The 144,179-nt window shown below is 28.5% G+C and overlaps 5 protein-coding genes across 9 annotated transcripts in view; 1 reads left to right on the top strand and 4 right to left on the bottom strand.

The window, feature by feature from the left end:
* Positions 1 to 40, bottom strand: part of LOC142220633 (aquaporin-6-like) — a 4,442-nt gene extending 4,402 nt beyond the window's left edge. The window contains exon 1 of the mRNA XM_075289868.1: positions 1 to 40. This exon is cut by the window's left edge and continues 613 nt beyond it. The gene's annotated coding sequence lies outside the window, so the exon portion shown is untranslated.
* Positions 41 to 10,574: 10,534 nt separating this feature from the next.
* Positions 10,575 to 92,286, bottom strand: LOC142220634 (aquaporin AQPcic-like). Of its 4 annotated transcripts, none has more exons than XM_075289870.1 (3): positions 91,947 to 92,286; positions 11,075 to 11,639; positions 10,575 to 11,002 (listed from the first exon to the last, which is right to left on the bottom strand). In XM_075289870.1, the coding sequence occupies exons 2-3, from the start codon at positions 11,606 to 11,608 to the stop codon at positions 10,790 to 10,792; spliced, it is 747 nt and encodes a 248-aa protein (XP_075145985.1). In that variant the 5' UTR covers positions 11,609 to 11,639; positions 91,947 to 92,286; the 3' UTR covers positions 10,575 to 10,789. The 4 variants fall into 4 exon arrangements, with proteins under 4 accessions (XP_075145985.1, XP_075145987.1, XP_075145986.1 ...); XM_075289872.1 differs by lacking the exon at positions 91,947 to 92,286 and adding an exon at positions 39,759 to 39,829; XM_075289871.1 differs by lacking the exon at positions 91,947 to 92,286 and adding an exon at positions 39,590 to 39,795.
* An 18,375-nt stretch (positions 92,287 to 110,661) lies between these two features.
* LOC142223697 (uncharacterized) lies at positions 110,662 to 111,410 on the top strand. Its single transcript, XM_075293557.1, has 2 exons — positions 110,662 to 110,778; positions 110,845 to 111,410. Exons 1-2 carry the CDS (start codon positions 110,662 to 110,664, stop codon positions 111,319 to 111,321), a joined length of 594 nt encoding a protein of 197 aa, XP_075149672.1. The 3' UTR covers positions 111,322 to 111,410.
* Positions 111,411 to 120,884: 9,474 nt separating this feature from the next.
* On the bottom strand, positions 120,885 to 127,940 carry LOC142220636 (32 kDa beta-galactoside-binding lectin lec-3-like). 2 transcript variants are annotated; one of them, XM_075289874.1, is made up of 4 exons: positions 127,872 to 127,940; positions 123,540 to 123,762; positions 122,864 to 123,466; positions 120,885 to 121,278 (listed from the first exon to the last, which is right to left on the bottom strand). In XM_075289874.1, exons 2-4 carry the CDS (start codon positions 123,629 to 123,631, stop codon positions 120,999 to 121,001), a joined length of 975 nt encoding a protein of 324 aa, XP_075145989.1. In that variant the 5' UTR covers positions 123,632 to 123,762; positions 127,872 to 127,940; the 3' UTR covers positions 120,885 to 120,998. The 2 variants fall into 2 exon arrangements, with proteins under 2 accessions (XP_075145989.1, XP_075145988.1); XM_075289873.1 differs by lacking the exon at positions 127,872 to 127,940 and adding an exon at positions 127,632 to 127,865.
* Positions 127,941 to 132,555: 4,615 nt separating this feature from the next.
* On the bottom strand, positions 132,556 to 139,432 carry LOC142238219 (32 kDa beta-galactoside-binding lectin-like). The gene is made up of 3 exons (XM_075309809.1): positions 139,302 to 139,432; positions 132,940 to 133,515; positions 132,556 to 132,880 (listed from the first exon to the last, which is right to left on the bottom strand). The coding sequence occupies exons 1-3, from the start codon at positions 139,394 to 139,396 to the stop codon at positions 132,595 to 132,597; spliced, it is 957 nt and encodes a 318-aa protein (XP_075165924.1). The 5' UTR covers positions 139,397 to 139,432; the 3' UTR covers positions 132,556 to 132,594.
* Between the last annotated feature and the right edge of the window lie 4,747 nt (positions 139,433 to 144,179).

The following is a 144,179-nucleotide window of genomic DNA, read 5'->3' on the forward strand; positions in this document are numbered from 1 at the left end:
ATACGTCTACTTCGTAGACACTTCTATACTAAACTAATTGCGAATTTGCTTAGCTACTGTATCAATGAATGAAACAGCCAGTGACGAGACCACCTTATTCTGTTAAACCAGGGAAGGTTTGCCAACAAAGAAATTGATAAGACAAGCATTTCGAAACAGAAACTTGTTGATGTGAATATGTCACAATATCTAAGAGAGGGTGAAATATTTACTCCGATGACCTAAAGTGGTTTTCCAATATGGATTTTTTAAAACTATATGTCAATTTTAAATTATAAAAAAAAAAAATTGTTCTCAATTTTAAAATTTGTAACAACATATTTATGGGATTTTTTTTATATCTAATCATCTAAAGTGATTCTAAAACTAAAACAATACAATATTTACTATTTAATTTATTAATTATTTTTATTGTTTTTTTTTTAGTTTTCTGAAATGCAAAATAAAATTAATTATCAAATCATTCTCAAGTATTCCATACTCTGCAAGCTTATCCAGATCCAACGAATTTGTCATTATATTATTGTGGTATTGATTCCGAGCCAAAGCAAGGATTTAAAGGGTGTTATTAACTTACAACCATCTTCACACAATAGCTCGTCTGACAGCTGACAGATTTATTTTAGTGACAGCTTATTATACCCTCCACCATAGGATGATGGTATATTAACTTTGTCATTCCGTTTGTAACACATCGAAATATTTGCTCTAAGACCCCATAAAGTATATATATTCTGGGTCGTGGTGAAATTCTGAGTCGATCTTAGCATGTCCATCCGTCCGCCGGTCTGTTGAAATCGATAACGTCCGAACGAAACAAGCTATCGACTTGAAACTTGGCACAAGTAGTTGTTATTGATGTAGGTCGGATGATATTGTAAATGGGCCATATCGGTCCACTTGGCTTTGGCTTGTGAATCGTCTAAGAGAAGCAAATTTCATCCGATCCGGCTGAAATTTGGTACGTGGTGTTAGTGTATGGTCTCTAGGTTAGGTTAGGTGGCAGCCCGATGTATCAGGCTCACTTAGACTATTCAGTCCATTGTGATACCACAATGGTGAACTTCTCTCTGATCACTGAGTGCTGCCCGATTCCATGTTAAGCTCAATGACAAGGGACCTCCTTCTTATAGCCGAGTGCGAACGGCGTTCCACATTGCAGTGAAACCACTTAGAGAAGCGTTGAAACCCTCAGAAATGTCACCAGCATTACTGAGGTGGGATAACCCACCGCTGAAAAACTTTTTTGGTGTTAGGTCGAAGCAGGAATCGAACCCACGACCTTGTGTATTCAAGGCGGGCATGCTAACCATTGCACCACGGTGGATCCCGTGGTCTCTAACAATCATGCAAAAATTGGTCCACATCGGTCCATAATTATATATAGCCCCCATATAAACCGATCCCCAGATTTGGCTTTCGGAGCCTCTAAGAGAAGCAAATTTCATCCGATCCGGCTGAAATTTGGTACATCAAGTTAGTATATGGTCTCTAATAATCATGCAAAAATTTGTCCACATCGGTCCATAATTATATATAGCCCCCCTATAAACCGATCACCAGATTTGACCTCCGGAATAGCAAAATTCATCTGATTCAGTTGAAATTTGGGGCTTGAAATCAGGGGGGTTTGATGACAGATATTTTCCCAAGCAGATCAGTTCAACCAGTACGCTTCCCACAGATAAATGTAAAGATTTTACCTATGAAGACTAGATCAGATTCTGAATTTATAAGAACCATTTTTTGTTTGAGTTTTAGAGGAATCGTAAACATCTCTTGTAAGTGTGCAAAAAAAATTATGAAACAACGCCTTGATTTGAAATCTAAAATCTGTGAATTTTCATCCCAATTATTTAAATGACTACGAGAAGTAAAATCTGGAAATTTTGCATTCAGTTTCAAGCAATTTTCATGATCAGTGCACCTTCTATACCCTCAATAAGTGAAATCGGTCTATATGGAGGCCTTATCAAATGGACCGATAAAACTAAATAATATACACTTTGTTATAGGTCTAAAATGCCAGAATATATCGGAAAAAAATTTACAATTTCTAGAAACCCTAGGAGTTAAATCGGGAGTTCGGTGTAATGGGGGCTATACCTAAACATGGAAAGATACACACAGTATTCAGCACATTTAATTGTAGTTCTAGAATCTAGACCCCAAATCGGAGGGCCGGTTTATAAGGGGGCTATATCAAAAACTGTACCGATACTCAATATATTCGGCACACCCCTTTATGGTCTTACAATACCTCTAGATTTCCAATTTCAGACAAATTGGATAAAAACTACGGATTCTAGAAGACCAAGAATTAAAATCGGGAGATCGGTCGCTATGGGGGATATATCAAAACATGGACCGATACTCACCATTTTCGGCACGCCTCTTTAAGGTCCTCGAATACCTCTAGATTTCCGATTTGAGGCAAATTGGGTAAAAATTACGGATTCTAGAAGACCAAGAAGTAAAATCGGGAGATCGGTCTCTATGGGGGATATATCAATACATGGACCGGTACTCACCATTTTCGACACACGTCTTTATGAACGCAGAATATCTCTAGATTTCAAATTTCAGGCAAATTGGATAAAAACTACGGGTTCTAGAAGCCCAAGAAGTAAAATCGGGAGATCGGTCTATATGGGGGCTATATCAAAACATGGACCGATACACCCCATTTTCGGCAGACCTCTTTATGGTCCTAGAATACCTCTAGATTTCCAATTTCAGGCAAATCGGATAGAAAATACACTTTCTAGACGCCAAAGAAGCAAAATCGGGAAATCGGTCCGTATGGGCGCCATACCAAAACATGGAACGATACTCACCATTTTCGACACACGTCTTTATAGTCCTAGAATACCTCTAGATTTCCGATTTGAGGCAAATGGGGTAAAAATTACGGATTCTAGAAGACCAAAAAGTGAACTCGGGAGATCGGTCTCTATGGGATATATATCAAAACATAGACCGATACTCACCATTTTCGGCACACGTCTTTATGAACGTAGAATACCTCTAGATTTCCGACTTGAGGCAAATTGGATAAAAACTACCGATTCTAGAAGACCAAGAAGTAAAATCGGGAGATTGGTCTCTATGGGGGATATATCAAAACATGGACCGATACTCACCATTTTCGGCACACCTCTTTAGGGTCCTAGAATACCTCTAGATTTCTGATTTCAGGCAAATTGGGTAAAAATTACGGATTCTAGAAGACCAAGAAGTAAAATCGGGAGATCGGTCTCTATGGGGGATATATCAAAACATGGACCGATACTTACCATTTTCGGCACACCTCTTTAAGGTCCGAGAATACCTCTACATTTCGGATTTGAGGCGAGTCTATGCCAAATTTCAGGACGGTAGCAGCATTATTGAAGGCTGTAGCGTGATTACAACAGACAGATAGACGGACAGACGGACATGCTTATAACATATCGTCTTAGAATTTATATAGTCGGAAATCGATATTTCGATGTGTTACAAGCGGTGGTGGGTATAAATATAGGAAACATTTAAATCTGACAATAAATCGGGGTTAAACTTTGGCCACTGTGGTTATATGAGTTCAAATCGGGCGAAAGATATATATGGGAGCTATATCTAAATCTCAACTGATTTGGACCCAATTTGGCATACTTGACGATACTAACAGTTGTACTCCTTGTAGAAAATTTGAAACAAATCAATATAAAATTCTGGCAAGTTTTACGATGAAAACATTCACATGCAAGAAATTTGAAGAAGATTGGATTATAAATAAGTCAATTATGAGCAAATCGGTGATAAATATATATGGGGAGCTATATCTACCTCTGAACCAAAATCAATAGCGATTGTCTTTGACCCAAAGACAAACCCCATGCCAAATTTAAGGACGATCGGACTTAAATTGTGAGCTGTACTTTGTACACAAAATTACTTATACAGACAGACAGACGGATATCGCTAAATCGACTCAGAATTTAATTCTAAGTTGATCGCTATACTAAAAGATGTGTATAAGACTACTCCTTCTGGGCATTACATGCAAATTGCACAAACTTATTATACCCTGTACCACAGTAGTGGTGAAGGGTATAAAAGTATTGTTCCACCAAGACAACGCACCGTGGCACAAGTCATTGAGAACGTTGGCAAAAATTCATGAATTGGGCTTCGAATTGCTTCCCCACCCACCTTATTCTCCAGATCTGGCCCCCAGCGACTTTTTCTTGTTCTCAGACCTCAAAAGGATGCTCGCATGGAAAAAAATTTGGCTGCAATGGAGATGTGATCGCCGAAACTGAGGCCTATTTTGAGGTATCAAAAAATTGGATGGTCGTTATAATCGTTCTATCGCTCTTGAAGGGAACTATGTTTAATAATAAAAACGAATTTTGACAAAAAAATGTGTTTTTCTTTGTTAGACCGGGGACTTATCAGCCAACCTGTTATTATACCCTGTACCTCAGTAGTGGTGAAGGGTATAAAAAGTAATTTCTTTGGAGCTGAATCAATATAAAATCCCTTAAGGGAAAAAATCGTTAAATCCAATAATTTTTTTTAGTGTACCAAAAGATGAAAATCAATATGTCAACAGTGTGAAAAATTCTAAAAACCTAACCTACTTTTTCAACTGCTTTCAATCCTTACTCCATTCAAAAGGGTTAATGTCTCAAAGTATAGAAAGTCATCATGAGTGTGTGGTTTCCTTCCCCAGTTCCGGAAAAAAATGTAATTTATACTAATGACCTAATATCATTGATACATTTAAAATAAATAAAATGCAGTTCACTCAGAAGAAGAACCACAAATTAATGTTTGTTTTGTTAGAAAGAGCAACAACAATAGGCAACGCAGATAATTATTTAGGTTTTTAGTGCTAATTAAATTAAAATATTTATTTGAAATAGGATATGATATATTCGATAATTGAATATACAAAAAAATTATATGCAATTCACGCAGAAGAAGATAAATTCTTCTTCGAAACCACAAATTGTTATAGTGAGAATGGACAATAACAATGGGAAACAAATTAAAAAATATATATTTTCTTTATAGATACTAATTTACGTTTCTTAAGTGCTAATTAAATAATATATATGTATATTAAAAATACGATATGGCAAATTTGTAAATGTCATCCTACTGTGCCAACAGTTATCACCACTCGCAATATTGCAAATCGATTGACCATTAAAACATACACACACACATACACATTATGTTTTTCTTTTTTTTGACATACGATTAATTTCATAACAAACATGAAACCCCACAAATTTTATCATAACTTAAAATTATTGCTTAAATTTACTGATTGATAATCAAATAAGGGCGTTGGTTGACCATTACTATATTGATATGGGAACTAACAAATAAAATAACAAATAAATTCCCTTATACAAACTATAGGAACTCAAAAAAGAAACATATATGTTTATCAAATATCTAATGACAACTTTTATAAATTAAAATAAAATCCATAGATATTTCCAATGGGTTGTTTTATTATGGAAAATAATTTGGAAAATTTCTGTTATATTTTAACATTCGATAAACATCATATTGTTATATTATAACAGTTAGTGCCAGGAATACATTTCAAATAGAATATTTGCGCTTAAAACTATGCTCCAAATACTATTAAATATTTTTGAAGAATTATAGACCCCTAAAGTATGCTAAGGATTATATATGCATGGTATCTTCACAACTAGAAACCTATAATGTATCAAATCATCAGCAACAATAATACAATAGAAAAAAACATAAATACAGTGAAACCTCTGAAAGGTGGACACCCACGGTCGCCTAAATTTTGTCCACATTTGGGAGGTGTCCACTTATGAGAGGTTAATTTTAATGTGTTAATATAACAAACGTCCTCAGACAATTGTCCATATTTGAGAGGTGTCCGGTTTTCAGAGTGTCCAAGTTTGAGAGGTTTCACTGTATTTTTAAAATTTAAATAAAAACTTATTGAGCTATAAACAGTTTGTTATTGCGTATAGAAATTATCTTTTACACAAAAAAAAAAAAATTTTCTGGTTCAATCACGAAATTAAGTGATCCAATTAATTTTTTAATTGAAACGTCTTCAATCACAGAAATGATAGTATCAATTAAAAAATTAATTGAAGGCCAATTAAAAAATTAATTGAAGGCCAATTAAAAAATTAATTGATACTATTAATTTTTGTGATTGATTTTTGTTTCAATTTAAAAATTTGTTGAATCAAAGAAATTTTTAATTGAATATTTTTTAAAACTCAATTAAAATTTTAATTGGAACAATTTTCGTGAAATTTTTTTCTGTGTACGATACAAATTTCAGAAGAAGAAAGCAGTCGAACACTTTTAAATTAAAGATTTTTAATTTAAAGAGTGTTTCTTAAAATCACAAATGATGTTTTTTCCTTTGAGGAAAATTTGCCACACTTCATAGACATCAGAGATGGTCTGTATCAAACTTTTTTAGGTTTCCGACTGTCGCAACGTTGTAAACGTTGTAAACGTCACATACGTGTCGTAAATGTAGTAAAAGTAACAAAAGTCGCAAACTCAAAATACTTTAGTCGCGTCAGCTAGGCAGCAAATTCGATGATATGCGAAGAGAAGGTTTTAGTCCCCAATTTCCCCTATTGCCTTTTGCACGAGTACAGGCTAACCGTGGATTTTCTCGTCCTTTCTTAGCTTTAAGTTCAGCCTCCAGTCCAAGATAACCCCAATGTATTTTGCACACTCACCAACGGGAATCTCGATACCACCTAAGAAAATAGGCTTGACCGTGGGAAAACTTTCACAAATTTCTGCAGAAACTCACAGCGAATGCTGTCAAACTAAATTAAAAAATGTTCAGGATTTCTTCTATTCAAAATTAGGTTTTATTTCTATAGAAAATTTTGTCAACATTTTATTATTATAAAAAATTTTATCAAAATGTTATTTCAGTGGAGAATTTTTTCAAAATTTTAATTCGATACAAAATTTGTCAAATTTTAGTTCTATAGAAAATTTTGTCAAAATTTTATTTCTGTAGAAAATTTTGTCAAAAATTATATTTCTATAGAAAATTTTGTCAAAATTGTATTCCTGTAGAAAATTTTGTCAATATTTTATTTCTATAGAAAATTTTGTCAAAATTTTATTACTATAAACAATTTTATCAAAATTTTATTTTTATACAAAACTTAGTCAACATTTTTTTTATAGAAAATTTTGTCAAAATTTTGTTTCCATAGAAAATTTTGTCAACATTGTATTTCTCTATAAATGTTGTCAACATTTTATTTCTATATAAAATGTTGTCAAAATTCTATTTCTATAAAAATTTTGTTAAAATTTTATTTCTATAGACCATTTTGTCAAAATTTTATTTCTGTAGAAAATTTTGTCAAAATGTTATTCCTATAGAAAATTTTGTTAAAATTTGATTTCTATAGAAACTTTTTTTAAAATTTTATTTCTATAGAAAATTTTATCACAATTTTATTTCTATAGAAAATTTTATCACAATTTTATTTCTATCGAAAATTTTGTCCAAATTTTATGTCTATAGCAAATTTTGTCAAAATTTTATTTCTATAGAAAATTTTGTTAAAATTTTATTTCTATAGAAAATTTTATTAAAATTTTATTTCTATAGAAAATTTTGTCAAAATTCTATTTTGAGAAAACATTTTGCCAAAATTTTATTTTATTTCAGCAGAAAATTTTGTCAACATTTTTTTATCACTACGTTCGTCTATTACTTTTATTGCACTAAAAGTAATAGAGGAACGTAGTGGTACTACTCTAGTTTTAAGCTATATGTTGTTGTTGTTTTACACTTGAATGTTTTGTATACATCGACTCCTGATGAAGCAATTCAATGTAATTGCGAAATATTGAAAAATAAAGAAACCAATACATACAAAAAACGATCTCAAGCTTGATTAATTATTTTCTATTAAAATTTTATTTCAATAGAATTTTTTTTTTTTTCAAAATTTTATTTCTATAGACAACAACATTGTCAACATTTTATTTCCATAGAAAATGTTGGCAAAATTTTATTTCTATAGAAAATGTTGTCAAAATTTTATTTCTATAGAAAATTTTGTCAAAATTTTATTTTGACAAAAACAATTTTAAATTTTATTTCTATAAAAAATTTTCTCAAAATTTTATTACTAACAAATATTTTGTCAAAATTTTATTTTGACAAAAAAAAATTTTAAATTTTATTTCTATTGAAAATTTTCTCAAAATTTTATTACTAACAAATATTTTGTCAAAATTGTATTTCAGTAGATAATTTTGTCAAAATTTTATTTCTATAGAAAATTTAGTCAGAATTTTATTTCTATAGACAATTTTGTCAACATTTTATTTCTATAGGAAATTTTGTCAGAATTTTATTTTGACAAAAAAAATTAAAAATTTTATTTCTGTAGCAAATTTTCTCAAGATTTTATTACTAACAAATATTTTGTCAAAATTTTATTTCAGTAAAAAAATTTTGTCAATATTTTATTTCTATAGAAATTTTTGTCAAAATTTTATTTCTTTACAAAATTTTGTCAAAATTGTATATCTTCAGAAAAAATTGTCAACATTTTGTTTCTATAGAAAATTCTGTCAAACCTTTTTTTCTATAGAAAATTTTTTCAAACTTTTATTTCTATAGAAAATTTTGTCTAAATTTTATTTGTATAACAAATTTTATCAAAATTTTATTTACAGAAAATTTTGTGTTTTTTTCTATAGAAAATTTTTTCAAACTTTTGTTTCTATAGAAATATTCGTCTAAATTTTATTTATTTACAAAATTTTGTAGAAATTGTGTTTATTTAGAAAAAATTGTCAACATTTTTTTTTCTATAAAAAATTTTGTCAACAGGTTTATTTTTATAGAAAATTTTGTCAAAATTTTATTTCTATTGAAAATTTTAAATTTGTTTTTCTTTAGAAAAATTTTTCAACATTTCATTTGTATAGAAAAATTTGTCAAAATTTTATTTCTATAGAAAATTTTGCCAAATTTTATTTCTATAAAAAATTTTATCAAAATTTTATTTATACAGAAAATGTTGTGAAAAAAATTCAAAATTTTATTTCTATAGAAAATTTTCTCAAAATTTTATTACTAACAAATATTTTGTCAAAATTTTATTTCAGTAGAAAATTTTGTAAAAATTTTATTCTATAGAAATTTTTGTCAAAAGTTTATTTCTTTACAAAATTTTGTCAAAATTGTATTTTTTTAGAAAAAATTATCAACATTTTATTTCTATAAAAAATTTTGTCAAACTTTTATTTCTATAGAAAATTTTTTAAAATTTTATGTATATAGATAATGTTGCCAAATTTTATTTCTTTAGAAAATTTTGCCAAAAATTTTCTAAAGAAATTTCTATAGAAAATTTTGTCAAAATTTTATTTCTATAAAAAATTATGTCAAAATTTTATTTCTATAGAAAACTTTTTAAAAATTGTATTTCTGTAAAAAAAAATTTTCAACAGGTTTATTTTTATAGAAAATTTTGTCAAAATTTTTATTTCTATAGAATTTTTTTTTTTGTAATTTTATTTCTGTAGAAAATTTTGCCAACATTTTATTCATATAGAAAATTGTGTGAACATTTTATTTATATAGACAATTTTGTCAACATTTTATTTGGAAAATTTAGATGGATAGCCCTTTGATATTCAGGAAAATATATGTCCAACAGTACCCCAAAATTCTTCTCACCAGTTTGTGTGAAGTGGCCATACTATATTTTAATACAGTATTCATTTTGAATCACATGTTTAACATCTATCAACATTTTTCTTCAAAAATGAACCATCGATATACTAGACTGTTGAAAAAGAGTTTCGTAATAGTAACGCAATTTGTCATAATAATTGAGACAACGAATCAATTTCATAAAAACAATGAAACTTTTCATTAGTTTTAATGAATTTTAAATAAACAGTTTAAACAAATCATGCTTTTAATGAACATTCTCACTCATACTATTAATGAACATTGTCATTGTCTCAATGACAATTTTTTGTTACATCAATACAACACTTCCATTTATATTTCGCTTTAAACTTAACGAATCATCTCGGTGCCATAATGTTAATGTTAGTTGTTGCGCCAATTCGAACTATTAATAAAAAATTTTAAATTTTAATTAATGAAAAATTTCGTATTATTTTTAAATTTCGTAGCCCTATATGTAAAAAAAGACATCTTATTGTCAAATTGTATAATAAAAATACTTTTTTTTTGTAATTTAAGAGATTTTCTCAGTTTCTTTTATTTATTTATTGATTTTGTTTTTTTTTTTGTTTTTTTTTTTTTGATAAAAACAAGAAAATTCCTCAAAAAGAAATGCAATTACAAAAAATATAAAAAATTTAGACATATGTTATTTTTTCTTGTTTTCTCTCTTGATAAAATATAGAAGTAGTATTATTGCACTTTGAAAAACTTAAATTTAATAAATATACATATATTTAAATGATGTATTTGTGGTTTTGTATCTCTCTGTTTTTTTTTCCTCAAAATAAGAAAATTCTTAAAAAAAGATTATCATAAATTTAGTTTAAGGTTTTTTCTCTCTCTCTCCGTCTTTCTTTGGATAAAAAAAGAAGAGTTTAGAAAAGAAAATAAATTCTATATTTGGTTTCAGGATGTGTCCTAAATCGTGTATAGCTAAAGACAATTGTATCATATGGCAATACTGTCCTCCTTGTTAACCAACTTGATAGGTAAAAAGCAGACAGACTTAAGTAGATGTGTTATAAGTGCGGTTTATGACAAGGGAACTTCTTCCATGGCACGCAATTTATGATGGATGGGTTCTTCTTTAACCTCACGACGGAACACAATCTTATAACCGAAGGCAGCAATAACAGCGGCAGACATGGGTCCAACCCAATAGACCCAATGGGCTGTGAAATTGGAGTGCCACAAAGCAGGACCAAAGGAACGGGCAGGATTCATACTGGCACCAGTGAAGGGACCCTAGACGAGAGACGGAGAAGAAAATATATCAAAAAGTTAATTTTAGTTATTATTTCATTGAGTTAAACTTACAGCTGTAATGGCCAAACAAGCAATAGCCAAACCAAAACGTATTGGTACTGAATCATGAAATTTGCCATTACGTGGATCCCAAACGCCACAGCAAACCAAAATCAAAATGGCAGTGATTATGAATTCGATCATTACACCTTGAGTTGGTGACAACAGCTTATGCGGTATCGTTACACACAAACCGGCCGGTGTGCTATTAATTAAACTTTCCGGAAGGACAACCTTCAGCAAACCATAGCCAATGAATCCACCCAACATTTGACCACAAAAATAGATAATGGCCATGGGGGCAGAGACCATGTCATAGATATAGGCAGCCACAGTAACGGTAGGATTTAAATGGGATCCAGAAACACAGCCAAAACATTGAATAACCACCATGACAACCAAACCGAAATTCAAAGTCATTTGCAAATGATTATTGTGGAAGTCCTCGGTGCTGACACAACCCATACAGCCCAAGAAGACCAACATGGCTGTGCCAAGTAATTCGGCCAGAAAACAGCAGATTTTATCCAATGTGTCAGCTTTCATTTTGATTTTCTCACGTAAACTGCTACAGCAACTGCAAGGAAAACCATTGAAAAAGTACTAAATTAATAAATGGCATTGGAATAATTGAAAGACATTTTTTTTTATTTAAACAATTTTAATATAATTAAAAATATATTTTAATTAAAAGCAATTAATAATGGCCCTGAGATTATGACAACAATATATCAATAGAAAGTAAATGTTATTTTTAGATTAGTTGTACGACTTATCTCATTGTGCATTGAATTCCAGCAAAAAAAAACGTCGTAAAAAAAGGTAGTGAAATATTTTTTGGATCCGTAAAGGGTAAAATATTGGCCATCATATTTAAGATCGTACAAAGAAGGGGACCTTACCAACCATTGGAGGGTTACTATTAACTTCAAAGAGAGTTATTTTGTGATGATATATAACTTTCCATACATTTATAATTTCTGAATTTGTTCAGAAATGTCCAACTAAGAGATATTTCACTATACTATAGAAAAAAATTTTGGCAAAATTTTCTATAGAAATACAATTTTGAAAATTTTTCTATAGAAATAGAATTTTGTCAAAATTTTATTTCTATAGAAAATTAGAAATACAATTTTGACAAAATTTTCTATAGATATAAAATGTTGACAAAATTTTCTATACAAATAAAATTTTGACACTAAAATTTTGGCAAATTTTTCTATAGATATACAATTTTGGCCAATTTTTTTTTATAGAAATAAAATTTTGACAAAATTTTCTATAGAAATAAAACGTTGACAACATTTTCTATAGAAATAAAATTTTGGCAAAATTTTCTATAGAAAAAAAATTTCGGCAAAATTTTCTATAGAAATAAAATTTTGAAAAATTCTTTTAAAATTTTGACAAATTTTTCTATAGAAAACAATTTTGGAAAATTTTTTTATAGAAATAAAATTTTGGCGAAATGTTCTATAGAAATAAGGTTTTGACAAAATTTTCTATCGAAATAGAATTTTGAAAAAATTTTCTATAGAAATAAAATTTTGACAAATTTTTTTTATAAAAATAGAATTTTACCTAAATTTTCTATACAAATAAAATTCTGACAAAATGTCCTATAGAAATAAAATTTTGACAAAATTTTCTATATAAATAAAATTTTGACAAAATTTTCTATATAAATAAAATTTTGAAAAAATTTTCTATAGAATTAGAATTTTGACAAAATTTTCTTTAGCAATAAGCTTTTGACAAAATTTGCTATAGAAATAAAATTTTGATAAATTCTTCTATAGAAATAGAATTTTTACAAAATTTTCTATATAAATAAAATTTTGACCAAATTTTCTATAGAAATAAAATTTTGACAAAATTTTCTATAGAAAAATTGTTTATAGAAATAAAATTTTGGCGAAATGTTCTATAGAAATAAGGTTTTGACAAAATTTTCTATCGAAATAGAATTTTGAAAAAATTTTCTATAGAAATAAAATTTTGACAAATTTTTTTTATAAAAATAGAATTTTAGCAAAATTTTCTATACAAATAAAATTCTGACAAAATGTCCTATAGAAATAAAATTTTGACAAAATTTTCTATACAAATAAAATTTTGAAAAAATTTTCTATAGAATTAGTATTTTGACAAAATTTTCTTTAGCAATAAGCTTTTGACAAAATTTTCTACAGAAATAAAATTTTGACAAATTCTTCTATAGAAAAAGTATTTTTACAAAATTTTCTATATAAATAAAATTTTGACAAAATATTCTATAGAAATAAAATTTTGACAAAATCTTCTATTGAAATAAAATTTTGGCAAAATTTTATATAGATATAATATTTTGACAAATTCTTCCAAAATTTTGGCAATTTTTTTTTATAGAAATAAAATTTTGGCGAAATGTTCTATAGAAATATGGTTTTGACAAAATTTTCTATCGAAATAAAATTTTGAAAATTTTTTCTATACAAATAAAATTTTGACAAAATTTTTTTATAAAAATAGAATTTTAGCAAAATTTTCTTTACAAATAAAATTCTGACAAAATGTCCTATAGAAATAAAATTTTGACAAAATTTTCTATATAAATAAAATTTTGGAAAAATTTTCTATAGAATTAGAATTTTGACAAAATTTTCTTCAGCAATAAGCTTTTGACAAATTCTTCTATAGAAATAGAATTTTTACAAAATTTTCTATATAAATAAAATTTTGACAAAATTTTCTATAGAAATAAAATTTTCACAAAACTTTCTATAGAAAAATTGTTTATGGAAATAAATTTTTGGCGAGATGTTCTATAGAAATAAGGCTTTGACAAAATTTTCTATCGAAATAGAATTTTAAAAAAATTTTCTATAGAAATAAAATTTTGACAAAATTTTTTTATAAAAATAGAATTTTAGCAAAATTTTCTTTACAAATAAAATTCTGACCAAATGTCCTATAGAAATAAAATTTTGACAAAATTTTCTATAGAAATAAAATTTTGACAAATTCTTCTATAGAAATAGAATTTTTACAAAATTTTCTATATAAATAAAATTTTGACAAAATTTTCTATAGAAAAATTGTTTATAGAAATAAAATGTTGGCGATATGTTCTATAGAAATAAGGTTTTGACAAAATTTTCTATCGAAATAAAATTTTGAAAAAATTTTCTATAGAAATAAAATTTTGACAAAATTTTTTTATAAAAATTGAATTTTAGCAAAATTTTCTTTACAAACAAAATTCTGACAAAATGTCCTATAGAAATAAAATTTTGATAAAATTTTCAATATAAATAAAATTTTGAAAAAATTTTCTATAGAATTAGAATTTTGACAAAATTTTCTTTAGCAATAAGCTTTTGACAAAATTTTCTATAGAAATAAAATTTTGACAAATTCTTCTATAGAAATAGAATTTTTACAAAATTTTCTATATAAATACAATTTTTACAAAATTTGCTATAAAAATAAAATTTTGACAAAATTTTCTATATAAATAAAACTTTGAAAAAATTTTCTATAGAATTAGAATTTTGACAAAATTTTCTTTAGCAATAAGCTTTTGACAAAATTTTCTATAGAAATAAAATTTTGACAAATTCTTCTATAGAAATAGAATTTTTACAAAATTTTCTATATAAATAAAATTTTGACAAAATTTTCTATAGAAAAATTGTTTATAGAAATAAAATGTTGGCGATATGTTCTATAGAAATAAGGTTTTGACAAAATTTTCTATCGAAATAAAATTTTGAAAAAATTTTCTATAGAAATAAAATTTTGACAAAATTTTTTTATAAAAATTGAATTTTAGCAAAATTTTCTTTACAAATAAAATTCTGACAAAATGTCCTATAGAAATAAAATTTTGACAAAATTTTCTATATAAATAAAATTTTGAAAAAATTTTCTATAGAATTAGAATTTTGACAAAATTTTCTTTAGCAATAAGCTTTTGACAAAATTTTCTATAGAAATAAAATTTTGACAAATTCTTCTATAGAAATAGAATTTTTACAAAATTTTCTATATAAATACAATTTTTACAAAATTTGCTATAAAAATAAAATTTTGACAAAATTTTCCATAGAAAAATTGTTTATAAAAAAAAATTGGCGAAATGTTCTATAGAAATAAGGTTTTGACAAAATGTTCTATCGAAATAGAATTTTGAAAAAATTTTCTATAGAAATAATATTTAGACAATAGAAATAAAATTTTGACAAAATTTTCTATAGAAATAAAATTTTGACAAAATTGTCTATAGAAATAATATATTGACAATATGTTTTATAGAAATAAAATTTTGACCAAATTTTCTATAGAAATCAATCTTGGCAGATTTTTTTTATAGAAATAAAATTTTAACAACATTTTATACAACTCAAGGGATATTTATATCCCCAAAATTGTCGCTAATAGGAGGGATCATTCATAAACTCAAAGAAAAGATATTTTTTCATTCTAATTACAAAAAATTGATCGAAATCTAAATAAATAAGATTTTTTAAATTTGCTAGATTTGTGATATTTTTTTTTTTTGTTTTTGTCAAAATTTGGTAGATTATTTATGGTACGAGTTTTACCCTAATTTGCTAAAAATTTTGCACAAGGAGTACAATTGATAGTGTCGCAAAGTGTGTCAAATTCGGTTCAGATTTAGATATATTTTCAGATATAGATATATATTTAGATATACTCCGATTTACGTGAAATTTTGCACAGGGAGTATAATTAATATTCTAGCTATGCATGTCAATGTTGGTTGAAAATGGTTCAGATTTATAAATACCTCACACATGTATCTTTCGCTCGATATACACTCATACGACCACAGAGGCCAAAATTTTACTCCGATTTACGTGAAACTTGGCACAAGGAATATAATTTGCCATTCTTACTATGCATTAGAGTGTCAAAATCGGACACCGGTTAATCGGATTCAATTACACAAACCGAAACCGGATAGTGAATAAAATAGTATTTTCGGAAAATTGCTAAAACCGGTTTTTGTCCATTGGTTAAGCGGTTTTCTGTATTTCATATAGTCGGCAGTTCCGACTTGAGACATTCCTGGTTTCTTTATGGAGAAGTGTTTCACGTTTTTATAATGAGTGTGCCATCTTTTAGTCCATTTATTTGGACTCAGTTTTATTATCCCATATAGCCCAAAGGCAGCTTTGGGAGGTTAATAAAACAATTCACGATAGCTTCTAGTTGCAAACGTCCGTCCGTATAAATAAATTTATTATAATTTATAATTGTAATAATTTAAGTTATAAATAAATATTTTGTTTTCACATATTAGCGTCGAAATTTTTTCTTAAAAAAAAATAAAAAATAAATTTTTAATCGTCATCTAAATATACACAAAATACGAAATGATTTATTAGGCTATCAAATACTTCATACTTTTCTTCAGGGAAAATAGTTATTCCAAGAGCACCATCAACAAAAAGGCTTTTTTGACTACTCAACATAAATACAATTATTTAATTTTTTTCCTTAAGGAAAAGAGTGACACATTTTTGTAGTTTTTGTAAATGATTGTACCATATTTTATTCATACTTCAGTAGTTTTTTTTTTATTTAAATGTATCCATAAAACCAAAGACAGCTTTACGAGGTTAATAAATTACTTAAATTTAATTTTTATTTTTTTTTAATTATTATTAAGCAAAATTTATTTAAATTTATCTATTTCTACAAAATTTCCACCAAAAACATTTGTTAAACAATGAAATAAATTTTTTATCGCTTTGGTTGATATTTTTCATTTAATTACATTTTACAAAATTTTTCTATATCGCTACATCTCTTAATCAATATTTTCTAAAAAAAAAAAAAACATTATTTAGTAATAATCACACAATAAATTCCCCATAAACTTGAAAGTCACAACAATAAACACACAACGAAAAAAAAACAAAAAAAAAACTCCACACCTTCGAAACGAATCTTCAGCTGTCATTTTTCTTCTTTAGTTTCAATAGAAAGAAACACAAACACACAAAACCGGATTTTTTTTTATTTCCAGAATTAGAACCGTAAACTTGGAGTTTGTCAATGCAACAAATAAAACTCTTGCACTACACTTTAATGAAAAATTTATCTTCTGTTCTGTTTTCCGTCTGACAAATTCTATAGACTTCCTCACATCTTAAGATCACGTTGGAAACTGTGAGTCTTTGGATTGCTATGCAACGCATAAATGCAACCACCAATAACCCCCCATGTCTGGTGCAAGAATAGCAATTTTTGTATCTTGTGAGTTACACAAACAACACCAATAACCACAGAGATTTCCTGTACCAAACACGGTTGCCACTCGAATCAGAAATAATCTACCGAAATTAAGAGAAAATTTTACCAAAAACTACCAAACAAAAAATTTCTAAAATTTTATATCAATAGAAAATTTTGTCAAAACTTTAAAAAATTCAATAGAAAATTTTGTCAAAATTTTATTTCTAAAACAAACTAATTTCTGTGGAAAATTTTGTAAAAATTTTATTTTAATAGAAAATTTTGTCAAACATTTATTTTTATAGAAAATTTTTTCAAAATTTTATTTCTATTTAAATTTTTTTCAAAATTTTATTTCTATGGAAAATTTTGTCAAAAATTTATTTCTATGGAAAATTTGGTCAAAATTTTATTTCTACGGAAAATTTTGTCAAAATTTTCTTTTTATAGAAAACACGGTTAAAATTTTATTTTTATAGAAAATTTTGTCAAAATTTTATTTTTATAGAAAATTATGCCAACATTTATTTTTATAGAAAATTGTGTCAACATTTTTTTTAAAGAAAACTTTGTCAAAATTTTATTTTTATATAAAATTATGTAAAATATTTTATTTCTATAGAAAATTTTGTCAAAATTTTATTTTTATAGAAAATTTTGTCAAAAATTTATTTTTATAGAAAATTTTGTCAAAAATTTATTTTTATATAAAATTTTCTCAAAATTTTATTTCTACAGAAAATTTTCTCAATATTTTATTTCTATAGAAAATTTTCTCAATATTTTATATCAATAGAAATTTTTTTCAAAACTTTAAAAAATTCAATAGAAAGTTTTGTCAAAACTTTATTTCTATAGAAAATCTTTTCAAAATATTATTTCTATAGAAAATTTTGTCAAAATTTTATTTCTAAAAAATTTCATTTCTGTAGACAATTTTTTCAAAATTTTATTTCTATAGAAATTGTTGTCAAAATTTTATTTCTATAGAAAATGTTGTCAAAATTTTATTTCTATAGCAAATTTTTTCATAATTTTATTTCTATAGAAAATTTTATCAAAATTTTATTTCTATAGAAAATGTTCTCAAAATTGTATGTCTATAGAAAATTTTCTCAAATTTTTATTTTTATAGAAAAGTTTGTCAAAATTTTATTTCTATAGAAAATGTGGTCAAAATTGTATATCTATAGAAAAGTTTGTCAAAATTTTATTTCTATTTAAAATTTTTTTCAAAATTTTATTTCTTTAGAAAATTTTGTCAAAATTTTATATCTATAGAAAATTTTGTCAAAATTTTATGCCTATAGAAACTTTTCTCCAAATTTTATTTCTATAGAAAATTTTCTCAACATTTGATTTCTATAGAAAATTTTCTCAAAATTTCATTTCTATACAAAATTTGGTCAAAATTTTATGTCTATAGAACATTTTTTCAAAATTTTATTTCTATGGAAAATCTTGTCAAAATTTTATTGTTATAGAAAATTTTGTCAAAATTTTATTTCTTTAGAAAATTTTGTCAACACTTATTTCTATAGAAAATTTTTGTCAAAACTTTATTTCTATAGAAAATCTTTTCAAAATATTATTTCTATAGAAAATTTTGTCAATAAATTTGTTAAAAATTTTATATCAATAGAAAGTTTTGTCAAAATTTTATACCAATACAAAATTTTCTCAAAATTTTATTACTATAGAAAATTTTCCCAAAATTCTATGTCTATAGAACATTTTTTCAAAATGTTATTTCTATGGAAAATCTTGTCAAAATTTTATTGTTATAGAAAATTTTGCCAAAATTTTATTTCTTTAGAAAATTTTGTCAACACTTATTTCTATAGAAAATTTTGTAAAAATTTTATTTGTATGGATAATTTTGTCAAAATATTATTTTTATATAAAAATTTGTCATAATTTTATTTTTAAAAAAATTTCATTTCTGTAGAAAATTTTGTCAACATTTTATTTTTAAAAAATTTCATTTCTGTAGACAATTTTTTCAAAATTTTATTTCTATAGAAAATTTTGTCAAAGCTTTATTTCTACAGTAAATTTTGTCAAAATTTTATTTCTAAAAAAGTTCATTTCTGTAGACAATTTTTTCAAAACTTTATTTCTATAGACAATTTTGTCAATACTTTATTTCTATAGAAAATTTTGTCAAAATTTTATTTCTATAGAAAATTTTCTTAAAATTTTATTTCTATAGAAAATATTGTCAAAATTTTATTTCTATAGAAAATGTGGTCAAAATTGTATATCTATAAAAAATTTTGTCAAAATTTTATTTCTATAGAAAATTTTGTCAACACTTTATTTCTATAGTAAATTTTGTCAAAATTTTATTTCTAAAAAAGTTCATTTCTGTAGACAATTTTTTCAAAATTTTATTTTTTTCTATAGAAAATTTTGTCAATACTTTATTTCTATAGAAAATTTTGTCAAAATTTTATTTCTATAGAAAATTTTCATAAAATTTTATTTCTATAGAAAATATTGTCAAAATTTTATTTCTATAGAAAATTTTCACAAAATTTTATTTCTATAGAAAATTTTCTCAAAATTTTATTTCTATAGAAAATATTGTCAAAATTTTATTTCTATAGAAAATGTGGTCAAAATTGTATATCTATAAAAAATTTTGTCAAAATTTTATTTCCATTTAAATTTTTTTAAAATTTTATTTCTATAGAAAATTTTGTCAAAATTTTATTTCTATAGAAAATTTTGTCAAAATTTTATATCTATAGAAAATTTTGTCAAAATTTTATATCTATGGAAAATTTTGTCAAAATTGTATATCTATGGAAAATTTTGTCAAAATTTTATTCCTAGAGAACATTTTCTCAAAATTTTATTTCTATAGAAAATTTTGTAAAAATTTTATTTCCATAGAAAATTTGAAAAATTTTATCTCTATAGAAAATTTACTCCAATCTACCAAACAATAAAAAATCTATCATTTTTGGTAGAATTCTACCAACTGTGGCAACCGTGGTACCAAACCGCCAGACACATGGGCAACCATTGTAGAACAAATATGAGAGACCGTAAGTACGCTAGCTAATGCGGTATTACCAGTAATTCTTGATTCTTGATGCGTGTACGTACGTCAATATTTGGTGGAGTCAAATGCAATTCCAATGTGACGTTAACCTCTTCATTTCACACATTGTTCAAATATTTAACGGCTCCGGTTTCTTCGGCCTATGAACAATTTTATTGCATCAATAAATTTTAAATAATTGATTAAAGTAATTTAGGTCAGCAATCAGGAGACGTTATTCAATGGGACAGAAATATCATTGTCCATATGTACTTCACATTGTAACACTCCAAACATTTGAAGGATGACAATTTCCATCAATAAGTCATCAGTGTGAAGTACCCTTCAGAATTATCTAAGAAAATTCTGAAGGCACATACTCAATCACTCAGAGTTCATTAAATTCTGAGTGATTGAATATATCCAGCAATTGTACCGTTGTGCAACTTTAATGGCATATATGCCACTTTTTTCAAGCAATGATACTTTCGTGCAACCAATTTTTCATTTTTATGCCACTTTTACTATCAAACCAAAATAAGATTACGGATGTTATCGGTGCAATATAGGTTAGGTTAGGTGGCAGCCAGATGTATCAGGCTCACTTAGACTATTCAGTCCATTGTGATACCACATTGGTGAACTTCTCTCTTATCACTGAGTGCTGCCCGATTCCATGTTGAGCTCAATGACAAGGGACCTCCTTTTTATAGCCGAGTCCGAACGGCATTCCACATTGCAGTGAAACTACTTAGAGAAGCTTTGAAACCCTCAGAAATGTCACTGGTCTTACTGAGGTGGGATAATCCACCGCACTTTTCTATGAATGACACCTTTTGTGCCACTTTTTAGAAATGATAACCTATATTGTTCTAATAAAATTTTGACAAAATTTTCTATAGAAATAAAATTTTGACAAATAGAAATAAATCTCTGAGAAAATTTTCTATAAAAAAATGTTGACAAAATTTTCTATAGAAATAAAATTTTGACAAAATTTTCTATAGAAATAAAATGTTGACAAAATTTTCTATAGAAATAGAATTTTGAGAAAATTTTCTACATAATTAAAATTTTGAAAAAACTATCTATAGAAATAGAATTTTGAGAAAATTTTCTATGAAATTAAAATTTTGGCAAAATTCTCTATAGAAATAAAATTTTGACAAAATTTTCTATAAATAAAAAAAATTGAAATAGAATTTTGACAAAATTTTCTATACAAATAAAATTGTGACAAATTTTTCTATAGAAATAAAATTTTGACAAAATTCTCTATAGAATTAAAATTTTGACAAAATTTTCTATAGAAATAAAATTTTGACAAAATTCTTTATAAAATTAAAATTTTGTCAAAATTCTCTATAGAAATAAAATTTTGACAAAATTTTCTATAGAAATAAAATTTTGACAAAATTTTCTATAGAAATAAAATTTTGACAAATTTTAACAACATTTTCTATAGAAATAAAATTTTGACAAAATTTTCTATAGAAATAAAATGTATACAAATTTTTTTATGGAAATAAAACATTAACAATATTTTCTATAGAATTAAAATTTTGACCAAATTTTCCAAATGTTAAAAGAATAATTGTCTTTTAACCCTTAAATGCGCACTGTATCTTTTAAGATACAAGCAGAAGAAAATTTTCTCCGAATTCTATGAAATTAAGTTTGCTGTATTTAATACATTATAACGCTATTTTAAAAATATGGTTTTCCGGAAAATTTTTTGTACTTCTTAATAATCTGCAGTCAAAATTAAAAATCAAATTTTTACTAAAAATTCAAAAAACTACAAATTGGAAGTTAAATAATATTTACCAGAGATGAAAGTAATATTGGTAATTCCATTTTCCAACCTAGAAAACATTGTAACTTTTTCATAATATAATTTCAGCAAAAAAATCTCTGCTTATTATAACCAATAGAAGAGTTTATGCAAGTTTCTACCGGACCAACCTAAGCACAGTTTTTACTCATTTTCTAAAAATATTTAATAGATACATTTCACTTGTCATTTGCCATCAATAAGGAAATGTTCACAGTAGTTGATGAAATACTCATGTCAATAATCAATTATTTTATTTGCTTTCTACCCTACTTTGGATCAGACTCAATTAATCCAACTTAAATGCGTAAATTATCACCTTTTATGTGTTTGTGTTTTTCTAAAGAATAAAATCAAATAAATACGCGAATATCCAGTAGGAATGTTAATTGAGTAATTTGCATAAGAAATTTATACATAAATGTTAAAATCCCCACTATAAACCGGAGGGTATTTATATGCAATTAACACAATCCGATAAATTGTGCCAGAAGTAGGCAAAAGAAAACATGAGTGTTAACAATCATAAAAAATTGTTAGTGAATAGAAGGTAGACACATTCCAGACATTTGTGGGAGTTAATACGCATATGGAATTAATCGTAATCACATAAGATTTCAAGGTTAATATAGAATACATAGAGACAGATAGTTTAAAGTAGAAAATTTATATGCTGGGAACTGTCTGAATAAATCACAGTTCGCTGTGCCCTTCTAAGGGATTCATGGATGAGTTAGTGACACGGTTGCCACAGTTGGTAGAATTCTACCAAAAATGGTAGATTTTCCACTGATTGGTATATTGGTTGAATTCTTGATATTTTGGTAGATTTTGCAAAATATACCTCTTCAAACATCAATTTTCTATAGAAATACAATTTTGACCAATTTTTCAATAAAAAAAGTTTGACACAAATTTTCATTAAAAATAAAATGTTGGCAGAATTTTCTATAGAAATAATATTTTGACAAAATTTTCTATAGAAATAAAATTTTGAGAAAATTTTCTATAGAAATAAAATTTTGACAATATTGTCTATAGATATAAAATTTTGACAAAATTTTCTATAGAAATACAATTTTGAGAAAATCGTCTATAAAAATAAAATTTTGACAAAATTTTCAGTTATTTTTGTAAACTTTTTAATAATAAAGAAAATGTTTGACAAAATTTCTATAGAAATAAAATTTAAACAAAATTTTCTATAGAAATAAAATTTTGACAAAATTGTCTATAGAAATACAATTTTGACAAAATTTTCTATTTAAAATAAAATTTTGACAAAATTTTCGTAGAAATAAAATTTTTAACCAAATGTTCTTTAAAAATAAAATTTTAACAAAATTTCCTATATAAATAAAATTTGGAGAAATTCTATAGAAATAAAATTTTCACAATATTTTCTATGGAAATAAAATTTTGACAAAATTTTCTATAGAAATAAAGTTTTGACAAAACTTTCTATAGAAATAAAATTTTGTCAAATTTTTCTATAGAAATAAAATCTTTACAAAATTTTCTATAGAAATAAGGTTTTGACAAAATTTTCTATAAAAATAAAATTTAGACAAAATTTTCTATAGAAATAAAATTTTGAGAAAATTTTCTTTAGAAACAAAATTTTGAAAAAATTCTCTATAGAAATACTATTTTGACAAAATTTTCCATAGAAATGAAATTTTGACAAAATTTTCTACAGAAATAACATTTTGACAAGATTTTCTATAGAAATAAAATTTCGACAAAATTTTCTATAGAAATAACATTTTGACAACATTTTCTATTGAAATAAAATTTTGACAAAATTGTCTATATAAATAAAATGTTGACAAAATTTTCTATAAAAATAAAATTTTAACAAAATTTTCTATTGAAATAAAATTTTGACAAAATTTTCGTTAGCAATAAAATTTTGACAAAATTTTCTATCGAACTAAAATTTTGACGAAACGTTCTATAGAAATAAAATTTTGACAAAATTTTCTGTAGAAATAAAATTTTGACAAAATTTTCTATAGAAATAAAATTTTGAGAAAATTTTCTATAGAAATAAACTTTTAATAAAATTTTCTATAGAAATAAGATGTTGACAAAATTTTCTATAGACATAAAATATTGACAAAATTTTCTATATAGATAAAATTTTGACAAATTTTTCTATAGAAGTGAAATTTTGACAAAATTTTCTATAGGAATAAAATGTTGACAACATTTTCTATAGAAATGAAATTTTGACAAAATTTTTTATAGAAATAAAATTTTGACAACATTTTCTATAGAAATACAATTTTGACCAAATTTTCTATAGAAATAAAATTTTGAGAAATTCTATAGAAATAAAATGTTGACAATATTTTTGATAGAAATAAAATTTTTACAAAATTTTCTATAGAAATAAAATTTTGACAAAATTTTCTATAGAAATAAAATTTTGACAAAATTTTCTATAGGAATAAAATTTTGATAAAATATTCTATAGAAATAAAATTTTGACAAAATTTTCTATAGAAATAAAATGTTGACAAAATTTTCTATCGAAATAAAATTTTGACATAATTTTCTATAGAAGTAAAATGTCGACAAAATTGTCCAAAAGAGATCATTTTGACAAAATTTTCTATAGAAATAAAATTTTGACGAAATTGTCTAAAAAAATAAAATTTTGACAAAATTTTCTATATCAATAAAATTTTGACAAAATTTTCTATAGAAATAAAGTTTTGACAAAATTTTCTATAGATATAAAATTTTGTCAAATTTTTCTATAGAAATAAAATTTTTACAAAATTTTCTATAGAAATAAGGTTTTGACAAAATTTTCTATAAAAATAAAATTTAGACAAAATTTTCTACAGAAATAAAATTTTGATAAAATTTTTCATAGAAATAACATTTTGACAAAATTTTCTATAGATAAAAAATTTTGACAAAATTTTCTATAGAAATAAAATTTTGACAATATTTTTTAATAGAAATAAAATTTTGACAACATTTTCTAAAGAAATAACATTTTGACAAGATTTTCTATAGAAATAAAATTTTGACAAAATTTTCTATAGAAATAACATTTTGACAACATTTTCTATTGAAATAAAATGTTGACAAAATTTTCTATAGAAATAAAATTTTAACAAAATTTTCTATAGCAATAAAATTTTGACAAAATTTTCGTTAGAAATAAAATTTTGACAAAATTTTCTATCGAAATAAAATGATGACAAAATTTTCTTTAGAAATAAAATTATGACAAAATTTTCTATAAAAATAAAATTTTGATAAAATTTTCTATAGAAATAAAATCAAATTTTGATTCTTTTAATTTTGGTAGATTTTTGGTAAATCTTTCTTTAAATTTTGGTATAATATTTTTGGCACGTGTGGCAACCGTGATTAGTGAGGATTTCAACAAAAATTTGATGTTGTGTACATTACAGAATTTTGGGCCACTCTCGTCTGAAATAAACTTTCTGAACCATAAAATTTTTCTAAGTCGCCTGTCATGTTTATCTCCCCTGAGTACTTAGCAGCATTTCAAAATAATATCTAAACTCTGGACCATATCATTCAGTACAGTTTTATTTTTGTTTTGTAATTTAAATTGCAAATTTATAAATAAAACAAACATTACTTTAGGCTCCCTGTATCTCTAATGAAAGACAAATAGCAAACGAGTAGGGTGCTTATTATTATTTGCAAATATTCTCTTTAATTGCTACATTTGGGTAAACAAAAAATATCATTATCGGCCAGTAAAATATAGACATAAAATAGAGACATGCGTTTTATTGTACCATATTTACACGCACATAATTGCCTTAAGTGCCTTAAATAATCAGTTGTCGCCATCTATTATCGATTAGATAAACATTCGACAATGTTTCGTCAATAGAATCGAATCATTAGAGATAATTTATACAATGTGGCCGTCGACGGGTCAATATTCAAATATTTGTTTTGGAGGTAACAAACAACACGGTGTAAGCATTTCAAAGCTCTTGGACGGCTTTATGGATCTTAGCAATGACAATGGCATTAGGTAATTTCGCCGAAATTTATAGAATAGGGTATGAACTTGGAGTTTGTTCTAGATTATAAAATAACATTTGTAGAATTATCTATCAAGAAATTAATTTGAAACTGAACGGATTTTTTGTATAATTTAATATTATTTATATAAATCTAATTTAATTAAGTTTTAATTAAATTTCATTAAATTAAATTATAGCAAACTGAATGGATTTTTTGTATAATTTAATATTATTTATATAAATCTAATTTAATTATTTTTTAATTAAATTTCCTTAACTTAAATTATAGCAGTTTAATTATTTTATTTCAATAAAATTTATTTTAGTTAAATATAACTTAATAAAATTTATTAATTTAAATAGTTAAATGTATTTTTTAATCATTTATATTCAGTTTCATTTAAATGACCGTGTAATTTATTTATAACTAATACCAAATTCAAAAAACTAGTATGTATATAAAAACTAAAGCATTGAGGCCATCTGCAAATTTTATTTATTTTAATTAAATTGTGTTTAGTTAAATCGAATTGTATAATTTAATTTATTTTCTTTTAAATATAATTTAAAATTTAGTTATTAAATTATTTAATTAACTCGATGCATTGTATTAATTTAAAGTTTTGATTTATTTAAATTTTATTTATTTATTTATTTTATTTTTCTTCTTTCTATTAAATAAAGTTAGTTAAATTAAATTGTATCTTTTAAGATAAAACAAAGAAATCAAAAACTTGTTACCATCTCCTCCATATATTTCCAATTGATAAGCTTGATCTATCCAGTGGCAATATTTTTTTTGTAAATTAAAGTTTTCATATCATTTCAGTTTTGTTTTAATTTATTTTAATTTTAAATTTTTTTTTATTTTAATATTGGGTTCATCATTCAAAAGTACAGTTCTTCTTTCGTTCCAGGAGACCTTTTAAGGCTCAAAAGTGTATCAAATCCAAGAGCTAGGGCTACAAATCACCATCCTCATCATACATAGCCAATTGATGAGCTTGATTGATTGGTAAAAGGAGCTCTTTACAATCTCTGGTAAATTCCTATGGCAATATTTCTCAGTTTACAAGTCACTGACCTAGAAATCTTGATAAGATATCATCGATGAAAACTAAGTTCAATTAATAATGTCAATTATCATAATATTATTATTGTTTTTATTACTAGCTGCAAGTAGCATTTCCATCAACAATCCTATAAATGCAATAACAACATTCTGCAAGTTACCATACTACAAGGAGAGTTGCATTGTATTTTGCTATAGAACAAAACAAAAACCACATCGAAAGAAAATCGAAAGTGAAAAATTAAAAAAAAAACTGAAAGTAAAACAAAATTCATATTGATTGATGGCCTACGTAGAGAACCATGGACTTCATGGACACTTCAAGTGAAATGGAATTGGAATAATGCCATTTGATTGACTAACCATCACCGTCCACACAGTGTCACCACCATGTCATGATAGCATCGAAATCAATGCAACAACCATAATTATTTTTGTCCATGGTTTTCAGCATATATAACACGAATATAGGCGATATGAAATGCGTATCTTATGAATTTATGGCGCGTACATTTAAAAATAACCCCCAACGAATTGAATTGCTCATCAATTGAAAGAAAATTCTTTGCGGACATGGACAATGCAGAATGACGATTTTAACAAATATTGCTGAAATGCAATTAAGGGCACGTCAAGTGATAATAATTTCCATCAGATGATTACGCACAAGAAAAATCTTAGGCAGAGCTGAAGGATCAATTTATCGCCAATATTGCTGAAATGTTACTGCTAAATCTTAAAAAAAATCTTAATAAAAACGATCTTTTAAATTACTTATAATATTAAACAAATTAATTAAATTAAAATTAATTATGATATTTAAAAAAAGATATAATTAATTTAAAAAAATAAAATAAAAAATTATAAAGATTAAAAAAATAATTAAGAATTAATTAAACATCAAACATTAAAATTCATAGAACTATTTTAAAAGAATATTACTTAAATTATTTGTAGTATTCTTTTAAAATAGTTCTATGAATTTTAATGCTTAATGTAATTAATTTTTAATTATTTTTTTAATCTTTATATGTTTTTTGTTTTTTATTTTATTTTTATACCCTCCATCATAGGATGGGGGTATATTAACTTTGTCATTCCGTTTGTAACACATCGAAATATTGCTCCAAGACCCCATAAAGTATATATATTCTGGGTCGTGGTGAAATTCTGAGTCGATCTAAGCATGTCCGTCCGTCCGTCCGTTCGTCCGTCCGTCTGTTGAAATCACGCTAACTTCCGAACGAAACAAGCTATCGACTTGAGACTTGGCACAAGTAGTTGTTATCGATGTAGGTCGGATGGTATTGAAAATGGGCCACATCGGTCCACTTTTACGTATAGCCCCCATATAAAGGGACCCTCAGATTTGGATTGTGGAGCCTCTAACAGAAGCATATTTCATCCGATCCGGCTGAAATTTGGTATATGGTCTCTAACAACCATGCAAAAATTGGTCCACATCGGTTCATAATTATATATAGCCCCCATATAAACCGATCCCCGGATTTGGCTTGCGGAGCCTCAAAGAGAAGCAAATTTCATCCGATCCGGCTGAAATTTGGTACATGATGTTGGTATATGGTCTCTAACAACCATGCAAAAATTGGTCCACATCGGTCCATAATTATATATAGACCCCATATAAACCGATCTCCAGATTTGGCTTGCGAAGCCTCAAAGAGAAGCAAATTGCATCCGATCCGGCTGAAATTTGGTACATGGTAGTGGTATATGGTCTCTAACAACCGTGCAAAAATTGGTTCACATCGGTCCATAATTATATATAGCGCCCATATAAACCGATCCCCAGATTTGGGTTGCGGAGCCTCAAAGAGAAGCAAATTTCATCCGATGCGCCTGAAATTTGGTACATGATATTGGTATATGGTCTCCAACAACCATGCAAAAATTGGTCCACATCGGTTCATAATTATATATAGCCCCCATATAAACCGATCCCCAGATTTGGCTTGCGAAGTCTCCAAGAGAAGCAAATTTCATCCAATCCGGTTGTAATTTGGAACATGGTGTTACTATATGATCTTTAACAACCGTGGCAGAATTGGTCCATATCGGTCCATAATTATATATAGCCCCCATATAAAACGTTCTCCAGATTTGACATCCGGAGCCTCTTGGAGGAGCAAAATTCATCCGATCCGGTTCAAATTAGGAACGTGGTGTTAGTATATGGTCGCTAACAACCATACCAAAAGTGGTCCAATCACATAAAAATTGGTCCATATCGGTTCATAATCATGGTTGCCACTAGAGCCAAAAATAATCTACCAAAATTTTATTTCTAGAGAAAATTTTGTCAAAATTTTATTTCTAGAGAAAGTTTTGTTAAAATTTTATTCGGTTCATAATAAAATTTTCATTATTGTCAAAATTTTATTTCTATAGAAAATTTTGTCAAAATTTTATTTCTATAAAAAATTTTGTCAAAATTTTATTTCTATTGAAGATTTTGTTCAAATTTTATTCGGTTCATAATCATGGTTGCCACTGGAGCCAAAAATAACCTACCAAGATTTTATTTCTATAGAAAATTTTGTCAAAAGTTTATTTCTATAGAAAATTTTGTTAAAATTTTATTTCTGTAGAAAATTTTGTCAAAATTTTATTTCTATAGAAAATTTTGTCAAAATTTTTATTTCTATAGAAAATTTTGTGAAAATTTTATTTCTGTAGAAAATTTTGTCAAAATTTTATGTCTACTTTGTCAAACTGAATTATATACGTATTGGATCGATCTTTTTGATTTAATATATACCACGTATGGACTTACATCAATTTAGAAGATGGTGTTAAGAGGTTTTAAGATACCTTGCCATCGGCAAGCGTTACCGCAACTTAAGTAATTCGATTCTGGATGGCAGTGTTTAGAAGAAGTTTCTACGCAATCCATGATGGAGGGTACATAAGCTTCGGCCTGGCCGAACTTACGGCCGTATATACTTGTTTTTAATTAATTATATCTTTTTTAAATATCATAATTAATATTAATTTAATTAATTTATTTAATATTTTAAATAATTTAAAAGATCGTTTTTGTTAAGATTTTTATAGATTTAGCAGTAACATTTCAGCAATATTGGCGAAAAATTGATCCTTCAGCTCTGCCTAAAATTTTTTTTGTGCGTAATCATTCGTAATATAAAAAATATAATATATATAATAAATTAAAAATATATAAAAATATAAATAAAAAATTAAAATTAAAAAAAATGACCTCGAAAATAAATTTGATTTTTTTATCAACACCGTGCTTTCAAAAAAAATCACTGCAAATCATTTATTCTTTGAGTTAAAAAATTTCAAGAGCTACTTGTCATTATAATTAATTTTAATACACTAAAACAAAAAATATAAAGATTAAAAAAATAATAAAAAAAACTAAATTAAATGTTATTATTAACTAAAAATTAAACAAAAATAAATTAAAATATTTTAAAAGAATATTACAATTATTTTAAAAAATATATATACAAAAATATATAAATAACTAATATATTTAAACAAGTATATACGGCCGTAAGTTCGGCCAGGCCGAATCTTATGTACCCTCCACCACACCATGGCCCAGCAAAAAAAGCGTCGCCAAAAAAGTAGTGAAAATGTTCTTTTTGGATCCGGAAGTGGTACATAATTGGCACAGAAGCGAACATGGGCTTGTCATAGGACGGATGTCCACCATTTCAACATCCGTTGCACTGAACATACATCACTTCTTAAGGTGTGATTCGAATTCAGAGTTTTGGATGTGAAGTAAAAAATTCTGTCATATTTTGATAAACAAATAATTTTTAAAAATTTCTATGACTTTTAATGTATTCTGCGGCTTGTCTGAAACGATTGACCTCAAATATTTTCAAAAATTCGCAAATTTTCTAGACTGGATTTAGCATTTTTTTCGACATAATTTAATAAATTTCAATTATTTTATTAATCCTTACTCTGTTTTTAACCTATTTAAAACAAAAATTATTAAAATTACCATTAAAAATTATGTAAAAAGCGAGCTATAAAAAATTTAATTAAAAGAACTTCCTGAGTAGTTTAAATAAAGAACATCTTTGGGAGGAAATTTTGGAAGAGCTTTTAAAGTTTTGCCCTTAGAAGTACTTCTAAATTTTTTTGCTGGGGGATTGCGTAGAAACTGGACTGTCATCCACATTCGAATTACTTGGGTTGCGGTAACACTTGCCAAAAAAACTTCTTAACACAGTCTTAACACGGGGTATATATTAAACAAAAAAAGCTGATTATATACGTACATAACTCAGGTTGACAAAATTTTCTATAGAAATAAAATTTTGACAAAATTTTCTATAAAAATAAAATTTTAACAAAATTTTCTATAGAAAAAAAAATTTGACAAAATTTTCTTTAGAAATAAAATTTTGACAAAATTTTCTATAGAAATAAAATTTTGACAAAATTTTCTATAGAAATAAAATTTTGACAAAATTTTCTATAGAAATAAAATTTTGACAAAATTAGAAATAAAGTTTTGACAAAATTTTCTATAGAAATAAAATCTTGATCAAATTTTGTGTAGAAATAAAATGTTGACAAAATTTTATATAGAAATAAAATTTTGACACAATTTTCTATAGAAATAAAATTTTGACAAAATTTTCTATAGAAATAAAATTTTTACAAAATTTTCTATAGAAATAAAATTTTGACAAAATTTTCCAAAGAAATAAAATGTTCACAAAATGTTCTATAGAAATAAAATTTTTACAAAATTTTCTATAGAAATTAAATTTGGACAAAATTTTCTATAGAAATAAAATTTTGACAAAATTTTCTATGGAAATAAAATCTTTACAAAATTTTGTGTAGAAATAAAATGTTGGTAGATTATGTTTGGCGATATGGACCAATTTTGGCATGGTTGTTAGCGGCCATATACAAGTGCAATGTACCAAATTTCAACCGAATCGGATGAAGTTTGCTCCTCCAAGGGGGATCTGTGGAGCGATTTATATGGGGGCTATATATAATTATGGACCGATATGGACCAATTTTTGCATGGTTTTTAGAGGCCATATACTAACACCACGTACCAAGTGTCAACAAGATCGGATGAATGTTGCTCCTCCAAGGGGTTCCGGAGTTCAAATCTGGGAATCGATTTACATGGGGGCTATATATAATTATGGACCGATATGGACCAATTTTGTCATGGTTGTTAGCTGCCATATACTAACACCACGTACCAAGTGTCAACAAGATCGGATGAATTTTGCTCCTCCAAGGGGTTCCGGAGTTCAAATCTGGGAATCGATTTACATGGGGGCTATATATAATTATGGACCGATATGGACCAATTTTTGCACGGTTGTTAGAGACAATATATTAACACCACGTACCAAAATTCAACCGGCTCGGATGAATTTTGCTGCTCCAAGATGCTTCGGAGGTCAAATCTGGGGATCGATTTACATGAGGGCTATATATAATTATGGACCGATATGGACCAATTTTTGCACGGTTGTTAGAGACCATATATTAATACCACGTACCAAATTTCAACTGGATCGGACGAATTTTGCTCCTGCAAGAGCTCCGGTGGTCAAATCTGGGAATCGATTTACATGGGGGCTATATATAATTATGGACCGATATGGACCAATTTTTGCACGGTTGTTAGAGACCATATATTAACACCACGTACCAAATTTCAACCGGATCGGATGAATTTTGCTCCTCCAGGAGGCTCCGGTGGTCAAATCTGGTAATCGGTTTATATAGGGGCTATATATAATTATGGACCGATATGGACCAATTTTTGCTTTTTTGGTTGTTAGATACCATATACTAACACCACGTAAAAAAATTAAACCAGATCGGATCAATTTTGCTCCTCCAAGAAGCTCCGGTCTCAAATCTGGGGATCGGTTTATATGGGGTCTATATATAATTATGGACCGATATGATCCAATTTTTGCATGATTGTTAGAGACTATATACTAACACCACGTACCAAATTTCAACTGGATCGGACGAATTTTGCTCCGGCAAGAGGCTCCGGTGGTCAAATCTGGTAATCGGTTTATATAGGGGCTATATATAACTATGGACCGATATGGACCAATTTTTGCTTTTTTGGTTGTTAGAGACTATGTACTAACACCATGTACCAAATTTCAACCGGATTGGATGAAATTTGCTTCTCTAAGAGACTCCGCGAACCAAATCTGGGGGTCGGTTTATATGGGGCTATAGGGACCAATTTTTGCATGGTTGTTAGAGACCATATACAAACTCCACGTACCAAATTTCAACCGTATCGGATGAATTGTGCTCCTCCAAGAGGCTCCGGTGGCCGAATCTGGCGATCGGTTTATATGGGGGCTATATATAATTATGGACCGATATGGACCAGTTTTTGCATGGTTGGTAGAGACCATATACCAACACCATGTACCAAAATGCAGCCGGATCGGATGAAATTTGCTTCTCTTAGAGGGTCTGCAAACCAAATTTGGGGATGGGATTATATGGGGGCTATACATAATTATGGACCAATATGGACCAATTTTTGCATGGTTGTTAAAGACCATATACCAACACTATGAACCAAATTTCAGCCGGATCGGATGAAATATGCTTCTCTAAGAGGCTCCGCAAACCAAATCTGGGGGTCGGTTTATATGGGGGCTATACGTAAAAGTGGTTCAATATGGCCCATTTGCAATACCATTCGACCTACATCAATAACAATTACTTATGCCAAGTTTCAAGTCGTTAGCTTGTTTCGTTCGGAAGTTAGCGTGATTTCAACAGACAGACGGGCATGCTTAGACATGCTTAGATCGACTCAGAATTTCACCACGACCCAGAATATTTATACTTAGAACAATATTTCGATGTGTTACAAACGGAATGACAAAGTTAATATACCCCCATCCTATGGTGGAGGGTATAAAAATAACCACGAAAATAATATTGATTTTTAAAATTTTTAATATAAATATATTGCTTTAAAAATAATAATTTCAAATCATTTTTCTTTGTGTTGTAAAATGTTAAGAGCTACTTGGCATTATAATTAATGAAAAAAATTAAATTACATAATATATAAATTAAAGATAATTTATTATAAATAAACTATAATTAAAAATTATTAAAATATTTTAACGAAATATTACAATTAATTAAAAAAATATATAATCAAAACAATGAATTTAAAAAATAACCACGAAAATAAATTTGATTTTTCATTCTTTAATATCAATAACTTGCTTTCAAAAAAATCATTGCAAATCATTTGTCTTTGTGTTAAAAACATTTCAAGAGCTACTTGGCATAAAAGCAAGCAATTCTTATCATTCAAGTTAAATAGCTTGTTATGTATACGATTATTGTTATTATTATAAAATGATAGACATATTAATCGATTTGTTTTTCCTATCAAAAAAGAACAACATATTAAATAATTTATAAAATATGAATTAATTGACAATATCAGGTATAAAACAAGTAATCATGGCAAAAAGTTCGGCAGGGCTGAATCTCAAATACCCTACCCCATGGAATTTCCCCCACAAGAAGTTTCGTTGAAAATATCTCGTAATGCATTGCCATATGTATAGTATCACAACTATTATTTTCACCTGCAGAAAACAATTTACATTAAAAAGGAATTTCTTTTGCCTAAAAGTATTTTTCTTTGTGTGCAGTTTTAATTTTCTATTTTCGAATAAAATTTGTAACATTATATTTTAGATTTGTTGGAAAAAATTCTGTTTAATTTCTATACTTAAAAAATATCAATCAAGAAAGAAACATTATGCAACTTTAGGATACGCAATTTGTACAATATTAAGGACAATTTGTTTTAAAATAAATGTTTGTTTTTCTTGAAATAGTATTTACGACCATAAAATAACTCTAGATTTCTATATTCAAGCAAAGCAGAAAAAATTGCGGCATCCATGTCCTCAGGAAGTCAAATCGAGAGATCGGTATATATGTTGACCATTGACGTATACAGAAGGTGGGTCTGGGCCCCCTGAATTATTGAAAACTTTGTCAATATGTTATTTCTATAGAAAATTTTGTCAAAATTTTATTTCTATAGAAAATTTTGTCAACATTTTATTTCTATAAAAAATTGTCTCAAAATTTTATTTCGATAAAAAATTTTCTCAAAATTTTATTTCGATAAAAAATTTTCTCAAAATTTTATTTCGATAAAAAATTTTCTCAAAATTTTATTTCTATAGAAAATTTTGTCAAACTTTTATTTCTAAATTTGTCTAAATTTTATTTCTATAAAAAATTTTCTCAAAATTGTGTTTGTATAGAAGTGTTTGGAAGTACCTATTATTTCTATAGAATTTTATTTCTATAGAAATTTATGTCAAAATTTAATTTCTATAGAAAATTTTGTCGAAATTTTATTTCTATAAAAAATTTTGTCTAAATTTTATTTCTATAAAAAATTTTCTCAAAATTTGATTTCTATAGAAAATTTTGTCAAAATTTTATTTCTATAAAAAATTTTGTCAAAATTTTATTTCTATAAAAAATTTTCTCAAAATTTTATTTCGATAAAAAATTTTGTCAAAATTTTATTTCTATAGAAAATTTTGCCAAAATTTTATTTCTATTGAAAATTTTGTCAAAGTTGTATTTCTATAGAAGTGTTTGGAAGTACCTATTATTTCTATAGAATTTTATTTCTATAGAAATTTATGTCAAAATTTAATTTCTATAGAAAATTTTGTCGAAATTTTATTTCTATAAAAAATTTTGTCTAAATTTTATTTCTATAAAAAATTTTCTCAAAATTTTATTTCTATAGAAAATTTTGTCAAAATTTTATTTCTATAAAAAATTTTCTCAAAATTTAATTTCGATAAAAAATTTTGTCAAAATTTTATTTCTATAGAAAATTTTGTCAAAATTTTATTTCTATAGAACATTTTGTCAAAATGTTATTTCTATAGATAATTTTGTCAAAACTTTATTTTTATAGAAAATGTTGTCAACATTTTATTCCTATAAAAAATTTTGTCAAAACTTTATTTTTATAGAAAATGTTGTCAACATTTTATTCCTATAAAAAATTTTGTCAAAATTTTATTTCGATAAAAATTTTTCTCAAAATTTTATTTGTATAACAAATTGTGTCAAAATTTTATTTCTACAGAAAATTTTGTCAAAATTTTATTTCTATAGAAAGTTTTGTCAAAATTTTATTTTTATAGAAAATTTTGCCAAAATTTTATTTCTATCGAAAATTTTGTCAAAATTTTATTTCTATTGAAAACTTTGTCAAAATGTTATTTCTATAGAAAATTTTGTCAAAATTTTATTCCTATAAAAAAATTTGTCAAAATTTTATTTCGATAAAAAAAATGTGTCAAAATTTTATTTTACAGAAATTTTATTTCGATAAAAAAATTTTATCAAAATGTTATTTCTATAGAAAATTTTCTCAAAATTTTATTTGTATAGATAATTGTGTCAAAATTTTATTTCTACAGAAAAATTTCTCAAAATTTTATTTCGATAAAAAATTTACTCAAAATTTTATTTCCATAGAAGTGTTTGGAAGTACCTATTAGTTGGAGAGAAATAATTTGCAAAATCTACCAAAACGTCAAGAATGGTACCAATCTACCATTTGTGGTAGAATTCTACCAACTAAGGCAACCGTTATGGCATCCCTATTCTCAGTTTAACGACTCAACATAAAAAACTTGTGACTGAAATACCTCCGTAAGGTTAGATTGGGTTAGGTATAGTGGCAGCCCTCTATGTAAAATTTTATTTTTATAAAAAATTTTCTCAAAATTATATTTGTATAGAAAATTTTGTCAAAATTTTATTTCTATAGAAAATTTTGTCAAAATTTTATTTCGATAGAAAATTTTGTCAAAATTTTATTTCTAAAGATAATTTTGTCAAAATTTTATTTCTATCGAAAATTTTGTCAAAATTTTATTTCTATAGAAAATTTTGTCAAAATTTTATTTCTATAGACAATTTTGTCAAAATTTTATTTTTATCGAAAATTTTGTCAACATTTTATTCCTATAACAAATTTTGCCAAAATTTTATTTCTATAGAAAATGTTGTCAAAATTTTATTTCTATAGAAAATTTTGTCAAAATTTTATTTCTATAGAAAATTTTGTCAAAATGTTATTGCTATAGAAAATTTTCTCAAAATTTTATTTTATAGAAAATTTTGTCAAAATTTTATTTCTATAGAAAATTTTGTCAAAATTTTATTTCTATAGACAATTTTGTCAAAATTTTATTTTTATAGAAAATTTTGTCAAAATTTTATTTCGATAGAAAATTTTGTCAAAATTTTATTTCTAAAGATAATTTTGTCAAAATTTTATTTCTATCGAAAATTTTGTCAAAATTTTATTTCTATAGAAAATTTTGTCAAAATTTTATTTCTATAGACAATTTTGTCAAAATTTTATTTTTATAGAAAATTTTGTCAACATTTTATTCCTATAACAAATTTTGCCAAAATTTTATTTCTATAGAAAATTTTGTCAAAATTTTATTTCTATAGAAAATTTTGTCAAAATTTTATTTCTATAAAAAATTTTCTCAAAATTTTATTTCGATAAAAAATTTTGTCAAAATTTTATTTCTATAAAAAATTTTCTCAAAATTGTATTTGTGTAGAAAATCGTGTCAAAATTTTACTTCTATAGAAAATTTTGTCAAAATTTTATTTCTATAGAAAATTTTGTAAAAATTTTATTTCTATTGAAAACTTTGTCAACATGTTATTTCTATAGAAAATTTTGTCAAAATTGTATTTCTATAGAAAATATTGTCCAAAATTTTATTTCTATAGAAAACTCTGTCAAAATTTTATTTCTATCGAAAATTTTGTCAAAATTTTATTTCTATAAAAAATTTTGTCAAAATTTTATTTGCATAGAAAATTGAGTCAAAATTTTATTTCTACAGAAAATTTTGTCAAAATTTTATTTCTATAGAAAATGTTGTCAAAATTTTATTTCTATAGAAAATTTTGTCAAAATTTTATTTCTATTGAAAACTTTGTCAAAATGTTATTTCTAAAGAAAATTTTGTCAAAATTTTATTTCTATAAAAAATTTTCGCAAAATTTTATTACCGACTAAGGCAACCGTTATGGCATACCTCAGTTGAACGACTCAACATAAAAAACTTGTGAATGAAATACCTACGTTAGGTTAGATTGGATTAGGTATAGTGGCAGCCCGATATTTCAGGCTCACTTAGACTATTGTGATACCACAGTGTTGATCTTCTCTATTATCACTGAGGGCTGCCCCATTCTATGTTTAGCTCAATGACAAGATACCTCCTTTTTATAGCCGAGTACGAATGGCCTTTCACATTGCGGTGAAATCACATAGAGAAGCTGTAAAAAACTCAGAAATGTCATTTGTTATCTTAACTAAATTTTAATTCATAAAAAAAACTACACTGAAAAAACAGTGAATCCACCAGGAAGAACACTTTGAGTTAATTTTAGAAAATTTTGAATATTTTTAGAAAATTTTAACTAAACAGTATACAAACGTTGGCATCATGCCGATATCACACAAAATTAGTAAATATTTTTTGATAAATTCAAGAAAAATTATTAGACAAAATAATTTTTTTTTTCACTTGTTGAAGAAAACTTTGTAGTTTGAAGCAAAAAATTGGAGTTCAAAATTGCAAGAAAAAACTTTTTCAACTTGATATCTTAACTAAATTATAATCCACAAAAATCCTGTAAAATGTAATTTATCCAAATCATTTCACAATTTCAATAAATTTTGTTAATGTTTGGACCGACGAATATTTTCCCACACTTTCAATTTTAAAAATTTAAATTTCAAATTTATTCATTTAATTAAGTTTATCTATTGATACATATATATAAACTTTATAGAATATTTCATTCTTATCGTTATCACACCACTCGTAGGTATATGGTATAATTTTGCCATCATAATAGCATTTTTTAATTAGATTATTAAAAAAAATCTATAAATATATATTCATATAAGTCTATACAAAAACAGATTTTATTATTATTTTTCTTTTTTTAATTTTTTTATTACTAAAATTAAAATGCATGCATAAACAATAATAAGTTCTCTGCATCGTATTTTCTTGTTTTGTTTTTAACACTATAGTTCCATCATGCGTAAGCAGGCTTTTTGAATAAATAATTTTCTGCATTTTTTTTTATTTAATTAATTTATTTTTTAATTTATGTTATTTTATTTCTTGTACTGTGTGTGTTTTCAGTTTCTTACATTTCTTATAGACCATTAATGATGGACTTTACTCACAATTTACCACAATCGTAAACAACAAAACAAAAAAAACTCTATAAATTTTATGCTATTATTTTTTTTTTTTGTATTATTGTTGTAACTTGTTGCTGTTGTTATTGTACCACGACTACATATATGTATATATTACCGGCGTCAGGCGATTGTGACAACGACGACTGTAAAAAGTGAACTGAATACAATAATTTTAAGGGAACTGACCATATAGACCTAGTTCGAAACAGAGAAGCACCAATGTGCACACTCAAAATAAAATAACAGTTGAATTACCATGAATGATAACAAATGATATGGGTGACTCCGTGATGATGGAAGGTATATCTTTCAAAACAGATTTGAAAGCATAGCCTTACTGAATGCTGAAAGACCATTATTTCGTTGACCACACCCTCAAAAAAAATCGCTTCTGTAACATATACCCCAAACACATTTTGTTTCAAGCATATATATTTTCAGAAATGGTCCAAACAAAATATTGTTTGTATTGTTCAAATATTTTATGTTTCACCTTAGGGCATACATTGGTAGAAAAAAAAAAAATTAATGAAATTTTCTTTGTCTGGATATATTTTTAAGGCGCCAATTGGTTACATCCATTATTTTACTTGCAGCGTACTCTCTAGGTCTCTCTTTCTAAACACATATATGTTTATAGGCTATTTCTAAGTTAATATATGTTTGCATTTAAGCATATTATATTTAGAAACATTTTATGTCCCAAACATAATATGTTCTAACACATTAACATGTATGTCCCAAACATGCTATGCTAGTTTATGAACATTATATGCTTGTACTTAAAAATATTGTGTTAAAAAATTTGAGTTCCAAACATATAATTTTTACACCCAAACATATGGAAAACAGTCTTTTTCGTCCGTGCACTTGTCCTTCAATTCCATGATGGGTTTTACACCTTGTAAATCCCTAAAACGGATGTGAATTATCTTTGCCTTTAATCCCTACCATTTCTTATCGATATTTATTGAAATGTACTATTTAGTACGTTTTATACAATTCTTTGTGTTAATATATACGAGTTTCACATGAAATTGTGGTAATCATCTTTGCCAAAAAAATAGCTCCTTTCAACTTTTATGAAAATGTACGATTTAGTACATTTTGTACCAGTTTTTGTGAACACTCTCCTATCGCTATTTATAGGAATGGTCTACTTAGTACGTTTTGCAACATGTTTTTGGTGTCTATGTATTCCAGTTTCACATGTATTCCAGTTGGCCAAATATAGTGGTCCTTTCAATAATTATGACAATGTACTATTTAGTACGTTTTGTACCAAATTTTCGACCGATATTTATTGGAATGTACTATTTAGTATAGTTAGTACCTTTTTTGATATCAATGTATTCGAGTTTCACATGAAATGGTGGTAATCGTCTTTGCCAAACATCATGGTCAGTTCAAAATTTATGCAAAATATACTATGTAGTACGTTTTATACCAATTTTTGTACTAATTTGTGGCACAACCATAACAAACCATACATAGTTATACCACTTCAGTATCTAAAAGTAAACTAAATGGTCATTTCAAGCGTAACATTTTGAAGCTCTTTCCGATCGATTTGCTCTGGAGTTCTTAAAAACCGTTTTAATGCCTTAATGTACGATTTTTGTAAACAGAATATCTCCCGGCTGAATTAAGTTTTCTATAGGAAAACTCTAATTTAGCCCGGCTGAATTAGGTTTTCTATAGGAAAGCACTAATTTAGCCCGACTGAATTAAGTTTTCTATAGGAAAACTTCAATGTATCCTGGCTGAATTACGTTTTCTATAGGAAACCACTAATTTAGCCCAGCTGAATTAAGTTTTCTATAAGAACACTCTAATTTAGGCCGGCTGAATTAAGTTTTCTATAGGAAAACTCTAATTTAGTGTGGCGGAATTAGGTTTTCTATAGGAAAACTATAATTTAGCCTGGCTGAATTAGGTTTTCTATAGGAAAGCACTAATTTAGCCCGGCTGAATTAAGTTTTCTATAGAAAAACTATAATGTATCCTGGCGGAGTTACGTGTTCTATAGGAAAACTCTCTACCAGCCTGGCTGAATTAGGTTTTCTATAAGAAAACTCTAATTTAGCCCAGCAGAATTAGAATTTCAATAGGAAAACTCTAATTTTGCTCGACTGAATTAGGTTTTCTACCGGAAAGCAGTAATTTAGCCTGGCTGAATTGAGTTTTCTATAGGAAATCTGTAATTTAGGCCAGCTGAATTAAGTTTTCTATAGGAAAACACTAATGTATCCTGGCTAAATTACGTTTTCTATAGGTAACCACTAATTTAGCCCGGCTGAATTAGGTTTTCTATAATAACACTCTAATTTAGCCCGGCTGAATTAGGTTTCCTATAAGAACACTCTAATTTAGATCAGCTGAATTAGGCTTTCTATAGGAAAACTCTACTTTAACTCGGCTGAATTAGGTTTCCTATAGGAAAGCACTAATTTAGCCCGGCTGAATTAAGTTTTATATAGGAAAACTCTAATGTATCCTGGCTGAATTACGTTTTCTATAGGAAAACTCTATACCAGCCTGGCTGAATTAGGGTTTCTACAAGAAAACTCTAATTTAGTCCAGCTGAATTTGGATTTCTATAGGAAACCTCTAATTTAGCCTGGCTGAATTAGGTTTTCTATAATAAAACTGTAATTTAGCCCGGTTTAATTAGGGTTTCTATAGGAAAACTCTAATTTAGCCCGACTGAATTAGGTTTTCTATAGGAAACCATAAGTTTAGCCCGGCTGAATTAGGATCCACTAATTTAGCCAGGCTGAATTAGGTTTCCTATAAGAACACTCTAATTTAGCCCGGCTGAATTAGGTTTACTATAAGAAAACTCTAATTTAACCCAGTTGAATTAGGTTTTCTATAGGAAAACTCTAATTTAGCCCGGCTGAATTAGGTTTTCTATAGGAAAGCACTAATTTAGCCCGGCTGAATTAAGTTTTCTATAGGAAAACTCTATACCAGGCTGGCTGAATTAGGTTTTCTATAAGAAAACTCTAAAGTATCCTGGCTGAATTACGTTTTCTATAGGAAACCACTAATTTAGCCCGACTGAATTAAGTTTTCTATAAGAACACTCTAATTTAGACCGGCTGAATTAAGTTTTCTATAGGAAAACTCTAATTTAGTCCGGCGGAATTAGGTTTTCCGTAGGAAAACTCTAATTTAGCCTGGCTGAATTACGTTTTCTATAGGAAAACTCTGATTTAGCCTGGCTGAATTAGGTTTTCTATAGGAAAACTCTAATTTAGTCCGGCTGAATTAGGTTTTCTATAGGAAAACTCTAATTTAGTCCGGCTGAGTTAAGTTTTCTATAGGAAAACTCTAATGTATCCTGCTGAATTACGTTTTCTATAGGAAAACTCTATACCAGCCTGGCTGAATTAGGGTTTCTACAAGAAAACTCTAATTTAGCCTGACTGAATTAGGTTTTCTATAATAAAACTCTAATTTAGCCCGGCTTAATTAGGGTTTCTATAGGAAAACTCTAATTTAGCCTGACTGAATTAGGTTTTCTATAAGAAAACACTAAATTATCCCGGCTGAATTAGGGTTTTTATAGGAATCCACTAATTTATCAAGGCTGTATTGGGTTTTCTATAAAAACACTCTAATTTAGCCCGGCTGAATTTAGTTTTCTATAGGAAAACTTTGATTTCGCTCGGCTGAATTAGGTTTTTTATAAGAAAACTCTAATTTAATCCGGTTGAATTAGGTTTTCTATAGGAAAACTCTAATTTAGCCCGGCTCAATTAGATTTTCTATAGGAAAACTCTAATGTATCTTGGCTGAATTACGTTTACTATAGGATAACTCTCAGTTAGCCCGGCTCAATTAGGTTTTCCATACGAAAACTCTAATTTAGCCTGGCTGAATTACTTTTTCTATAAGAAACCTCTAATTTAACCCGGCTGAATTAAGTTTTCTATAGAAAAAACTCTAACTCAACATGGCTGAGTTAGGTTTTCTATGGGAAAACGCTAATTTAGCATGGCTGAATTAGGTTTTCTATAGGAAAACTTTTTTATGTAGATTGTGAGAATTATGTTTTGTAACGGCAAACTATAAGTTTTCTGTAGGAAAACTATAGAAAATAGTTATTTCAACCTGAATAAATTAGAATTTCAATGGTAACGTCTCTACTTCATTTGAGCTAAGCTGAATTATGTTTTCTGTGAGAAAACTTCAATTGACCTCCTAATTACATTTTACGGAATCACCCATATAAGCGCAAACTTACGGAGTACTCTCGAATGGAAATGGCAACAGCACGACCTCAACTACTGATAAGAGACATCGCATAAACGAGTAAGAAATTCCAAACACCGAATATTAAATACGAAACAGACACAACATAAAAGTGTATTCAAATTATTTTGGTGATAATATTTTGGGCAAAATAAACGAAACAGCAAATAAACAACAACAAAAATCGATATCCGCATTGACAATAATGTAAATGACAAAGTGCTTTTACTTGTAAATCTTCCAAAATATATTCATATTTATGTGATCGTAAATTAACTAATTCAAAAATTTAATTATTTACAATATAATAAAATATGATTTAAATTACACATTCATCTTAACTGAAAACTAGTTTTTTTCGATTTTTTATAGTACTTAAAGTGTTCTATAGTGAATCAGCCCAACTGAATTTGATTTTCTAAAGAAAACCTTTAATTCAATGTAGCTGAATTAGGTTTCCTATACGAAAACTTTATTTCAGCTTGGTCGTATTAGGTTTTGGACAAAAAAACTTTAATTCAGACTTGCTGAATTAGGTTTTGAACAGAAAAACTTTAAGTCAGCCTTGCTGAAATAGCAAGGCATCCCAGCTGAATTGGGGTTTGGGCTGATTTGAAGTTTCCCTATAGAAAACCTAATTCAGATGGGCTGAATCAAAGTTTTCCTATTGAAAACTCAATTCTGCCAGATTGGGATAAAGTTTCTTTAAAGAAAATCTTATTCAGCCAGACTAAATAAACATTTTTTTATTTAAAATATAATTAAGCTTGACTGAATTAATGATATACTATGGGAATCGTAATTCAGCTGGACTACATTAAAGTTTAACTACAGAAAACCCAATTCAGATTGGCTGAAATAAAGTTTTCCAATAGAAAATTTAGTTACGTCGGGCTGAATAAAAGCTTTTTTATATTGACCACATTATTCATCTAAGAGGATTTAATGATATGTTATAGAAACCCCAATTCAGCTGGGCTGAACTGAAGTTTACCTATAGAAAGCCTAATTTGTCCAACTTGAAAAAAGTTTTTCCTCTAGAAAACCTAATTCAGCTGGGCGACACTACAGTTTTCTAAGTAACCCCAATTCGATCAAGGTGAAATAAAGTTTTCCTATAGGAAACCAGATTAAGCTTAAAGTTTTTTATAGGAAAACTTCAATTCAGCCCAGCTGAATTAGGTTTATTATAGGAAAACATAAATTCAGCCCAGCTGACTAAGGTTTTCTATAAGAAAGCTTCAATTCGGCCCAGCCGAATTAGAGTTTCTATAGGAAAACTTCAATTCAGCCAGCTGAATTAAGTTTTCTATAGGAAAACTTCAATTCGGTTGAATTCAGTTGAATTAGGTTTTCTATAGGAAAACTTTAATTCAGCCCGGCTGAATTAGGTTTTCGATAGGAAAACTTCAATTCTGCCAAGCTTAATTAGGTTTTCTATAGTAAAACTTCAATTCAGCCCAGCTGAATTAGGTTTTCTATTGGAAAACTTCAATTAAGTCCAGTTGAATTAGGTTTTCTATAGGAAAACTTCAATTCAGCCCAGCTGAATTAGGTTTTCTACAGGAAAGCTTCAATTCAGCCCAGCTGAATTAGGTTTTCTATAGGAAAACTTTAATTTATCTTATTTTCTATAGGTTTTCTAGCGGAAAACTTTAAATCAGCTTAGCTGTAGTATAATCAGACCAGGTGAATTAGTTTTTCTGTAGGAAATCTTTAATTCATATGGACTACAGGAAACTTTAATTCAAGTGGGCTGCATTTGGTTTTCTATAGAAAAACTTTAATTCAGCCTAGCTAAATTTAGAGAAAACTTTAATTCAGCCCAACTGAATTATATTTTCTACAGGAAAGTTTTAATATTATTTTTATTTTAATTTATACTATTTAATATTTTAATTTATACTATTTTCTAAAGGAAAACTAAAATTCAGCACTGCTGAATTAGTTTTAGGTCTACAGGAAAATCTTAAATCACTTTCTTTTTCAATTGTGTAATTTTAGGAAACTTTAATTTATACTATTATTAAAAAAACTAAAATTCAGCACTGCTGAATTAGGTTTTCTATAGGAAATCCTTAAACCAGTTGGGTTTTCAATTGGGTAATTTTACTTTATCGTAGCTGAATTAGGTTTTTGGTGTCAAAACAATAATTCAGCTTGACTGAATTAGGTTTTCTAGAGGAAAACATTAATTCAGCCCAGCTGACTTAGGTTTTCTATGAAAAAACTTCAATTCAGCCTAGCTGAATTAGGTTTTCTATAGGAAAACTTCAATTTAGTCCAGCTGAATTAGGTTTTCTATGGGAAAACTTCTATTCAGCCTAGATGAATTAGGTTTTCTATAGGAAAACTTCAATTTAGGCCAGCTGAATTAGGTTTTCTATGGGAAAACTTCTATTCAGCCTAGCTGAATTAGGTTTTCTATTGGAAAACTTTAATTTATCTTATTTTCTATAGGAAAACTTTAAATTAGCTTAGCTGTAGTATAATCAGACCCTGTGAATTAGTTTTTCTGTAGGAAATCTCTAATTCATATGGACTACGTTCAGTGTTCTATAGAAAAACTTTAATTTAGAAGAAAACTTTAATTCAGTCCAACTGAATTATATTTTCTACAGGAAAACTTTCATGTAGAAAACTTTAATTTGTACTATTTTCTATAGGAAAACTAAAATTCAGCATTGCTGAATTAGGTTTTCTATAGGAAAACCTTAAATCAGTAAGGTTTTCAATTGGGTAATTTTACTTCATCATAGCTGAATTAGGTTTTCGGTATCAAAACAATAATTCAGCTTGAATGAATTAAGTTTTCTATAGGAAAACATTAATTCAGCCCAGCTGAATTGGGTTTTCTATGGGAAAACTTCTATTCAGCCTAGCTGAATTAGGTTTTCTATAGGAAAATGTCAATTTAGCCCAGCTAAATTAGGTTTTCTATGGGAAAACTTCTATTCAGCCTAGCTGAATTAGGTTTTCTATAGGAGAACTTCAATTTAGCCCAGCTGAATTAGGTTTTCTATGGGAAAACTTCTATTCAGGCTAGCTGAATTAGGTTTTCTATAGGAAAACCTTAAATCAGTTAGGTTTTCAATTGAGTAATTTTACTTCATCATAGCTGAATTAGGTTTTCGGTATCAAAACAATAATTCAGCTTGACTGAATTAGGTTTTCTATAGGAAAACATTAATTTAGCCCAGCTGAATTAGGTTTTCTATGGGAAAACTTATATTCAGCCTAGCTGAATTAGGTTTTCTATGGGAAAACTTCTATTCAGCCTTGCTGAATTAGGTTTTCTATAGGGAAACTTTAATTTATCTTGTTTTCTATAGGATTTCTAAGGGAAAACTTTAATTTATCTTATTTTCTATAGGAAAACTTTAAATCAGCTTAGCTGTAGTATAATCTGACCCTGTGAATTAGTTTTTCTGTAGGAAATCTTTACTTCATATAGACTACATTCAGTGTTTTATAGGAAAACTTTAATTCTGATGGGCTGCATTTGGTTTTCTATAGAAAAACTTTAATTTAGAAGAAAACTTTTATTCAATCCAACCGATTTATATTTTCTACTGGAGAACTTTAATTTATACTATTTTCTATAGGAAAACTAAAATTCAGCACTGCTGAATTAGGTTTTCTATAGGAAAACCTTAAATCAGTTAGGTTTTCAATTGAGTAATTTTACTTCATCATAGCTGAATTAGGTTTTCGGTATCAGAACAATAATTCAGCTGGTCTGAATTAGGTTTTCTATAGGAAAACATTAATTCAGCCCAGCTGAATTGGGTTTACTATGGGAAAACTTATATTCAGCCTAGCTGAATTAGGTTTTCTATAGGAAAACCTTAAATCAGTTAGGTTTTCAATTGGGTAAATTTACTTCATCATAGCTAAATTAGGTTTTCGGTGTCAAAACAATAATTCAGTTGGGCTGAATTAGGTTTTCTATAGTAAAACTTTAATTCAGCATAGCTGAATTAGGTTTTCTATATTATGATTTCAATTCAGCCATTCGGAATTAAGTTTTGCTATAGGAATTTTTTATTTCATCCTAGCTAAATTGAGTTTCCTATTGCAAAAAAAAAAATAATTCAGCCTTTCTAAATTAGGATATAAAATATAGAACATAGGAACCCCACAATTCTGCTTGACAGAACGATATATAAAAATAAATGCACACTTTTAACTTTTTTATTGACACTATCGGTCAAGTGTTGTTAAACAATATAATAATCGATATCACTATATTTTTATCAAAATTTGTGTATAAGCAATTAAGTGACCATAAATATTTTCAAATGCCAAAACCTGTTCAAGGCCAATTGCGTTGTTACATTCAACCCATTATTCTAGCTACATTGTTGGTCAAAAGTAAATTTCATAGGGTTAACATTGTAACCAAGAACTTGATTTTACCCATACTTGACTCTCTGTTGTTTTTGAGTGGGCTTTCCAAATTTACAACCAAACGTTTTTTTGAAAAAAAAAAAAATATTTTCATAAACTATGTTTCGTCCAGCGATTATTCTGACCGGTAATCTATAATCTAGAAAACCAAAAGTAGAAAAAAAATCAAACTTATCAATGGAAACGAAATCATAGAGGTCGTCAGCCAGTCATTGTATGACAGCTTGAATTCAAATTCAAGAAAATATTCAGTTCGATTTGATAATAAAATTAGTTGGCGGTATTTACTCTTGATAATTCATTCAATGTCAAAAAAGCAAACGAAACTTTTCAAAGAAAATTGATATAGAATTCCGAAATGATCAGTATATGACGGACAAAAAAAATTGCATCAAATAACAACGACATCCTGAATATCAGACAGCATTGTGCATTCTTTACCTCGCCTCTCTCTCACTCCATCTCATTCTCTCGATGAGCAAATATTAGTTGAGGTGTATAGCCCACATTTTTATCAAATGTGAGATATTTACCCCCATTCTCTGATAAGATATTTTTACGCCTAACACTCTTGACATTGACGTCTAGCTGCCGTTACCTACAACCGGCAACAACAAGAACAATTTCAGAACTAAAGCAAAGTTTGCAATCGACCTCATTTTTTTCGGGGAGCAAATTAAAATGAACAAGTGTAACCAAAGAGCCTTCATGAAAACCCCATTTTTTCACAGAACTAGTACCGACCTCTATGGCAGCCTGATTTTATTATCATATAAAACTTAATGATCTTATCTTTCGCTCTCATCAAGCAGTCCAACCAACCCGAGTTATCTACCCAAATCATGTCAACATCACCGGAGCCTCTGTTGGTTTTTGGGTAGCTGGAATTATGATTGTTGTTAATGGCATATTTATTTTATAATAAAAGGAAATCACTACCAAAAATAGCTTAATAAGTATGAACAGCGTCAGATTACACAATGTAACAGATAACAGGGAAGTCTACAGAAATACTTAGAATTATAGGAAAAACAATTCAGCATAGCTGAATTATATTTGTAAGAGAAAAACTACAATTCAGATAAGCTGAATTGTCTTTGGTTTCAGAAAACTTTAATCTAACCCATATGAATTAAGTTTTCTATCAGCTGAATTAGGCTTTTTATTGGAAAATTTTAATTAAGCCCAGCTGAATTTAGTTTTCTATAGCAAAACTTTTATTCAGTACAGATGAACTAACCTTTCTATAGTACATTTTTAATTAAGGCCAGCTGAATTAATTTTTCCATAAGATAATATTAATTAGGCCCTGCCTAATTTACTTTTCTATGGGAAGACTTTAATTTAAACAAGCTAAATTAAGTTTTCTATAGGAAAACTTTTATTCGACACAGCTGAATTCAGTTTTCTATAGAAAAACTTTTATTCCACACAGTTGAATTAAGTTTTCTATAGGAAAACGTTTATTCAGCTCAGCTAAATAAAGTGTTTTATAGGAAAACTTTAATTATGCCCAGCTGAATAAGATTTTCTATAGGAGAACTTCAGTTCAACCTAGCTAAATTAAGGAAAACTTTAACTAAGCCCTTCTGAAATAGGAAATCATTAATTTAGCCCAGCTGAATTTAGTTTTTTGTAGGAAAATTGTCATTTAACCCAGCTGAATTGAGTTTTGTAATGGGAAACTTTAATTTAGCCCAGCTGAATTAAGTTTTCTATAGAAAAAACTTTTATTTAGACCAGCTGAATAAAATTTTTCTATAGGAGAACTTCAGTTCAACCCAGCTAAATTAAGGAAAACTTTAACTAAGCCCTTCTGAAATAAGTTCTGTATAGGAAATCATTAATTTAGCCCAGCTGAATTTAGTTTTCTGTAGGAAAATTGTCATTTAACCCAGCTGAATTGAGTTTTCTAAAGGAAAACTTTAATTTAGCCCAGCTGAATACAGTTTTCTATAGGAAATCATTAATTTAGCCCAGCTGAATTTAGTTTTCTGTACGAAACTTGCCATTTAACCCAGTTGAATTGAGTTTTGTAATGGAAAACTTTAATTTAGCACAGCTGAATTAAGTTTTTTTTTTGTACGAAAACTTTGGTATTGAATTATTTTTTCTATTGGCAACTCTTAATTTAGCCCAACCAAATTAAATATTAAATTTTCTATAGGAAAAATTTAATTTAAACCCGGTAACTTACGGTTTAGGTACGAAAACTTTGGTGTTGCAAAGCTGAATTAAGTTTTCTAAACTTTACTAAGACCCATCTGAATTTTGCTTTGAATCAGAAAACTTTAACTTAGGCCAGCTGAATTAAGTTTTCTATCAGCTGAATCAGGCTATCTGTTGGAAAATTTTAATTAGACCCATCCGAATTTAGTTTTCTATAGGAAATCTTTAATTAAGCCCTGCTGAATTAATGTTTCAATAAGACAATATTAATTTAGTCCAGCTGAATTTAGTTTTCTATGGGAAGACTTCAGTTCAACCTAGTTAAATTAGGGAAAACTTACCTTAAACATAGTTACCCTTCTGTAATAAGTTATGTATAGGAAATCATTAATTTAGCCCAGCTGAATTTAGTTTTCTGTAGGAAAATTGTCATTTAACCCAGCTGAATTGAGTTTTGTAATGGAAAACTTTAATTTAGCCCAGCTGAATTAAGTTTTTTTTTTTTTGTACGAAATTAAGTTTTCTATAGGCAACTCTTAATTTAGCCCAACCAAATTAAATATTGTATAAGACAACTTCTATTTAGCCCAACTGAATTATGATTTCGATAGGAATACTTTAATTTAGCCCAGCTGACTTAAGTTTTCTATAGGAAAAATGTCATTTAAACCAGGTGAATTACGGTTTAGGTACGAAAACTTTGGTGTCGCAAAGCTGAATTAAGTTTTCTATAGGGAAACTATAATAAAAACCCAGCTGAATTTTGCTTTGAATCAGAAAACATTAACTTAGGCCAGCTGAATTAGGTTTTCAATAAGCTGAATCATGCTATCTGTTAGAAAATTTTAATTAGACCCAGCCTAATTTAGTTTTCTATAGGAAATCTTTAGTTAAGCCCTGCTGAATTAATTTTTCAATAAGACAATATTAATTTAGTTCAGCTGAATTTCGTTTTCTATGGCAAGATTTTAATTTAACCAAGCTGAATTAAGTTTTCTATATGTAAACCGTGATTTAGTCCAGCAAAATAAATTTTTCTATAGGAAAACTTTTATTCTGCACAGCTGAATTAATTTTCTAAAGGAAAACTTTTATTCAACTGACAGCTGATTTAGGAAAACTTCAGTTCAATACAGCTTAATTAGGTTTTCTAAAGGAAAACTTAAATTAAATCCTTCTGAATTATGTTTTATATAGGAAAACATTAATTTAGCCCAGCTGAATTTAGTTTTCTGCAGCAAACTTTTCATTTAACTCAGCTGAATTAAAACTTTTATTCCGCACAGCTGAATTAATTTTCTAAAGGAAAACTTTTATTCCAAATTTTTCTATAGGAAAACTTTTATTCTGCACAGCTGAATTAATTTTCTAAAGGAAAACTTTTATTCAACTGACAGCTGATTTAGGAAAACTTCAGTTCAATACAGCTTAATTAGGTTTTCTAAAGGAAAACTTAAATTAAATCCTTCTGAATTATGTTTTATATAGGAAAACATTAATTTAGCCCAGCTGAATTTAGTTTTCTGCAGCAAACTTTTCATTTAACTCAGCTGAATTAAAACTTTTGTTCCGCACAGCTGAATTAATTTTCTAAAGGAAAACTTTTATTCCACTGACAGCTGATTTAGTTAAACTGCAGTTCAACACAGCTTAATTAGGTTTTCTAAAGGAAAACTTAAACTAAGTCCTTCTGAATTATGTTTCCAGCTGAATTTAGTTTTCTGCATCAAACTTTTCATTTAACCCAGCTGAATTGAGTTTTTTTGTACAAAAACTTTGGTATTGCAAAGCCGAAAAAAGTTTTCTATAGGAGTACTCAGCTGAAGTACGTTTTAGGTACGAAAACTATGGTTTTGCAAAGCTGAATTAAGTTTTCTATAGGAAAACTTTAATTAAGCCCAGCTGAATTTTGTTATGAGTCCGAACTCTTCACCTTAGCCCAGCTGAATTAAGGTTTTTAAAGGAAAACTTTTATTTAGCCCAGCTGAATTAAGTTTTCAATAGGAAATCTTTAAATTTCCATAGGAAAACTTTCATTTTACCCAGCTGAAGTATGTTTTAAGTACGAAAACTCTGGTTTTGCAAAGCTGAATTAAGTTTTCTATAGGAAAACTTTAATTAAGCCCAGCTGAATTTTGTTATGAGTCCGAAATCTTCAACTTATCCCAGCTGAATTAAGGTTTTTAAAGGAAAATGTTTTTTTCATCCCAGCTGAATTAAGTTTTCAATAGGAAATCTTTAAATTTCTATAGGAAAACTTTCATTTTACCCACCTGAAGTACGTTTTAGGTACGAAAACTCTGGTTTTGCAAAGCTGAATTAAGTTTTCTATAGGAAAACTTTCATTTTACCCACGTTTTAAGTACGAAAACTCTGGTTTTGCAAAGCTGAATTAAGTTTTCTATAGGAAAACTTTCATTTTACCCAGCTGAAGTACTCTGGTTTTGAAAAGCTGAATTGAGTTTTCTATATGAAAACTTTAATTAAGTCCAGCTGAATTTTGTTATGAGTCCGAAATCTTCAACTTAGCCCAGCTGAATTAAAGTTTTTAAAAGAAAACTTTTATTCATCATTTATTTCTACAGGAAAGCTTTAATTTAGTCTTGCTGAATTATGTTTTCTATAGAAAAGCCTTAATTTAGGCCAGCTGAATTAAGATTTCTATAGGAGAAATTATATTCAGCCTAGCTAAATTAAATTTTCTATAGTAAAACACGAATTTAGCCCAGCTGAATTAAGATTTCTATAGGAAAACTTTAATTTAGCCCAGCTGAATTAAGTTTCCTATAGGAAAACTTTAATTTAGCCCTGCTGAATTATGTTTTCTTGCGACTCTCCTTCCTTTGGGATCCCTTAATAACTACCACAATATTAATTCCCATCAATTTCATTACAATTCCCAGGTGGTGTTTCCCTCTAACTAGTCTTAATTATTTAATTACTGGTTCTTAACATTTGCTTCTAACGGCTTTAGGTCATTTATCATATCTGGTAATATTTGCAATCTGGTAGAAATTCCTTGCTATACACCAGCCGTATTCATTTGCAGTACTTGGTTGAGTTTTTTTTTCATGATTTTAGTAAAATTCTATTTTTTATGCAAATTTTGTTATTTCCTCGCCAGTATTGTGTGGGTTTCTCATATCGATTTCGAATAAATTAAGCCCAGTGTGGCTTAGAGTATGGGGGAAATATTTTATTTGGTTTTATTATATTGATAAATGTCGACAATCATAGAAAGAATGTGGTGGAATTACCAATATGATCAATGAACAGCTGTGGCCATACATAGAGCACTAGAGAAAATTCGCTGAAAGAATTAAACAAAAATCTAATGAACCAATAGCAAACGTCGGCGGGTCTCCACCAGAAATAATATATTGTAAACTTTCCCAATAGTTATGTATGATTTGATATAGATATCGAGGATTATTGATACAAAAACAGAATTTGTCTGCACCCTTTATAAAGGGTCCTTCATTTGTGGGGCTAAACATTTCCAGGGTTAGCTTGACCCACCTTTTTCTGTGGTTACTTATAGCTGTCAATTATGCAGACCTTCCGGAACCTTATTTTTAATACATTGGGCCATTAACCAATTTCCGATTAATTTACTGCGATTTCTCCACAAATTATTGTGATAAATTTTTAATATTAGATGTTAAAATTTCCGTAGTACACAGAGGAATTAACAATGCTCGTCACGTCTTCGACAATGTTGTAGAAAAAATGTTAAATAATTACTTTTGGTATGGAGAAGCTGATGGAAGTTATTTTGCTTGTTTATACACTTGTAATATTAATGAATTATCAATTAAGAAAATAACGTTAACGTAAAACATTATAATTAAATGCACATTTGTTGTTGTTGGAGTTATAAAAAAACAAAACTTAGACACTCCATAGAGATCTTAACAATTACACCCATGTGATAATAACAAATATTGAATGAAATTATATTGAAGGTAAAGAGTATAGCATTGTCTATATTCGAAGAAAAAAAATTCCCTGATGGTAATTAACAAGATGGGTTTTGTGGGCACAAAGCTTTTGACCTTCCCTAAAGGATTTTGGTTTCTTTAAATTTGACGAAGATATGTCAATCAAACCATAGATCTGTACTTTACATTTACTTATTAAATTTAGGAAACGGATCCTTGAGATTTCCATCTTTTCCTTAATATAGTATGTTTTTGAAGGCCAAATTTTCGTTGAAATAAATACGACTTTAAATTTAATAAAACATAAAAATTTGAAAGATTATAAACTTAAAACAAAATTTCATTTCTATAGAAAATTTTATAAAAATGTTATTTCTATAGAAAGTTTTATTAAAATTTTCCTCCTATAGAAGATTTTATTAAAATTTTATTTCTATAAAAATTTTACCAAAATTTTATTTCTATAAAAATTTTACCAAAATTTTATTTCTATAAAAATTTTACCAAAATTTTATTTCTATAAAAATTTTACCAAAATTTTATTTCTATAAAAATTTTACCAAAATTTTATTTCTACTGAAACTTTTGTCAAAATTTTATTTCTATGGAAATTTTTGACAAAATTTTATTTCTATAGAAAATTTTGTATAAAATTTTATTTCTATAAAAATTTTTGTCAAACTTAGATTTCTGTAGAAAATGTTGTCATTTTTTTTTCTATAAAATTTTGTATCAACATTTTATTTCTATAGAAGATTTTGTCAAAAGTTTATTTCTATAGAAAATTTGATCAAACTTTTATTTCCAGAGAAAATGTTGGCAAATTCTCTTTCTATAGCAAATGTTATCAAAATTGTATTCCTATAAAAGAGTTTATCAAAATTTTATTTTTATAAATATTTTTATACAAATTTTATTTTTTAAAGAATTTTATCAAAATCTTATTTCCATAGGAAATTTTATTAAACTTAAATTTCTTTTGAAAAATTTGTCATCATTTTATTTCGAGAGAAAATGTTAGCAAAATTTTATTTTCATAGAAAATTTTATCAAAATTTTAGTTCATTCGTGTTTTGTTTTTTATTTTGGGTTTGTCCTTCAGTCAAATTTGTTTTTTTTTTTATCTCAGCTTTAAAACCATTGTGTTGACTAAAGTACAAGAATAGCTTAACCAACAGAGGAAAAGAATGTTTGTCAAATTTATTTGGGCAAAGCCCTATAGACTGCAAGATGGTTGGATGGACGCACGTTTCGGGATTACCACATTCCTCATCAGCATCCTCTACTTGCAGCAAAACTTTCAACCAATTATCATTTGATTTCTATAAAAATTTATTTTATTTCTATTGAAAATGTTGTCAAAATTTTATTTCTATAGAAAATTTGACCAAAAATTTACTTATTAGATTATATTTATCAGAATTTTATTTTTATAGAAATTTTTATCAAAATTTTATTTTTTTTTGTCAAAGTCTTATTTCTATAGAAAATTTTTGCCAAATTTCAATTTTACAGAAAATAATGGCAATTTTTTTTTCTATAGAAAATTTTGTCAACATTTTATTTCTCAAGAAAATTTTGTCAAAACTTTATTTCTATAGAAAATTTTATCAAAATTTTATTTCTATAGATATGTTATTTATAAAAATTTTCTTTCTACAGATTTTGTTTTTCTATAGATTTTGTTTATCAGAATTTTATTTTTATAGAATTTTTTATCAACATTTTATTTTGTCGAAGTTTTATTTCTATATATATTTAACAAAAAATTTGTCAAAACTTTATTTTTATAGAAAATGTTATCAAAATTTTATTTCTATAGATTTGATTTATCAAAATTTTATTTCTATAGAAATTTTTATCAAAATTTTATTTTATTTTATTTTGTCAAAGTTTTTTTTCAGTCTATAGGGCTTTGTCCAAATAAAATTCACAAACATTCTTTTCCTCTGTTGGTTAAGCTACACTTGTAGTTTAGTCAAAGCATGGTTGTAGGCTGAAATCAAAAAACAACAAAAATTTATTTCTAGAGAAAATTTTATCAAAATTTTATTTCTCAATAAAATTTGGTAAAAAAATTATTTATCAAATTTTATCAAAATTTTATTTCTATAGATTTTATTTATCAAAATTTTATTTCTATAGAAATTTTTATCAAAATTTTATTTCTATAGAAAATTTTGTCAAAATTTGATTTCTATAGATTTTATTTATCAAAATTTTATTTCTATAGATTTTAATTATCAAAATTTTATTTCTATAGAAATTTTTATCAATATTTTATTGATAAAGAAAATTTTGTCAAAATTTGATTTCTATAGAAAATTTTGTCAAAACTTTATTTCTAAAGAAAATTTTGTCAAAATTTTATTTCTATAGAAAATTTTGTCAAAATTTTATTTCTCAATAAAATCTTGTCAAAACTTTATTTCTATAGATTTTATTTAACACAAGTTTATTTCTATAGAAATTTTTTTTCAAAATTTTATTTCTATAAAAAATTTTGTAAACATTTTATTTCTGTGGAAAATTTTGTCAATTTTTTTTCTTTAAAAAATTGATACAAATTTTTATTTCTATAGAAGATTTTATCAAAATTTTATTTCTATCGACAATTTTATCAAAATTTTATTTCCATAAAAATTTTTATCAAATTTGTTTTCTATAGAAAATTTAATCAAAATTTTTTTCTATAGAAGATTTTATCAAAATTATATTTCCAGATAACATTTTGGCAAAATTTTAACAGATAACATTTGGCAAAAAACAACAACAATGATTAAAGAACAAAACCAACAATAACAAAACAAAATTTTATTTTTGTAGAAGTTTTTATAAAAATTTTATTTCCATAAACAATTTTATCAAATTTTTATATCTATAGAAAATTTTAATAAAATTATATTTCTATTGAAAAATTTGTCAAAATTGTATTTCTATAGAAAATTTTGTCAACATTTTATTTCTATAGAAAATTTTGTCAAAATTTTATTTCTACAGAAAATTTTTTTTCACAATTTTGGGTCTATACACAGTTTTGTAAAAATATATATATCTATAGAAAATTTTAATAAAATTATATTTCTATTGAAAAATTTGTCAAAATTGTATTTCTATAGAAAATTTTGTCAAAATTTTATTTCGATAGAAAATTTTGTCAAAATTTTATTTCTACAGAAATTTTTTTTCACAATTTTGGGTCTATACACAATTTTGTAAAAATTTTATTTCTATAGAAAAGATATTTTATTTTCATACCAAATTTTGTCAAAAATTTGAACAACATTTTATTGCTATTGAAAATTTTATCAAAATTTTATTCCAGTAGAATTTTTTTTTTGTCAAAATTTTATTTCTCTAGAAAATCTTTTCAAAATTCTATTTCTACACACAAAAAAATTTCACGAACAAATTTCCAATTAAAATTTTAATTGAGTTTTAAAAAATATTCAATTAAAAATATAATTGATTCAATAAATTTTTTAATTGAAACAAAAACCAATTACAAAAATAATAGTATCAATTAATTTTTTAATTGGATCAATTACCTTTTGAATTGACCTTCAATTATTTTTTTAATTGATATTATCATTTCTGTGGTTGAAGACATTTCAATTAAAAATTAATTGGATCAATTAATTTCGTGATTGAATCAGAAAAAAAAATTTTTGGGTGTATAGAAAATTTTGTCAAAATTTTATTTATAAAGAAAATTTTGTCAAAATCTTATTTCGTTTTGTTTGTTATTGTTGGCTTCTCTTCAATCGTTATTGTTGTTTTTTTGTTTTTTGATCTCAGCTTGCTGCAAGTAGAGGATGCTGATGAGGAATGTGGTAATTCCGAAACAGCTGTACATCCAACCATCTTGCAGTCTATAGGGCTTTGCCCAAATAAATTTGACAAGCATACTTTTCCTCTGTTGGTTAAGCTACACTTGTAGTTTAGTCAATGCATGGCTTTAAGCTGAGATCAAAAAACAAAAAAACAAAATCTTATTTCTATAGAAAATTTTGTCAAAATTTTATTTCTATAGAAAATTTTGTCAAAATTTTATTTCTATAGAAAATTTTGTCAAAAAAAAAATTTTATAGCAAATTTGTTTTATAGCAAGTTGGAGATGAATCTATTGGAAAATCTACCAAAACATCAAGAATTCTACCAATCTACCAAACAGTAACAAATCTACCATTTTTAGTAGAATTCTACCAACTGTGGCAACCGTGATACTTGATCGTGGTCAATTTTTTTTACAACTTTTGACGTGGATTAACTCAACAACAATGCATTGATGTACATAATTCTTTTTTGCCGATGAACTCCGCCGGAGCTTCGATGATGGGGTGAATTCAACCGAGATCGTAGTTCAAACCACATGGGATTTCTTGAAGATCATCCATAATCAGATGTTGTTTCGGAAACCATTGATGTTGTGCCTCAACTTATATTGAAAGATCATCAAGTGATCTAAACAACCTTAGGCATTAGTGGGACCAGCTTACATTCAATATTGCATGAACGTTTAACAGTCTAAAAAAATTGCTCGCGTTGGATCCCACACAATTTACCATTCGCTAAAAAAGCCTCATATCGATGGGTCGAAAAAATGCTCCAAAAGCCAAATGGCTCTTTTATTTTTTTTTTTTAATAAGCCGCATGTTTGGTACACCATGGTACATGTGGGGGTTATTAAATGACTTAAAGGAAGATCAAAATCTTTGCATTTAAGTAAACTTTTTTTTTTTGAGTGTAGAGTAAATGAAAGCTAATATAAAACATTTGCCTATATAGATTGTCTCGCAACACATTTTTTATAACAGAAAATCACACTCCAAATAAGAGGCAATTCGATTCAAAACAATTCTTAGTATACTAAGAAGTAAAATTGGTACTTTTACCCCTCCCCCATCGTTCCAGGCCATAAACCACTTAACTGGTAACTTGTCCACAATATTTATTTTATTACCCGAAAACTATTTTTTATCTTGATTGTGATAATGATACTACCAAAAATTTAACTATCTTTATGGTCTAACACCAACAACACTGGTATGCTAAATTTCATTCCAACTTACTGAAATGTTGAAGTCACATTTAAATGATTCCTCTGATTAGTAACCCTAACTATCTTTGCTCACCTACCTATCTCTGAGGGACTTACCTATCATTTTTGATAAAATTATCACCTACAAAAAGAAAAGCCAGATATAAGCACCATCATAAACCCATAAAATTGTGACATGTGGGGGTTATTAAATGACAAACTTCCCAAAAAAAAAGTCATCACTAAAAATGCTAACAAGTCTAGGCTTTTTTGATAAATGGTGATTTCCTATGAATTTTCGTTGCTTGTGTTGCATTTTTTTTTTTTGGTAAGAGTGCCTATAAATAAAATTCCTTTGGATTAGCATAATTTATATACTCGATTAGTGAGTGAACGCATTAATCTTATCAATGTGTTCACTGGATTACTAAAATCTTAACCCAATGAGGGAGGGCTCTCTGCGAATTGAGTTTTATGCGTTATCGATTAGGGTTTTATGAGGGCCCTGTTTATTACACCTGCCCTACCATAAACAGTTTCACTAAATAAATTTGCAAATAAAAACAAACTAAGTCATATATTTGTTAATGATTTGATTGCTTTGGAGAGATATCAGTCATAAATCTAATGGCAGCATAATTAATAATTATAACAACTTCAGTAGAACAAACAAGATAAAAAAATTTTAATCTACGATATAGCTATGTGACCAGCAAAGTTTCGACAACATTTTCTATAGAAATATAATTTTGACAACATTTTCTAAAGAAATAAAATTTTGACAACATTTTCTATAGAAATAAAATTGTGTCAAAATTTCCGTTACAAATAAAATTTTGACTTTCTATAGAAATAAAGTTTTCACAAAATTTTCTATAGAAATAAAATTTTGACAAAATTTTCTATAGAAATAAAATTTTGACAAAATTTTGTATAGAAATAAAATTTTGACAAAACTTTCTATAGAAATAAAATTTTTTTAGATTATTTTTGGCGATATGGACAAATTATTGTGTGATTGGCCATTGGCTATATATAACTATAGACCGATATGGACCAATTTTTGCTATTAGCGGCCATATACTAGCGCAATGCACCAAATTTCAACCGAATCAGATGAATTTTGCTCCTCCAAGAGGTTCCGGAGGTCAAATCTGGGGATCGATTTATATGGGGCCTATATATAATTATGGACCGATATGAACCAATTTTTGCATGGTTGTTAGATACCATATACTAACACCACGTACCAAATTTCAAATGGATCGGATTAAATTTGCTCTTCCAAGAGGCTCCGGAGTTCAAACCTGGGGATCGGTTTATTTGGGGCTATATATAATTATCAACCGATATGGACCAATTTTTGCTTGGTTGTACCAAATTTCAACTGGATCGGATGCCCCTCTACGAGGCTCCGGAGGTCCAATCTGGGAATCGGTTTATATGGGGGCTATATATAATTATGGACCGATATGGACCAATTTTTGCTTGGTTGTTAGAGACCATATACTAACTCCACGTACCAAATTTCAACTGGATCGGATTAAATTTGCTCTTCCAAGAGGCTCCGGAGTTCAAAACTGGGGATCGGTTTATATGGGGGCTATATATATTAATGGACCCATATGGACCAATTTTTGCTTGGTTGTTAGAGACCATATACTGACACCACGTACCAAATTTCAACTGCATCGGATGAATTTTGCCCCTCTACGAGGCTCCGGAGGTCAAATCTGGGGATCGGTTTATATGGGGGCTAAATATAATTATCGACCGATATGGACTAATTTTTGCTTGGTTGTTAGAGACTATATACTGACACCACGTACCAAATTTCAACTGGATCGGATGAATTTTTCTCCGCCAAAAGGTTCCGGAGGTCAAATCTAGCGATCGATTTATATGGGGGCTATATATAATTATGGACCGATATGCACCAATTTTTGCTTGGTTGTTAGAGACCATATACTGACACCACGTACCAAATTTCAACTGGATCGGATAAATTTTGCCCCTCTACGAGGCTCCGGAGTTCAAATCTGGGGATCGGTTTATTTGGGGCTATATATAATTATCGACCGATATGGACCAATTTTTGCATGGTTGTTATAGACCATATTCTAACACCACATACAAAATTTCAACCGGATCGGATGAATTTTGCTCCTCCAAGAGGCTCCGGAGGTCAAAACTGGGGATCGGTTAATATGGGGACTATATATATTTATGGACCGATATGGACCAATTTTGCATGATTGTTATAGACAATATACTAACACCACATACCAAAATTTCAAGCGGATCGGATGAAGTTTGCTCCTCCAAGAGGCTCTGCAAGCCAAATCTTGTGTACGGTTTATATGGGGGCTCTGTAATTATGGACCAATATGGACCAATTTTTGCATGGTTGTTATAGACCATATACTAACACCACATACCAAATTTCAACCGGATCGGATGAATTTTGCTCCGCCAACAGGTTCCGGGTGTCAAATCTGGGGATCGATTTATATGGGGGCTATATATAGTTATGGACCGATATGGACCAATTTTTGCATGGTTGTTATAGACCATATACTAACACCACGTAATAAATTTCAACGGAATCAGATGAATTTTGCTCATCCAAGAGGTTGCGGAGGTCAAATCTGGGGATCGATTTATATGGGGTCTATATATATTTATGGACCGATATGGACCAATTTCTGCATGATTGTTAAAGACCATATACTAACACCATATACCAAATTTCAAGCGGATCGGATGAATTTTGCTCCTCCAAGAGGTCATGCAAGCCAAATCTTGGGGTCGGTTTATATGGGGTCTATACGTAAAAGTGGTCCGATATGGCCCATTTGCAATACCATCCGACCTACATCAATAACAACTACTTGTGCCAAGTTTAAAGTCGATAGCTTGTTTCATTCGGAAAATAGCGTGATTTCAACAGACGGACGGACGGACGGACATGCTCAATTTCAGACTCAGAATTTCTCCACAACCCAGAATATATATACTTTATGGGGTATTAGAGCAATATTTCGATGTGTTACAAACGGAATGACAAAGTTAATATCTTTTTAATTGGGAATATTTTTGTAACAATTTTTTTGTGTGTTTGGGCAAAAATGTTCCATGTTCACCGTCCAAAAATAAAACTTTGCTCTTTAAACATGTTTGGGGTGATCATATTCCTTCTCTGCGTGTGGTCTTAAGTTATAATTACACTGGGAAAATGGCCTTGTCTATACAGAATAAGTGTTATGAGAATTTTTGAATTTAGTACATACTAATATTCCAAAGAGACTGATACCTTAATATATTTATATCCATCTACACTAACTGCTTTCCGTTCTCAGTGTATACATGAAAACTAATTTTACCCCAGTGCAATTTTTCACAATTTTTTCTATTTTTTTTTCTAATTTATTCAAAATGGGATAAATTAAATTCCGATGCTCTAAATTTCTATATGACCTTGCCCTTTAGTGAAGGCCATAGCCAGATTAGCTCTTATACAAAAAATGTTTAGTTTTTTTTTCTTTCTTTAAATTATGTTCCTTATCACATTCGTGGGCATGTCGCACAACCACTTGCCACGAAGAACTACTGAAATGTTCAAATAAAAATATGACTAAAATTTTGAGAATAATTAATGACACTAATTTAAAACCAAAAGAAATATTTCGCCTTGGAAATGAGATAAAAAGTAAATTTTTTGTATACTTTACAAGGAGGATGTAATGACATAAAATGAAATGGGAAATTTTCTAAAATCAAGTTCGATTAAGCATTTTTTATACCCTCCACCATAGGATGTACCCCCCATCCTATGGTGCAGGGTATAACCTTGTCATTCGGTTTGTGACACATCGAAATATTGCTCTAGGACCCCATAAAGTATATATATTCAGGGTCCTGATAAAATTCTGAGTCGATTTATCCACATCCGTCCGTCTGTCCGTCCATCCGTCTGTTGAAATCACGCTAACTTCCGAACGAAATAAACTATCTACTTTAAACTTGGAACAAGTAGTTTTTATTGATGTAGGTCGGATGGTATTGCAAATAGGCAACATCGGTTCACTTTTACATATAGCCCCCATATAAACGGGACCCCAGATTTGGATTGCGGAGCCTCAAAGAGAAGCAAATTTCATCCGATCCGACTGAAATTTGGTATATGGTCTCTAACAACTATGAAAAACTTGGTCCACATCGGTCCATAATTATATATAGCCCCCATATATACCGATCGACAGATGTGGCTTGCGCAGCTTCAACGAGAAGTACATTTCATCCGATACGGCTGAAATTGGGTACATTATGTTGGTGTGTGGTATCTAACAACCATGCCAAAATTGGTCCATATCGGTTCATAACTATATATAGCCCCTATATAAACCGATCACCAGATTTGACCTCCCGAGCCTCTTGGAGAAGCAAAAATTATCCGATTCGATTGAAACTTAGTACGTGATGTTGGTGTATAGTCTCTACCAACCATGCAAAAATTGGTCTATATCGGTTCATAATTATATATAGCCCCTATATAAACCGATCCCCAAATTTGGCTTTCGAAGCATCTAAGAGAAGCAAATTTCATCCGACCCGGTTGAAACTTAGTACGTGATGTTAGTATATGGTCTATAACAACAATGCCAGAATTGGTCCATATTAGTCAACAATTATATATACCCCCCCTAATAAACCGATCCCCAGATTTGACCTCCGGAGCCTCTTGGAAAAGCAAAATTCATCCGATTCTGTTGGAATTTAGTACGGGGTGTTAGTATATAGTCTCTACCAACCATGCAAAAATTGGTCCATATCGGTTCATAATTATATATACCCCCCATTTAAACCGATCCCCAGATTTGACCTCCGGAACCTCTTGAAGAAGCAAAATTCACCCGATCCGGTTGAAATTTGGTACATTTCGCTAGTGTATGGCCCATAACAACCATGCCAAAATTGGTTCGTATTGATCTATATTATATAATGGGCGCTAAACCGATCCCCAAACACAGAAAATCGCGATTGCCACTCGAGCCAAAAATAATCTACCAAATTTTATTGTCATAGAAAATTTTGTCCAAATTTTATTTCTATACAAAATTTTGTCAAAAATTTATTTCTATAAAAAATTTTGTCAACATTTTATTTCTACACTCATAGCAAAAATCATGCACGGCGTGTTCATTTCAAAACGATTCGTTCATGAAAGTGAATCAACACACATGTGGTGTCATACGGAGAACAGGCGGTGTCAATCTGACAACGATAAAATGACACCATGCGTTGTCAAATCAACAACCAGCGTTCATGATCTGAAAACGTTATGGTTACGAATTTATAAACAAACTAAAATAAAAGATTTCCGCTACCGTGACTCGAACCTGTGTTTTCTGCACAATACGTGTACGCCTTAGCACATTGCACCACCGAGGAGTTGCCATAATAACGACTAACGATTATTTTAAGACTTTTCATGTCCAAAGAGAAACGAATGCCGTTCATGTAATCGTGAACGCCCGCATACGAACTTGTGAACATTCCGTTTTAATTTTTTGTGAACGTTCCCGTTTCATTTTGTCACCGTTCGTTCACGACTGTGGAACGTAGTTTTTTTCTTTTAGTGTATAGAAAATTTTGTGAAAATTTTATTTCTATAGAAAATTTTATCAAAATTTTATTTCTATAGAAAATGTTGTCAAAATTTTATTTCTATAGAAAATGTTGTCAAAATTTTATTTCTATAGAAAATTTTGTCAAAATTTTATTTCTATGGAAAATTTTGTCAAAATTTTATTTCTATACAAAATTTTGTCAAAAATTTATTTCTATAGAAAATTTTGTCAAAATGTTATTTCTATAGAAAATTTATGAAGCATTTCATAGTTGGATAGGAATATTTTGCAAAATCTTCCAAAACATCAAGAATTCTACCAATCTACCAAACAGTAAAAGATCTGTCATTTTTGGTAGTTTCGTGTTCATAATTGTATATAGCCCCCATATAAAGCGACCCCCCCCCCTATTTCAATTCTGGGTCTATAATTACCGCACAAAAGTTCATATCGGTTCGTAATTATTTCTTCCCTATATATACCGGTCAAAAACTTAATATATGGCGGAACTTACGGCCGTATATAATTTTTTTGTCTTGTATATACGTGAGGACTGACTTACAATGTAGAAGACTAGGTTAAGAAGTTTTAAGATACCTTGCCATCGGTAAGTGTTAGCGCAACCAAAGTAATTCGATTTTGGATGGCCGGCTTTAGTAGAAGTTTCTACGCAATCCATGGTGGAGGGTACATACGATTCGTCCTGGCCGAAGTTACGGCCGTATATACTTATTTTAATTACAATTATTTTTTTTCTATCCCTAACATACTCAGTCACAATGCGTCGATTAAAATGTGACTTTTTTCAAGCGATTACATATTTGTGCCACCTTTTTGTAATGTTGTGCCACTTTTTAAATAAAACCAAATGTGAATACTCTCACACTTGGACACTTTGATAATCGGACACCTTTCCCAAATGGAAAGTTAACACATTAAAATGAACCTCTCATAACTGGATACCTCCCAAAATGTAGGCGACCAAAGGTGTCAACTTTTGAGAGGTCACTGTTTTTGTATACCCAGCAAAAAAATTTGGAAGTTCTTCCAAAGGCACAACTTTAGAAGCACTTCCAGAAGATGCACTCCCAATGATGTTTTTTATTTTAACTACCCAGTAAGTTCTTTTAATTCAATTTTTTATATCTTGATTTTTTCATACTTTTAATGGGTAATTTTAACTTTTTTTATTTCAAATTAGTTAAAAACAGTTTAAGAATTCATAAAATGGTACAAATCATTCAAATTTTGTCGAAAAAAATGTTAAATCCAATCTGAAAAAATTGTGCATTTTTGAAAATATTTGAGGTCTAACGTTTCCGACATATTCTAAATCCATTAAAAATTATAAAAAATTATAGAAATTATTTATTTGACATAATATCACAGAATTTTTTAATTTACATCCAAAACATTCGGATCACACCTACACACCTACACCCGTCCTATGACAAGCCCATGTTATATTCATAGCTTCTGCGTCAATTTTGCACCACTTCCGGATACAAAAAGAACATTTTCATTTTTTTTTGCTGGGTATTTTAATATCAAACCCCCTTAAGATTACAGAATTATTGGTACCTTAACATATAAACAATATTTGTAAGAAAAGTTTTTCTTCTCATACCATAATGTCTTCAAGTAGAAACATCTATCGCCTTAAAGTAGGCAATGAATTTTTACACTAAATATACTGCGTTACTCTGACAAACTGCAGGGAGTTAATTTGGATTAAATGGAGATAAAATGGTAGTCAGGTTAATTTATATTTAATTCATATTATTTTCTTGATAAAACTTTGTCATTTCGCAATTCAGGAATTCTATCTCATACTCCATACAGTATATATTCTGGGTAGTGGCAAAATTCTGAGCCGATCTGGCGATCTAGCTATCGTCTATTCCGAATGAAACAAGCTATCGACTTGAAACTTGGCACAAGTAGCTATTTTTGATGTAGGTCGGATGATATTGGAAAATGACCATACCGATCCACGTTTTGGGTATAGGTTCCATATACATCCATCCCCAGATTTGGTTTCCGGAGCCTCTTGGAGGAAACAATTTCATCCGATAATGAAATTTTCATTTGCCTGTAGAATTTTTTTTTTAAATAAATTTAAAACCAAACTAAAGTAAAATAAATTGTTTGCAATAAACTTTATTAGTTTTTGTATAAGTTTAACAACGGATTGTTTTTTTTTTTTGTGCAGGTTCACATCCCCGCTGAATAAAAATTTAAATTTTTCATTGTTTCTATTTTGTAATTTTTAATTGACTTTTATTCCATTTGGTAACATTTCAATGTCCAAAATATAAATTGCGCTTGTTTTAAGACTTCAGTTAGAATATGTGGTTAATAAGAAAATTTTTATAACGAATTCCATTTATTTGCTTTTAAAGTTTTGAAAATGTGATTATTGCAAGTCGACTTTAGATGGCACGATATTCAAGTTTTGGAATAAACATTTTAACTTACTTTTATGTTAAAAAAAAATTGAAAATTAAAAAATTTTAACATTTCGATTTATAGTACACTACCCAGCAAAAAAAAAATTCGAAGTTCTTCCAAAGGCACAACTTTAAAAGCACTTCCAGAAGATGTACTCCCAATGATGTTCTTTATTTAAACTACCCAGGAAGTTATTTTAACGCAGTTCTTTATAACTTTGTTATACCCACCACCATAGGATGGGGGGTATATTAACTTTGTCATTCCGTTTGTAACACATAGAAATATTGCTCTAAGACCCCATAAAGTATATATATATTTTGGGTCGTGGTGAAATTCTGAGTCGATCTGAGCATGTCCGTCCGTCCGTCCGTCTGTTGAAATCACGCTAACTTCCGAACGAAACAAGCTATCGACTTGAAACTTGGCACAAGTAGTTGTTATTGATATAGGTCAGATGGTATTGCAAATGGGCCATATCGGACCACTTTTACGTATAGCCCCCATATAAACGGACCCCAAAATTTGGATTGCGAGGCCTCTAAGAGAAGCAAATTTCATCCGATCCGGCTGAAATTTGGTACATGGTGTTAGTATATGGTCTCTAACAACTATGCAAAAATTGGTCCACATCGGTCTATAATTATATATAGCCCCCATATAAACCGATCCCCCGATTTGGCTTGCGAGGCCCCTAAGAGAAGCAAATTTCATCCGATCCGGCTGAAATTTGGTACATGGTGTTCGTATATGGTCTCTAACAACCATGCAAAAATTGGTCCACATCGGTCCATAATTATATATAGCCCCCATATAAACCGATCCCCCGATTTGGCTTGCGAGGCCCCTAAGAGAAGCAAATTTCATCCGATCCGGCTGAAATTTGGTACATGGTGTCAGTATATGGTCTCTAACAACCGTGCAAAAATTGGTCCACATCGGTCCATAATTATATATAGCCCCCATATAAACCGATCCCCCGATTTGGCTTGCGAGGCCTCTAAGAGAAGTAAATTTCATCCGATCCGGCTGAAATTTGGTACATTATATTAGTATATGGTCTCGAATAACCATGCAAAAATTGGTCCATATCGGTCCATAATTATATATAGCCCCCATATAAACCGATCCCCCGATTTGGCTTGCGAGGCCTTTAAGAGAAGCAAATTTCATCCGATCCGGCTGAAATTTGGTACGTGGTGTTAGTATATGGTCTCTAACAACCATGCAAAAATTGGTCCATATCGGTTCATAATTATATATAGCCCCCATATAAACCGATCACCAGATTTGACCTCCGGAACCTCTTGGAAGACCAAAATTCATCTGATTCAGTTGAAATTTGGTACGTGGTGTTAATATACGGCCTCAAACTCCCATGCAAAAATTGGTCGATATCGGTCCATAATTATGTATAGGCCCCATATAAACCGATCCCCAGATTTGACCTCCAGTGCCCCTTGGAAGAGCAAAATTCTTCCCATTCGGTTGAAATTTGGTACGTGATGTTAGTATATGGTATCCAACAACCATGCAGGAATAAGAAGTTTTAAGATACCACAACCCAAGTAATTCGATTGTGGATGACAGTCTTGCGTAGAAGTTTCTACGCAATCTATGGTGGTGGGTACATAAGATTCGGCCTGGCCGAACTTGCGGCCGTATATACTTGTTTTTTAATATTTTTATGGGTAATTTTTACTTTTTTTGTTTCAAATATTTTAAAACAGAGTAAAAATTCATAAAATGGTACAAATCATTTAAATTTTGTCGAAAAAAATGTTAAATCCATTCTAGAAAAATTGCGAATTTTTGGAAATATTTGAGGTCAAAATTTTTGAACAAAGATTAGAATGTATTAAAAATCATAAAAAATATATAAAATTATTATTTGGCAAAATATCACAATTTTTTTAATTTACATCCAAAACATTGAATTCGAATCACACCTTAAGAAATGAAGCGAATTCACTGCAACGGCCTTGGAAATGGTGGACATCGGTCCTATGACAAGCCCATGTTACATTCATTGCTTTTACGCCAATTTAGCACAACTTCCGGATCCAAAAAGCACATTTTCACGACTTTTTTGGCGACGCTTTTTTTGCTGGGTAACTAATATCAACGATATGTTATTTTCACATAAGTATAGAATTTATATAGAAATGCATAATTATCAATATTTTCATATTTCGGGCACAATGCTTTTTTTTTAATTTACACTATTTGCACAAATTGCTTACCTCATCTTACACGTTTTATAAATATATAATTATTTTTTAAATATATATATTTTTTTTAAATTTTGTTTTTCAAATTGGCCCACTTGTTACTCCGACAACCGCGCGATTCGAATATCTACACCGTTCTCATTTGTTTTGTTTTTGAATCACATGTATTCGGTGAAGGTGATCTTTTCTCGGCCTCATTTACACATATATTTCCAAAGTGTAAAAATTTTTCGAAAATATACTACTAGCCCATACATAAAGAATAAAATGTATAACAATTTGTCTATATTCTTGTTTTTGCTCATCTATCCATTTTATGAATTTTATCCATTATCCACAGTGACTAAGGTCATTTATTTGAAAAATCCAAATGTGTTTTGTTAATAATCCTATTTTTTTATCTACACACACACACTATGCCAAATATTTTGGGCAATAAAAGTTTAATAAAATAAAATATACTAGTGTCGTAGATTTTTCTTTAATAAGAAAACATAAATAAACCATCAGATTGGCCGATTTTTGTGTTAAAAATAGACAAAAAGAAATCATTCTCTCTATGTCATGGACAATTTTTTCACAACCTCGAACACGTTTTATGAAAAAATTATTAATTGGAAAATTTGGTTTTATTTAATTTAATTTTGAATTTATTTAATATTTGTGATTTTTATTTTTCAACCAAATTATTTCATGCCATCTTCCAAAAGAATCTAACTGGCATAGTTAAATGTAGCAACCAATGATAAATGAGATTAATTAATTTTGAATCGTAAAAAATATTTTAATCAAGGCTATATATACTAAACTATTTAAAGGATATTCAAGATGTTTTTTGTAGTCTGTTAAACCATAGAATCCTAAATGTTATAGTACGGCCTATAATGGACCACTCGACATGACATTTAATTTTAAAGAGTCTACAATAACCATAAAATAAAAATAACTGCATGCACCCAAAGAACTAATCACGGCTGCCACAGTTGGTAGATTCATTCACATTCATCTCCAATTAAGAGGTACTTACATTTTCTATATAAATAGAATGTAGACCAAAAAAAAAACAGTCTCGACTGCGGATCTCTGATGAAAAATGGATTATAAATAATTGTATATAGAAATAAAATTTTGAAATAATTTTCTAAAGAAATCTAATTTTGAGACAATTCTTTATAGAAATAAAATTTTGAAAAAATTTTGTATAGAAATAAAATTCTCTAAAGAAATACGATTTTCACAAAATTTTTTATAAAAATTAAATTTTGACACAATTTTCTATAGAAATAAAATTTTCACAACATTTTCTATAGAAATAAAATTTTCACAACATTTTCTATAGAAATACAATTTCGACAAAATTGTCTATAGAAATAAAATTTTTACAAAAATTTTTTATAGAAATACAACAATGACTAAATTTCTATAGAATAAAAAATTGACAAAATTTTCTACAGAAATAAAATTTTGACAAAATTTTCTACAGAAATAAAATATTGACAAAATTTTCTATAGAAATAAAATTTTGACAAAATTTTCTATAGAAATATAATTTTGACAAAATTTTCTATAGAATTAAAATTATGACAAAATTTTCTATAGAAATAAAATTTTGAGAAAAGTTTCTATAGAAATAAAATTTTGACAAAATTTTCTATAGAAATAAAATTTTCAATAGCAATAGAATTTAAAAAATAATCTATAGAAATACAATTTTGACAAAAATTTCTACAAAAAAAAATTGATAAAAATTTTTTATAGAAATAAAATTTTGACAACATTTTCTATAGAAATACAATTTCGACAAAATTTTCTAAAGAAATACAAATTTGACAAAATTTCTATAGAAATACAAATTGTACAAAATTTCTATAGAAATAAAATTTTGACAAAATTTTCTTTAGAAATAAAATTTTGAAAAAATTTTCTATAGAAATAAAATTTTGACAAAATTTTCTATAGAAATTAAATTTCAACAAAATTTTTTATAGAAATAAAATTTTGAAAGAATTTTCTATAGAAATAAAATATTGAAAAAATTTTCTATAGAAATAAAATTTTGAAAAAATTTTCTATAGAAATAAAATTTTGAGAAAATTTTCTATAAAAATAAAGTTTTGAGAAAATTTTCTATAGAAATAATATTTTGTGAACATTTTCCATAGAAATAAAATTTTGACAAAATTTTCTATAGAAATAAAATGTTGACAAAATTTTCTATAGAAATAAAATTTTGACTAAATTTTCTATAGAAACAAAATTATGAGAAAATTTTCTTTAGAAATAAAATTTTTAGAAAACTTTCTATAGTAGAAAAATTTTGAGAAAATTTTCTACAGAAATAAAATTTTCACATTTTCTATAGAAATACAATTTCGACAAAATTTTCTATAAAAATACAAATTTGACAAAATTTCTATAGAAATAAAATTTTGACAACATTTTCTATGGAAATAAAATTTTGATAAAATTTTCTATAGAAATAAAATTTTGAGAAAATTTTCTATAGAAATAAAATTTTGAGAAAAGTTTCTATAGAAATAAAATTTTGTAAAGAAATACGATTTTCACAAAAAAAATTGATAAAAATTTTTTATAGAAATAAAATTTTGACAACATTTTCTATAGAAATACAATTTCGACAAAATTTTCTAAAGAAATACAAATTTGACAAAATTTCTATAGAAATACAAATTGTACAAAATTTCTATAGAAATAAAATTTTGACAAAATTTTCTTTAGAAATAAAATTTTGAAAAAATTTTCTATAGAAATAAAATTTTGACAAAATTTTCTATAGAAATTAAATTTCAACAAAATTTTTTATAGAAATAAAATTTTGAAAGAATTTTCTATAGAAATAAAATATTGAAAAAATTTTCTATAGAAATAAAATTTTGAAAAAATTTTCTATAGAAATAAAATTTTGAGAAAATTTTCTATAAAAATAAAGTTTTGAGAAAATTTTCTATAGAAATAATATTTTGTGAACATTTTCCATAGAAATAAAATTTTGACAAAATTTTCTATAGAAATAAAATGTTGACAAAATTTTCTATAGAAATAAAATTTTGACTAAATTTTCTATAGAAACAAAATTATGAGAAAATTTTCTTTAGAAATAAAATTTTTAGAAAACTTTCTATAGTAGAAAAATTTTGAGAAAATTTTCTACAGAAATAAAATTTTCACATTTTCTATAGAAATACAATTTCGACAAAATTTTCTATAAAAATACAAATTTGACAAAATTTCTATAGAAATAAAATTTTGACAACATTTTCTATGGAAATAAAATTTTGATAAAATTTTCTATAGAAATAAAATTTTGAGAAAATTTTCTATAGAAATAAAATTTTGAGAAAAGTTTCTATAGAAATAAAATTTTGTAAAGAAATACGATTTTCACAAAATTTTTATAAAAATTAAATCTTGACAAAATTTTCTATAAAAATTAAATTTTGACAAAATTTTCTATAAAAATTAAATTTTGACAAAATTTTCTATAGAAATAACATTTTTTGTTTTTTTATTGCAGCTTAAAACCATACATTGACTACAACTCAGTGTACGGTGACTTGCAGAACGAACAGCTTCACACGAACTCACGTTAGATATTTTCAATTATTTTAGATATAATATCTAAAATAATATTGTGATTTGTGAACATTAAAAGTAATTTAATTTTTGTATTTTATGTAGATACAAAATCCCAGAAGAGGGTTAGTGGCACTAACCGAAATATTGGAAATAAATATTAAAACAAATCAATAATCGATTGCTTCTATGACCTCAAGCCGAACAAAATTAATAATCAGAATAAACATAAAATAGGTCAACAACACTCAAAAATATTTTTAAAAAATAAAATTTTCACAAAATTTTCTACAGAAATAAAATTTTGACAAAATTTTCTATAGAAATAAAATTTTGACAAAATTTTCTATAGCAATGCAATTTCGACAAAATTTTCTATAGAAATAAAATTTTTACAAAATGTTCTATGGAAATAAAATTTTTACAAAATTGTCTATGGAAATAAAATTTTGACAAAATTTTCTATGGTAATAAAATTTTGACAAAATTTTCTATAGAAATAAAATTTCGATAAAATTTTCTATAGAAATACAATTTTGAAAAAATATTCCATAGAAATAAAATTTTGACAAAAATTTCTATAGAAATGCAATTCTGAAAAAATATTCTATAGAAATAAAATTTTGACAAAAATTTCTATAGAAATAAAATTTTGACAAAATTTTCTATAGAAATAAAATTTTGACAAAATTTTCTATAGAAATAAAATTTTGACAAAATTTTCTATAGAAATAAAATTTTGACAAAATTTTCTATAGAAATAAAATTATGAGAAAATTCTCTATAGAAATACAATATCGACAAAATGTTTTATATAAATAAAATTTTGACAAAGTTTTCTATAGAAATAAAATTTTGACAATGTTTTCTATAGAAATAAAATTTTCAGTAGAAATAACATTTTGGAAAAATGTTTCTATAGAAATAAAATGTTTCCAAAATTTCTATAGAAATAAAATTTTGACAAACTTTTCTGTAGAAATAAAATTTTGATTAAATTTTCTGTAGAAATACAATTTTGAAAAAATATTCTATAGAAATAAAATTTTGACAAAAATTTTTATAGAAATACAATTTTGAAAAAATATTCAATAGAAATAAAATTTTGACAAAAATTTCTACAGAAATAAAATTTCTATATAAATAAAAAGTTTACAAAATTTCTATAAAAATACAATTTTGACAAAATTTTCCACTTAACACGAATGAAGTAAGAGGAAGCACGCTCAAAATAAATGCAGCCAACTGCACTCAAATCGATGATTTGATGGTGGCAAAGGCAAAGAGAAATGTGTGTATGAATTTATTTCGGTATAAGCCGGCTATCATAAACCTTTTTCGGAAGGTTTAAATGTGGTTCACCTTGGGTTTAGTGAACTGCCTTAATTTATTCTGATAATTGGTTGATAGTTTTGTTGCAAGTAGAGGATGCTGACGAGGAATGTAGTAATACCGAAACGTGCGTCCATCCAACCATCTTACAGTCTATAGGGCTTTGCCCAAATAAATTTCACAAACATTATTTTCCTCTGTTGGTTAAGCTACTCTTGTAGTTTAGTCAACGCAATGGTTTTAAAGTTGAGATCAAAACAACAAATATGAAATATATATATTTTTTAATCTTTTCTATACAAATAAAATTTTCTCAAAATTTTCTATAGCAATAAAATTTTCTCATAATGTTCTATATAAATGAAATTTCGGCAAAAATTTCTATAGAAGTGAAATGTTGACAAAATTTTCTATAGCAATAAAATTTTCTCAAAATTATCTATATAAATAAAATTTTGACAAAACTTTCTATAGAAATAAATATTTGTTAAGAAATAAAATTTTTACAAAATTTTCTATAGAAATAAAATTTGCTAAAGAATTTTTTGGCAAGATTTTCTATAGCAATAAAATTTTGACAACATGTTCTATATAAATGAAATTTTGGCAAAATTTTCTATAGAAATAAAATTTAGACAAACTTCTATAGAAATAAAATTTTAACAAACTTCTATAGAAATAAAATTTTCACAAAATTTTCTGTACAAATAAAAATTTTGAGAAAAATTTCTTTAGAAATTAAATTTTCACAAAATTTTCTATAGAAATAAAATTTTCAAAATCTTTAATGTGCTTATTAATAAAAAAATTGTTCGTGATATTTCATACTATCAAAGTCGATTTGTAGAAGTAGTAACTTTCCCTTGTTTGTGCAACATTTAGAACACAAGGGATATTAATACACCAAAAAAAATTCGCTAATAGGAGGAATCATTCACTCATTCTAAGAAAAATGTTTGTTCATACCACAACAATTTTATCAAAAACCTTAGAAAAAGATTTTTTAAGTGTGGCAGATATGTGGTAAAATTTTCTTCAAATTTTTTGTAGATATGTTTGGCACCAGTGGCAACCGTGGCATAATATAACATGTTTTTCGCAACCATGTTTGTTTTCTTGGAAATTCTGACTCTCTTGAAACATGCTTCATTAATAGTATGAATTGTTTCGCTAATTGCTAGAAATATTATAACAATAACAAGTATATACGGCCGTAAGTTCGGCCAGGCCGAATCTTATGTACCCTCCACCATGGATTGCGTAGGAACTTCTACTAAAGGCTGTCATCCACAATCGAATTACTTGGGTTGCGATAACACTTGCCGATGGCAAGGTATCGTAAAACTTTTTAACACTGTCTTCTAAATTGTAAGTTAGTCCATAAGGGGTATATATTAAACAAAAAAAAAGGCCGATTAAATACGTATATAATTCAGTTTGACAAAATTTTTCATAGAAATAAAATGTTGACAAAATTTTCTATAGAAATAAAATGTTGACAAAATTTTCTACAGAAATAAATTTTTTACAAAATTTTCTATAGAAATAAAATGTTGACAAAATTTTCTATGGAAATAAAATGTTGACAAACATTGCTATAGAAATAAACTTTTTACAAAACTTTCTATAGAAATGAAATTTTGACAAAACTTTCTATAGTAATAAAATTTGACAATTTTTACATGGCTGTTAGAGGCCATATACTAACGAAATGTACCAAATTTCAACCGCGTCGGATGACTTTTGCTCCTCCAAGAGGCTCCCGAGGTCAAATCTGGGGATCGGTTTATATGGGAGCTATATATAATTATGGACCGATATGGACCAATTTTTGCATGGTTGTTAGAGACCATATACTAACACCACGTACTAAATTTCAATTGGATCGGATGAATTTTGCTCATCCAAGAGGCTCCAGACTTCAAATCTGGGGATCGGTTTATATGGGAGCTATATATAATTATGGACCGATATAGACCAATTTTTGCATGCTTGTTAGAGACCGTATACTAACATCAGGTACCCAATTTCAAACGGATCGGATGAATTTTGCCCCTCCAAGAGGCTCCGGAGGTCAAATCTGGGGATCGGTTTATATGGGAGCTATATATAATTATGGACCGATATGGACCAGTTTTTGCATGGTTGTTAGAGACCATATACTAACACCACGTACCAAATTTCAATCGGGTAGGATGAAGTTTGCTCCTCCAAGAGGCTCCGGAGGTCAAATCTGGGGATCGGTTTATATGGGAGCTATATATATTTATGGACCGATATGAACCAATTTTTGCATGGTTGTTAGAGACCGTATACTAACATCAGGTACCAAATTTCAACCGGATCGGATGAATTTTGCCCCTCCAAGAGGCTCCGGAGGTCAAATCTGGGGATCGGTTTATATGGGGGCTATATATAATTATGACCGATATGGTCCAATTTTTGCATGGTTGTTAGAGACCGTATACTTAGACCACGTACCAAATTTCAACCGGATCGGATGAATTTTGCTGCTCTGGAAGGCTCCGCAAGCCAAATTTGGGGATCGGTTTATATGGGGGCTATACGTAAACGTGGGCCGATATGGCCCATTTTCAATACCATCCGACCTACATCAATAACAACTACTTGTGCCAAGTTTCAAGTCGATTGCTAGTTTCGTTCGGAAGTTAGCGAGATTTCCACAGACGGACGGACAGCCGGACAGACGGACGGACGGACGGACATGCTTAGATCGACTCAGAATTTCACCACGACCCAGAATATATATACTTTATGGGGTCTTAGAGCAATATTTCGATGTGTTACAAACGGAATGACAAAGTTAATATACCCCCATCCTATGGTGGAGGGTATAAAAAGTGGTATTATGAAATTGTTTCGTTGGCTCAATTTTAACAATAAATGTAGTTAATATTATGAAGTGTTTTCTATTAGTGTAGAAGCAAGTCCAATCGATGCAGTCCACACTATTTCACTTAGAATATTCAGTCCATTGTGATACCACAATGGTGATCTTCTCTCTTATCACTGAGTGCTGCCCGATTCCATGTTTAGCTCAATGATAAGGGACCTCATTTTTCTACCCGAGGCCGTAAGGTGTTGCACATTGCGGTGAAACCACTTTGAGAAGCTTTTAAAAATTCTGAAATGATTCGGTCGAAACTGGGATTGGATCCAGAACCCCTTTGTATACTCGGCGGGCATGTTCACACTTGGTAAAGTATACATAAGATTCGGTCTGGCTGAACTTTCGGCTGTATATTCTTATTTTATTCTAATTCCTAAAATTCATATCCCATGGCACTCCTCTATAATATTTTTATACTTCATTTAAGCCTTTGCATTTACTTAGCATTTTGTTTATTGTCAAGCTCTTTATGTATTCCACCTTGATTGTGGGGCTAACCGCGCATGCAAAACTTGTTTAATCATAGTAATGTAGTAAGTATAATATTTGTATGGCTTCAAATTTATTAAAGTGAGACAAGTGTGCAAACTATAAAATATTTCAAATTTGTTTTTGTTTACAAATGTATATAAAATTGTAGAATAAATTAATAAATAAATTACTTTATATATCATTGAACAGGTTTCAATCGATTTTATTGAGAATGTTATTTTGCATAGCGACACCTAGTGATAAGAATGAAATTTTCTTGTAAATGGTAACACTATGTTGTTGTTGTTGCTGTTCTTACGATTGTTGACATAAGTAAAGTAAAATGCTAATGTCTAATTAAATAATCGTGAACAATAAAACGTCAGAAAACTGTAATAGTCAAATGAAAACATGTTGCATTACAAGAAATAGGTGCTTAAGTTTTAGGGGAATTTTAAACTCTCTGTCTCTCTTTATTTTTCTTTCTCCTACAAAATACTCTCTATTTACATACAAGAGAATATCTTACAGTAATCAATTTTAGTTAACCTCAGCAGTAATAAAATAGAATTCTGTTTTAGATAGCAATACAATATAATTATTGTTGTGATTGTTGACAATTTAAAAATTAGAAATTGTTAAAGTTTAATCAAATAATCGTGAAATAAAACGTCCGAAAACTGTAATATCCAAAGGAATACTTGTTGCATTAAAACTAATCAGTATTTGATTTTTAAGGGAATTTTACATTCACTCTCTGCTTTTCTTTCCCCCCATAACATACTCTCTCTTTCCCTACTAGAGAATATTTTTTAGTAAAAACCGACTTAATTAATCAGAATAAAATTGTCTTATAGATGGTGACACCATAGTGTTGTTATTATTGTTGGCATAACTAAACAACATTGTTAATGTTTAATTAAATAATCATGAACTAAAACGTCAGAAATCTATACTATTCAAATGAAGAAATGTTGCATTAAAATTGATGAGTGTTTTATTTTTAGGGGTACTTTACTATATCCAGAGATGGTATGTCGTAAACTGTAAAGTATTTGACATACATTTACGACGTATTTTTATCATACGTCAAAAACGTCGCAAACCTCCATAAAATACTTAGTTTTTGACAATATTGAAATTTGTATAGTATACGTTTGTAGAAACATTTATTTCATACTTTTTTTAAATTTTTGTATTCGAGTTTATTAGTAACATTTGTATTTACGAACGCATTACCCTTATAGAAAAGTGTAAGAAAATTCTAATATCGACCAGAGTTGACTATAAACCATGCCAAGGGAAACTTTGTGTCAAATTTCATAGGGGTACTATTTCTAATTTGATTTCACACAACCATATGAAAATTCTTCCATATGCCTTAGAATATTAAAAAATAGTTTGGAATCAAATCTAAGTATGTTGTAAAAATTTTCGACATTTACTACGTTTTTTATGTTTTATACAGGTATATGGCGTTTTCGACGTTTACAACTTGTTGACTGTAGAAAACCAAAAATCTTGCTATGTTACTTGGACCATCTCTGACTGTATCTCTTTCTCTCTGTTGCTCTATCTTTCTCCCTACCAAATACTCTCTCTTACTTGGGATCATTATACCCTGCGCCACACTGTGGAACAGGGTATTATAAGTTAGTGAATATGTTTGCAACACCCAGAAGGAGACGAGATAGACACATGGTGTCTTTGGCAAAAATGCTCAGGGTGGGATCCTGAGTCGATATAGTCATGTCAGTCTGTCCGTGAACACATTTTTGTAATCAAATTCTAGGTCGCAGTTTTAGTCCAATCGACTTCAAATTTGGCACAAGTATGTGTTTTGGCTCAGAATAGAACCCTATTGATTTTGGAAGAAATCGGTTCAGATTTAGATATAGCTCCCATATATATATTTCGCCCGATATGGACTTATATAGCCCCAGAAGCCAGAGTTTTACCCTAATTTGCTTAAACTTTTGCACAAGAAGAACAATTAGTACTATAGTCAAGTGTGCCAAATTTTATTGTAATCGGTTAAGATTTAGATATAGCTCCCATATATATCTTTCGCCCGATATGGACTAAAACGGTCCCAGAAGCCAGAGTTTTACCCCAATTTGATTGAAATTTTGCACTAGGAGTACAATTAGTAGTGTAGTCAAGTGTGCCAAATTTTATTGAAATCGGTTCAGATTTAGATATAGCTCCCATATATACCGTTCGCCCGATTTACACTCATATGACCACAGTGGCCAATCTTTTACTCTGATTTAACTGAAATTTTGCACAGGGAGTAGAATTAGCATTGTAGCTATGAGTACCAAATTTGGTTGAAATCGGTTCAGATTTAGATATATCAACCATATATAGCTTTCGCCCGATTTACACTCATATGACCACAGAAGCCAATTTTTTGCTCCTATTTAGTTGAAATTTTGCACAAGGAGTAGAATTAGCATTGCAGCTATGCGTGCCAAATTTGGTTGAAATCGGTTCAGATTTAGATATATCTCCCATATATAGCTTTCGCCCGACTTACACTCATATGACCACAGAGGCCAATTTTTAACTCCGATTTAGTTGAAATTTTGCACAGGGAGTAGAATTAGCATTGTAGCTATGCGTGCCAAATTTGGTTGAAATCGGTTCAGATTTAGATATAGCTCCCATATATATGTTTTTCTGATTTCAACAAAAATGGCCAAAATACCAAAATTTTCCTTGTAAAATCGTCACTGCTTAGTCGAAAAGTTGTAAAAATGAGTCTAATTTTCCTAAACTTCTAATACATATATATCGAGCGGTAAATCATAAATAAACTTTTGCGAAGTTTCCTTAAAATTGCTTCAGATTTAAATGTTTCCCATATTTTTTTGCTAACATTGTGTTCCACCCTAGTGCATTAGCCGACTTAAATTTTGAGTCTATAGATTTTGTAGAAGTCTATCAAATTCTGTCCAGATCGAGTGATATTTAAATGTATGTATTAGGGACAAACCTTTATATATAGCCCCCAACACATTTGACGGATGTGATATGGTTTCGAAAATTTAGATCAACAAAGTGGTGCAGGGTATAATATAGTCGGCCCCGCGTGACTTTAGACTTTCCTTACTTGTTTTATATAAAAAAAATGTAAATTTAATTCAACACCGGAGTAATACGAATAAAATTGGATTCTAGATGGTAACACAATGTGTCTAAGGTAGAATTACATACTATGCGTTCAATGCGTCCGATGATTGAATAGTTGAAATTTCTCTTCGAAATCAAATGCTTGAATAGTCTGCCGCAAACACCGTTGCCACAATTCGTACCATTCTTCTAAATTAAATTAATATCATTTAAAAGTTAAACATTTTCTAAAACTTTACTTCGATAGAAAATTTTGTCAACATTTTATTTCTAAAAAAAAATTATTTCTATAGAAAATTTTGTCTATATTTTATTTCTATTTTTACAAAATGTTCTCCCTATACAAAATTTTTGCATAATAACAGTTTATTTATGCACACAATTTTATATCTATAGAAAATATTGTTAAAATTTTATTTCTTTAGAATTTTTTGTAAAATTTTTATACCCTGCGCCACACTGTGGAACAGGGCATTATAAGTTAGTGCATATGTTTGTAACACCCAGAAGGAGACGAGATAGACACATGGTGTCTTTGGCAATAATGCGCAGGGTGGGTCCCTGAGTCGATATAACCATGTCCGTCTGTCCGTCCGTCCGTCCGTCCGTCTGTCTGTGAACACATTTTTGTGATCAAAGTCTAGGTCGCAATTTAAGTCCAACCGCCTTCAAATTTGGCACATGTTCCTAATTTGGGTCAGAATAGAACTCTATTGATTTTGGAAGAAATCGGTTCAGATTTAGATATAGCTCCCATATATATCTTTCGCCCGATATGCACTAATATGGACCCAGCAGCCAGAGTTTTATACCGATTTGCTTGAAATTTTGTGCAAACATAACACTTAGTCGTATAGTCAAGTATGCAAAATTTTATTGAAATCGATTCACATTTAGATATAGCTCCCATATATATCTTTCGCCCGATATGGACTTATATGGCCCCAGAAGCCAAAGTTTTGGCCGAATTTGGTTGAAATTTTGCACTAGGAGTACAATTAGTAGTATAGTCAAGTGTACAAAATTTGATTGAAATCGGTTCAGATTTAGATATAGCTCCCATATATATCTTTCGCCCGATATGGACTGATATGGTCCTAAAAGCCAGAGTTTTGGCCCAATTTGGTTGAAATTTTGCACAGGGAGTAGAATTAGCATTGTAGCTATTCGTGCCAAATTTGGTTGAAATCGGTTCAGATTTAGATATAACTCCCATATATAGCTTTCGCCCGATTTACACTCATATGACTACAGAGGCCAATTTTTAACACCGATTTAGTTGAAATTTTGCACAGGGAGTAGAATTAGCATTTTTGCTATGCGTGCCAAATTTGGTTAAAATCGGTTCAGATTTAGATATAGCTCCCATAGCCCCCAACACATTTGACGGATGTGATATGGTATCGAAAATTTATATCTACAAAGTGGTGCAGGTTATAATATAGTCGGCCCCGCCCGACTTTAGACTTTCCTTACTTGTTATTTCTAAAAAAAATTGTCAAAATTTTATTTCTATTGAAAATTTGTACGAATTTTTATTTCTGTAGAAAATTTTGATAAATACCGATTTGACGAAAATGGACCAAAATCAACGAAATTCCATTTGGTCCGACCATCGGACCAAATTTAAAAATTAATAATTTTTTGGACCAATTTTGGTCCGATCGGACCAAAGTGGCAACTCTGGCCGCAAACAGAAAAAAATCAACCCTTCCATCAACGCACGGATTGACGCATGGTGTGTAATTCAACCTTTATTGTTGTTATGATTGTTGACATTATTAAATTAAATTGTTAATATTAAATTAAATAGTCGTGAACTAAAACATCAGAATGCTATAATAATGAAGATATGATACATCAAATTGATAAGTGTTTTAATTTTACGGGTATTTTACTATGTCTCTTACTTTCTCTCTCTCTCATTCTATATAAAATACTCATTTTATATTTAAAAACAAATTTACTTAAACACCGCAATAATACGAATGAAATTGGTTTCTAGATGGTAACACAATGTTTTTATTGTTCTTATGATTGTTGACATAACTAAATTGTTAAAGTTCAATTAAATAATCATGAACTAAAACGTCAAAAAGCTATGATATTCAAATTAAGACATGGTGCATCACATTTAATGAGTGTTTTATTCTTAGAGGTATTATATGCTCTCTCTCTCTGTTTCTCTTTATATAAATGCCCACTCTTTCTTCATTCTAGACAACATTTTATAATAAAAAACGAAAATTTAATTAACCGCAGTAAGATTTCTAATTTATTTATAAACAAATATATCCACACCTAAATTAAGAAACACACACACATCGCATATGCGCCACTATGCACTTTTTGTGACTTTGAATTTTCCCCCATATACGTGTGTATGTCAACACACCCCCAATATCAAGGCCCAATTGGCATCGACTCATCGTTCAACCTGTGGAATACCTCATTGATACCGCTGTTATATTGGCAAATTGTTTAAATAGAACTAAAGACAAAAAACAACATCAACAAAGGAATATATTAGAAGATGCTTTTACCGATTCTTGGTAAATTGATAAGATTGTTTATGTGCCATCGTTTTGTCTCTCTGATGTATTCAATAGAAACAAAAACTTTGTTCTAATCAATAATAAGGGTATTGAGAAAATCGAATAATGCATTGCGTCTGCGAACAGTGGTTCAAAGCAAACGAAATGTTTAGATTTTAGATTTATTTTAACGGATGAATAGGCGAAGAACTATGGCTGTTGCAGTCATCGGCTTCAATGCCTAATTATGTTATCCGCTATTAAATGCCTTTGTAAAGTGACAAAAGGGATTCGAAGATGGGGATATAATAAGTTTGTCATTTCGGTTGTAGCACATCGAAATATCAGCCCATTTTTCGATATAGCCCTTATATAAACCGATTTGACTTCTAGAGCTACTTTAAGTCCATAAAGAGATATGCCCAATTTTCTATACTACGGTCCATGATGTGATATAGACACCATATCAATCGATCCCCTATTTGACTTCTTGAGGTCATGGAATCCTCAAATTTTTATCAGATTTGCTTGAAATTAGAAATCTAGAGGCACTTTAGGTGCATAAAGAAATATGCCATATATTGTATACATCGGTCAATGTTTTGATATAGCCCCCATATAGACCGATCACCCGAGATGACTTATTGAAGGCATAAAGAGATATACCAAATTTTGTATATATGGGTCCATGCTTTAATGTAGACCCCATATAAACCTACCTCCCGATTTGACTATATTTTTTGTCCGTTTTGCTTTAAATAGAAAATCTAGAGGTACTGTAGGACCATGAGGTGATATGCCAAATTTGGTATATATGGCATGAAAACCGCAATTTCAAATTAAAAATGAGATATGTCAAATTTGTTACATATCAGGTCATGTGTTAATATAGCGAGCATATAGACCGATCTCCCGATTTGACTTTTTTTGGAGCATACACGTAAAGAAAAAAACGTTTGGAAAACGTGTACCAAAACGTTTTTCTTTTGTTAGAGTTTTTTGAATTGCTTCGAAAATTTTAAACTTTTATCACCAAAAAAATTCGTTTGTTACAAAATTTTTATTTTTTCAATAAAAAAAGCTATTTTTGAAACAACAACACAGTTTCGTTTATATCAAACACTGTTCTTTTCTGACTTTAGGTCTTTAATAAGATACATTTTACAGTTCAAAATTTAATATACTACAATGTAATGTTGAACATTTTTTCGAAATCTTCCGAACGTATCTGGAATATATGTAAAAAAAACAAAAAAAACTTCGGTCGAAGCAGGGATCGAACCCACGACCCTTGGCATACAAGTCGGACGTAGCAACCACTGCTCCACGGTGCCAAACTAAATGTTTGTTTCTGTTAAATAAACTTTGCTTATTCGGTTCGTGGGCGCCGCAAGCTATGCTATATAAATATAACTCATATGGATATTTATCTATTGATGACCATAACAGGTACATAGCTCAGTGGTTAGTGTGTTGGCTTACAAAGTGCATGGTCCGCGGTTCGATTCTCCGTCCAGGCGAAAGGTAAAAAAAAAATTTTAAAATTTATAAAATCGTATAATTTCTTCTACATTGTTGGTATTACAGGAAAAGGTGTTAAGAACTAAAAAACCTTGTGGATGTGAGAAAGATGTGAGGGAAAATGCAATTAGCAAGAAAACAATGCTTTTTTTTGAGTTTGTCTTTATGAAATTGTTTTTACATCCTGGAAAAGAATAAACGTTTATCACAAAAAGTATATACTTTTCTTCCAAATACACTTCCTTACAGCGAAAAGCAAATGAAAAACGAACTTTGTTTGTCTAAAAATTCGTTTGGGAGGAAAGAATTATTTTTTTGCGTGTAGAAGCTGCAATTTTCATCTAATTTGCTTAAAATTTACTTTATGATCTATTTTTAGATCAATGTCTCAATATTACTTCCTTGTAGACCAATCTTCTGATTTGATTTCGCGAACCGATAGACACCGCAATTTTCACTTGACGTGCCTACAATTTATTTTGGGCACATAAATGACACTTAATATCTTTAATCTTAGTGTATATTTTGATACAGCACCCAAAATGAGGAATTAAAATATAAATCTACAGAGTTTAGGACTCGAATGATAGGAAAGGAGAAATTTTCATATGATTTTCTTGAACATAAATTTAAGATTTCCTCTAAAAATTAAACAAACAAAAATTCAAAATCTTATGTTACAAAATTCAAATTTAACTTCAGAGAGAGAGAGAGAGAGAGAGAGAGAACTTCAGAGAAGGTTATGTTCCCTCTAATTTAAAATGCTAAGAAAATTGTTGTATGCCTTCCACGGTGGTGGGTACTTAAGATTCGACCGGACAGAACTTTAGACCGTCTATACTTGTTTTTTTTTCTAATCTGATGTTTTTCAGAGTATATACAAATTTACACATTTGAAAGAATTTTCTACAGCAAACAGCGATTGCAACAATTAACACAAAATTATCGGCTAATGTGATCTCGATTTGGATGTCCGTCCATCTATCTGTTTTATCTATACATTTATGCATTTTGCGGTCTTCGAAGAAACCATAATTGTTTCCCATATCGATCGACTGTCTAATCTTAGTGTCATATATTTATCGGAATTATTAAAGCATAATATCATATTTCATTACACGGAAATGGAATATCACATAACAAATTTTACGAAGTCATGTGTGAACAAAAAATTAAATGAATTGAGAATTGGAAAAAAGCGGAAATCGCCCAAGTAGTGTGGGTGTCTTAAAAATGGCTGAAAAAGATTAAATTGTGTCAAATTCGAAGACAATCCCTTATTAAATAAACGAATTATGACCCCACTTATCAGGCCATATTTATAGAGGCTATAACTAAATTTGATCTGATTTTTTCTAAATGCAATAGAGTTCGTCCTTGTGCCTTGTATATACGAAATTTAAAAATCATTTAATAATTGCGATCGAAATTTTGTGAAAAGCAACTACACGGACAGACGGATGAGCTAGATCAACATAGGAGGTGATTCCGTCTAAAATCAAACCATTATGGGGTTTAGGCTACACCTAGAGAAGGAATATGATCACCTCAACCATGTTTCGAGAGCAAAATGTTATTTTTGGACGGAGAAAATGTAACATGTTTGCCGCAACCATGTTATGTTCTCAAAAAGCATATGTCTGACTTCGGCAATCATGTATATGTTTGCCGAGAAAACAACATTTTTGCGACAAAAATGTTCCATGGTCACCGTCCAAAAATAACATTTTGCTCTCGAAACATGGTTGAGGTGATCATATTCCTTCTCTGCGTGTACAAAAGCAAAATTGTCATTTTCTTTATAATCATTTGTATACCCTCCACCGTAGGATGGGGGTATATTAACTTTGTCATTCCGTTTGTAACACATCGAAATATTGTTCTAAGACCCCAAAAAGTATATATATTCTGGGTCGTGGTGAAATTTTGAGTCGATCTAAGAATGTGGAAACAAACTATAGACTTGAAACTTGGCATAAGTAGTTGTTACTGATGTAGGTCGGATAGTGTTGAAAATAGGTCATATTGGAAAACTTTTACGTATAGGCCCCATATAAACCGACCCCAGATTTGGCTTGCGGAGCCTCTTAAAGAAGCAAATTTCATCAGATCCGGTTGAAATTTGGTACGTGGTGTAAGTATATGGTCCCTAACAACCATGCAAAAATTGGTCCATATCGGTCCATAATTATATATAGCCTGCATATAAACCGATCCCCAGATTTGACCTACGGAGCCTCATGCATGTATTCATCCGATCCGGTTAAAATTTGATACGTGGTGTTAGTATGTTGTCTGTAACAACCACGCAAAAATTGGTATATATAGGTCCATAAATATATATAGCCCCAGTATAAACCGATCCCCAGATACAACCTCCGGAAAAATTGGTCCATATTGGTCCATAATTATATATAGCCCCCATATAAACCGTTCCCCAGATTTAACATCCGGAGCCTCTTGGAGAAGCAAAATTCATCCGATCCGGTTGAAATTTGGAATGTGCTGTTAGTAACATATATGGCCGCTAATAACCATGCCAAAATTAGTCCATATCGATATATAGTTATATATAGCCAATCCCCAATCACATAAAAATTGGTCCAAATCGGTTCATAATCATGGTGGCCACTTAAGCCAAAAAAAAATCTACAAAAATTTTATTTCTACAGAAAATTTTGTCAAAAGTTTATTTCTTTAGAAAATTTGGTCAAAATTTTATTTCTATAGAAAATTTGGTCAAAATTTTATTTTTATAGAAAATTTGGTTAAAATTTTATTTCTATAGAAAATTTTGTGAAAATTTTATTTCTATAGAAAATTTTGTAAAAATTTTATTTCTATAGAAAATTTTGTAAAAATTTTATTTTTATATAGAAAATTTTGTAAAAATTTTATTTCTATTGAATATTTTGTCAAAATTTTATTTCTATAGAATATTTTGTCAAAAATTTTATTTCTATAGAAAATTTTGTAAATTTTTTTGTTATATAGAAAATGTTGTCAAAATTTTATTTCTATAGAAAAGTTTGTTAAAATTTTATTTCTATAGAAAATGTTGTCAAAATTTTATTTCTATAGAAAATTTTGTCAAAATTTTAATTTTATAGAAAATTTGGTTAAAATTTTATTTCTATAGAAAATTTTGTGAAAATTTTATTTCTATAGAAAATTTTGTGAAAATTTTATTTCTATAGAAAATTTTGTAAAAATTTTATTTTTATATAGAAAATTTTGTAAAAATTTTATTTCTATAGAATATTTTGTCAAAATTTTATTTATGTAGAATATTTTGTCAAAATTTTATTTCTATAGAAAATTTTGTAAAAATTTTATTTTTATATGGAAAATTTTGTCAAAATTTTACTTCTATAGAAAATTTTGTAAAAATTTTATTTCAATAGAAAATTCGGTCTAAATTTAATTTCTATAGAAAATTTGGTTAAAATTTTATTTCTATAGAAAATTTTGTGAAAATTTTATTTCTATAGAAAATTTTGTAAAAATTTTATTTTTATATAGAAAATTTTGTAAAAATTTTATTTCTATAGAATATTTTGTCAAAATTTTATTTCTATAGAATATTTTGTCAAAATTTTATTTCTATAGAAAATTTTTTAAAAATTTTATTTTTATATAGAAAATTTTTCAAAATTTTATTTATTTAGAAAGTTTTGTCAAAATTTTATTTCTATAGAAAAGTTTGTCATAATTTTTTTTTTCTATAGAAAATTTTGTCAAAATTTTAATTCTGTAGAAAATTTGGTCAAAATATTATTTTTATAAAAAAATTTGTCAAAATTTTATTTCTGTAGAATATTTTGTCAAAATTTTATTTCTATAGAAAAGTTTGTCATAATTTTATTTCTATAGAAAATTTTGTCAAAATTTTAATTTTATAGAAAATTTGGTCAAAATTTTATTTTTATAAAAAATTTTGTCAACATTTTATTTCTATAGAATACTTTGTCAAAATTTTATTTCTAAAGAAAATTTTGTCAAACTGAATTATATACGTATTTAATCGGGTTTTTTGTTTAATAATAATATACGGTATATGGACTAACTTACAATTTAGAAGACTTTGTTAAAAAGTTTTGAGATATCTTGCCATCAGCAAGATTTACCGCAACCCAATTAATTCGATTGTGGATGACAGTCTTTAGTAGAAGTTTCTATGCAATAAATGGTGGATGGTACATAAGATTCGGCCTGGCCGAACATACGACCGTATATACTTATTTTATTTAATACACTCAAAAAATTGTCAAAAGGAAGGAAAATTTTAACTAAACTGTATTACAAGCGTAGATGTCACGCGGATTTCACAAATGTACGCAAAATAATTTTCGACAAATTCAAGAAAATTTATTAGATATAATTAATAATTAAAGAAAATTTTATAGTTTGAAGGAAAAAATTGCAATAATGCCATACGAAGTTTCAGATGGGCGCATTATTGGTAAAATTTACAAATTTTAAGAAATTCTGAACTATTTTGTGGAAACATGAATTTAGTTAATCTTTATGCTTCATTTGTGTATAAGTTTTTAAATTATTTAAATCATGGAAACTTTCTTAAAAAGTAATAATTCTATGAACTAAAAGAGAGTTAAATCGGCTTTAGTGAAATATAGGGTTCACTTTTTTTTTAGTGTACCCTCCGCCATAAAACCAGGAAAGAATACGATTGTAACACACACAAAAGCACCATTACAACACACACATACCTATACCCAGCTAGCATTTTTGTCGTTTTTTAAGCACTTTCGAGTCTTTTTCGAGTCTACTTGGCGATTAAAAAGGCAGAATATGAGCTCATTTTATTAACATAAAAGACTCTTTTGTCGGGAGAAAAACGTGACTGCCCGCGACTCTTCTTTATAAATCATTTATGACTCTTCTTCTATATTATTTTAGAGTCTTTTTCGACTCATTTTCTAATAGCATTAAAGTCTTTTTTGAATCGTTTTTTGATCAGTTTTAGTCTTATTATACCTCATCTGCGATTCTTTTTCGAGTCGTTTTTCAATTATGATTATAATCCCTTACGAGTATTTAATGGATCACATATTACTCTATTTATGAGTCACTTATGAGTCATTTAATAGTCATATTTCTAATCGCAAATGACTCTTCTAAGTGCATTTTTGAGTCGGTTTTCTGAACCCTTTCCCTTTAATTAATAATACGTGTTTTTTTTATTAATATAAATATTTATTATTAATATTTGTATTATAATTATTTTAATTAAAATACTTAGTATTTAATAACAAAATTATAAATAACAATCATTTGTTAATATTTCTTTAAATGAAAAAAAAAACAATTAATTTTAAATTAAATAAAAAAATATATATACTTAATCACTTCTTTTCGTTTTTGTCAAACGATCCTTAGCATGGACAAAATGTTTTTGTAATACGACATTCATTTCCCTGTCTGTCGTTTCGTATTTAAGATGACATATATCTAAAAATATATAAGTGATTTTCTTGTAATAAAATTTAATTATTATTTGTATTATAAATATTTACTTACTTTTAATTAAAGTTATTATGAAAGATTTTTCAGCACTGGGCGTAGTGCTAGTCCCCTTCCAGCCATATAATGTAGCCAGTTCATCGGAATATACTTTCCGAACTGAATATCTTAAAAATTGTGCGTGTCCTTCTACGCCGGTTTTTGCTGTAACCTCTTTCTAAAAAATGTAAACAGTGTTAAGAAAAATTATAAATTATCAATTTTATTTGTTAGTTTGTTTCGTCGTCTTTCATACTTACAATTTGTTTCAGCTTTTCTTCATTTTCCTGTAGCAAATTCTAAAATTCATTTAAATCGTTTTTATTATTAAATGGAAGTTTCTGACAATATTATAGAGATTGCCCCGTTAAAATTGTGATTTAAATAAAAAAAAAACACTTGCAATAAATCTGTAAAATCATTATTTGATCACCAAAAGTACTCGAAGATGACTCCTTTAGACGATTTTAAATCGAACACATTTTATGCCCATTAGCGCGAGTCATTTTCGTGCCATTTTTTGGTCCCGTAACTGTTTAAGCAGTTTTTGATTACCAAAAGTACTCGAAGATGACTCCTCTAGACGGTTTTTGTTAGATTTTTGTTATTTTTTGTTGTATTTTATAACGAACTCATTTTACGCCCATTAGCGCGAGTCATTTTCGTATCGTATTATAATCACATAACTGACATAGCAGTTTTTGATCTCCTAAGGTACTCGAATATGACTCATTTACATGATTTTTGTTAAAACAATCACCCAAATGCTAGCTGGGTATAAGCCTCTTTAGTTATTCATCGATGTATATGAAGAACAAAATTTTATACAAAGTTTTCGTCTGCAAAAAAAATATGTTTTTTAAGAGCAAATAAAAAAAGTTTAGATACCATCATTGCATCAATTGCTCTTAAAGAAACTACTTTAGATTAAAAAGGAATTTCGTTTGTCTAAAAGTTCATTCCCGAGGGAAGTATTTTTTCCTTGGGTACACACTGGACAAACATGGGTGTGTTGAAAATGTAACAAATTTTGCTACAAAAACAAATCCTATCATACTTTTTGCCTTTGGAATATGATTGCTACAAACATATTTCTTCTATGCGTAATCAATATAACATAGACATAAGAAACCAAAATATATTACTTACCCTAAAAATCTCCAAGATGTGATCAATCAAATCTCTTTACAAGGATTTAAACAAAATGTTTTTTTTTTATTCGCAAAAAAATATAACTTTTTTATTTAAAAACAGTTTTAATATCGTTGTTCAAACACAATTTTTTAATTTTTAATAATTTTTTTTGTAATTATTTAAATATGTGTACGTATATGTTTATTTATATACTAATAAAAATTCTTATTTAGTTTTTGTTTTTCATAAATAAAATTGTAAAACATTTATCATTTTATCAAGCAACGTATAGGCATTGACAGTGATGTTCTGTTTTCAATTTCTACTTGAACTTGCACTTTTTCCTACGCGTGTGATTATTTTTACAAGACACTCACTTAGCACGGTTTAAAATCGAGTGAAAGGCGTCAATCTTTTACACAGCATATTAACAGATAAACGAATCAAGTGCCAGTAGCTAGAACACTGACGACGTGGTTGGTGGTTCTCTCATTAGCCAGCAATGAGTAAACGGCCTTGTATTAACTTGGCTAAAATCAATGTAATGCAAGGCGCCAGTATGCAATAACCACCTGTAAGACCTGTTGAAAAAAAAGTAAAATAAACAAAAACAAAATTATAATAATTACAAAATTATATTCAAATCAAATGTGATTAAATATTGATGTTCTCCTCTGATGAATCTGCAATGTGGTTTTTACTTAACAAAATGTTAGTGACAATGACTTATATACTCTCCCACTCTCTTTCTCTGTTAAGCTAACAGAAGAGATCAAAAATCAAAATAACTGTCGAAACAATAGCTACACACTAATGCATACACATATGGAGTTATCAGTTATTAACTGTTCAAAATTCAAAATTTCCAAAATTAAAAAAAAAAATAACGGAAATGGTGTTTAGATTTGGCAAATATTATTAATTGATTGACGATGTCAATCAATGGCACAAGACTTGTCGATTAATTTAACAGAATTGAATGTTAAATTCTTTTGTAATTCTGTCATTCTTCGATCTATGATGGTCTTTAGACGCCTTATAGAAACTATGCTCGGCACTTGGATCTTCTTCTTTTTAAAATTTTTCTTTTTTTTCAACGCCACTTTGTTTAAAAGTTTTTTTTTGGAAGATTGTCAATATCATCTCTCTATTACGCTCTCTATCACTCAAGTGCCCGTGTATGCAATGAACCACAAATAAATTTTGTAAAATTACTTTTTTAAGTGATCGTATTTGAGTGCAATAATTATTTTCTTTTGGCAAGAGAAACATGAACAAAGATTCAAAGTTCATTGAATTCTTGCCACAGACCATAAAACGCCGCCACCCATACTCATTTGAAATAATTCAAAAAATATTTTTTGTTAAAGTTTTCATAATTAGAATATAGTATTTTTAGAACATTTTGTTATTTGTTATTTTTTTTTTGTATTTTTATTTTATGTTAGTATAACAGCGAAAAGCTTTGTTCTCTATGATGGCTAAAGATATTGTCTAGAAAAAAAAGCGGTCTTTTTAGATATAAAAGAAAGCTTTATATAAAGTTCTTGACCACAATCGGAAATTTAACGGAAATTCAAATTTAAACACGAAAGAAATAATTAAAAAAAATGGAACAGAATACACTGAAAAAATGGTTTGTTTTCAGAGAAACGAAATTTTAGATAAATAAAGTATTCTTTTTATGTTTAAAAAAATCTTTAAGAGGAAATAAACATATTATTTCCCTCGCTAAGAAATATGGCTACACTCGACTTTTCGAATTTTTATACCCTCCACCATAGGATGGGGGTAAAGGGTGATACGGTCAAAATTTGGTATATAAAACGCGTATAAATCGGTGAAATCGTTTATTTAAAAAATCAAATTAAATTTCTTTTTCAAGTTCAATTAGTATACAATTCAGGAAAAATATTCAGTTAGGCTTTCGCTTTTCCAAATCCGAATTGCCGGGCCTCACGCTTGACACCTGCCATCAGATTTTGTACAGCCACCTTGTCCACCTTCTTCGCCGCAGAAAGCCAGTTTGCCTTGAACTGCTGCTCGTCCTTAGCAGTTTTTTTGGTCTTCTTTAGGTTCCGCTTGACAATAGCCCAGTATTTCTCAATTGGGCGGAGCTCTGGCGTGTTGGGAGGGTTCTTGTCCTTGGGAACCACCTGCACGTTGTTGGCGGCGTACCACTCCATGGCCTTTTTACCGTCATGGCAAGATGCCAAATCCGGCCAAAACAGTACGGAACAACCGTGTTTCTTCAGGAAAGGCAGCAGATGTTTATTCAAACACTCTTTCACGTAAATTTCTTGGTTGACAGTCCCGGAAGCTATGAAAATGCTGCTTTTCAAGCCACAGGTACAGATGGCTTGCAAAACCAGATATTTCTTTGCGAACTTTGACAGTTTTATGTGCTTGAAAATATCTGCTACCTTTCCCCTTCCTTTTGCCGTATAAAACTCCTGTCCTGGAAGCTGCTTGTAGTCGGCTTTGACGTAGGTTTCGTCGTCCATTACCACGGAGTCAAACTTCGTCAGCATCGTCGTGTACAGCCTCCGGAATCGCGCTTTGGCCGTCGTATTTTGTTTATCATCGCGATTTGGAGTCACTACCTTCTTGTAAGTCGATAGTCCGGCTCGTTTTTTGGCTCGATGCACGGTTGTAGACGATACACCCAGCTTATTTGCGGCATCTCGGAGGGAGATGTTAGGGTTTCGCTTGAAACTACTGGCAACTCTCTTTGTCGTCTCAGCGGCTTCCGGTTTTCGATTCCCCCCGATCCAGACTTCCTGACTGTCGACAAACGTTCCCCAAACACTTTAATTACATTTGTAACGGTTGATTTGGCAACTTTTAGCGATTTTACCAGCTTTGCGTGCGAGTAGCTCGGATTTTTGATACGCTGCTCTTCTTGCTTGGACGGCATTTTGACAACTGAAGAGTGAATTCCAAAATCAAAATAGGAGCAACATTCTACACACACACCTTCAAAATGAGGGGTGTTCAGGTTTTTTAAATGCAAAATTGAAAGAAATACGTCAAGTTTATATTGACCAAATTTTGACCGTATCACCCTTTACATAAACTTTGTCATTCCGTATGTAACACATCGAAATATTGCTCCCCCATAAAATATATACAGTGACTCACATAAATATTGGCACACCAAAAAATTTTGGTTACAAATCACATTTTAAAAGAGATATGAAGCTATTTTAAATTAAAAATATTTTAATTTTAATTATGCGTTTTTTATTTTAGAAAAATTTTAGTTCTTTCAATATTTAAATAATAAAAAATAAAAAATACACATATTTTGAGGAACAAAAGTATTGACACAGGTAGTTCTAAATTAGTTTTATGGTACATTTAGCACTTTTTGGGCATTCCTTTTTGTTTGATAACAGCACCAAGCAGCCTAGACAATGAATGGTCTAATTTTTTTGTTTTATTTGGACCTATATTCCCCCATTCTTCCATCAACACTATACCAAATTTCATCAAAATCGGTTAATAAAAGTGGCCTGAATACATGGTCAGGCGAACGGACACCAAGGGCTAAACAGACTCAGGAGATGGTTCTTAATCGCTCGGTATATATTTTATGGAGCTTAAAATAAATATTTTTCGTATGCACATTTTTTCGCAGACACCTTGACCACTATGTTTAGGGTGCTGTGCCAATATTTATGTGCGGCACTGTATATTCTGGGTCGTGGTTAGATTCTGCGTCGATCGTCCGTCCGTCTGTTGAAATCACGCTAACTTCCGAACGAAACAAGCTATCGACTTGAAACTTGGCATAACCCGATGTATCAGACTCACTTAAATAGACTATTCAGTCCATTGTGATACCACATTGGTGAACTTCTCTCTTATCACTGAGTGCTGCCCGATTCCATGGTAAGCTCAATGACAAGGGACCTCCTTTTTATAGCCGAGTCCGAACGGCGTTCCATATTGCAGTGAAACCACTTAGAGAAGCTTTGAAACCCTCAGAAATGTCACCAGCATTACTGAGGTGGGATAATCCACCGCTGAAAAACTTTTTGGTGTTCGGTCGAAGCAGGAATCGAACCCATGACCTTGTGTATGCAAGGCGGGCATGCTAACCATTGCACCACGGTGATGTAGATCGGATGGTATTGCAAATGGGCCATATCGGACCACTTTTACGTATAGCCCCCATATAAACCGATCCCCAGATTTGTTTTGCGAAGCCTCTTGGAGGAGCAAAATTCATTCGATCCGGTTGAAATTTGTTACGTGTTGTTAGTATATGGGATGTAATAATTATGCCAAAATTGGTCCATATCGATTCAAAATTATATATAGTCCCCCATATAAACCGATCCCCAGATTTGACCTCCATAGCCTCTTGGAGGTGCACAATTTATCCGATCCGGTTGAAATTTGGTACGTGGTGTTAATATTTGGGGTCTATGAGCCATGCAAAAATTGGTTCATACCGATTCCGTTGAAATTTTTTTAAATATGTCCATATCGGTCTATAGTAATATATATAGCCCTCATATAAACCGATCCCCAACCACCCAAAAATTGGTCCATATCGGTTCATAATTGTATATAGCCCCCATATAAAGCAGGGATCCGGAGCGGAGCGGAGCGGAGCGTGGAGCGGAGCGGAGCAAGCCCTTTTTTTGCCGGAGCGGGAGCGGAGCGGGAGCGGTATTTCTAAAACCCGGAGCGGAGCGGGAGCGGAGCGGTTTCCAAATGAAAAACCGCTCCGCTCCGAATAAAATATTACTTGAATGAAATGTGTAACTTTGAAATTACACTGTGTAGGTAATTTCAAATTTAGCTAGTACTTAGCGTAGTGTGAGTAAACGTTTAAAATGTACGATATGTATTTTTGTACGTACGTACATTGGGGAAAACACAACGTGTTTTTTAGTAATTGTTTTCAAAAACGGCAAATGTCAAAATATATATCTAGTATGTGTTGTAAAAGTAACAACACTACTTTCGATCAATTTCATCCCGTATTACTACAAAGATGTTTGTAATGAACGTCGAATAAATGCAATTAAACGATCTTATTTATATTTAATTTTTTAGTTTTCTACACTGAAAAAAATATTGTCGTGAAGTCAAAGATTCCATGTCCTTAGAATAAGAATGCAAATTTGCTTAACATGGAAGACGCATTTCTCTAAAATAAAGTTTTTTCCTCGTCCAAAAGTCAATAAACTTTTGAATGAAGTTGTAATGTCCTTATAATTAAGTGATTTTACTTAAAAATGTGTATCATAACATGAAAGATAAAATTTTTGAGGTAAGGTCAACGTGACTTTAATAATTAAGAAAAATTCTTTAAAATTAATAAAATTGTCTTTAAATTTGTTTCCTTTTTGCATCTTGCCTACAAAGCAAAAAATCGTTAAAAAATAACACATGTTTTTCAACACTTTATTTTAAAGACGCTTTTTACTTGAAACATAGCATAATTGTCTACTGGAAGTCGAGTCTTAATATGGAAAAAAAATAACTCGTTAACTCGTTTTTAAAGGATTTTGATAACAACTGACGAAAAAAAAATCTAAAAAAATTAAAAATTAACATTTGCTTCCTAGAAACAAGTACATAACCCCCAAATTTAAAAGAGAATTACGTCTTTAAAGTATCCTTACTTGTATTCTCCGCTTCTTTGGCTCGGAATTAATACCCAAACTGTTAAAGTAAAGACAAAATCTTTGGAACCGGGCATGCTTTTTTTCATTCACATTTGCTTTACTATTGTACTATATCCTAGCATTCTCTTATTTCTGATATTAGTTCTCGAAAATTTAATCAATATTATGGATAGTTTCAATTTTGGTTGAAAAATGTGCGCATATACATTTATTATACAATAAAGGGGAAAAAAGCGAAATTAGGTAACACTAGATCTGAGTAAGAATATTCGTAGGTATACCACGGACTGATGTCGATGGAGGTTGTTGAAAACATAAACATACACACACACATTACAAATATAACAAAACCTCTTCTCTACGTCTGTTGCAAAACAAAAAAAAACTTTCGGAGAGTAGTTACCAGGGATGGAAAATAAAATTTTTAAGAAAGTACAAAAAAGGTATTTTTTTGAACGAAAAAGTACTTTCCACCAAATTTCAACAAAAATTCCATTGGAAGATTATTGTCACGAGCTCCTTTAAACTGAATTTTAAAGAAAATAAAATTTTGCTTGTCATCTCCTCAATTTTAAATATTTTTTTAGTTTTATATCCGCTTACAAAGACTATCGTAGTATTGTAATCACGGTTGCCTCAGTTGTACTTCATATATTTTGACACAATTTTCTATAGAAATAAACTTTTGGAAAAGTTTTCTATAAAAATACAATTTTGTCAAAATTTTCTATAAAAATTAAATTTTGAAAAAAAAATCTATAAAAATAAAATTTTGACAAAATCTTCTATAGAAATAAAATTTTGACAAAATTTCCTATAGAAATAAAATTTTCTATAGAAATAATATTTTGACAAAATTTTCTATAGAAATAAAATTTTGACAAAATTTTCTATAGAAATAAAATGTTGACAAAATTTTCTGTAGATATAACATTTTGACAAAATTTTCTATAAATATAAATTTTTTAAAAAATTTTCTATATTAAAATTTTGACAAAATTTTCTACCGAAATAAAATTTTGGCAAAATTTTCTATAGATATAAAATTTTGACAAAATTTTCTGTAGATATAACATTTTGACAAAATTTTCTATAAAATAAAATTTTTAAAAAATTTTCTATATTAAAATTTTGACAAAATTTTCTATAGAAATAACATGTTGCCAAAAAATAAAATATAATTTTGGCAAAATTTTCTGTACAAATAAAAGTTTGACAAAACTTTCTGAAGAAATACATTTTTGCAAAATAATATTATTTGGTTCGCATTATTTTAACAAGCGATCGATAACTTCTCATCTCGAAAGTGTTCTTTTACAAAATCGGGAAGAATCCCCCATGAACTTGTCTGTTTGGCCAAATTTTTAAAATACTATTAGCAAATAAGTATGTTAAAAAAATTCTCAAAATCTTAAAAAATTTTGTCAAAACTTGTATTTGTACAATAAATCTGAAATAGGCTCAAAAATGTCTATACAAAAGGTACTAAATCATTCGCGGGGTACTACGGTACTGACCAGGGTGAAAAAGTATTGAAAAAAGTACTATAGTACTGCATTTTCCATCCCTGGTAGTTACTTCTACTCTGTGTATAGACTTTCAATTCCAATCAGCGTTGCCGTTTTGGTCCGATCGGACCAAAATTGGTCCAAAAGATTTCTAATTTTTAAATTTGGTCCGATGGTCAGACCAAACAGAATTTGGTCCATTTTGGTCCATTTTCATAAATTTGGTTTCTATCACATATTAAATAGTAGATGGTGCACCGCAAAGAATATTGTCGGGAGGCCAAATATTTCACCTGCTTAAAATACGAATTTTGCTTAGAATAGAAGACGTATTTCTCTGAAAAAAAGTTTTTCCTTGTCTAAAAGTCTCTAAACTTTTCAATAAAGTCTGTTTGTCCTTATAGCTCAGTGATTCGACATAAAAATGTGTATCCTAACATGAATGCAAATTTCGTTTTAATGAAGTCAAAATGGATTTAATATTTCTGAAAAAATCTTCAAAATAAATAAAATATTTCAACACATTGTTTTAAAGTCATTATACCCTAAACCACATAGTGGTTAGGGTATAATAAGTTTGATCTGCCAAAAAATGTGCCTACAAGAAATATTGATTTTAGACCCCATAAAATATATACCGATCGACTCAGAATCACCTCCTGAGTCGATCTAGCGCTTGGCGTCCGTCCGTCCATCCGTCCGTCTGTCCATGTATTTGTTGTTCACAGGATTTCGGTCGCAATTATTAACCGATTTTGATGAAATTTGGTACAGGGAGTTTTTTTGGGCACAAGGACGAACGTTATTGAATTTGGAAGAAATCGGATCAAATTTAGATATAGCTCCCATATATATGTATTGCCCGATTTCGACAAATGGGTTCACGTTGCACTTTTTTACTAACCGATCGTCGTCAAATTTAGCACAAAATAATCTTCTGTATCACCCTTTAAGTCTGAACAATTCATCGAAATCGGTTCAGATTTACATATAGGTCCCATATATATGTATCGCCCGATTTTGTCAAATTATGTCATAAAACCCTTATTTATCAACCGATCTTACTCAAAGTTGGCGAAATGTAATCTTCTATAGCACTAACTATATGTGCAAAAAATCATCGAAATCGGTTCAGATTTAGCTATAGCTCCCATATATGTACCGCCCGATTTTTCTAAATAAAATAAAACTCAATTGAGCAAATAATACAATGTTTGTACTATAATTTTCTCGAAGAGGAGCGGAGCGGAGCGTGGAGCGGAGCGGAGCGATTTTTTTTTTCTCGGAGCGGAGCGAGGAGCGGAGCGGTTTTTTTTTCTCCGGAGCGGGAGCGGAGCGGAGCGAAAAAAATGGACCGCTCCGGATCCCTGATATAAAGCGACCCCCCATATTTCAATTCTGGCCCTCCAATTACCGCTCAAAAGTTCCTATCGGTTCGTAATTATTTATGGACTTCCCTATATATACCTTTTTTGTCTAATATATATCACGTATGGACTAACTTACAATTTAGAAGACGATGTTAAAAAGTTTTAGGATACCTTGCCATAGGTAAGTATTCCCACAACCCAAGTAGTTCGATTGTGGATGACAGTCTTTAGTAGAAGTTTCTTCCCAATCCACGGTGGAGGGTATATAAGATTCGACCTGACCGAACTTACGGCCGTATATACTTGTTTAAAATTAAAAAATCGAGTTTTTGAGTCTTTGAAAAAAAAAACACGTTTCTAAATTTTTCAAAATTAGACTTTCCAACCTTTCGATTTTTTCATTATTTCGACCTCCATACTTTTTTTTTTAATTTTTGGTTATGGACAGTGTTAACGTTGTGCCACATTACTGACATGTTTGCCACTTTAAAAAATTGCCAAATTAAACAAACACTTTTGTGTCAATTTTTTTAGTTTTTCCATTTTGTGCCATATTTTTTCAAATGTTGTGCCACTTTCTATGCCCTAAACTACATAGTGGTCAGGATATAATAACTTTGATCTGCCAAAAAAAACAAGAAGTGCCTACCAGAAATATTGATCAAAAACCCCATATAATATATATACTGGTCGATTCTGAATCACCTCCTGAGTCGATCAAGCCCTTGTCCGTCCGTCATACGTTTGGCAATTTTTAAGAGATTTCAATAAAATCTTAAAGGGTGTCAACTTTGCGCCAACTTTGACGACGATCGATTGTTAAAAAGCGCATTGTGACTCTGTTTGTCGAAATAGGCGATATGTATATATGGAAGCTATATCTAAATTTGATCCGATTTTTTTTCACATACTATAGCGTTCGTCCTGGTTCGAACACTCTGTACCAAATTTTATCAAAATCGTTTATTAAATGCGACCGGAATTCTGCGAACACCAAATACATGGACGGACGAACGGACGGCAAGGGCTAGATCGACTCAGGAGGTGATTCTTAGTCGATCGGTATATATTGTCGAAATAGGGCGATAGATCGACTCAGTCGATCGGTATATATTTTATTGGGTCTAAAATCAATATTTCTGGTAGGCAGCATTTCTTGGCAGATCAAAGTTATTATGGCCTCGGCTCTATGGTTTTTTTTTTCAAACTCAAACAAATCGTTCGATAGGCACAAAATATTTAGTCGACAAAAATTCGACAATTGTTTCTAGCATATTTTTTCTTATTGATTATGACCTACTAAACACGAAAATGATTAAAAAATTTTCTGTCGATTGGTTTTCGAGATATAATTTTTTTAATTTTTTTTAATTTTTGGAGGTACACCTACAATTTTGAGCAAATCTTTCGTTTTCTTTGACCTTTTTGATCCTAATACTACTCAAATTAAAGAAAATTGAGCCGTCTACAACTCATTTTTTAAAAATCATTTTCGTGTTTAGTAGGTCATAATCAATAAGAAAAAATATGCTAGAAACAATTCACAGAGAAAAGTTTGTTATTTGTTGCCTAGTGTAATGTAACGAGAAAATGATAATTTTTCTTCTTCAAATCTTGAATATCCTTAAGGAAAAACACCCAAGACAGGCGTCGATGCCAATCAAAACCAGACGACATTGTGACAGACAACATTCCTTACTGATTTATGATTCCTAAACCGTGACCTTTAACTCTGAGAGTATAAGAATAAAACTAAAGAGACGGAAATGGTATAGCATGACATATGAACAAACGAATAGATGATGAAAAACATATGCAAGACCTCAAAAAAAATAAACCAAGTCAAATGGGGAAGATGTCTGATAAAGTTCATACAATGATTTTCATATTTCTTCAAATTTAAATCTACTTTAAGGATTTGAGGTTTTATAATCCTTTAAAGGACTTTTTGAAGATTTTTGCTTCTACTCGTAAGAAAACAAAAAAAAAAACTCTTAAGAGTTCGTTATGTGTGTGTGTTTTTTTTTTCATTGTTATGAAGTTTTTGTTCTCTTGCTTTTTTCATGGGAAATTTTTAATACCTTTACATATTCCTATGGTGCGGTTTTTAAAGATTTTCTTTGATAAATGACCCAAAAACCTGTGGTTATATTCTTGAACATTACTAATAACTCTTTACATATAATCCCTTGGTCGATTATGAAAATACAATTTTATCAAATATTTATATATGAGTAAAATATGACCCACACTAATATATACTTACATATGAAGCCCTGTCACAAGAAACTTTCATTGTAATAATACAACGTTTGGTTTAGGGATTGTAATGAGAATCAAAAAGTCGACTTTTTCAAAAATATTTATGAAAAAAAGTTGAAAACAAGTATATACGGCCGTAAGTTCGGCCAGGCCGAAGCTTATGTACCCTCCACCATGGATTGCGTAGAATCTACTGAAGACTGTCATTAAACTAAAAAGGTCGATTAAATACGTATATAATTAAGTTTAAAGTTTCTATAGAAATAAAAATTTGACAAAATAAAATTTCGACAACATTTTCTATAGAAGTAAAATTTGGAAAAAAAATTCTATAGAAATAAAATTTGGAAAAAAATTTCTATAGAAATAAAATTTGGAAAAAAATTTCTATAGAAATAAAATTTGGAAAAAATTTTCTATAGAAATAAAATTTTGACAAAACTTTCTATAGAAATAAAATGTTGACAAAATTTTCTATAGAAATAAAATGTTGACAAAATTTTGTATAGAAATAAAATGTTGACAAAATTTTCTATAGAAATAAAATTTTGACAAAATTTTCTATAGAAATAAAATTTGGAAAAAATTTTTTATAGAAATAAAATTTTGACCAAATTTTCTATAGAAATAAAATTTTGACAAAATTTTCTATAGAAATAGCATTTTGACAATGTTTTCTATAAAAAATAAAATTTTGGTAGATTATTTTTGGCTCGAGTGGCAACCATGATTATGAACCGATATGGACCAATTTTTGTGTGATTGGAGATCGGCTATAGATAACTATAGACCAATATGGACCAATTTTGGTATGGTTGTTAGCGGCCATATACCAACATCACGTTTCAAATTTGAACCGGATCGGATGAATTTTGCTCCTCCAAGAGGCTCCGGAGGTCAAATCTGGAGAACGGTTTATATGGGGGCTGTATATATAATTATAAACCGATATGGACCAATTCTGGCACGGTTGTTAGAGATCATATACAAACACCATGTTCCAAATTTCAACCGGATTGGATGAAATTTGATTCTCTTAGGGACTCCGCAAGCCAAATCTGGGAATCGGTTTATATGGGGGCTATATATAATTATGAACCGATGTGGACCAATTTTTGCATGGTTGTTAGAGACCATATACCAACATCATGTACCAAATTTCAGGCGGATCGGATGAAATTTGTTTCTCATTGAGGCTCCGCAAGCCAAATCTGGGGATCGGTTTATATGGGGGCTATATATAATTATGGACCGATGTGGACCAATTTTTGTATGGTTGTTAGAGACCACATACCAACACCATGTACCAAATTTCATCCGGATCAGATAAAATATACTTCTGTTAGAGGCTCCGAAAGCCAAATTTGAGCGTCCGTTTATATGGGGGCTATACGTAAAAGTCGGCCGATATGGACCAATTTTTTCACGGTTTTTAGAAACCACATACCAACACCATGTACCAAATTTCAGCCAGAACGGATAAAATATGCTTCTGTTAGAGGCTCCGGTGGGAGCCACCGTGGTGCAATGGTTAGCATGCCCGCCTTGCATACACAAGGTCGTGGGTTCGATTCCTGCTTCGACCGAACACCAAAAAGTTGTTCAGCGGTGGATTATCCCACCTCAGTAATGCTGGTGACATTTCTGAGGGTTTCAAAGCTTCTCTAAGTGGTTTCACTGCAATGTGGAACGTCGTTCGGACTCGGCTATAAAAAGGAGGTCCCTTATCATTGAGCTTAACATGGAATCGGGCAGCACTCAGTGATAAGAGAGAAGTTCACCACTGTGGTATCACAATGGACTGAATAGTCTAAGTGAGCCTGATACATCGGGCTGCCACCTACACCGAAAGAATTCTCTTCGTTAATTTTACGAAGAATTCTTCATTAACTATTCTTCGTGAATTTTTCATTAAAATAACGAAAATTTCATTCATTTTCGTAAATTTTACGAAGAACATTTTACGAATATACGAAACTTCTACGAAATATTCTACATTAACTTTTCTTCGTAAAAAGTTCGTACTTTTAACGAAACTTTCTTCATATTTCATGAATTTTGTGAAGAAGTTTTTACGAATATTTTACGAAACATTCTGCGTTAAAATTTCTTCATAAAAAGTACGAAACATTTTCTTTGAAATAACGAAGAAGTTTCATTGTAGTTTTAAAATTTCCGTTCGCGACATAAAATTGTCTTTTATAATGAGCTTGAGTGTATTCCTTTATTCTATTTGTTTATGCAAGTCTATGCTACTTCTCATTTGGGTGATAGAGCGCTATGAATAAAAGTGAAGCAATAAAACTAAAAATTATTAAAAAACTTAAGATGTAAAGTAGTGATGTCATTTTTCACACTTGTAACTACAACCAAATGCACTTTCGACTGTAAATGTTTTTCTAAAAGTTCGAACATTTTTGAAAAAAAAGTACGAAAATTTTTCATAAAAAGTACGAACATTTTTCATAAAAACTACGAAAGTTTTTCATAAAAAGTACGAAACATTTTCATAAAAAGAACGAAATTGTTTCATAAAAAGTACGAAGATTTTTCATAAAAAGTACGAAGATTCTTCATAAAAAGTACGAATTTTTTTCTTACAAAGTACGAAAATTTTGGAAGAACTTTTCTTCGTAAAAAGTACGAAATACTTCGTACTTTTAATGAAAAGTTTCTTTGGTTGTAAAACAATGACAAATTTCGTACTTTTAACGAAATTTTTCGTTCTTTTTACGAAGAAAATTCTTTCGGTGCAACCTAAACTAACCTAACCTAGAGGCTCCGAAAGCCAAATCTGAGAGTCCGTTTATATGGGGCCTATACGTAAAAGTGGACCGATATGGCCCATTTGCAATACCATCCGACCTGCATCAACAACAACTACTTGTGCCAAGTTTCAAGACGACAGCTTGTTTCGTTCGGAAGATAGCGTGATTTCAACAGACGGACGGACGGACATGCTTAGATCGACTCAGAATTTCACCACGACCCAGAATATACTTTATGGGTCTTAGAGCAATATTTCGATGTGTTGCAAATGGAATGACAAAGTTAATATACCCCCCATCCTATGGTGGAGGGTATAAAAACGAATATTTTACAAGTACACTCAGAAAACAGTTTACTTGGATCCAAAGAGTTTGACCTTCCCATATTAGCCATTGCACTACGGTGGCTCCAGCTCACTATAAAAAAAATTATGTCTTTTTTCTCATTGTTTTGGGGTTTCTCTTCTCCCTTATATGCTTATTTAAATCGATATCAATTAGGGAAAATTGTTGTATGAGTTTTTGTGTTTGTTTTGTATCATCAAAAACGGGATCAAATTATAAACTCATTTGTTTCGTTTGTTTAACATTTTTGAACTTTTGTGACTGTAACTTTTTAAACTCAAATTAATTTTTGGCACAACAACAAATCATCAAGTCATCGTCGGCTAAAGGCGTAAAATTTATTTTCAAAAACAAAAAGTTTTGAATTTCTCTTCCCACTAAAATGCCAATGACATGGAATACCATGATTTAGCTGTTTCTGTGTTCTTAGTATTCAAATATAAGGCATAAGGTTTGAAACTTGTGCGAGAAAGGAAACGGAAGTCTTTAAATTGGAAATAAAATCAACTTCCCACCATTACAAAGCAATTTTGGGTGACGAATAGTTAAATGTTTGAGTGTGTGCGCGTATGAGAGAACGGTAGAGAGAGAGAGGAAAGGGTTTGTTAAGAGTGATTTTGAAGTTTACATCCCATTTATTAGCTCTTTAATTAATTGTTTAAATATTTTGCTTTTCTGTGTGTGAAAAGGGTTTATTTAAATATTTCCCTCGAGTTCTTGAATGAAACCTTTCATTTAAAGGAAATTCATTCTAGTAGGCTATATGGCACAGAAAAAAGCAAACTGTTTTATGGTATAAATGAACTATCTCGTGCGAAAAGTGAAATAATTGAATTTCCACAATGCCTTTTTAAAACAAAAAAATTTAAGACCTTTTTAACTACCATTTATGAAATTTATTATTTCTGGTAAAGTTAAAACTTGAACTAAACGTAAAGAAACCAGTAACGGGTTCCAAATCACGACTACAGAGTGAATATCGTTAAAATTTTATTTCTATTGTAAATTCTGTCACAATTTTATTTCTATAGAAAATTTTGTCAAAATTTTATTTCTATAGAAAATTTTGTCAAAATTTTATTTCTATAAAACATTTTGTCAAATTTTTATTTCTATAGAAAATTTTGTCAAAATTTTATTTCTATGGAAAATTTTGTCAAAATTTCATTTCTATAGAAAATTTTGTCAAAATTTTAGTTCTAAAAAAAATTTTGTCAAAATTTTATGTCTATAGAAAATTTTGTCAAAATTTTATTTCTATCGATTTTTTTATTGTTTATTGTTTTATTTTTTTATTTTTTATTGTCAAATTTTTATTTCTATAGAAAATTTTGTCAAAATTTTATTTCTATAGAAAATTTTGTCAAAATTTTATGTCTATAGAAAATTTTGTCAAAATTTTATGTCTATAGAAAATTTTGTCAAAATTTTATTTCTATCGAAAATTTTGTCAAAATTTCATTTCCAAAAAAATTTTGTCAAAATTTTATTTTTATAGAAAGTTTTGTCAAAATGTTATTCCTATAGAAAATTTGGTCAAAATTTTATTTCTATAGAAAATTTTGTCAAAATTTTATTTCTATAGAAAATTTTGTCAAAATTTCATTTCTATAGAAAATTTGGTCAAAATTTTATTTCTAAAGAAAATTTTGTGAAAATTTTATTTCTATAGAAAATTTTGTCAAAATTTTACTTCTATAGAAAATTTTGTCAAAATTTTATTTCTATAGAAAATTGAGTCAAAATTTTATTCTTATAGAAAATTTGGTCAAAATTTTATTTCTATAGCAAATTGAGTCAACATCTTTTTTCTATAGAAGATTTTGTAAAACTTTTTTTGTTTCTGTAGAAAATTTTGGCAAAATTTTATTTCTATAGAAAATTTTGTTTAAAATTTATTTCTATAAAAAATTGTGTCAAAATTTTATTTCTATAAATTTTTTTTAGATAAAAAATTTTGTCAAAATTTTATTTCTATAGAAAATTTTGTCAAAATTTTATTTCTATAAAAAATTTTGTCAAATTTTTGTTTATATAGAAAATTTCGTCAAAATTTTATTTCTATGGAAAATTTTGTCAAAATTTTTTTCTATAGAAGATTTCGTTAAAATTTTATTTCTACTGAAAATTTTGTCAAAATTTTATTTCTATAGAAAACATTGTCAAAATTTTATTTCTATAGAAAATTTTGTCAAAATTTCCTTTGTATACAAAATTTTCTCAAAATTTTATTTCTATAGAAAATTGTGTCAAAATTTTATTTCTATAGAAAATTTTGTCAAAATTTTATTTCTATAGAAAATTTTGTCAAAATTTTATTTCTATAGAAAATTTTGTCAAAATTTTATTTCTATAAAAAAATTTTGTTTTTTTATATAGAAAATTTCGTCAAAAAATAGAAAATTTTTTTAAAATTTTATTTTTATAGGAAATTTTATCAAAATTTTATTTCTATAAAATATTTTGTAAAATTTTTGTTGATATAGAAAATTTCGTCAAAATTTTATTTCTATGGAAAAATTTTGTCAAAATTTTTTTCCGTAGAAGATTTCGATAAAACTTTATTTCTATTGAAAATTTTGTCAAAATTTTATTTTAATAAAAATTTTGTTTTTTATATAGAAAATTTCGTCAAAAAAATAGAAAATTTTGTCAAAATTTTATTTTTATCGTAAATTTTATCAAAATTTTATTTCTATAAAAACTTTTCTCAAATTTTTGTTTATATAGAAAATGTTGTCAAATTTTTGTTTATATAGAAAATTTCGTCAAAATTTTATTTCTATGGAAAATTTTTGTCAACATTTTTTTCTATAGAAAACATTGTCAAAATTTTATATCTATAGAAAATTTGGTCAAAATTTTATTTCTATAGAAAATTTTGTCAAAATTTTATTTCTACAGAAAATTTTGTCAAAATTTTATTTCTATAGAAAATTTTGTCAAAATTTTCTTTCTATTTTATTTCGATAGAAAATTTTGTCAAAATTTCATTTCTATAGAAAATTTTGTCAAAATTTTATTTCTATAGAAAATTAAACATTTTGTCAAAATTTTGTTTTTGTAGAAAATTTTGGCAGGATTTCATTTCTATAGAAAATTGAGTCAACCTCCTATTTCTATAGAAGATTTTGCAAAACTTTTCCTCTGTTAAACATTTTGTCCAAATTTTGTTTTTGTAGAAAATTTTGGCAAAATTTTATTTCTATAGAAAATTTTGTCAAAAATTTATTTCTATAGAAAATTGTGCCAAATTTTATTTCTATAGAAAATTTTTGCGAAATTTTTTTAGATAGACAATTTAGTCAAAATGTTATTTCTATAGAAAATTTTGTCAAAATTTTGTTTCAATAAAAAATTTTGTTTTTTATATAGAAAATTTCGTCACATAAATAGATAATTTTGTAAAAATTTTATTTTTATAGGAAATTTTGTCTATAACAAATTTTGTCAAATTTTTGTTTATATACAAAATTGGTCAAAATTTTATTTCTATAGAAAATTTTGTCAAAGTTTTATTTTTATGGAAAATTTTTGTCAAATTTTTTTTCTATAGAAGATTTCGTCAAAATTTTATTTCTATTGAAAATTTTGTCAAAATTGTATTTCTATAGACAATTTTGTCAAAATTTTATTTCTATAATTTTTTTTATTGCTTTTCTATTAAAGTTTTGTCAAAATTTTATTTTTATAGAAAATTTTGTCAAAATTTTATTTCTATCAAAAATTTTGTAAAATTTTTGTTTATATAGAAAATTTCGTCAAATTTTAATTTCTATAGAAAATTTCGTCAAAATTTTATTTCTATAGAAAATTTTTGTCAAAATTTTTTCTATAGAAAATTTCTTCGAAATTTAATTTCTATTCAAAATTTTGTCAAAATTGTATTTCTATTGAAAATTTGTTCAAAATTTTATTTCTATAGAAAATTTTGTCAAAATTTTTTCTCTATAGAAAATTTTGTCACAATTTTATTTCTATAGTAAATTTTGTCAAAATTTTATTTCTATAGAAAATTTTGTCACAATTGTATTTCAATAGAAAATTGTGTAAAAATTTTATTTTTTTAGAAAATTCTGTCAAAATATTATTTCGTTAGAAAATTTTTTCAACATTTTATTTTTTAGAAAATTTTGTCAAAATGTTATTTCTATAGAAAATTTTGTCAAAATTTTATTTCTTTGGAAAATTTTGTCAAAATATTATTTCTTTGGAAAATTTTGTCAATATTTCATTTCTTTAGAAAATTTTGTCAAAATTTTATTTCTGTAGAAAATGTTGTCAAAATGTTATTTCTATAGAAAATTTTGTCAAAATTTTTTCTTTATATAAAATTTTGTCACAATTTTATTTCTATAGAAAATTTTGTCAAAATTGTATTTTTATTGAAAATTTGTTCAAAATTTTATTTCTATAGAAAATTTGTCAAAATTTTTCTCTATAGAAAATTTTGTCACAATTTTATTTCTATAGAAAATTTTGTCAAAATTTTATTTCTTTGGAAAATTTTGACAAAAAATTATTTCTTTAGAAAATTTTGTCAAAATTTTATTTCTATAGAAAATTTTTGTCAAAATATTATTTTTTTAGGAAATATTGTCAAAATTTTATTTCTAAAGAAAATTTTGTGAAAATTTTAGTTCTATAGAAAATTTTGCCAAAATTTTAGTTCTTTGGAAAATTTTGTCAACATTTGTTTGATGGTGGGTAATAAAAATTCGGTCCCGCCTAACTTTTCCAAGTATTTACTTATTATTATATTTTTTTCCATCTCCCATTTTCTTATTAATTGATAAGAAATAAAATTCAACAATATAGAATATAATAAGGGTATGATAGATTATACCTTGGAGGCTGGCAAACAGTATCAATTGGAATACAGAGATTATCAATTAAAAATAAAAAATATGAAAATATTTACCACAACATTTATTTTCGCATTAACGCTGGTAAATTTCCATATAAAAAAATTCGTCAAAATTAATCACTACTAGAACTTCCTACTTTATTTATAGATATCACAAATTTCCGCCATACCATTTATACGAATACGTCGCAGTGATGAATTCGTTCAACGTTTTGAAAAATTGGGAGATTTATCCAAACGTTTGATACCACAAACGGAGACAGTGGTTAAAGCTACACTACCCAAAATACCCAAGTCGAATATCTACAATAAATATCGCATAGATTTACTGGGCTATTTGAATAGTGTAAATCTTTATCATAGTAAACGAGGACGTTGTTATGAAAAGTCATTTGATTTAATTGGAAAATATGCTGAACTAATGGAAAGATATGAAAAACGCAATGCTACACCTGAAGCGAAAATCGTACAGTCTTTGTTAAAGGAGTCCGGTAGTGAAGCACTTAATCGCGATTTGGAAGCTTGGATTGATGCTTATGAAAAATCTAATTTTGATGTAGAATCGGAAAATCTTAATTCTTCGGATACCAAGAAAGTTATGACACTTTTAGCTGAAATGTGTTAAAGTTTAGCTGACAATTGGATATTTAAATATATTTTGTTAAAATTGTTATTCTGTGGTATAAATAAAGTTCACGATACATATGATATTTATATCCATTCTCTTTGTGTAGAGATTTTTTTTGTCAAAATAAAATGCGTCATCTATGATGTGAATTCTACAAATGGTTGCAAAAAGGTGTAAGTGCTCCACCTTCACTAATATAAAAACAAGAAAACCGTGACTTAAAAAGTTACACACTTTTCTCTAAAAATCTTTGGATCCAAGTAAACTTTTTTTTTTGAGTGTAGAACAAGTATATACGGCCGTAAGTTCGGCCAGGCCGAAGCTTATGTACCCTCCACCATGGATTGCGTAGAAACTTCTACTGAAGACTGTCATCCACAATCGAATTACTTGGGTCGCGGTAACACTTGCCGATGGCAAGGTATCTTAAAACGTCCTAACACCGTCTTCTAAGTTGCAAGGTAGTCCATACGGGATATATATTAAACTAAAAAAGGCCGATTAAATACGTATATAATGAAGTTTGAAATGTCTATAGAAACAAAATTTTGACAAATTTTTTCTATAGAAATAAAATTTTGAGAAAATTTTCAATAGAATTAAAATGTTGACAACATTCTCTATAGAATTAAATTTTGACAACATTTTCTATAGAAATAAAATTTTGGCAAAATTTTCTATAGAAATAAAATGTTGGCAAAATTTTCTATAGAAATAAAATTTTGGCCAAATTTTCTATAGAAATAAAATTTTGACAAAATTTTTCTATAGAAATAAAATTTTGACAAAATTTTCTATAGAAATAAAATTTTTACAACATTTTCTATAGAAATAAAAATTTGGCAAAATTTTCTATAGAAATAAAATTTGACAAAATTTTCTGTAGGAATACAATTTTGACAAAATTTTCTATAGAAATAAAATTTTGATAGATTATTTCTGGCTCGAGTGGCAAGCATGATTATGAATCGATATGGACCAATTTTTGTGTGATTGGGGATCGGCTATATATAACTATAGACCGATATGTCCCAATTTTGGTATGGTTATTAGCGGCCATATACTAACACCACGTTCCAAATTTCACCCGAATCGGATGAATTTTGATCCTCCAAGAGGCTCCGGAGATCGATTTATATGGGGTCTATATATAATTATGGACCGATATGGACCACTTCTTGCGTGTTTTTTAGATACCACATACTAACACCACGTACTAAATTTCAACCGGATCGGATGAATTTTGCTCCTCTAAGAGCACCGGGAGGTCAAATCTGGGGATCGGTTTATATGGGGGCTATATATAATTATGGACCGATATGGACCAATTTTGATCCTCCAAGATGTTCCGGAGGTCAAATCTGGGGATCGATTTATATGGGGTCTATATATAATTATGGACCAATATGGACCACTTCTTGCGTGTTTTTTAGAGACCACATACTGACACCACATACTAAATTTGCTTCTCTTATAGGCTCCGGAAACCAAATCTGTGGATCGGTTTATATAGGGGCTATGCGTTAAAGTGGACCGATATGGCCCATTTGCAATACCATCTGACCTACATCATTAACAACTACTTGTGCCAAGTTTCAAGTCGATAGCTTGTTTCGTTCGGAAGTTAGACGAACGGACGGACATGCTTAGATCGACTCAGAATTTCACCACGACCCAGAATATATATATATATATATATATATATATATATATATATATATATATATATATATATATATATATATATATATATATATATATATATATATATATATATATATATATATATATATATATATATATATATATATATATATATATATATATATATATATATATATATATATATATATATATATATATATATATATATATATATATACTTTATGGGGTCTTAGAGCAATATTTCCACGTGTTACAAACGGAGTGACAAAGTTAATATAGCCCCCATCCTATGGTGCTCCATATAAACCGATCTCCCGATTTTGCTTCTTGGGCTTCTAGAAACTGTATTTACTATCCCATTTGCCAGAAATTGGAAATCTAGAGGTATTTTGGGACCATAAAGAGGTGTGTCGAAAATGGTCCGTATCGGTCCATGGTTTGGTATGGCCCCCGTATAGACCGATCTCCCGATTTTATTTCTTGGGCTTCTAGAAACTATATTTACTATCTCATTTGCCTGAAATTTGAAATCTAGAAGTATTTTATGACCACAAATAGGTGTGCCGAAATTGAGGTGTATCGGTCCATTTTTTTGGTATAACCCCCATATATACCGACCTCCCGATTTTACCTCTTGGACGTCTAGAGACTATATTTTCTAGCAGATTTGCTTGAAATTGAAAATCTAGATATATTTTAAGATCACAAATAGGTGTGTCGCAAATGGTTACTATCGGTCCATGTTTTGGTATAGCCCCCATATATAGACCGATCTCCCGCCTTTATTTCTTGGGCTTCTAGAATGATTCATGGTGGTATGTATTTAAGATTCGACCCGGTCGAACTTTTTTTTTTGTAAAATTTTCTCCACATTTTGGTAGATTATTTTTGGCTCGAGCGGCAACCGTGTACGGGACTTGTCCACGCTGACCAGTCCCAGTTGTGATCAAAATATATGAAGCGAACCGGTCACTTTAACAAGGGTTTGTCATTAGCGGGGTAAATTAACAGTTAAGGACACGAATTGGACTTATTCCAAAGGACCCGTCCTTCAACTCATTAGTAGGACTACCCCATACGCAGTTGGGTAGGTTATTCTGATAATTGTAGTTCTGTGAAGATTTTAATATTAAAAGAGTATAGAAATCAATAAATTATATGAAAATTTAAAAATTGCAGCAACTGGAGCAACCGTTTGTGGCGATTTCCCGTACCGATATGGCAAAAAGTGAAATATTTTAATTTTGATCTACTTCTCCATTGATGTCATGTTTATTCAACTTTAATTCTTTAATCTACCTACATTGTTTCACACTGACGTTTTAAATACAAATTATATTTATTTCCTTTAATTCAAATACTTATATATTGAAAAAAAAACCTATCTGATATGTGTAGCCCCAATAATTGTACCAAATAAAACGATAAACTATCCTCAAATATTTGTACTACCACCATTAAAACAAATAAAGTTTTTGGAATTTGATATTTTTATCCTGATGCTCTTCTGTGAAAATTCTCATATCTTTCCTTAGCCATAAATGTCCTTGTGGGTGTTAAATAACCAATGATGCCATAAAACTGTCGATTATTGTCAATAGTATTTGCAAGTTTTCGCTTTGGCCCTATGGGCTTTTGAGTAAAGGAGGGCGAGAGTTTGTTTTTTTCCATATTTTGGACACTTTGCCAATTCTTGGACACTCTGTGGTTGCGAAACTTTGTATGTGATTCCATGCCTTAGAGGGGGATTTAAAAATATCACAAAGCTATCGTAAAAAAATCAAACACTTCTTATAAAGTTAAATTGTTCTTTAGTTTGGGAACAACAAAACTTTTTCTCACTTTATTTGTTAGTTTAATAAACAGCAAAAGATCGAAATCGTAATGCTCCCATATTAAATTGACTTAAAGAGCATTGATGGAAGATATTTAACTAAATTGTGAGGTGGGATATGTTAAGATATGTTGGTCACTTGCCATATTTATAGAGCAAATAAAGCCAAATATCGCTGAAATATTAAATTCTTCGAAGTTTATTGAATCTTTCTCATTTAACTACCAACTAAATGACAATATGTTATTTTAATAATTTCATAGCATACTTTTAGGATGATTTTCATCTGATGAGTTAAAATTAGTACAAAAAAATTGAGTTAAAATTAATACAAACAGTGCTGTCAATGCTCTTATTAAAGAAGTCAAAACAGGGTAGATGAAGTTGACACTTTTTTGCTTTATTTGATACATTTCGACTTCCAAAAGCACCGTGTCACGAGCGCGAGCCATTTGGTACTCTTTCATCACAATTACTCTATTTAGAGTTATACTGCCCTAAGTTTGAACGTTTCTCAGATATCAACTCAACTCTAAAAATTATAAATAGCGGACATTGAAGAAATAAACATCTTCCAAAATGTGGATCTTTTAGTTTTTATTAAAAGATCTCAACATTTTGAGAGGAATATTGTCTATACCACATTCGTCCGCAAATGTGAAACGTGAAAAGTGATTTTTTCCGCCACACTGAGGACCAGAGTATTATAAGATGGTGTAAATATTTGAAACCCCCAGAAGGAGACGAAATGCACATATGGTGTCTTTAGCAATAATGCTTAGAGCCGACCACTGAGCCATTTGCCAAAGTTGGTAGAATTCTACAAAAAATGGTAATTTTTTTTCAATGTTTTGTGGATTGGTAGAATACTTGATTTTGGTAAATTTTGCAAAGAGGTACTTCTTCATAAATTTTCTATTGAAATAAACTTTTGACAAAATTTTCTATAGAAATAAAATTTTTTCAAAATTTTCATTGGAAATAAAATTTTGACAAAATCTTCTATGGAAATAAAAAATTTTGACAAAATTTTCAAAAGAAATAAAATTTTGACAAAATTTTCAATAGAAATAAAATTTTGACAAAATTTTCTATGGAAATAAAATTTGGACAAAATCTTCTACGGAATAAAATTTTGACAAAATTTTCAATAGAAATAAAAATTTTACAAAATTTTCAATAGAAATAACATTTTGACAAAATTTTTATTTGAAATAAAATATTGAAAAAATCTTGTTTAGAAATAATTTGTTGACAAAATTTTCGATAAGAATAAAATTTTTCCTATAGCAACAAAATTTTGACAAAATAAAATTGGACAAAATTTTCTATGGAAATAAAATTTTCACCGTACACTTGCAGAACGAACAGCATCACACGAACTCACATACAAAATCCCAGAAGATGGTTAGTGGCACTAACCGAAATATTGGAAATAAATATTAAAACAAATCAATAATCGATTGTTTCTACGACCTCAAGCCGAACAAAATTAATAATCAGAATAAACATAAAATATGTAGGTCAACAACACCCAAAAATATTTTTAAGAAATAACATTTTGACAAAAATTTTTTATACAAATAAAATTTTGACAAAAATTTTTATGGAAATAAATTTTGACAAAATGTCCTATAGAAATAAATAATTGACTAAATTTTCAATAGAAATAAAAATTTTACAAAATTTTCAATAGAAAAAACATTTGAGAAAATTTTTATTTGAAATAAAATATTGACAAAATCTTGTATAGAAATAATTTGTTGACAAATTTTTCGATAAGAATAAAATTTTTCCTATAGAAATAAAATTTTGACAAAATTTCATATCGAATAAAAATTTGATAAAATTTTCTATGGAAATAAAATTTTGCCAAAATTTCCTATAGAATAAAAATTGGACAAAATTGTTTATGGAAATAAAATTTTGTCAAAATTTTCTATGCAACTAAAATTTTGACAAAATTTTCTATGGGAATAAAATTTTGACAAAATTTTCTATGAAAATACAATTTTGACAAAATCATCTATGGAATAAAATTTTGACAAAATTTTCAATAGAAATAATATTTTGACAAAATTTTTATTTGAAATAAAATATTGACAAAATCTTGTATAGAAATAATTTGTTGACAAAATTTTCGATAAGATTAAAATTTTTCCTATAGAAATAAAATTTTGACAAAATTTCATATCGAATAAAAATTGGACAAAATTTTCTATGGAAATAAAATTTTGACAAAATTTTTGATAGAAATAAAATTTTGAAAAAATTTTTTATGGAAATAAAATTTTGACAAAATGTCCTATAGAAATAAATTGTTGACAAAATTTTCTATAGAAATAAAATTATGACAAAATTTTCTACAGAAATAAATTGTTGACAAAATTTACTATAGAAATAAAATTGTTACACAATTTTCTATGCAAATAAAATTTTGACAAAATTTTCTATGGGAATAAAATTTTGACAAAATTTTCTATGGAAATAAAATTTTGACAAAATCATCTATGGAATAAAATTTTGACAAAATTTTCAATAGAAATAAAATTTTTACAAAATTTTCAATAGAAATAATATTTTGAAAAAATTTTTATTTGAAATAAAATATTGACAAAATCTTGTATAGAAATAATTTGTTGACAAAATTTTCGATAAGATTTAAATTTTTTCTATAGAAATAAAATTTTGACAAAATTTCATATCGAATAAAAATTGGACAAAATTTTCTATGGAAATACAATTTTGACAAAATTTTTTATAGAAATAAAATTTTGAAAAAATTTTTCTATGCAATTAAAATTTTGACAAAATTTTCTATGGGAATAAAATTTTGACAAAATCATCTATGGAATAAAATTTTGACAAAATTTTCAATAGAAATAAATTTTTTACAAAATTTTCAATAGAAATAATATTTTGAAAAAATTTTTATTTGAAATAAAATATTGACAAAATCTTGTATAGAAATAATTTGTTCACAAAATTTTCGATAAGATTAAAATTTTTTCTATAGAAATAAAATTTTGACAAAATTTCATATCGAATAAAAATTGGACAAAATTTTCTATGGAAATAAAATTTTGACAAAAATTTTTATAGAAATAAAATTTTGAAAAATTTTTTTATGGAAATAAAATTTTGACAAAATATCCTATAGAAATAAATTGTTGACAAAATTTTCTATAGAAATAAAATTGTGACAAAATTTTCTACAGAAATAAATTGTTGACAAAATTTACTATAGTAATAAAATTGTGACACAATTTTCTATGCAAATAATATTTTGACAAAATTTTCTATGGGAATAAAATTTTTACAAAATTTTCTATGGAAATAAAATTTTGACAAAATCATCTATGGAATAAAATTTTGACAAAATTTTCAATAGAAATAAAATTTTTACAATATTTTCAATAGAAATAATATTTTGAAAAAAAATTTATTTGAAATAAAATATTGACAAAATCTTGTATAGAAATAATTTGTTGACAAAATTTTCGATAAGATTAAAATGTTTCCTATAGAAATAAAATTTTGACAAAATTTCATAATGAATAAAAATTGGACAAAATTTTCTATGGAAATAAAATTTTGACAAAATTTTTTGTAGAAATAAAATTTTGAAAAATTTTTTTATGGAAATAACATTTTGACAAAATATCCTATAGAAATAAATTGTTGACAAAATTTTTTATAGAAATAAAATTGTGACAAAATTTTCTACAGAAATAAATTGTTGACAAAATTTACTATAGAAATAAAATTGTTACACAATTTTCTATGCAAATAAAATTTTGACAAAATTTTCTATGGGAATAAAATTTTGACAAAATTTTCTATGGAAATAAAATTTTGACAAAATCATCTATGGAATAAAATTTTGACAAAATTTTCAATAGAACTAAAATTTTTACAAAATTTTCAATAGAAATAATATTTTGAAAAAATTTTTATTTGAAATAAAATATTGACAAAATCTTGTATAGGAATAATTTGTTGACAAAATTTTCGATAAGATTAAAATTTTTTCTATAGAAATAAAATTTTGACAAAATTTCATATCGAATAAAAATTGGACAAAATTTTCTATGGAAATACAATTTTGACAAAATTTTTTATAGAAATAAAATTTTGAAAAAATTTTTTATGGAAATAAAATTTTGACAAAATATCCTATAGAAATAAATTGTTGACAAAATTTTCTATAGAAATAAAATTGTGACAAAATTTTCTACAGAAATAAATTGTTGACAAAATTTACTATAGTAATAAAATTGTGACACAATTTTCTATAGAAATAATACTGTGACAAAAATTTCTATAGAATTAAAATTGTGACAAAATGTTCTATAGAAATAAAATTTTAACTGCATTTTCTATAGAAATTAATTTTGTACAAAATTTTCGCAGAAATAACATTTTTACAAAATTTTTACAAAATTTTCAATAGAAAAGATATTTTGACAAAATTTTTATTTGAAATAAAATATTGACAAAAGCTTGTATTGAAATAATTTGTTGACAAAATTTTCGATAAGAATAAAATTTTTCCTATAGAAATAAAATGTTGACAAAATTTCATATCGAATAAAATTTTGACAAAATTTTCTATGGAAATAAAATTTTGACAAAATTTTTTATACAAATAAAGTTTTGACAAAATTTTTTATGGAAATAAAATTTTGACAAATGTCCTATAGAAATAAATTGTTGACAAAATTTTCAATAGAAATAAAAATTTTACAAAATTTTCAATAGAAAAAACATTTTGTCAAAATTTTTATTTGAAATAAAATATTTACAAAAGCTTGTATTGAAATAATTTTTTGACAAAATTTTCGATAAGAATAAAATTTTTCCTATAGAAATAAAATTTTGACAAAATTTCATATCGAATAAAAAATGGATAAAATTTTCTATGGTATAAAAGTTGGACAAAATTTTCTATGGAAATAATAATTTTGACAAAATCTTCTATGGAATAAAATGTTGACAAAATTTTCAATAGAAATAAAAATTTTACAAAATTTTCAATAGAAAAAACATTTTGTCAAAATTTTTATTTGAAATAAAATATTGACAAAAGCTTGTATTGAAATAATTTTTTGACAAAATTTTCGATAAGAATAAAATTTTTCCTATAGAAATAAAATTTTTAAAAAATTTCATATTGAATAAAAATTGGACAAACTTTTCTATGGAAATAAAACTTTCACAAAATTTCCTATAGAATAAAAAATGGATAAAATTTGCTATGGAATAAAAGTTGGACAAAATTTTCTATGGAAATAAAATTTTGACAAAATCTTCTATGGAATAAAAGTTGGACAAAATTTTCTATAAGAATAAAATTTTTCCTATAGAAATAAAATTTTGAAAAAATTTCCTATAAAATAAAAATTGGACAAAATTTTCTATGGAAAAAAAATTTTGACAAAATTTCCTATAGAATAAAAATTGGACAAAATGTTCTATGGAAATAAAATTGTGACAAAATTTTCTACAGAAATAAAATTTTAAAAAATTTTTTATGGAAATAAAATTTTGACAAAATGTCCGATAGAAATAAAATGTTGACAAAATTTTCTATAGAAATAAATTTTTTATAAAATTTTCGCAGAAATAAAGTTTTGAAAAAAAATTTCTATTGAAATAAAATTTTGCAAAATAAGATTTTCTTAAATCTAAGTTATGTAATTTTAGCACTTTTTGGCTTCGAAAAGTAAATTTTTAATACAATTTTAGTACTTTTTCGTCAACATTATTTATCATCGATGAGTCAAAATAGCGGTTTTTGGTGTATAAACTCAACCATTGCTGCTCTTTATAGGTGAACCTTTGCTTATGTCAGGTATGATAAATCCCATAGTTAAAACTGTACTACAACTGCTTAGGAAAAGTACTTTTTCAAGTCAAAAGGTACTTTGTAAACTTTTTGAAAGCAATGAACTCATTCAACTATTTGATTTCTTAAATTTTTCCTTCTACAAAAATGTAGTAACATCCCTCATTTTTATATTTTCCAAATTTTTGACATTTTCTCATTGACATTTAAATATTTTCGTGTACATGTATCTTTATTATAAACTTAGCCTAGTATTGTTCACTTATATTTCAATAATTTCTCCTTTATTTAAATACTATTTTTGTTTGATTTAAAATTTTTAATTGCTTAAAATTTCTTTTTAGAATAATTTTCAAACCCTTCACACTGTGGATCGTCCAAACGAAAATGATCAATTGAAGTGACCCGTAATGTAACGCCATCGATGCCGAAAATTTTCACACCAACAATATCAGGTAATACATTTGGTGTCCGTAAAGCATAATCAAAGAGAAATACACCATCTTTGGCCATTCGGAAATGAGTCGCAGTAAATGCAACGGCCACTTTAAATGGCATTGAAAAATTCTCAAAAGGAAAATGACCCTTTTTCTCCTCAGAACCAAATCTGTAATAAAAAAAGGAAGAGTTGAAGAAAGTCAATTTTTATAAATTAAAGAAAGAGGAATGTGTTCATGTAAACATTTAAATCAATCAATTATTTATCGAAGACGATCCATTTCACTGCTAAGAAGGTATATACCACAGCCAAAACTGTTTTTGGTATTTGATCGAAACTCTTCATTAAAATTACGAAAAACTATCTTCGTTTCACAAATATTTTCAGTGGGTAAAAATAACGTAGTTTCGAGCGCCACGTTGGGCGCCATATGATATATGTGACATATACTACGTTTGGAACATACGTCATCACAAAGTGGTAGAGTCCTTTAATCTCGGCGTAGTGGTTTCAAACCTCACGTTGGGTGCCTTTTAGTGTATGAGAATGAAGCCGACCCATTTTTCTCGGCGGCTGATACTAAATTTTTCCTCCGGCGGCGGCGACTTGACGGCTAAGCCGATATAAATTTGTCCAATCGGCGGCGGACAATTATCCATTATAAAATCAGTTTGAAGTTATTCGAATGGTGATGAGGTTAGTTGTACAATCAGTCTTACCATCACAGTTACATTTTGTTAAAATTTTCTGCGCTAAATTTTAGACAAACTGTTATAGCAGTTTGAAATTGATTAATTGTGGGTGGAAGGTTCAAAATGTTGGCAAAAATTTTTTCTTATTTAGATTGATTTTTTTGATTAATTGGCGGCTAAATTTGAGTCGAGATGAGTCGACATACTCGCTGGCGGCGTCGACTGGCAAAAAATTGTTCGCCGGCGACTGAAATCAACTGCGCGACTCGGCGGCTTCATTTTCTGGTATGTACCGATCAACCACGTTTGGGTCATATTTCATCCAGAAGTGACTACCTCCTTGCCCGGCTAACTCAGTCGGTAGAGTATAAGTACTCCTAATCTCAGGCTCGTCGTTTACCACGTTTATGTCATACTTCACCCGGAGTGGTTATGTCCTTTCTCCGGCCGTGCTCCGTCGGTAGAGCATGAAATTCTTAATATCACAGCCCCACTTTGGACGCCAGTTAATTTAAATCTCTCTTTAAGGGTCATCGTATAACTTGGTCATAGTTCATCCGAAAGAGAATACCACGTTTAGGTCATACTTGATCCGGAGTGGTTATGTCCTTTCTCCGTCGGTAGAGCATTAAATTCTTAATATCATAGCCCCACTTTGGACGTCATTTAATTTAAATCCCAGGGTCGTCAAATAACTTGGTCATAGTTCATCAGAAAGAGGCTACCTCTTCGCCAAGCCAGCTCAGTCGGTAGAGCATGAAACCCTTAAGCCAGGGTCATGATTTCGAGCCCCAAGTTGGGCGCCATTTAATTTATATAACGATCACCACGTTTGGGTCATATTTCAACTGGAAGACTGGCCCCTTCAGAATGAGATAGGCCACGATAAGGATGCAAGCTCTTCCGGATGAAGTATGACCTAAAATCGGCGGATCATTTTATCGCGATAGCCCTAATATCTGACCTTACTTCCCTACTGTTTTCTTAAAATCGATAAGTTTTTTTTTTGTTTATTTCAGTGTATAAATTAATCCTTATTTTTATTTTCTCATTATACTCACACCATCTTCTCCGGCTTATCCTTTTTATTCTGCGTCGGCAATTTTGAATTTCTTATGACTTTCTTCTTATCAAAACGCATGCTCACATGAACCTCTTGCCTCTTGGAATTCCAAGCATTACGAAAATGCATTATAAAACGTCCTTTGGTATCACCATGTAGTTTAGCCATAATCACCATAACATGACCAGGTTGAAACGATACGGGAATGTCATGGCTAAAATGTACTCGATCCTCGGATAATTGTATTGGAGGCCAGGGTGAAGGAAAATATTTGCGATGATCAACTTGTGTAATAGAAACCAAATTACCAGTGATTTTCAAAGTATTCACATTCTTGATGGGTATGCCATAAGGTACAAACATCAGAGGTTTGCCATTTATACTTATATGGAATTTACTTTCATCCATAATTAGATTTACTTTGAAGGGTTTAAGAAATATCTCACCCTCATAATCATCATCCCTGGCCACCTCAGACCATTCATCTTGAATTTGTTGTTTAATCACAATGGAATCATGATGGGGATTAACTAAAATGTGGAGAGCAACATCTATACCATCACTTTCGTTGTAACGGCCCGTGGCCAGGGAAATACTAAACCTGGAAGTTAAAAAAAAAGATTTTTTTTATTTTTTTAATAAAATTTGCTATTGAATTTCTATAGGAAACTTACCATGAACCATCGACTTCTGCCTGAGCTCCTATTTCTAGAATATGACCAAAATCTAAATTCTCTACTAATTTTCCTTGAAATGATGCAGACATAATTGAAACGTGTCCGATATTTATTTGAAATGTTGATCAACTGATCTCTGTTGTCTTGGTTAATACAATAGCCTTAAACTCCAATCTCTTGAGTGAGATATCTAAATCAAGATGAACGAAGCAGTGTAAATCTGCAGAGAGAGAGAGAGCATATTTATACTTTACTCATTTCCTTCTGAGTTTGTTTTGGACTTTGTTTTGTGTTGAAAAAATCCCCTTTTGTGTACTTATAGCCAATATTTACCATTCTTACATATTTTCGTTTTGGATCATGCCGGTTTTCAACGGGGAACACCCGTCTAACCATACAAACAATGGTGGTCAATTTAAAATATCCCCCAACCATATGATGATGGGTGTTATAATAAATCATTGTCATTGATGTTTAAGATGTTTTCATTTTTTGCTTATGAGAGAAATGCGCCATGATAAAGAGATTAGCATGGTGTAAATCGTAAAATGCTGAAGTGGACCAACATGTCTCTCGTGTATAGAAAGACCGAAAATGGGAACGAATTAATGTTTGTGTGTCCTAAGTCTTATCGATATCTTGAAGACGAAAATTAAATAGAAATATGGACATTCAAGTCTAGACCGATTCAGCTGGTGATGCTCATATCGAAGCAATGACTTCCAGCCACCGCAATTAGTATACGATTCTGCAGAACTTGGAAATCTAGAAGTACACACAAAGTTCTTTTCATTCAATTTTTTATAACTATATAGAAATAAAATTTTGACAAAATTTTCTGTAGAAAAATAAAATTTTGACAAAATTTTCTACAAAAATAAAATTTTAACAAAAATTTTCTATAGAATTAATTTTTGACAAAATTTTCTATAGAAATATAGTTTTAACAAAATTTTCTATAGAAATATAGTTTTAACAAAATTGTCTATAGAAATATAATTTTAACAAAATTTTCTATAGAAATAAAATTGTAACAAAATTTTCTGTAGAAATACAATTTTGACAAAATTTTCTGTAGAAATAAAATGTTGACAAAATTTTCTGTAGAAATAAAATTATGACACAATTTTCGATAACAATAAAAGTTTGACAAAATTTCTTATAGAAAAAAAGATTTGACAAAATTTTCTATAGAAATATAATTTTGTCAAAATTTTCTATAGAAATGAAATTTTGTCAACATTTTCTATAGAAATAAAATTTTGAAAAAATTTTCTATAAAAATAAAATTTTGACAAAATTTTTTATAGAAATAAAATTTTGACAAAATTTTCTATAAAAATAAAATTTTGACAAAATTTTCTATAAAAATAAAATTTTGACAAAATTTTCTATAGAAAAAAAGATTTGACAAAATTTTCTATAGAAATAAAATGTTGTCAAAATTTTCTATAGAAAAAAGTTTTGACAAATTTTTCTGTATAAATAAAATGTTGACAAATTTTTCTGTAGAAGTAATATTTTGACAAAATTTTCTGTAGAAGTAAAATTTTAACAAAATTTTCTGTAGAAATAAAATCTTGACAAAATTTTCAGTAGAAATATAATTTTAAAAAATTTTACTATAGAAAAAAAATTTTGACAAAATTTTCTATAGAAATAAAATTTTGACAAAATTTTCTGTAGAAATAAAATTTTGACAAAACTTTCTGTAGAAATAAAATTTTTACAAAATTTTCTATAAAAATAAAATTTTTACAAAATTTTTCTATATATATAAAATTTTGACAAAATTTTCTATAGAAACAAAATTTTGATAAAATTTTCTATAGAAATACAATTTTAACAAAATTTTCTATAAAACTAAAATTTTGACAAAATTTTCTACAGAAATAAAATTTAGACAAAATTTTCTATAAAAATAAAATTTTGACAAAATTTTCTTTAGAAAAAAGATTTGACAAAATTTTCTATAGACAAAAAAAATTGACTAAATTTTCTATAGGAATAAAATGTTGACAAAATTTTCTACTAAAATAAAATATTGAAAAAATTTTCTATAAAAATAAAATTTTGATAAAATTTTCTATAAAAATAAAATTTTGACAAAATTTTCTATAGCAATAAAATTTTGACAAAATTTTCTACGGAAATAAAATTTTGACAAAATTTCCTATAAAAATAAAATTTTGACAAAATTTCCTATAGAAAAAAAGATTTGACCAAATTTTCTATAGAAATAAAATTTTGTCAAAATTTTCTATAGAAAAAAGTTTTGACAAAATTTTCTGTGTAAATAAACTTTTGACAAAATTTTTTGTAGAAATAAAATTTTGACAAAATTTTCTATAGAAATAAAATTCAGACAAAATTTTCTAGAAAAATAAAATTTTGACAAAATTTTCTATAAAAATAAAATTTTGACAAAATTTCCAATAGAAAAAAAGATTTGACAAAATTTTCTATAGACAAAAAAAATTGACAAAATTTTCTATAGGAATAAAATGTTGACAAAATTTTCTATAAAAATAAAATATTGACAAAAATTTCATATAGAAAAAAAGATTTGACAAAATTTTCTATAGACAAAAAAATTCAGACAAAATTTTCTATAAAAATAAAATATTGACAAAAATTTCATATAGAAAAAAAGATTTGACAAAATTTTCTATAGACAAAAAAAATTGACTAAATTTTCTATAGGAATAAAATGTTGACAAAATTTTCTATAAAAATAAAATATTGACAAAATTTTCTATAAAAATAAAATTTTGACAAAATTTCCTATAAAAATAAAATTTTGACAAAATTTCATATAGAAAAAAAGATTTGACAAAATTTTTTATAGAAATAAAATTTTGTCAAAATTTTCTATAGGAAAAAGTTTTGACAAAACTTTCTGTATAAATAAAATTTTGACAAAATTTTTTGTAGAAATAAAATTTTAACAAAATTTTCTATAGAAATAAAATTTTGACAAAATTTTCTATAGAAATAAAATTTTGACAAAATTTTCAATAAAAATAATATTTTGACAAAATTTTCTATAAAAATGAAATTTTGATAAAATTTTCTATAAAAATGAAATTTTGTCAAAATTTTCTGTAGAAATAAAATCTTAACAAAATTTTCTATAAAAATAAAATTTTGACAAATTTTCCTATAGAAAACAAGATTTGACAAAATTTTCTATAGAAATAAAATTTTGTCAAAATCTTCTATAGAAAAAAGTTTTGACAAAATTTTCTGTATAAATAAAATTTTGACAAAATTTTCTGTAGAAATAAAATTTTGACAAAATTTTGACAAAATTTCTGTAGAAATAAAATTTAGACAAAATTTTCCATAGAAATAAAATTATGACTAAATTTTCTAATGAAATAAAATTCTGTAAAACAAGATTTGTTTTTTAGTAGCTTTTTTGGTAAAATTTACTTAAAAATTTGCTAGATTATTTTTGGCTCGAGTGGCAACTGTTATCACTAACCGAATCTCCATACGCTCTAGTTGATAATTTTGCAGGTTATCTAAATAGGGACTAATTTTTTGCCTCTGTTAGAAGATACCTCAGGAGCCAAACAACCGATATGGACGAACACAGCCCATAATTAGATGAGTAGCCCTATAGGCTACTTAGAAAGTAAAATCGACTGCCAGTGTTCGTATAAAGTAGGGGCTATTGTCAAGATCTTGTTTTGTTAGGAAGCAAATATGATTTTAATAGACGGACAAAAATCACAAAATCTCAAATGGTATTTTTGTAAACGATGCAAAATTTTTATTTTTATTTTAATTTGTTTTTTGTTTTTCATTTAAAAATGTAAAAGTATAATAAATTATGGTATTCAAGAAGGATTGCGACCTAACGATGCGAAATTTAATTACATAAATGTGAAAAAAAATTTAGTTCTATATTATTATTATAATATGCAATTGTTCGATCGTATAGTTATATGAGATCGTCCGAGTTGTTAATTTAATCTTGTGGGACCACAGAATTCTATTTTTAAAATGCGAGTCATCGAATGTGAAAAAATTTTATTTATAAAAAAATGAAAAAAGTTCAATATTTCTGATAGCATCTATTACCACAAATTCAATTTTTGTTAAGCTGCACAAATTTGGAGTTTAATAATCATAATTTTTTTTTTTCAAATCACACACTAATACACTAACGGCGGGTAAAGTTGTTTGATTGTTTCTTATTATTTTTTACCAATTTCGAAAACATAACCGAATAAATTTTGAAAAAAAATATTCACACATAATACGTCACATGCATGGAATGCCGAACGGTTTGTTTATTCTGGGTTTACTGATAAAACTAACCCGCAAGTTCGAGAAATACTATTCATATCGACGTAAAATTTAATTATACTATAGCAAAATGTTATAAACAATAAACAGAATTATTATTCAGATAGATTTTCAGACGGAGAAAGGCTTGTTATTTACTTGTAAGAGCACTGCTCAGAGTAAAATAAAATAAAACTCAAACTGCAGGTACTCTTGAGCAGAATATTTTGAGGCAATCAAGATGAAAGAATTTATTTCAAAATAACTGAAATTGCATAGAATATTATTTGCGCCTGAAAGTAGACAAATCAAATTTTAAATAAATATAAATCATTGTCCCAATCAAAAGGTGCATTGACGGCTCCATAAGGAAGTAACAATGATTCAATTGGTTCACCTTAATTTGCTTATACCCTCCCCGAGGAGTCCTTTAATAAAATAACGACCCTTATGTCCTTTTCATTTTTCATGTTGAGTATCTGTCCTCGGAAACTGATTAGAGCGATTCTGTTACGGACGCCGGTCAATGATTCCAAAAAATCGTTCAAGTCGATTTACTTTATCTCGCCAGTATCAGCAAGTACTCCATGATCAAACGCAAAGGGCAAAATTTACAGCCACGGTTGCTACTCGAGCCTAATATAATCTACCACAATTTGGAGAAAATTTTACCAAAAAGCTACCAAATAAACAAAATCTTATTTTGCAAATGTTATTTCTTTAGAAAATTTTGTCAAAATTTTATTTCTATAGAAAAGTTTATCGACATTTTAAGAAGTTTTGTTAAAAGTGTACTCCTATAAAAAAATTTGATCAAAATTCTATTTCTTTAGAAAATTTTGTCAAAATTTTATTTCTATAGAAAATTTTGCCAAAATTTTAATTCTATAGAAAATTTTGTCAAAATTTTATTTCAAATGAATTTTTATCAAAATTTTATTTCTATAGAAAATGTTGTCAAAATTTTATTTCTATCAAAAATTTTGTCAAAATTTTATTTCTATAGAAAATTTTGTCAAAATGTTATTTCTATAGAAAATTTTGTCAAAAGTTTATTTCGATAGAAAATTTTGTCAAAATTTTATTTCTATAGAAAATTTTGTAAAAATTTTATTTCTATAGAAAATTTTTGTCAAAATTTTATTTCTATAGAAAATTTTGTCAAAATTTTATTTCTATCGAAAATTTTGTCAAAATTTTATTTCTATAGAAAATTTTGTCAAAATTCTATCTCTATGAACACTTTGTCAAAATATAATTTTTATAGAAGAATTTTGTAAAATTCTTTTCTAAATTATGTCCAAATTTTATTTCTATAGAAAATTTTGTCGAAATTTTATTTCAATAGAAATTTTTGTCAATATTTTGTCTCTATAGAAAATTTTGTCAAAATTATTTCTATAGACAATTTTGTTAAAATTTTATTTCTATAGAAAATTTTGTCAAATTTTTTTTTCTATAGAAAATTTTGTCAAAATTTTATATTTATAGAAAAAGTTTGTTAAAATTTTATTTTTATAGAAAATTTTGTCAAAATTTTATTTCTATAGAAAATTTTGTCAAAATTCTATTTCTTTAGAAAATTATGTCAAAATTTTATCTCTATGAAAATGTTGTCATAATTTTATTTTTATAGAAGAATTTTGTCAAAATTCTTTTTCTAAATTATGTCAAAATTTTATTTCTATAGAAAATTTTGTCAAAACTTTATTTCTATTGAAAATTTTGTTAAAATTGTATTTCTGTAGAAAATTTTGTCAAAATTTTATTTCTATAGAAAATTTTGTCAAAATTTTATATTTATAGAAAAATTTTGTTAAAATTTTATTTTTATAGAAAATTTTGTCAAAATTCTATTTCTATAGAAAATTTTGTCAAAATTTTATTTCTATAGAAAATTTTGTCAAAATTTTATTTCTATAGAAAATTTTGTAAAAATTTTATTTCTATAGAAAATTTTGTCACAATTCTATCTCTATGAACACTTTGTCAAAATATAATTTTTATAGAAGAATTTTGTAAAATTCTTTTCTAAATTATGTCCAAATTTTATTTCTATAGAAAATTTTGTCGAAATTTTATTTCAATAGAAATTTTTGTCAATATTTTGTCTCTGTAGAAAATTTTGTCAAAATTATTTCTATAGACAATTTTGTTAAAATTTTATTTCTATAGAAAATTTTGTCAATTTTTTTTTTCTATAGAAAATTTTGTCAAAATTTTATATTTATAGAAAAAGTTTGTTAAAATTTTATTTTTATAGAAAATTTTGTCAAAATTTTTTTTCTATAGAAAATTTTGTCAAAATTCTATTTCTTTAGAAAATTATGTCAAAATTTTATCTCTATGAAAATGTTGTCATAATTTTATTTTTATAGAAGAATTTTGTCAAAATTCTTTTTCTAAATTATGTCAAAATTTTATATCTATAGAAAATTTTGTCAAAACTTTATTTCTATTGACAATTTTGTTAAAATTGTATTTCTATAGAAAATTTTGTCAAAATTTTATTTCTATAGAAAATTTTGTCAAAATTTTATATTTATAGAAAAATTTGGTTAAGATTTTATTTTTATAGAAAATTTTGTCAAAATTCTATTTCTATAGAAAATTTTGTTAAAATTTTATTTCTATAGATAATTTTGTCAAAATTTTATTTCTATAGAAAATTTTGTCAAAATTTTATTTCTATAGAAAATTTTGTCAAAATTTTATTTCTATAGAAACTTTTGTCAAAATTTTATTTCTATAGAAAATTTTGTCAAAAGTTTATTTCGATAGAAAATTTTGCCAAAATTTTATATCTAAGAAAATTTTGACAAAATTGTATTTCTATAGAAAATTTTGTCACAATTTTATTTTTATAGAAAATTTTGTCAAAATTTTCTTTTTATAGAAAATTTTGTCAAAATTTTATTTCTATCGAAAATTTTGTCAAAATTTTATTTCTATAGAAAATTTTGTCAAAATTTTATTTTTATAGAAAATTTTGTCAAAATTTTATTTCTATCGAAAATTTGGTCAAAATTTTATTTCTATAGAAAATTTTGTCAAAATTTTATTTTTATAGAAAATTTTGTCAAAATTTTATTTTTATAGAAAATTTTATTTCCATAGAAAATTTTGTCAAAAATTTATTTCTATAGAAAAATTTGTCAACATTTTATTTCTATAGAAAATTTTGTCAAAATTTTATTTTTATAGAAAATTTTATTTCCATAGAAAATTTTGTCAAAAATTTATTTCTATAGAAAAATTTGTCAACATTTTATTTCTATAGAAAATTTTGTCAAAATTTTATTTTTATAGAAAATGTTGTCAAAATTTTATTTCTATAGATTTTTTTATTTTATTTATTTAAGCGAATTTTTATTTTGAATTGTGGTTTTCATATATTAAAGCGGCGCAATCTTCTAGGTTGGTTGGAAGTTTGGAGTAAATTACGGGCTTCGCAATTTGTGTGGTTCTGTAGGCGGATAAGATGTTTTTCTGCAATTCTAGAGATTTCCTCTTTGATCGTAGTCATTTTTAAGTCTCTGTGGAGGTCACTATTTCGGACATACCATGAAGTTTTTACTGCACTTCTTATCACTTTGTTTTGAAACGTTTGTATTTGTTCGATAGAGCTGTTTGCCGCACATAGTTGAATGCCATATATCCATATTGGTTTTAATGCTTTTTTATATATTAAGAGTTTATTATCTGTGGAGAGGACTGAATTTTTTCCAATTAACCAGCTTAGCTTGCGGTATTTAATATTTAGTTTCAAAAGAAATTTTTGTCAAAATTTTATTTCAAAAGAAAATTTTGTCAAAATTTTATCTTAAAAGAAAATTTATTTTAATAGAAAATTTTATCAAAATTTTATTTCTATAGAATATTTTGTCAACATTTTATTTCTTTAGAAAATTTTGTCAAAATTTTATTTTTATAGAAAATTTTATCAAAATGTTATTTCTATTAACAAATTTTGTCAGCATTTTATTTCTATAGAAAATTTTGTCAAAATTTTATTTCTATAGAAAACTTTGTCAAAATTTTATTTCCATAGAAAATTTTGTCAAAATTTAATTTCTATCGAAAACTTTCTATAGAAAATTTTGCCAAAATGTTTTTTCTATAGAAAATTTTGTTAAAATTTTTTTTATAGAAAATTTTGTCAAAATGTTATTTCTATAGAAAATTTTGTCAAAATTCTATTTCTTTAGAAAATTATGTCAAAATTTTATTTCTATAGAAAATTTTGTCAAAATTTTATTTTTATAGAAGAATTTTGTCAAAATTCTTTTTCTAAATTATGTCAAAACTTTATTTCTATAGAAAATTTTGTCAAAATTTTATTCCAATAGAAAATTTTGTCAAAATTTTATGTCTATAGAAAATTTTGTCAAAATTTTATTTCTAGAGAAAATTTTGTCAAAATTTTATTTCCAGAGAAAATGTTGACAAAATTTTATTTCTGTAGAAAATTTTGTCAAAAGAAGACCGGAAAGAGGTAGAGTTACAGGACATAACAAGACGACTACCTATTTGTAGTATGTCATTTGACATGAGATATAGAAACCTAGACCCTGGATGACATCCAATTGCTTTGCATGTTGGCTTGTTGGTGCAAGTCTGAATAGGTACATATTATAAGGGCAATCGTAATAGGTATATATTGCATTGACAATGTAATTAATTCAAATCCCCGATTTACCTTAAACAAAGATAGAAATACTTACAAAACTAACATTTATTGAAAAATCTTTTCAAATCAAATATATAATTCTAATTTTGAATAACTCTCAAATCCGGTACATAAATCATCTTCCATGTGAATATGATCCAATTGACTCACAAACAATTCTACACCATCAATTCCAAATAATTTTAAGCTACCTATTAAAGGTAAGACATTGGGAGTTCGTAAAGTAAATTCAAAAAGTATTTCACCATTCTTGGCTACTTTCAATTCATTGCCAATAAAAGCTATAGCCAGGCGGAAGGGTGTTAAGAAATCCTCAAATGGGAACAGATCTGATTTTTCCTCTTCACCAAATCTAAAAATCGGAAAAAGTAAAGTACTATTTTAAAAGAGAAATATATTCCTTCAACTTACCCATAATGGTCACCATCAGCTATTGTCTTCGAGTTTCTAACCACACATTTGCTATCAAATCGAACACTCATGTGAAACTCCTGTCGCTCCATATCGGTAATGTTTCGGAGTTGTAAAATAAATCGACCATTTTCATTACCCTGTAATTGAATGGTAAGAGCCATAACATGACCACGTCTCAGAGGCATTGGTATATCTCCACTAAATTGTAAACGTTCTTCCACCACCTGTATCGGAGGCCAAGAATAGGGGAAGTATTTACGATGATCCACTTGTCGTATGTATTCCAAATCACCATCTATTTCCAACATAGTCAACAGTGATAGGCGTATGCGATATTTGTAGCAATCCAATAGAATCTTATTGATGCTAATATGGAATTTCTCATCGGCCATGACTATATAGATTTTAAATTGTTTGTGAAACTGTTTGGTATCATAGGCCTTGGATTCTTCATCACACCATTCGCCATTCAAATGTCTCTTAAATATGACCATATCTTTGTGAAAATTCACCAGAATATGTAGGCCAATGTTTGTGGATTCCCCGGATTCGCTTTTTAATGATATATGAAATCTGGAAAGAAAAATTTTAATTAAATTTTGTGAGGATCGAAATTATACCCGAAAATGGTTTGAGGAATATATTTCTGTTCAATTCCATAGAAATATAAGAATACTATGAACACAAAGGCGATTCGGAAGGCTTAGATTAGGTTAGGGTTACCTCAGGCTCTTAGACATTGAGAGAATTTTGATGCTACAGGTGAATCTCTCTCTCTCTCTCTCTTTGAAAAGTAAGGTTTTACGTGTATGAAATGAGACGTTGCCAAATGAGGAAAATTCGGTAGATGAGGCAAATCTCGTCATGGTGAGGAATTTCAATGGAGAGGGCGTATTTTAAAACTCAATAAACGCTCGCTATTACCTTTCACTCAGTCTGTTGGATAGTTATCGTCTTCATCGGTGCTCGTTTGGTCCGTGCCATCCAAATTTTACTGTTTATTGGTTTCCGATGTAACAGGTTGGCTAATAAGTCCCCGGTCTAACAAAGAAAAACACATTTTTTTGTAAAAATTCGTTTTTATTATTCAACATATTTAGTTCCCTTCAAGAGCGATACAACGATTATAACGACCTTCTAATTTTTTGATACCATTTTGGTAGTACTCCCTCGGTTTTGCTTCAAAATAGGCCTCAGTTTCGGCGATCACCTCTTCATTGCAGCCAAATTTTTTCCCTGCGAGCATCCTTTTGAGGTCTGAGAACAAGAAAAAGTCGCTGGGGGCCAGATCTGGAGAATACGGTGGGTGGGGAAGCAATTCGAAGCCCAATTCATGAATTTTTGCCATCGTTCTCAATGACTTGTGGCACGTGCGTTGTCTTGGTGGAACAACACTTTTTTCTTCTTCATATGGGGCCGTTTTGCCGCGATTTCGACCTTCAAACGCTCCAATAACGCCATATAATAGTCACTGTTGATGGTTTTTCCCTTCTCAAGATAATCGATAAAAATTATTCCATGCGCATCCCAAAAAACAGAGGCCATTACTTTGCCAGCGAACTTTTGAGTCTTTCCACGCTTCGGAGACAGTTGACCGGTCGCTGTCCACTCAGCCGACTGTCGATTGGACTCAGGAGTGTAGTGATGGAGCCATGTTTCATTCATTGTCACGTATCGACGGAAAAACTCGGGTGTATTACGAGTTAACAGCTGCAAACACCGCTCAGAATCATCAACACGTTGTTGTTTTTGGTCAAATGTGAGCTCGCGCGGCACCCATTTTGCACAGAGCTTCCGCATATCCAAATATTGATGAATGATATGACCAACACGTTCCTTTGATATCTTTAAGACCTCTGCTATCTCGATCAACTTCATTTTACGGTCATTCAAAATCATTTTGTGGATTTTTTTGATGCTTTCGTCGGTAAACAGCTCTTTCGGGCGTCCACTACGTTCACCGTCCTCCGTGTTCATTTCACCACGCTTGAATTTTTGCATACCAATCAATTATTGTTGATTTCCCTGGGGCAGAGTCCGGAAACTCATTATCAAGCCAAGTTTTTGCTTCCAATGTATTCTTTCCCTTCAGAAAACAGTATTTTATCAAAACACGAAATTCCTTTTTTTCCACAATAACAAAAGCTTCTCACAAACTAATTGACTTACAGACGTCAAATTTTGACACGAATCATTTGAAGGTTGGTACTATATAAAAATAATTTAATTTAAATAATTTAATTTAATACTAGCAACGCCATCTATGTGTCTGGCCGGGGACTTATCAGCCAACCTGTTATATCAGTGCAATTTTATGCTGTCCTGGCTGGTCGATTGAAGCCTAGTATAACTTCTTCTTGTTGAGTTTTTCCGTTATATGAATGGTGGCGAAACTCCCTCTCTCTCTCTCTCTCTCTCTGAAAAGTACGTTTCGACGTTAGGAAAATTTGGTTGGTGAGACAGCAGTCAGTTCAATGCAAAAATTTAACTCTTCATGGATCTCTGGTTCGTTTCAGTGAAATTTCTTGCTGTCCTTGATGGAGGATTCTCGTCTGGTATAAGTTATTTTTATTGAGTTTCTCCTATATATTAATGGAGTTGAAACTTTCTCTCTCCCTCTCTCTCTCTGAAGAGTGCGTTTTGATGTAGATGAGAAATCAATTCGTTGCTCTATTTCGCCATGTCAGGGCGAGAGGTGTAAGCCGGTACGTTATCATCGTGAAAGGACACAATTTGTTCATATCAAAATCGAATTGATGTGATAACTTTGTCCTTCCCCAGATGATCAATAACGATCACACATTGCGCATCTCCATAAACACTTGCCACCACATCTCGATCAGTCTACGGCAGAGAACTGCAACCGGTGGCTTTTTTTCGTATTGCAATCTTACCCACAAAATGTCGGTGGCAGTGAGTAAGACACCAATTACCATGCGATATTTTACATTAATACAAATGCGAGAATAAAAACGCCACTAGTATATAACAATGTTCGTATGCAATGACTTGCAATCTTAAACCAATTGACATCGTAACAACGCTCGGTAAACAAAAACCGAGTGTGGCACTTAAGTGTGATTGCACTCAACAACAACAATTACCAGCAGTTGGCATTAGCTCAAGAGAATTGAGGGAGTACCAAATAAGAGAATACCAAACTGCTGAGATATGGGTAACCAATTTGTATGATTGCTTTACTAAGGTGTTTTCGAGAGACCAATACTCATACTAAAAAACACCGCCAGTCGTCGGTTGCATTGGATATTGGTGGTTGAAATTTTTTTTACCAATTGTTGTTTTATGATTGCAAATATTGGTGTGTACTACATACACTGGTCGGTTGCGGTAGATCGCTGCCGTTCTCTGGTCTACGGACAGTATTAATCTCCATCGGAGCTCATTTGGCACATACAATCTAGAAATTCAGCTGTTGGTTGGTCTCCGTTGTGTTTGTGAATCCATGTTTCGCCGACTGTTATGAAACGAAACATAAACTCCCTCGGATCAGAAATAAATAACTTCCGAATTTGCTGCACTCTTATCCGTGACTGAGCGTAATTTCTTACAGAATACAACCCACGCTTATTGCCTGAACTACCCGCCAATCCAGGGTTGCCGGTCTGCAATAAGAAACACCCCACGTTCGACAACTTGGAAACTCGTCAAACCATTTTTTACTGTAGCCACTAGCGGTAAAAGCCTCCATACACAACATCCAAACTCTCTTTGCTTTCGTTAATCAATTTACTGCCAAAGACAAAAATTCAAATCACTGAGCGATATTGCTCTCTTCCATTTTTCTATAGCCCTCAAAAACTCCCGATCTTTCGTATTGCCTATTGTCCTAGCTATCCCACCAACCTTCAATTGACAAAAACGAGCAACTCCTTTATCTTCCTACCGATCCATGAGGCAGTACTGATCATCTTTGAATCTCGTTTGGCCCGAGCATTCCAGAAATTCGACTGGTCCTCGGGTGGTACTGAGAGAGGAAATACGGAACCCATTTCACTGGCCGTTTTCTCATGGGCGAAATTTCTTACATGATGACCCACGCGACCATTTTGCCTCAGCTACCCGCCAACCCTGAAACGGCGGTCTGCAATACGAAAACCCCCACGTTAGACCACTTTGACACTTGTAGAATAATCCATAGACACTCCGGAACTTTTGTATTGTCTATTGGGCCAGCTATATCGCGAAACTTCAATTAGAGGACCCATGATCTTTCCAGCTCCCTATGGGGCAATATTGGAGTTCGTCTGTAATGAAACGATGCAAAATCTCCCTCGGATTACAAATAAACAACTTCGAACACTGGCTCGCTTCTTATACAGGGTGAGGAAGGGCGGAGTCAGTCACGATGATTGTCTTATCATGGGCGAAATTTCTAGTAAGAGAACCCACGCGGTCTTTTGGCGGTCTGCAATAAGAAACGTTTCACCACAAGGAGAAGAGCCTCCAATTTATCTTCCAAAAACAAAATTCAAATCTCTGACTCACAGCTATCACATTGACCACCAATAAGCGGTCTGCAAATACGAAAAACCCCATCACCTCTCCACCAGTCTATGGAAAAGTATTGGTCATCTTCGGAGATCGTTTGACCTGCGCTTCTGTGGAGTGAGGAAGTGCGGAATCCATAACGCTGACAGCATTTTCATAGGTGTATATTCCTACAGGATAGACTCCACGTCATCTTTTTAATCGCCTATGTTATTGTCTCAGCTACCTGTCAAACCTGGATCGCCAGTCTGCACTACGAAAATCCTTCCGTTCGACCAATTCGAAGCTTGTCGAACCATTTTTTACGGTAACCATCGAAGGAGAAGAGCCTCCGGACAAAACATAGTGCGAAAAGATTTACCGTGCCGTATCTCTCTAAATAGAAAAATATGTGAGATAGGAACTTGTCGCCCACCATTGGCCATAAAAGCTACTCAACTCATTCAATACTTTGTAACGTTTCACATCGCTTGTAAGCATCGCCATTGGATCTCTTCAGAAAGTTGCGAGTAAACCAAGATGATAGGCGATGACAGGAACAGTAGGAATTGCGAAATCCTGATGGCGATGAACAGACAGGATTTGAGCCCTTCAATTAGAATTATAACCGAACATAACACACTTGGAATACTTATGGAAAGAATTGCCCTCAAATATGACGACATTTTCAGATGGTGCCTGGACCCAGAAGTTACGGAAGACTTGTAGCACTTTCTGTGCCAGTGTGCAGCTATTGTTCAACTCATTCAATACTTTGTAACATTTCACGTCGCTTGTAAGCATCGCCATAATGGTGAGAACGTTGGATCTCTTCAGAAAGTTGCGAGTAAACCAAGATGATATGGGATGACAGGAACAGTAGGAATTGCGAAATCCTGATGGCGATGAACAGACAGGATTTGAGCCCTTCAATTAGAATTATAACCGAACATAGCACACTTGGAATACTTATGGAAAGAATTGCCCTCAAATATGATGACATTTTCAGATGGTGCCTGGACCCAGAAGTTACGGAAGACTTGTAGCACTTTCTGTGCCAGTGTACAGCTATTGTTCAACTCATTCAATACTTTGTAACATTTCACATCGCTTGTAAGCATAGCCATAATGGTGAGAACGTTGGATCTCTTCAGAAAGTTGCGAGTAAACCAAGATGATATGGGACGAGAGGAACAGTAGGAATTGCGAAATTCTGATGACGATTAACAGACAGGATTTGAGACCTTCAATTAGAATTATAACCGAACATAACACACTTGGAATACTTATGAAAAGAATTGGCCTCAAATATGATGACATTTTCAGATGATGCCTGGACCAAGAAGTTACGGAAGACTTGTAGCCTTTCTGTGTCAGTGTCCAGCATTATCCTTTAGAAGAAACAAGAACCTCCTTTTTCTTGCAGGTTCTCACCGATCTGCGGGATTGTAGCTTATTCAGCATATTCATCTTTATCAGGGCCTCTGGTGGGAATTTTTAATTGTCTTTAGGGAAGACGGATAGGTGGAAGATCTTGAGCGACTTGGAAGGAGAACACTTCAGGAGGAAGAAGTTAGGGAAATTACCCTGAGGAATCGCAATGGAACTATAGTGTTTTAAGTGGAAATCAAATCTATCAATGAATTGATGTCATCCTCTACAATCTAACCTAATATAATTGTCATAAAGTTGAAAACAATCTATTGAAGTTATCTTTTTTTCCATCTAGTTGGTGAGCAATTACATCAAGGCTCGTTTTAGAACCTTTCTTATATATTTCTATTATTAAAGATGAAATTTATTTAATAAGTGTCTTTCAGACAATCAGTATATAAATTTCACATTAATTCACTGACGATTGTCGTTTATACCTTTGAGCTTCCTCTTTGGCTTTGCCGCAAATTTCCAAAACATGGCCAAAACGTAAATGTTCAGCAAAATTACCGCGAAACACTATCGATGACATTTTCTTTGCAATAAAAAAATGAATGTGTTGTACCAACGAAAGAATTCTTATTACTAACGATGAGAAACATCAGCGTTTAGTTTGAGCAGTCTAGAATGGCAATTTCATATTTAGACACATTCCATACCGCAATGTTGACCATAGGTACTTACTATTTTTGTACTTTCTTTTATTGTTACGAAAAGCAACTACAGCTATGAATGGTATATTGGGAAAGGGGAGCTCACAATTCTGATTCATGAGACATTATACACGAGGTAAGTATGAAATTAGTAGAAACTATCGGTTTTATTTCTCCTCACATTGCTCGTTATCGCGATCCTCTTTGCATCGCGATCCGAAAAGTGAAAGCTAGATTTGATCGATATCTTCTCCGCAGTGGCACAAAACTTTCTCATGAGGTGATCATATCATGTCCAGATCAAGGAACTCTGCGACAAGGTTGGGATATGTCCAGAGTGATCTGGTGGTGAGTCGGGTAGTTTTGGCTGAGCAAGCGAAAAGGTGGCGAGTGTCATGTGTTTTAGGCGGAGCACACGTCAGCTACGCTGCTTTCAATCACTGATAGATAGGAATTGAGGAGACTGCACTTGCCTGATCTTAGTTCGGCTAAAACTACCCTGGTCTGCCGAGGGAGGCCTCCCTCCTCCGGTGCTATGGGTGGTGGTCAAGCTCTGGGAACAAGATTAAGCTGGAAGCTTCCACCGCTTCATCTACAGTATCCTCATGAATCTTGTTCAAACCTGGTATGGTGGTATCTGGTATGCTGCCTCATCTAGAGACTCTCGCTGGATCTCGCGTTCTAAAAGGTGAAGATCAATTCTTACATTCCTCTGTGGTGGTTCCCTATTCACAAGATGGTGATTTGGATGGCTACGAAAGCAACCAAAGAGGTACTACTATGACAACATGTAATTGTGTCTACGCCCTGGGATGATCTTGGACCAGCGTTCTGACAAGTTTGTATCTTATTTCACTGCATTTTGCTCGTTTGGGGTGTCCACACTGGCGCTGCATAGTTTACCACTGATCGGCGAAATGCCTTATATGTGGTCAACAAAGTTTCATTGTCCATACCCCAAGTGCTGCCGGCAAGCGACTTGGGAACTGCTGAGCTTATCAGAAATTGGAGTAGCATGGGCAGATAACTTAAAAAGCAGTCGAATGTGACCCCAAGAATCCTGAAGTAATTTATAGTCGGTATTAATTCGCCATCAACTCTGACATTCAACTGCCTACGTACTTCCACCATCCATGTAGGGAATAGTGTGGCTGAGGATTTGGTGGGATATATCCTCAAGTTTCTTGTAGTGAAATAACTGATAAGATCAGCAAGATGGACGTTAATTCGATCGCATAAGTCATCAACAATGGGCCCGGATGCGATGATTATACAATCGTCCGCATCGGCGCCGCCCGGAGATGGTAGAGATTAAGGAGTCAGGAGAGCGTAGACACACACGACTGGCGACCGCACAGATAATTCAGAACTCAACGCTTGCTTCCAGCCGGTAGGGACGTGTTATTAATGTCCTCCAAGAGTCTGTCAAAGTTTATCGTAGATTAAGGCACCACGAGGACCTTCCTATGACACGGCATGGGCTGTTTGAGTCCTTTATTAATGTATGCTGAGCAAAACATTCGTCTTGCTTTGTACTTTACGGAATACATCTTGATGGTTGGCAGCTGTAAAATTCTTCTCAAGGCTGGGAAGGAGTAGTGCCTCAAGTGTCTTGGCGACTGGCGAAACTAGAATCTTTGCTTAGCTTTAGGCAATTGTAATGTTGGGGGCCGCATCAACCGCAACGGTTGATGATCGCTCCCAGCTCATATTCACCGCCCGTGATTTTAAATAAATGCTGCATATTTTCAGGGAGAATGTCTTACAGACAGAATTGAAGCCGTGGGTAGACAAACATATAGAACGCACATCATCGACATTCCCAGAGGACTGTCGACGGTTTCCACTAGAGCCAAATATAGTCTTAGAACATTTTAAGAAAATTTTACCAAAAAACTACCAAATAGAAAAATATTATTTCGCAGAAAATTATTCCTATAGAAAATTTTGTCAAAACTTTATTTCTATTGAAAACAAAATTTTGTCAAAAATTATTTTCTATAGAATATTTTCTCAAAATTTTATTTCTATAGAAAACTTTTCAAAATTGTATTTCCATAGGAAATTTTGTCAAAGCTTTATTTCTATAGAAAATGTTGACAAAATTTTATTTCTATAGAAACTTTTGTCAAAATTTTATTTCTATAGAAAATTTTGTCAAAAATTTTATTTCTGTAGAAAATTTTTTGAAAAATTTTATTTCTATAGAAAATTTTGTCAAAATTTTATTTCTATAGAAAATTTCGTCAAAATTTTATTTCTATAGAAAATTTTATCAAAATTTTATTTCTATAGAAAATTTTGTCAAAATTTTATTTCCATAGAAACTTTTGTCACAATTTTATTTCTATATAAATTTTTGTCAAAATTTTATTTCTACAGAAATTTTTGTCAAAATTTTATTTCTATAGAAAAATTTGTCAAAATTTTATTTCTATAGAAACTTTTGCCAAAATTTTATTTATATAAAAAATTTTATAGACATTTTTTTTCAAAATTTTATTTCTATATAAATATTTGTAAAAATTTTATTTCTATCGAAAATTTTGTCAAAATTTTATTTCTATGGAAAATTTTGTCAAAATTTTATTTCTATTGAAATCTTGTCAAAATTTAATTTCTATAAAAATTTTGTCAAAATTTTATTTATATGGAAAATTTTGTCAAAATATTATTTCTATAAAAAATTTTGTCAAAATTTTATTTCTATAGAAAATTTTGTAAACATTTTATTTCTATAGAATATTTTGTAAAAATTTTATTTCTATACACACAAAAAAATTTCACGAAAATTTTTCCAATTAAAATTTTAATTGAGTTTTAAAAAATATTCAATTAAAAATTTAATTGATTCAACAAATATTTTAATTGAAACAAAAATCAATCACAAAAATAATAGTATCAATTAATTTTTTAATTGGATCCATTAACTTTTTAATTGACCTTCAATTAATTTTTTAATTGATACTATAATTTCTATGATTGAAGACATTTCAATTAAAACTTAATTGGATCAATTAATTTCGTGATTGAATCAGAATTTTTTTTTTTGTGTAGAAAGTGTTGTAAAAATTTTATTTCTATAGAAAATTTTATCAAAAATGTATTTCTATGGAAAATTTTGTCAAAATTTCATTTCTATGGAAAATTTTGTCAAAATTTTATTTCTATTGAGAATATTGTCAAAATTTTATTTCTATAGAAAACATTGTCGAAGTTTTATTTCTATAGAAAATTTCGCCTACATTTATTTCTATAGAAAAATTTGTCCAAATTTTATCTCTGTAGAAAATTTTGTCCAAATTTTATTTCTACGGAAAATTTTGTCCAAATTTTATTTCTATGGAAAATTTTGTCGAAACTTTATTTTTATAGAAAATTTTGTCAAAATTTTATTTCTAGAGAAACTTCTGTCAAAATTTTATTTCTATAGAAAATTTTGTCAAAATGTTATTTCTAAAAAGATTTTGTCAAACTTTAATTTTTATAGAAAATGTTGGCAAAATTTTATTTCTATAAAATATGTTGTCAAAATTTTATTTCTATAGAAAATTTAGTCAAAATTTTATTTCTATATAAACATTTGTCAAAATTGTATTTCTATAGAACATTTTGCCAAAATTTTATTTCTATAGAAAATGTTGCCAACATTTTATTTCTAAAGAAAATTTAGTCAAAATATTATTTCTATATAAACTTTTGTCAAAATTGTATTTCTGTAGAAAATTTTGTCAAAATTTTATTTCTATAGAAAATTTTGTCATGATTTTATTTCTATAGAAAATGTTGCCAAAATTGTATTTCTATAGAAATTTTGCCAAAATTTTTTTTATTTATTTTCGTAAAATAAATTAAAAAAATGTAAAAAAATTAATAGGCACCGGATAACTCAAATAATTTGTGCCTGTTGGATTAAACCAAAATCTTATATCTATAGAAATTTTTGTAAAAATTTTATTTCTCTAGGAAATTTTGTCCAAATTTTATTTCTATAGAAAATTTTGCCAAAATTTTATTTCTACAGAAAATTTTGTCAAAATGTTATTTCTATAGAAGATTTTGTCAAAATTTTATTTCTATAGAAAATGTTGCCAAACTTTTATTTCTATAAAAAAATTTTTTTCCATAGGAAAGTTTTTTCAAAATTTTATTTTCATAGGAAATTTTGTCAAAATTTTATTTCTATAGCAAAGTTTGCCAAAATTTTTTTTTATTTATTTACAAGAAATATTTCGTAAAATAAATTAATAAAATGTAAAAAATAAGACACCGGATAACTCAAATCATTTGTGCCTGTTGGATTAAACCAAAATTTTATATCTATACAAATTTTTGTAAAAATTTTATTTCTCTAGGAAATTTTGTCCAAATTTTATTTATATAGAAAAATTTTATTATTTATATAGTTTGGATGGTCAGCTGTTTCGGAATTACCACATTCCTCATCAGCATCCTCTACTTGCAGCAAAACTATCAACCAATTATCAGAATAAATTCAACCCAATGTGAACTACACTTGAACCTTCCGACAAAAAGGTTTTTGATATTCGGCTTTGCCTAAACAAAGTTGCAAGAATTTCTCTTTTCCTCTTCTCTTTTTTATTTCTTTAGATTTCTATAGAAATTTTTGTCAACATTTTATTTCTGTAGAATTTTTGCCAA

Source organism: Haematobia irritans, chromosome 1, assembly GCF_050003625.1.
Source record: "Haematobia irritans isolate KBUSLIRL chromosome 1, ASM5000362v1, whole genome shotgun sequence".
NCBI lineage: Eukaryota > Metazoa > Arthropoda > Insecta > Diptera > Muscidae > Haematobia > Haematobia irritans.

Bases quoted from the DNA above. Each gene is read 5' to 3' on its own strand.
- LOC142238219 (XM_075309809.1), bottom strand. From the start codon at position 139,396: ATGTCATCGATAGTGTTTCGCGGTAATTTTGCTGAACATTTACGTTTT. The intron at 133,516-139,301 runs GTATAAACGACA...TTTTCTTTCCAG, and splicing joins GCCAAAGAGGAAGCTCAAAG to ATTTCATATATCATTAAAAA. The intron at 132,881-132,939 runs GTAAGTTGAAGG...TCCGATTTTTAG, and splicing joins GCTGATGGTGACCATTATGG to ATTTGGTGAAGAGGAAAAAT.
- LOC142220634 (XM_075289870.1), bottom strand. From the start codon at position 11,608: ATGAAAGCTGACACATTGGATAAAATCTGCTGTTTTCTGGCCGAATTA. The intron at 11,003-11,074 runs GTAAGTTTAACT...TCTCTCGTCTAG, and splicing joins CTTGTTTGGCCATTACAGCT to GGTCCCTTCACTGGTGCCAG.
- LOC142223697 (XM_075293557.1), top strand. From the start codon at position 110,662: ATGATAGATTATACCTTGGAGGCTGGCAAACAGTATCAATTGGAATAC. The intron at 110,779-110,844 runs GTAAATTTCCAT...CTTTATTTATAG, and splicing joins TTATTTTCGCATTAACGCTG to ATATCACAAATTTCCGCCAT.
- LOC142220636 (XM_075289874.1), bottom strand. From the start codon at position 123,631: ATGTCTGCATCATTTCAAGGAAAATTAGTAGAGAATTTAGATTTTGGT. The intron at 123,467-123,539 runs GTAAGTTTCCTA...TTTAACTTCCAG, and splicing joins GCAGAAGTCGATGGTTCATG to GTTTAGTATTTCCCTGGCCA. The intron at 121,279-122,863 runs GTGAGTATAATG...TTTTTATTACAG, and splicing joins GATAAGCCGGAGAAGATGGT to ATTTGGTTCTGAGGAGAAAA.